Below are 125,013 nucleotides of genomic sequence, written 5' to 3' on the forward strand. Positions count from 1 at the left end.
TATTTAAATAATCTAGTGAATTGGATTTAGTAACCACAGAAATGGAAACAAATAAGTAGTTGCTTAGCATTGCTTACATTTGAAATATTATTTTACAAATGGGTTAGGGATTGACCACAAAGCATTTTTTTTTAAAGTTAAGTTTGACAGTTTAGAAAGAGAGAGAGAAAAACATATAGAAAGTGAGGTATGTAAGGGTTTTGTGCATCCACCAAGAAAAAAAAATCACACCCAACAACTTGGACAGAATAGGTGGAAAAGTAACATTTGACAGGTTGAAGCCATGGTCATATTTTACCTAGAGGTTACAAAATAGGGGACTGCATGGGTCAGGAGATTGGTAATTGGATAAGAACCTTTCATGAGTAAGAATCCATCCCAGATGGATGGTGACTGAAAATTGCTACCATCTGAGAGTTGTTTGTTGACTTATGTGAAATAAGAAAACTACTGCTGTATAAAGTCATGCTGTAGTTGAATTTTAACATTGACCAATAACGATATTTGTGATTATCCATACCAGCCTAGATGTAGGTAATCAAATCTTATGCTTCAGGGCATAAAATGATTTCCAGAGGCTTCAGAAAAGAATTTCTTACATCCACACAGCTTTGTACAATTGTTTTGTGTCCTGTGAATGGGTTCACCTTCCTCTGAAGCACTACACATCAGCCATTGCTAGAGGCAGGATATTTAATTTGATGCGTTGATGCTTAATCCAGTATGATAAACTCTTCGCTTCTTATTCTTTTGTCATGGTAAAAAGAAAACACAGATACACAAATGATATAATGTTTTGGTCAATTACTGTAAGTTTTTTATTTATGAAAATAGAAGACAAAAATACACAGCCACCAGCCACACATATGTAGAATAAACACTAAGCAGGAAATTGGTCTTAGTTTAGCAGTTGTTAAGGGACCTATCCTAACTGCATTGACATGGGAGCAGGAGCAGGCCCTAATTTCTCGGGGTACAACTTCTAATGGGAGATGCAGTTGTTCAAAACACCTTTCAGGATCATGCCCTAAAATCTGTCAGCATTGAGCTCATAATGGGGGCTATGACTGTGATTATGAAAGCACAAAAATTGGCATGGGGCGATGTACTGCTGAAACTGCTTTTAACAGTTTTTAAAATCAGCTAGATTTCAAATTGATGATGTCTCTTCAACATTAAATGCAGGTCAGGTGGTGACTCTGCTGAAACTAATAGACTTCTATCAGGGCATATTTTGATCATTTCTCTTAAAAGAAACATTGTTAAATTAAAAGTCATACACTGAAAAACAATGATCTTATCAGTGGAAGGCAAAAGGAAGAGGTGGGCTCTAGAACATAAGCCACCATAAGTCACTTTGCCCTACTCACTTTTCTTTTTGTTGCCTGTTTTCCCAACTGTGAAACTGGGATAATACTTACCCACCTTTGTACTGCACTTTAAAGAAAGGTGGTATATTATATGCTAATATTTTAGGGCCTAATCCTACCCCCATATTACTTTATTTTATAAAGCTCAAGTCCACTAAGAAATTTTAGAAAGCTCAATGGGAAATTGTGGGATTTGGAGCCACTTGTGGAAAATCACGGAGAAAGTATTCAAAGAAATTATAGAAAGAAATAAAAGCAAACGATACAAAGTCTAAATTATAGTAATCTCAATAACTAGTTTACTTTTCACCATTTATGCTGAAGTCAATGGAGTTGATTCCACTGGCACCCTTGTAATCTTAAATCACAGAAAAAACATTTCTCTCTCTCTCTTCTCCTGGTTATTATTGCATTTAATAACACTGCTGTAGGTGTTCCTAGCATATTTTCATTCCTTCCTCTGTCATCTTAAATAAATGAATGCTTAAAGACCATTTTAAGTTTCATATTTTATACTATAAAGTAAAAGTTTTAAAGCATCAGCTGAGCACATGCATTTTCGATCATGGGAATAAAAAGAAAAACAACATGATTTTGGCAGTGGTATCCTCGACCTTGACATATCTCAGGGAAAAAAAACATCCCTTCTCTCTAAATTACATTCCCATCCTGAAGTATGGCATGTCCTAATGTTACCTTGAATCAGCATTACAGATGGGACTAAGTCAAAGTTGGGATCAGAATCCAGCTCCAGATGGTATTTTCATCCAGTTCGATAAAAAGCTAGGAGTTCAGTCTTAAGTTTCATTGCAGATCCAAACTTCCTCCAAATTCTGGAATGTTAAGATCTGTGGAGGAGAAATAGGTTTCAGCCATACTCTAAGGAGTGTAGACTTTGGGTGATGATAAACAACATTCAACTGTATTCACTAAGGAAAAATATCAGCAATAGAGAATTTTAATTTCATGTTTTATATTGTATTATATTTTCCCTCTGTAGAGAGCATATGGAGAACAACTACAATTCCCTACTAGTAAAATACTGGATTAATTTTTAAACCTGAAGATACAGGATTCAGATATATATTATTCAAGCTGATGTTTATACAGAATGGATCCGTATCAGCTAACTAGAACTGAGCAAAAATCAGAATTGCCATTGTGTGGGAAATGCCAATATTTCAACATTTGCTTTCCCCAAACTAGAATATCAATATTTGTCACAAAATGAAAAGTTGTGAACAACTTTGATTAAAAATGGTGCTACATTTCTCTTCAGCATTTTCAGTCGAAACAAAACATTCTGCTATTCAAACATTTCATTTTGGCTTGTTGAACTGACCTGAAACATTGGCTTTTTGGCCATCTAATAGACTTTTCTTAAAGAACTCCCAAAATTAATTCACATTTTTCCTCTCTGTCAATTTCACTGATAATTTTCCTCAGCTTTGGTAAATTAGCCCTTTTGAAGCACCAAATATATATATATAGAGAGAAAGGGTATGTCCAGACAACCCGTCATATCGGCGGGTAGCGATCGATTTATCGGGGATCGATATATCGCGTCTCGTCGAGACGCAATATATCGATCCCCGAACGTGCTCCCCGTTGACTCCGGAACTCCACCGGAGCGAGCAGCGGTAGCAGAGTTGACGGGGGAGCCGTGGCCGTCGATCCCACGCTGTGAGGACAGGAGGTAAGTCGGAATAAGATATGTCGACTTCAGCTACGGTATTCCCGTAGCTGAAGTTGCGTATCTTACATCGACATCCCCCCCAGTGTAGAAATGTAGACCAGGCCAAAGAGAGGAAAACAGAGAGATGGGATTGCCCTCTGTTTGCCCCTGTGTAACGTAATCAGGTTGTGATCACTGGTACCTACGCGACCACCAACTTTCAGTTAAGTGATTAATTCATCTTTATCCATTGTAATGAAGTGCATAACAGCATTATTCATGTGGGGTGCAATACCTTTTGTGTTAGAAAATTCATCTCTAATTTTTACAAGCGCTAATGATGTCTTACTACCGGCTGCCTGAGCTCTCCAGCATGTCTCACACAAATTGAAGTCTCCCATAACAATACAATTTCTCTTTCCACACATCACAGACAGTTGCTTAAGGAGTAACTCAGCCTGTTTTCTAGTTGAGTTGGTGGTCTGTTACAGAGTCCCATCGGTACCCTCTCCTGGGCTTTGTTAGTTAGGCATTCAAGATCCTGCGGGTCTGAGTTATCAGCAACACTGAAATAGGTAATGGCATCTTTAATGCAGAGTGTCACCTCCGCACACCTTTTACCTACGCTATCATTCCTAAACAGATTTTAACATTTCAGTCGCACAAATTGTGCAGCAGGTTTCAGTAATACCAATGATTTCAAACTTCTTCTCGTCAATTAGAATTTCTAGTTCCTCTTGCTTGTTATGCAGACTCCTAGCATATAAGCAAGTGAAAAATTTCTTCTCTCCACATTCTTTGCCACCTTGGTTCAGTTTGTTTATGACACATCAAGGTTGAGTAGTATTGTACCACATCTGCCTCCTAAACACCCTTCCTTTCCTGCTCCAATTAGTTTCCAATTCAGAAGATTAGCCCCCTTACCCATCAGATGCAGGCCATCATGTTCAAACAACCCCCCTCTCCCACTGGAATGTAGCCCTTTGTAAAATCCTTGGAGCAGAGATCAATTCCAATCTTTGTGCAACTCCACGGACTTTAATGGAGCCACCCCAGGGATGAATTTGGCGCAAACATTTCAGTTTGGAAACATACTCTGACTCCCTCATGAAATAAAAGAACTAATCAGAGGCTGAGAGAATCACTGTTCCTCTTCAAGTCATTCCTCAAACCTCACTTCTTCCATAATCCATAGACTAAATCACAATCTGCTAAGGGCTAGGCAGATAATGGCTGTGATCACTACTACTGTATGGCTGGGAATAGCCATATTCTTATATTTATTTATACTCCTGTATCAACTCCCCCTCCTGCACCTGCTTGTTTATCTCATCCAGCTTTTGTCTTGTCTTTCAGAATCTAAGTTTTTGGGGGCAGAGACTGTTCATTATATGTCTGTATAGCACCTAGTACAAATATTTAATAGTAATAATAATAATATAATAAATAATTTAATTAATTATTATTCATTGGTAAAAGTCATTGTTATTTTTCAGTGGGCCCATAGTTTTACAAGATGAACCAAACATTCACACATGTAAAGAAACAACAACAAAACAAATGAACAAGGTTGACTTCTGTATTCAAGAGTAACTTAAGCCAAGGGAGTGTCTTCTACTGTTCGTTTATCCAGGCTGGTATTTTAAAAAATAATAAACACAAGCAGGAACAACACAGTCACAACTGGCTGGTTATGTGAACAGCAGGAGCGGTTGTTCCCGAAATGACTTCAGTAAGGGTGATCAGTAACTAGATATTGTGAAATGATGTTTAAAAGATTGCATAGTTTCTTACTGCATTATTTACAGTCTATGAATAAGTCCCGCCCTTAGGTATGCTTGTATAACTCCCAGATTCAGTCATCCTCTTGGTGAATTGCTGGCTGACCTACAAGATTGTAACTTAGGCTGTGCCTGCCCTACACACCACTGGCAGTGACATGGATATGTGTAGTTACATGCCAAAGTGAAGAGCAGGAACAGCAGGCTGCATCTGTTCTGCAGCATGTAGCTACATGGGTCAGTGAAAGACTCTGGTGGAGGGAGGCAGTGGGGAAAGGTATCATCAGCTCCCCGCTGCTTGAGCCCTTCTTCACTGCAGTGAGGAAAGGCGCTGGCAGGGGGAGACAGCCTCACCCCCTACCAGAAGTAGCAGGACACTAAGCTGCTAAAAATAGCACTATAGATGGGGAGGCACAGCTTGGGCGAGTGGTGAGCTGTGTAGGTGTGTACTTGGGTACATACTACACCCTTCAGGCATGTCTTTACTCTAGTACTTGCCTAAGCCGTGCCTAGCTATCTACACTGCTATTTTTACCAGTGCTGGGGGCTACCTGCCTATGTCCCTGTGTAGAAGCATGCTGTCTAGAGGTGCCCGGAGAGACACAAATGCTAGGAATGTTTGATCAGAGAATCAGGCAGTGTCTAAAATTCAATGAGTATTTTTATTTAGCATTTTTTAGAGAATGTTGAGTTTGAAATAGAAGCTGTGAGAATATTTACTTGTTGCTGTTTCTCAGTTCATCCAAGTGCTCTGCCCACTGAATTGGAGAGACTAGGTTCTGTGCTGAGACCATTGTAGTGATTTGGGCCATGTATGAAACAGACTATTTGTGAAGTTGGTATTGGGCCCTGGGGAAACTGGGTGTGGAGCAGGAAGTGAGTGATTTGCTGAGGGTATATAAAGGCAGATAGCAAGAAGCCAGCTAGCAGTGGAAGTTAGATAGCAACCAAGTGAATCCGATCAATGAGAGAGCTTGATCTGAGTGAAGCTGGGTGCTGAATACTGAACTGATGTAACAAAGACACGAGCTAGTAAATATAAACTTTCAAAAAAGTGAATGGGAGACTTGTAAACATGGGACCTCTGAGCACCCTGATGCTAACATGTTCTAATAAGTGAGGCGACAATCTGAAGAAAGAAACAACTGCTACAAGGAATGGAGACTGACAGATCCAATCCATTCTGGTGTGGACTATATGCAATACTCAGATGAAGATCACAAGGATTATATAAGTATGTACTTTTGAATTGCTTCTGGCCTAGAGGAAAATGGAGCTGGAATGGTGGTTGAGGTCACTGGCCCAGATGCTACTGTAAATTGATGTAGTCCCATTGAAATCAATGGAACCATGGTTGTTTACACCAGCTGAGGATCTGATCCTCTGAGAAAGACAAAAACAACCTAATAAGAGGAGAAACCTAGAAAGTAGTAATACTGAAAGAGACTTTGGAATGATAGTGCACAGAAAATTGCATGAGTTTGCAATGCTATAGTCAACAAAATTGGCCGGTATAATTTTGGCCTGCATGTGGAGTCGTCATGTCATGGAGCAGGGATCTAAAAGTCCTTCTCCATACTGCTGAGGTGACTACTACATTCAGTCCGGGGCACCTCATTATAAAATATAGGGAAAGTTAAGGAAGAAAACATGTGAGAGATTGATTTATGAGGAAAGATTAAAAAGTGAAATATTTATAGGAGGCCGGATTCTTCTTTCAGCTAAACCAGTGAAAACCCAGAATAGCTCCACTGAAGTCAATGGAATTACTCTTGATTGACACTGATGTGAGATCATATTTTTAGCTCCTTGGTCTTATTATTACTGGGATGGGGTGAGATCATAACTGATATCATTTAAAAGTATAAATAAGGAGGACAAGGCATTATTTTGGGTGGTGGCAGGAGTAATGTGCAGGAATACCTGGCTGAATATCGGAAGAGAGATCTGTTGGCACGGGAATATTCATCCAAGGAAAGTGATTAAAGTTCAGTTACCCGACCTATTTCCAAATTGGTCTGGACAGAGCCCTGGAAGATGCACTGGAGGGAGCGTTCTCTGTTTATTGGTGAAGGTGGAAGTGGACCTGGTGACCAAATAGGCCTTTTTCCCTCTGACTTCTATGGGCTGTTCATTGGTGCTTGCCCAGGGAGGGTAGAATACATTGTATTTGTTCTGCCCTTGAGACAAAGGACTCATTCTTGCCTTGTGTTTGTGGACAAAGTGGGGGCTGGGAGTAAAAGGCATAGAATGTCTCTTCATTTTATACAAGCATCAGGGCAGGGCACTCTATACAGAGCACTTGAGAGCAAGGTTTGGCTAGCGAGTCCTGAGATGGAGTCTTTCCATCAGCTTCAACAGGCTTTGGATCTGGCCCTCAATTCTCAAGGGGCTATAGTCTGTGAGCTACAGGGCGTGTACAACTCCACCTTGCTAATTAGAAGACTTGCAAATGAGGAATGGGCACATTACACCTTCTCAGAGGAGCAGCAAAGTTGCCCTGTGCAATCCTGTACCAGAAGAAGCATGGTAGCCAGTGACACATTGGTCTGTGGACTGCTCCCTATCGCTGCACTGGTTTGAGCAGCGTTTGGCCTAGAGTACTTCAGATACAGTGACATGCTCTCCCCAACTCTGTTTATTTTTAACTAGCTTTTTCCTAGGTTTTTTCCACTTTATCCTTTAATTTTTTGTTTTTAGTGAATTTGCAGTAGCTCTTGTGAAAAGGGCCAGACGAGTTCTCTCTTTATCCACAGGACAGTAACAGCATGAGCAATAGCAGTGAGCTTCCTTACTCTATCCCACGAGCATGCTTCAAGCCTGATGGAACCATAGTTAGGGATGAGTCAGTCTCTATCAGCCATTCACCTCTGGGCCCACTGTGAGGGGTTTTGGGGAGTGGAGGTGTAGGTGGTGAAAAGATCAAGGAAAACACAAAAGTGAAGAATTAAGTTATTGGCAAAGACAGCTTGGGACTCTGAGTGGAGGGGAGGGGGGTTGTTCTATCATCTCTCTTCCTGATGTTGCTCCCCTTTCAGAGTATTAAACAAAATAATGATTCTTCACATCCCTGAATGCAAGTGGTGTAGTCATTTGTATGAGTCAAGGCGTAGGAGGATACATTTCCTTGTCTAACAGTCTATTTGATTTCCAGGCTTGCTGTGATTCTGCTGTGAGTGTGAGCTACTCTAACACTGAGTACCTGCAATATTGCACCCAATAATCTCATGTACAATGCCCATTGCAGTATTTAGCATAACAGCCCACACACTGCATACTTAGGTTTGGCAAAACTTGATTTGTTTTAAAAATGGGGATGGATAATATTGAAGTATTTTTTTGATTAATGATTTACATTTTGACAGTTGCAGGAAGTTATGGTGGAAGTCAAACAATTATATATTGACAGTAGATGTCGAGATTCAAGAGCTTTATAACAGTGAAAACACAAAGTATCAACATTACATGCAAAATATACAAAGTAAATATACTTATATCAAACTAAAGTTCTCCAGCAGCATTTTTCTTACTTTTCCTATCTGTACATTGATCATCATCGATTGAAATTTTTTTTCATCTGTATGTGTGTGAATGGAGAAATCAACATTTACTGACCTTTGCCAATAAAAATCACATCCTTCCAACCATATAGATACACACTGTAAGTATAGTTTTAATTAACAGAGTCCCTTGTCTTTTCTCTACCCCTTAAAATTACAAACCAATCTCATCCAATCATTCTCAATATTAACAAGAACTACATAATAATTTGTTAGGTCATAAGCAGAAATGGGTGAATAAATCAAGATACTTTTCATGAATGTTCAGTTAAATCTGTGAATGAATTCACTTTGGCCATGTTTGCATCCCTCTTGAGTTGGTGTTCCAGGAACACATGAGTAATTCAGTTTGTTCACACCAAATCCTTCTGGAGCATGAATTTTGAAGCAATTGTCAGTATTCATGCCTGTGAAAGCAACACTCAACACTAGTGGTCAGGTCAGGATGTGGTAGGCTGTTTCTCCCAGGCACTCCCCTTTCTCACTATAGAGCCACTGTGTGGCGGTCTGTCCTTTTAGCAATTCAGCCCTGTGGCCAGGTCAAACATTCGAGTCCATCCCTTTTGGGGTAGACATAAAAAGTCCAATGATATGGAAATCTTCAAAAGTCAGTAAGGGCTTCCCCCTTAGGTTGGGGACTTAGGCTCTGACCCCTTGCACATCCAAGATTTACCCCAATTAGGTTCCCCACCAAGGGATAGACTTCTGTCGTAGTTCCCTCCTTTAGGGATTGGCAGGGGAGCCCAGGCCCACCCTCTCCACTGGGCTCCAATCCAGGGCCCAATAGTAGGCAGCTAAGACCTGTACCTTGGGTGCTATGTACCTGCCTCTCTGGATCACTTCCTACCACTGTCCCCTCTTCCCACAGAGAAAAAATACAGAAACAAACACAAAATTAAAGTTGTCACTAGTCCCTCCTTTGCAGGCTTGGGCAGATCAATATCTCCAAGCCTCAGGCAGCAAGAGCTCCTGGGATGCTCCTTCCCAAGAGCTCAGAGCAAGGTTTGCTCCCTTCCACTGTCTATCATCTCCCTCTGAGCTGTTCTGCTTCCCTTTTTAAGCTCCGCCTCCTGCTTGTGCAGGCTTTATAGTGCAGCAGGGCCAACTGAGCTCACAGCTGCCCTTTAACCCCTTCTTCTCCAGGGTAGGGTTTCTACACATCATCACAGTGCCATAAAAGTTTGTGCATTCATATAATTAGGGAACAAACAATAATACATGATTTATCTGGCCAACTACAAATGCACAACTCAAATTCAGAATATTCATGATCAATCCACAGAATAAAAAAATCAAAAATTTGTTTGATAAATTTAAACCAAAAACGTTTGAGGAAATCTTTACAGGAAAAGTCAATGAGCAGAAAAAGGCTCAGTTCAAATAAATTGTTCACTGTAAATTACTCAATCAGCTCTAGTTGTAGTTGAAAATATTTTACTCTTTATTTTCTGCTAGGTCACTCCAATTCTTGACTCTCAGAGCCAGCCTTACCCTGCTCTGCTGTGAGAACCCCCAGTCCTGGGCTGTTCACGCACAGCCTCTGGCATGTAAGCTGCTCCTTGGATTGTACAACAGAATGACGCTAGCCAATATCTCCACTCCCAGACACAACCCTAGGAACCCGCGGGACACTGCAAGCTTATATGAGTTTGTCAATTTAACAAAGAAATTAATATGCACCAGGCTTCTTTTCCCAAAGGGAGTCTCTGATATGCTGAAACCAAACACACTGCTTCAAGTAGAATAAACAAACAAATTTATTAACTACAAAGATAGATTTTAAGTGATTATAAGTCAAAGCACAACAAGTTAGATTTGGTCAAACAAAATAAAAGCAAAATGAATCTAAGCTGACCTTAACACTTTCAGTGCCCTTACAAACTTAGATGCTTCTCACCACAGGCTGGCTGGTTGCGTTTCAGCCAGGTTCTTCCCTTTGATCAGCACTTCAGTCACTTGATGTGATGTCTGTAGATCGAGGTGGAGGAGAGAGGAAGAGCATGGCAAACGTCTCTCCCTTTTATCATGTCCTTTCTTCCCTCTTGGCTTTGCCCCACCCCTCCCTCAGAGTCAGGTGAGCATTACCTCACCGTAATCCCAAACTGGCCAAAGGAAGGGGGGGTGACTCACTCGAGAGTCCAACAGAGCCTTTATTGCTGCCTAGGCCAGTGTCTTTTCTTCCTGTGAGGCTGGGCTGGGTTTGTCCCATTCATGCCCTGATGAGGTGTGAACTGCTCCTCTGCTCTTGGAGAGTTTTTGCCTGGGCTTGTTTTAAGCCATGAGGACACACTTTCAGCCTCATAACTATATACATGAAATTACAACCTATAACATTACTATAACAACAATTACTATAACAGTGCTCAGTGCATCATGAGCTTTCCAAAGACACCTGACATGACAAACTTTGCACTGGATACCACACAATCATTTTATAAGGATGAACATGGGAGTGTAGGTACAGAGCGTCATAACCATTTAACAGAGATGGGACTAAATCCAAAACCACAAGTCCAAACACCCACAAACTTTGGATCTGAATGCCTGTTCTTTATTTCAGTGAGCTGAACCAAACATCCCTGAACTTAAAACTTTGAATCTGGATCTGAACTTTGCAGTTCTTGACCATCTCCACTATAAATCCTAACTAAACCATAGTCCCACATTTCATTGATCTAGAAATCTAAAGATTCTGACTGTAATAATCAATGTTTGATATGTTCTTTCCATGGCAGTGAAGAGGTCCAAAATGAGAAGAGAAAAGTATTTAATTGTTTCACTGTTCAGAGATTTATTAGTAGTAGGAAAGGCAGGGAAAGAGTATTAAACTCTCGTCTGTACCCTGCTTCTCCATGTTCAATGACTTTCCACCCAGAGAGTGTGTTTTCCAGTCCTATATATAATTTTCTTTGGCTTGTGGCATCATTTTCTTGGGACATTATATTTACCTTACTCTGCATCTTTGAGATCTTTGTGTTGTTTCCCTCCCCCCACAACTGAAGAATTAAATGATAAATTACTGCTACTACAACTCTATATGAAATGTCCAGAAGAAAAGAATATTATATGCCCATTTAAAAAAAATCCTAATGTTTCTTTTGTTTTAAGTTTTACAATTGCTAGGATGTTTCTGATTAGGTCTGCTTAGACAAAGAGATTTTAGTGTGTTTCTTTTACTATTGGAATAGTGACCAGAAATGAAGTGATCACCTTTCTGAACTCCCACTGTCTGTCTCATAAGTACAAATAAATTTAACAAAGATAGCAGACAACTATATACAAGAAACTCACAGATCACCACACATACTTTATAGATCCAGTAACCACCCCAAACATACCAAGAAATCTGATATCTACAGCCAGGCACTCAGATACCACAGAATATTCTCTGAGGAGAAAGTCTGGGATATACACCTTACCACACTCAAAACCGTCTTCACCAAATAAGGATATTCCACCAGAGAAGTAGATTTTGTCATGGAACAGGCCTCCCAAATACTCCAAGAGGGCCTGCTTCAATACAGAAATAAAACCTCCTCCAACTACACACCCCTAGTTGTCACCCAGTTGTTCACCTCATAGTGGAACCCATGCAAGGTATCGTCAAATAACTACAGCCTATACTTGATGGGGACCCCATCCTGAAAGAAATCTTTCCTGAACCCCCACTTCTGGCCTTCAAACAACCCCTCCCCCAATCTCTCCAAGCTCATCATCAAAAGCAAGCTTCCCACAGACCAGGCCACACCAATTCAAAGCAGCACCAGAACAACAGATGCAAAACCTGCAAACGTATTGCCACTGTTAAAATGATCAACACCCCCCACAACACACCTTTCAAGATCCCTGGGTCCTGTACATGCTATCACAACATACTTCATAGTGTACTTCATCCAGTGCCCTAAATACCCCAACAACAATAATGTGGGTGAAATCAGACAATCACTATGCTCTCGAATGAACTCACACAGAAAAATGATAAAAAAGTAAAACACCCTATCATCTGTGAGTGAACACTTTTCACAGATAAATCACTTTATGTCTGGCCTACCAATCCTCTTTCTCAAAGGAAATCTTCATAACACTTTCAAAAGATGAGCCTTGGAGCTTAAATTCATAACTTTGCTAGACTCTAATAATCATGGACTAAGTAGAGACAGTGGATTTATGGCTTTTTACAACAATCTATAACCCACTAGCAACGTTCTCCCAGCTGCCTTTCCCTCTTATGATTGGAGGTGTGTTAACGGGCCACTTCACTTTGAATGGTCTCTTGAAATATGTGTTAACTACTTATGCTAAACCATCTGTTCCACCTTTGATTTAGGCCCTGTCTATACTGGCAGTAAAGCAGCTTTCTGCGCTGTAACTCCTGAGGTGTACACACTGCCAAGCCACTTTGGGCTTGGCTACACTTGCAAGTTGCAGCGCTGGTAGAGGCTTTCCAGCGCTGCAATTAGTAACCGTCCACACCTGCAAGGCACATCCAGCGCTGCAACTCCCTGGCTGCAGCGCTGGCTGTACACCTGGCCAGGTTGGGGTGTAGCGATTGCAGCGCTGGTGATCCAGCGCTGTTCATCAAGTGTGGACACACACCAGCGCTTTTATTGGCCTCCAGGGAATAAGGAGATATCCCAGAATGCTTTTAACTAAATTACTCTCTTTGTTTTGTTATGCAGCCTCTCTTTGTTTTGTTGTGAACTCCGATCGGAGCTCCGTTGAACTGCTTATCTAAAAAACAAACACTGATCACAGCAAACAGGAGCTATCTGTACCTGGCTGTGAATGATCAAATGAGAGGCAAGCAGTTTGCTTGACAGAGAAACAGCATTGGATGCAGGCTGTTTGCAATTAAGACTAAGGGTTCGCGAACATTTTGTGATTTTTCAATCCAGGGAAGCTAACACACAGTGTTGGCTCCAAAAATCCACTCTCTCTATCTTCCCCGCTCCCTGTCACAGTACACCACCCTCCACCCCCCTCTTTTGAAAAGCACGTTGTTGCCACTTGAATGCTGGGATAGCTGCCCATAATGCAGCACTCCCAACAGCGCTGTAAATGCTGCAAATGTGGCCACACACCAGCGCTGGTAGCTGTGAGTGTGGCCACACACCAGCGCTGGCCCTGCACAGCTGCACGACCAGCGCTGTAACTCCCAGCGCTGCAACTTTCAAGTGTAGCCAAGCCCTTAGTTGCAGAAACTGCGCAGTTGTAGCACTTTAAAAAAAAAAACCCAATGAGAGGCGTAGAGCTTGCTGCACCGGGGCTACAGTGCTGCAGTGCCAGCGTAGACACGGTGGTGATTACAATGCTGCGATTGGCCTCTGGGAGGTGTCCCACAATGCCTGTTTTCACCTCTCTGGTCATCGGTTTGAACTCTTCTGCCCTGCCCTCAGGTGAACAACTGTCATCCCCACCCTGTAAATCCTTTGAAAATTTGAAAGTCCCCTTCCTGTTTGCTTGGTGATTGTCTCAGCGCATCTTTCCAGGTGGCCATGCATGCTCTACGCACCTCAGGTGATCCCCCATTTGGAGTAATGCTGAGCTGCTGGACCTCATCAGCACTTAGGGAGAGAAGGCTGTCCAGTCACAGCTGCCCTCCAGCCATAGGAATTATGATACCTATGGACAGATTTCACGACCATGACCGGGACACATTGCAGTGCAGGGTCAAAGTGAAGGAGCTGTGGAACGCCTATCACAAGGGGTGGGAGGCAGACTGCTGCTCCGGTGCTGTGCCCACGAGTTGCCGGTTCTACAAAGAACTGGACACGATACTTGGTGGTGACCCCACCTCCACTGCTAAGACCATTGTGGATACTTTGGTGGCTCATATGCCAGTCGAGAGTGGACCGAGCCAGGAGGAAGAAATCTTGGATGAGGATATGGAGGGGGAGGGGGATCCAGAGGCAGAGGATGACTCAGAGGCCAGAGATCCATGCAGCCAGGAGCTCTTTTCTACCCCGGAGGAGGCTAGCCAGTCACAGCTGTCGGAGACTGGAGAAGTACAAACAGGAGAGGAGGCCCCTGATAAGTGGATCTGATTTTGGGAATCGCTGAAACGAGTTGTTGGGGGCAGGAGGGTTGCAGAAAGCAGGCTTGTGTCCCACAGCATGCTTAGTCTGAGCGGCAGAATAGGGTGTTGATTGACTCTCAGAGATCTCCAGGAAACTCTTGCGGAGATACTGGGCAATCCACTGACGCAGGTTCTTCAGCAGAGCTGCTTTGTTGAACTGCACCTTGCTGCTTTCAAGTTGCCCCGGGTATGGCTTCATGAGCCATGTCATTAAGGGGTTGGAGGGGTCTCCTGGGATCACAATGGGCATTTTGACTTCCCCTATGGTGATCTTCTGATCCGTGAAGAAAGTCCCTGCTTGAAGCTTCCCTGAACGGGCCAGTGTTCCGAAAGATGCATGCGTCATGCACCTTTCCAGACCAGCCCGCGTTAATGTCTGTGAAATGACCCTGGTGATCCACAAGCACCTGGAGAACCATTGAGAAATACCCCTTGAAATTAATGTAATTGGTGGCTAGGTGGTCTGGTGCCAGAACTGGAATATGTGTGCCATATATTGCCCCTCCACAGTTAGGGAAGCCCATTTGTGCAAAGCCATCTACAATGTCATGCACGTAGCCCAGAGTCTCAGTTTTTCAAAGCAGCATGCGATTAATTGCCCTGCACACTTCCATCAACACAAGTCCAAGTGGCTTTCCCACTCCAAACCGGTTAGCGACCGATCGGTAGCAGTCTGGAGTAGCCAGTTTCCACAGTGTGATCGCCATGTGCTTCTCCAATGACAGGGCAGCTCTCATTCTCATGTCCTTGCACTGCAGGGCTGGGGCGAGCTCATCACACAATCCCATTAATGTGGCTTTCCTCATTCGAAAATTCTGCAGCCACTGCTTGTCTTTCCTGACATGCATGACAATGTGATCCCACCACTCAGTGCTTGTTTTCCGAGCCCGAAAGAGGCTTCCACTGTGGTCAGCACCTCTGTGAATGCCACAAGCAATTTCATGTCATAGCTACTATGCATGGTAAGATCAGTGTCACACTCCTCTTGCCTTTGTAGTTTAAAGAATAATGCCACTGCCACTCGTGACGTGTTAGTCAGAGCAAGCAGCATACTGGTCAACAGTTCAGGATCATTCCTGCAGTCCAAAGAGGCAGAGTGCGCAGTACACAAACTGTTGAAATATGGTGCCAAATGTGGACAGAAGCACAGGGATTTCTGGGATGCGAAGCAATGCATCATGGGTCTTTGGGACAGGACCTGGGATGCCCTGTGGCCCCCTCTGCCTTCCTACAAGTCTTAGCGGCAGAAGAGAAAAAGGTGCTCTGTGGGATAGCTGCCCAGAGTGCACTGCTCCGAATACTGCTGCAAGTGATGCAAGTGTGAACATGCTATTGCACAGGCAGCTGACAGTGTGAACACACAACAGTGGTTTCCCTTCAGTGCTCTCTGAGCAGTGCTGTAACTGCCGGCGCTGTAACTTTGCCAGTGTAGACATGTCCTTAGCTGTGACACTGTACGTTTCTCAGATGTGAAGAGCTCTGTGTAAGCTCAAAAGCTTTTCTCTCTCACCAACAGAAGTTGGTCCAATAAAAGTTATTACCTCAGCCACCCTGTCTCTCTAAAGTTAACAGGAAACTGTTTCTGAGATTTATCAGATGACTCCACCCATCTATTTTTCAAAATTCTGATTGATGATTTCAAGCTTTAGGATCTCTGTCCTGCTCTGATACAAGGCGCATTATTTCCACAGTGTTCAGTTCTCCTCCTTTTGGACTAGCTAGAATGAGCTTGTCTATTGCAAACCTCCTCATGTGCCTCTAAGCGATAAGCCTCTCATGGATCAGTAAGTGGTTAAAACAGGAAACAAAGGGTAGGAATAAATGGTCAGTTTTCAGAATGGAGAGAAGTAAACAGTGGTAACCCCCAGGGATCTGTACTGGGACTAGTGATATTCAATTTATTCGTACATAATCTGGAAAAAGGGGTAAACAGTAAGGTGGCAAAATTTGTAGATGATACAAAATTACTCAGGATAGTTAAGTCCAAAGCAGACTGTGAAGAGTTACAAAGAGATCTCACAAAACTGGGTGACTGGGCAACAAAATGGCAGATGAAATTCAATGTTGATAATGCAAAGTAATGCACACTGCAAAGCATAACCCAACCAATGTTCCCTCTAATTTTTTCCATCTATGTGCAGAATGAATTTTGTTATGTGCACCAAAATTGAGGTAATGTGTGGATGTGCACCACCGGTAGAAACAAAAAGCCTAGATATATTATATATTTTTAAAAAGTTACCATAGGGATAATTACTCCAGCCAGGACAGGTTAGGCATTTTAGAACTCACTACTCAAGGAATTAAATTTAAGCATCAGAAAGAAGTAAAATTATGAAATGCATAGACCAGTCAAAAACTAAAATAACCACACTTTTATAGAATAAAATTACAGAGAATATATGTGCATTTCAGGAAGTACCAAGAAGTAGCAACAAGAACAATAACACAAGTATGTGTTGGGAGGTGAGTGTGAAAGAGACTCTGTGTGTGTGTGTGTGTGTGTGTGTGTGTGAGAGAGAGAGAGAGAGAGAGAGAGTGAGAGTGTGTGTATGAGAGACACAGAGACAGAGTGTGTGTGGGCTGGCTGCTGGGGAAGTCTATGAGACACTGTGAGCCGTCTTTTTAAGCACAGCGGCACTCACCAGGCTTGTTCAGACCACAGCAGCTGCCAGCAATTCTGTCCTGATCCTGAGCCCTGTCCCCTCTCCCGCACTCTGAGGAGATGGGGCACATGGTCCGGGGTGAGGGGGGACACTCTGACATCAGTGCCTCCCTGCCCCCTCCGCTCTGCACAGCAAGCAGGAGGGTCCCAGGAGCCGCTGGCCAGGGGCTCCAAGGCAGAGGACAGAAGCAACACAGCTGCACAGCAGAAGGAGAGGGGCATCTGAACACACATCACTGGATGTGCATGTCTCTGCTAATCAAGTGGGCAGCACTTGATTGACTCTTGGGTGGCCATGCAGCTTATAGGGAACACAGATCCCAACTGTACATACAAAATGATGGGAGCTAAATCAGTTGTTACCACTCAAGAAAGAGATCTTGGAGCCATTGTGGATAGTTCTCTGAAAACATCCACTGAATGTGCAACGGCAGTCAAAAAAGCGAACAGGATGTTAGGAACCATTAAGAAAGGGATAGATAATAAGACAGTAAATATCATAACACCACTATATAAATCTATGGTACATCCACACCTGGGATACTGTGTGCAGTTCTGGTTATCCATCTCAAAAAAGATATATTAGAATTGGAAAAGATACAGAGAAAGGCAAGAAAAATTAAGGAGATGGAAGTTTCCATATGAGGAGAGATTAAAAGGACAGGGATGTTTCAGCTTGGAAAAGAGACGATTAAGAGGGGATATGATAGAGGTCTATAAAATTGTGAATGACTGGAGAAAGTGAGTAACGATGTGTTATTTACTTTTTCACATAACACAAAGACCGGGGTCATCCGATGAAATTAATAGGCAGCAGGGTAAAACAAACAAAATGCACAGTCAACCTGTGGAACTTGTTGCCAGGGGATGTTGTGAAGGCCAAAACTGTAACAGGGTTCAAAAAAGAATTAGATAAATTAATGAAGGATAGGTCCATCAATGGCAATTAGCCAAGATGGTCAGGGCTGCAACCCCATGCTCTGGGTGTCCCTGGCCTGTGACTGCCAGAAGGTGGGAGTGAATGACAAGGGGTGGATCACCCAATGATTGCCTGTCCTGTTCATTCCCTCTGAAGCACCTGGCATTGGCCACTGTCAGAAGACAGGATACTGGGCTAGATGGGCCATTGAACTGCCCTAGTATGGCCGTTACTATGTTCTAACTTGGAGCTTCAGCTTCTGAGACTTTAGCTGTTCTAGTTCCTAAATTCGATCTAACATTCCAGTTGGAATCATTCCTCTGACTTAGGCTTCCACTCTAGGATGATGATTTGTACCTTTGTTTGTTAATCAAGGCTTTAACTGAGGTGTGTTGCAGAGCAGGAAAAGAAAAAGCCTTGAAGGGTCAGGATTAAAAAAAACTATGACCTTACCTGCTGAAAGGAAGGAGTATACATTACATGTAGAGCTTTCTAAGCTGTGAAGATTTGTGACAGACAGCACTGTCAGGCAATGGCAGACCCAACACTTCCTTCAGACTACCTTAAACACAGATAATACTTTTGGAACACGAGAGCATGTAGGTTAAAAACATGCAGCAATATGACAGACTAGTAATGTATTAATGTGCAAAATATATTAACATAACATCATACGAACTGTAGCATAAAGAAACAAAGACTGTCCAGACTGTCACATGGCTTTTATTACTTTAACCAGAGGTTCTGGGGCACGCCACAATAAGAAGAGCTGAAGCATAAAATACAGTGTCAACACAGATAAAAATATGTTAAGCCACATCCCACAAACCTGAACTTCTGCCAGTTAACATCCCACATATGATACACATAGTTAAACAGCTGTTGACTTAATATTTACTTTGGACCCTGTCACCAGTGTACTTCACGCACAATTGTATAACTTTAGTCAAAAATAATGCAGGCTGTGAGTGTTAGTGCCCCTTTGGGGATTGCAACTGGGTCTGCTACAGATAATCAAATGCAAATGCACTGCTTGCATCCCTGAGACTGAGTTTTTGCGAGAGTGGAAATTGCATTATTCCGGGAAAAACTGACATGCATCATTATGGGGTTTTTCTACTGTTGGACAATAAAACAAAACAGGAAATTGTCTTCTTTCACACTTCATCCGGGGGCACCAGCACATGAAATTGAAGCTTCTCTGCTTTATAGCTGATTCCTCGGGGGAAGCAAATTCATAGTTAAATGTATTTAGATTACATTTGAAATGAAAATCCTTTTGAGAAAGATACATATTCTTCTGGCATAAAAAAAAAGTTTTGGTTAACTTCATTTTGAATCTGATAGAAAGATAAAATAATATGCACATATACTGGTTGGTAACTTAAGAACTTTTACAGCATTGGTTCAATATATACCTAGAATATAACTTATGGGTATGTTCTTTCTGCATATTGTTTGCTATAATTATCTGACTCCATGATAGATCCTGCACAGATTAACGTAATACAAACAATTCTCAGCATTGATATAGCATTTTTCATCCAAAGATCTTAAAGAACTGTACAAGAGTGGATGAGCTCTTGTCACCATTTTGCAGATGGAGATATAGAAGTTCAAAATGGTGAAGTGACTTTTCTGGGGTCACCAGCTAGTAAGTCAATGGCAGAGCTGAGATAGAATCTAAGGCTCAGACTCTCATGGCCCCCATACACAGCCCCACTGCTTTGTGCAAATCATTCCTGCAGTAATAGGCTGAGCAAATGAGAATTTATGGGACTGCAGAGAGATCAGGGTGTATATGCAGTGAAAGATGCAAATTACTAGTATGCTCCATGACTGCGAGTCTGCTTGGGAATGACACTTCCAGCACTACAAGACAAAGCCACTAATAACCAGCAGATTGACATGTCTATGGGTTCAGAGGGAAGCCAGAAATGGATTAGAACTGTAGTCTGCTTTTAACTGACTGGCTTGTCTAGTACAGCTGTGTTCATATACCAAAGCTGGATTCAGCTCACTGTTTGCTGAGGCATGTTATTTTATCAGCTTGATTACTTCTGGTTATATGGCATGCTATGTTAACAAAACAGTCTGTAGAGTAATGTGTTTGATAGGTCACTGGATGAGGATAGACTAAATCACAAGGTTTGCAGAGTTTGGTCCATGGTTGCTAATTCCTTCCCTCTGATCCAATAAATCCATATCTGGTAGTGACCAGGAAGGATCAAGGGAATTCCCAGTCATATGTATATCCTTTGGGTTTTATAAACTTTCCTAAACTGTTCGTGTTAGCAGTTGCCTACTGTTGTGCAAATGTATTACGTGAACAGGAACTGAATTGTATTTTACAGCAAAAATTGCCTTGCAAAACTGTCACTGCACACCACGCTTATGCTTTTTAGTCATTAGAAAGAAAAGCAACATCCTGTTGTCCAAAAATACATCTTTCCCTTGTAAAACACGTAATGATTGCTACAGGCTGGTGTTTCCTCAGCAGCCACACAACTGAAAGATAGAGATATTTTTACTCTCCAAATTTTTTGTATCATATGTAATAGTGTCATTCCTTTACACACTGCAACCAATAAGAGAAATGTATTAGTTTTGTGCAATACAACTGCTTCTTAGAAAGAAGAGAACATTTTCTTTTATCTAGTAGAATTATATTTTCTTTTTGTTGCATGAACATTAACATAGCCAGTAACTTCAGTGATACTGGAATAGTGTAAGCAGCCCTGTTCCATTGTTTAATCATAATAATAATGACCCGATATACAAAACACATGGACATTTGTGCAATTGATAATAATAAATCAAATAATAATAATTCTTAGCTCTTATGTACACATCTTTTCTTCTCAAGATTTAAGTTGTATTTCAAAGGGGATAAATATCATTATCCTCATTTTACATAATACCACAAAAGTGTCAAATAAAATTACTTATAAATACAAAAAATACTGATATGAATGAACATGAAGCTTTCAAGTTTTTTGAGATAAGCCATAGCATGATTCAGTAATAAGCATAATGACCACAATATTCACAAGTGAATTATTATTGCAGTAGCAGTGTTATCATTTGAAAACTTGCCTCAGAGAAATATAGTTCCTAAATCTAAGATTAAAAATAAAACAATTTTAGTGACAATACCATACAAATAGTAAATTTTAATTTTACTTCTATAATAGGAAATCTGATTTTTTCTTTCATGTTTCAACTGACCTTTTAACAGACAGTGAAAGCTGTATAAAAGTTATATTTGAAATTACATGAGTGATATTCTTACAAGTACTTTGTTAGTATTTGGAGTACACCTGGACAACTGAACAGAACCATTAAGCCAGAACCCACGTGGCCACTAATGTGAAACTGTAGGTCGTCCACTTCTGCCACCCAGTGGCAATAACCATCTGAACCTGATACATATAACTGAGGATAAGCAACTTTCACCATTAGGTGCGTGACAGTTAAATGTAGCAATGCTGACAATATTATTTGACAATAGAGATTATATTAGTTAAGATATGGAAAAGACCTATTATATCCTAGACCCCATCCCTCTGCAAGAGTAGCACATAGGGTCAGAGTAGCCCTTATCCTTAAGTGTTGGGACTACTATAAAGAGATTAACTCTCTAAGGACGACACATGTGACTAAGAGCTTGCAAGAGTGGTCCATAGTTTTCTGACGGGGGACATATCAGATATTAGAGTCCCACCCTGTAAGTCCTTGCTCATGTGAGGAGACACACTGAAGTCTCCTGTGGATAGAACTACTAATGTGAGTGAGAGCTTGTAGTTTTGGGCCTTTGCACTGATTCAGCAGAATTTTGAACAAACAAAATTAACATTTTAAAAAATAACTCATTCCCTCACACTCCACCCCACTGCCATTCTGTTAATTCCACAGTTACATTCCTTTTCCTTTCACAGATCTTGTGAGTAATTAAGGAGCAAGACGTATTTTCTCTTTTGTTTTAAATACAGTGAGGCATAATTTATGAGACGTCCTGACTGTTTTATGAAAAACACTTCTATAGAAAGGTTTGGCAAGGTAAATCCATAGTAGATTAGGCAACAAGTCAGATAAATAGATCAGGGGTTCTCGTATTTCTTTGCACCATGACCCACTTCTGACAACAAAAATTACTGCATGACCCCAGGAGGGGAAATTGAAACCCGAGCCCCACCAACCTGGGCAGGAGCAAAGCTGAAGCCCAAAGGCTTCAGCTTCAGCAGGGCTGGCTCAGGCTTTTTTGCCACCACAAGAGGTGAAGGAGGAAAAAAAAAAAAGCCTTGTTTGGCAGCACTTCGGCGGCAGCTCAACCGCGCTGCTTCATTCCTCGGTGGCAATTTGGTGGCAGGTCCTTCGGTCCGAGAGGGACTGAGGGACCTGCCACTGAATTGCCGCTGAAGACCCAGGCGTGCCGCCCCTTCCCATTGGCCTCTCCAAGCACCTGCTGCATTGCTGGTGCCTGGAACTGGCCCTGAGCTTCAGGTAGGGGGCCTGTAACCTGAGCCCTACCACCCAGGGCTGACGCCATTGGCCTTTGGGTCAGCCCCAGGCAGTGGGGCTCGGGCTTCAGCTTGGACCTGCACAGTGGAGTTCTGGCTCCAGCTTTGTCTTAATGCCAGCTCTGGCGACCCCATTAAAACAGGGTTGTGTCCCAGTTTGGGGTCCCGACCCACAGTTTGAGAACTGCTCAAAAAGATTATCTATTAGCCATGAACCAGTTCATACTGAGTAGCCACTTTGCAAATGTTGATCAAACATCTTGATTCATCACTATTTTTAAAGCAACTTGCCACTTCCTTGTAAAGGGAGCATATCATCACTGAACAAATATAATGTTACATTTACTTCCGTTAATAACAAGTGATTCAACAGAATGTCATATATGACGTTCTATTTTCAGGCACTAAAAAGTTTATGCCTGTGATTTCCTCTAACCTCCACTTCAGTGAGATTTTGGATCTACTTCTTGTATTTTACATTCATTTGCATAAGTGATACAGAAAAACAAGAACAAAAACTACAAACTACAGACTAAAAGCTGTATCCTGCATTGAGGTACTGCTCTCATTAGTAACTGTTGTAGGCTCAAGCCCACACTGTAGTTTGATTTGCAATGCTGATATAATAAAATCTATAACACATAAAAGGAATGCCTTGCACAAGGTTTTCCTATCTCTGTTTATTTGATGGGATGGGATTTTCAAATATGAGGAAAACAATTTGGGTTTCATTCGTCTGTCACTTACCCAGTGTAAACCTGGAGTAACTTCATTAAAGTCAATGGAGTTACACTAGTGTAAAACCAGCATAAGCGAAGACAGATGCAGGCCCATTATGATTTAATATGCACTTTCATTTATTTAAAGAACATTTTGTTAGCTAGCATCATAAACCACAGTACTTTAAAGACCATGCAAAAAGGCCAGGGTCCTACACACAGAGTACTTACGTTCTCATTCAGACCAATATGCTACTCAGCACAACAGGTCTATCTACCTAGGCAGGTATAGCTTGTTCATCAATACATTGTCCCAACACCAGTTCAGTATGAAACAATGCAAAGACATAGGGCAAATTAACTTTTGCCAGGCAATGATGTTCACAAACGAAGAACTACATCTCTGTACTCAATAAGAATGTGTTCTCGTACCAGTTCCAAGTTCTAGTGTAAGTAGTTTCATTGACTTCAATGGGATAATTTGTGTAAGGACTCCTCACATGACTAAGGGTTTAGAAGATCAGGCCCTAATTCATAATTACGTCTTTGGCAGAAGTCAGACATAAAATTGGAGGAGTTCAGTGTTTTTCTATACCTTATCAATAAACATCTGAAGTATCAAAGCTACGAGTAAGCTTTGAAAAAAGCTGGCAGATAATGTGCTTCACATTTTCATAAGGGCCCAATCCTGCAAGTTGCTAAATGCCTCCTTTAGGGACTGGTCCAATACCCATTAAAGTCCAGTGGAAAGATTCCCATTGACTCCAGCGGGCTTTGGATTAGGCCCTTAAAGTGCTGAGTACCCACATCTCTTACTGGCTTTGCCTCATACGAGGTGTTCAGCACCTTGTAGGACTGGACACACACTCAGATACATTTATTTTGTGTTTCTGAATGTGCATAATTTCCTCTTCCAAAAGAGAAAAGGAATTGGCAGCAGTGATATTTTGTAGTCACTGTATTACTTGAAATTGCACCTCACTGGGATATCAGGAGAGAAATGTAATATTTTCTTAAGTTAGTACTTAATATTTTGAACGTAATATTTTCTTAAGATAGTACTAACTATGCAGCTGAGCCAGTGGAAAGATCAACCGTGACAAAAGCGTAATAAAAGTTAGTGTACAAATTCAAATGTTACTGATGTCTATTCCAACAGGGATGGTAGCACAAAACATCTTCACAATTCATACAGTTCTGCCAATCAAATAAAAGTCAGGTATTTACAAAGGGAAACTAGGTGCATCAGATGATATACTTCCATTTCTCTACTCCAGAAGGATTCCAGTTAGGTATTTTTATATATTTACACAATATAATACCTAACTGGAATCCTTGTGGAGTAGAACAGGTAGCAGGTTAAGTTGTGCCAAGTGGCAATAGTTCCCGTATAATGAGGAGTGAGAACATGTTTTATAATAACCTACACCATAATATGTAGTATATAGTTGTGCCAAGTTGTACATAGTTATTTAGATATACATCTATTCTATACTATTTTAAAATTTTAGCATAGGTTATTACAAAACATGTCCTCATTCCTCATCATAAAGGAGCTGTTGCCACTTGGCACAATTTAATGTGCTGCTGGTTGGAAACCATATCTGTCTGTTCAAGTACTACAAATACAGGCAGCCTGCCCATCTGCAAACAGCACATATATTTTCTTAGTTGACCAAATAAATATAGTATCTGTTATTAGGTTAGTAACTAGTATAGTCCCTAGGCTGAGGACCTGTGCTGTGGTGTGCTAGCAGGAGGTGACTTAGGTCTGTGGCTCTAAACTTTTTTTCCCATCTACATCCACAAGAGAGCCAAAAAATCATCTTGAAACCTATGAAATTTTCAAAGGACAATTTTACATCTGTTTTGTGAGTCATTTGATCAAAAAAGCTGTGGGACTTGGGGGGGAGGGAAGAGAGATGGGAAGAGCTGTACTGTGCCAGCTGATAGTGTGCCTCTCCCGCACAAAAGAAATTGATTCTGTGCCTCAGCCATACAAGATCCCCTCCGCACCCCACCTGTTTTCCCCTCCCAATGTCCCATCTGTTCCAGCCCATCCAGATATCCTCTCTCTCCCTCAGAACTCTGCCTTTACACACCTGGATTGGGGGAGGGCTGGTGTGTGTTTTATCTTCCTCCCCCATTTGCGTCCAGGCACTTCCTCCTACCTGGGTGCGGCCCATAGCCACAGGGAGGGAGTGCCCAGTGCTGCTGCAACAATACAGCTCTCCTACTTCCCCTCTTGATTCTATTGCACGCCCCCCCACAGTAAGGGCCTGCCCATCCACAGCCACCTGAGGCCCCTTGACGATCTCTCTGGGGGTTGTGACCAACAGGTTGGGGAATCCTGAATGGACTAGGTGATCTAACTCAATAGGTCTTCTCAATTTATCATTTTGAGTATTTATAGCAAGAAAGGAAAGAAAAAAGAAAAGCTGCCACCCAAACATCACTATATGTTGCCATGGCTTTTATTTTTTTAAACAAACACTTTGTGAAAATGTAATTTACATGCTTCCAAAGCCCCACATGGAGGAAACAAAATCTAGATGCATTCCTTCATGCTATGGGATGTGAATAAATACAGGGGAAACAGTCCTAAGCAGCCACCAAAGGAATCAGCAAGAATCAGTTGCCTAGTTGGCCTATAACTAAAAATTAAGCAAAACTGTACTTAAAACCACTTGGTGATATTTAAGCAACCACTTTGAAGGGAGTTAGTGCTTAGTCCTTAGTGCTGAAATCACTGTAATTACATAATATGCCTGATGAACCTGCATTACACTGACACCTTCTGGGGAAAATCGGTAACCACAAAATTTTAGGCAGACAGATTTCCGTGATTCTACTAGTGCACCAGCCTAAAGTTGGAACTTCAACCTAACTCTTTGGATTCAAATAGCTACTTTTCATAGATAAACATAAATTATTTAAACCCACTTAATTAAAGTGAATTGCTCTTAAGAGAAGGAAATTACTTATGAAAGATCTTATGTTTGGACAAAGGGCCTCCCCCCTACTTCGATAAGATTAATTTGTTTGTTACTCAGTAATCACCTGCCAGTCATTTTGTTTAAAGTTTGCCAGGTTCAGGTAGATTCCTTTGAAGTGAACACAATATTGGTACAAATGCTGGTTGCTATGATTTCCATCCAGTTAATGGACTAGAAAGCCTCAGTCCCTTTCACACATATGGTTATAGAGGCTAGATCATACCAATGTTGCTCTTTACTAGCTGGCTGCCTGATTTGCCTTGTCCCAAGTCACTTTCCCATATCACCCTGTTCTAAAGAGCTTCTTCCATTCCCTCCTTCTTTCATATAATTTACAGAGAAAAGTGCCCTATGGGGACCTCTGACCTAATGAAATTCCCAATCATCACTGTATTTGTGCGTCAGTTTCCTTGAAGCCATGAACAATTCACCTCCATGTCCTTTGGTACGGCCAGGTACAATAGCAAATAGAGCACCATCCTATTTCTCTGGACTTGAGATGGATATTGATAATCTTAACATTTGGAAAGCTTAAAATCAAAGCTCCTTTTCCCCTGTTGCCATAAGTGTAATTTATTGTTAAAGATATTTCATATACTCTAAATCTGACATTTTGCAAAGCTACAGGATCAGTCTAATTCTTTGTCTAGAGTTGTAATTAACATGGCATGTAAGACAGAGAGCAGTAACCCTGAGACACTAAATTCCCTAGAATGTTACAAATGGCTCGAAGTGAGTCAGTTATAAGGGTAAATCACTTTCAGTAAAATGGATGTATTCCAACAGTGTCTTAGGTCCAAATGGTGCCCCAGTGGTTTGCATGGTGAAGAGGGATCCCTCATGAGTGAATCTGCCTTTGCCTATGTAGAAACAGGAAATCAAAAATAAACCTCTCTGCAGCACGGTATCCCCCACTGCTTTCCTGAATGTTTGATGAGATGATAGGGAATCTGAATGAGAAGATGCCAGCAGTGGTCAGCTGGGATGGGGCTGGTCTATAGGTAATACACATTGTAATCCCTCCAGCCCCTTAGGGAACCTGCTCAGAAGTTAATACATCCTGAAAATGGGGACCCTTAGTGCTGTGTAAATCCACATTAAGGAGGATGGGATGATGTTGCAGAGGCAGCTGGTAGCAGTGTGGGATTATTAACTGAAAATTGTTACATATTGACTGTTACCTGTGTATAAAAAGTCAACTGGTAAAGACTAGCAAATAGTAGAGCATGCATTCATTACAGTAGTGTTACGAGGCAGTATATATAAACTAATATGGCATTATTATACATGAGCGGGGCTAGCTCCTAGGTCACAGCTAAGGCTGAACCACACTTGCCTTAAAAGACCAGCCAGCCTGTGATCGAGTAAGTAAGGCTTGGGATGGATAGATATTTCAATGTTGTCATGTCATGTTCCACTGGAAAAGTTTATGTGTGGAGCTACATCTGTTCAGTATACAAGTGATTGGTGTTGGCTGCATAAACAACTGTATAGAAACAGAAATATATGGAATGTGTTCTCTATAATTCTGTAATTTCTGGGAGGCTGAAAAAATAGATATACAGTTTAAGCTCCTAGACAAACATTTCCAGTATAAAGATTCAGTTTTCAGAGGTGTTGAGTAATCTCAGCTCCCACTGAAATCAAAGATTATGCCCTAACAAAGTACAGTATCATTAATGAAATAAGAGATCAAATTAAAATAATTGTATTAATTTAGGTTTTCTCTTTCTTTGTCTTAATCATATGTCACCTACAGAATTCATTTCCTTAATCAAATAATCAAATTCCAAATTAACTACTAAATAATTCATGGAAAGGAATGTAGCAGATATCAACAATTTTCTATTGTATTTTAAAGATTATTTTATCTCTGCTATTTCCCTTCAAGTAATGTGGGATGTATGTTTATCTTACACAACAAATTTCCCATATTACAACATATGCGATGCAGGAAGTCTTTCAAGTCACTAAGATTCCAGGCCAGGTGTGAACATGTTGGAAAACAGATTAACTGAAAAGTTAATTTCCAGTTTCTGACCCTTAATATTCTGTGGTAATATGAATAGTCTTCATAATTCTTACACACACAAAAACTACATTAAAAGAACATTTTTAAGGTTGCAAAGTCAAGCACTCAAAAGTTAAGGAAATTTGAGAATGAAAGTTGCCTTAATTCAGCATCCTTATGTGCATGCATTGCGAGACAATCTGTAATTATATGATTATGGGGAAAAACAAATTGAGTGCTTGACTTGGCAAACTTAATATTGTTTTAATATAGGTTTTTGTGTGTCATTTCCTACATTTTTTTAAAAAACAAACTGAAAAAACAGAAATTCCATCATGTGGTATTATATTCACACTCACTTGGTTCATTAGTAGGTTGGAACTTTTAGAACCACTGCCCAGCCATCTGCCAATTAAACTAATGGTAGCAGTAATAGCATATCATCCTCTATGTCAGTGGTTTTCAACCTTTTTTCATTTGCAGACCCCTAAAAAATTTCAAATAGAGGTATGGACCCCATTGGAAATCTTAGACATAGGCTGTGGACCCCCAGAAGTCCATAGACCACAGGTTTAAAACCACTGCTCTACCATCAGCAATATTATGGGGTGAGACACAACTTTGCTGATGGGGTCAGGTCCAATCCATGCAGTTCAGATACACATTTCCTCAAAGTCCAAAATGTTTAGAGCTGGGGATTTGGTTCATCTCTAAAAATAAGTACTGCTATTATAATTTGGCAAGGGACTCTAGACATTAACTTCCTGGATATTCTTTTCAAATCAGAGTACTGAGCTGCCCAAGATATAGCCACGCTGCAACGTGTGTCTGGAGCAGACTCTAACACCTGCTCAAGCTTTGGAATGTAATACTGTAAGGAAAGCAATGCTCCTTAGATTTGACACATTGGATCAAGCCCTTACATAAGAATAACTGAATTCATTCTTGAACTTCATGGCCAGACATGATTATACTGGAGAAGGCCACAAACAACAACAAGCTGAGATCCAAAAATGTAACAGTTTGTTAATTGATAATCCAAACCTCATTACCCTATACTTACTTCAGCATGATGAAAAATTGTTATATTGCTAAGCAGTGAATTAGACCACCACTAGGTGGCATAGAATAAAATTACACATCATCTGTTACTAAACTGATAACACAATAAATGATTTCTCTGATTGTGTTTAAAATACTGGGAAGTACTATAGTTACAATTTGTCATTTAGTTACCTGCAAATACAAATGTAAGGTCTCATTCTGCAAGTACTTACTACCAAGTAGAGTATTTGCTACCATGATTGAAGTCAAGTAAGCACTATGTTCTGTAGTGTTTACCAGAGCAGGCCCTAAGTTACTGATTTGGGAGTCTTTCCATTGACTTCAGTTAGCTTTGAATTGGGCCCTTATTGAAAAATCATTGTTCCATTGCTATTCTCTTTTCTTCACCTAAAAAATGTAACATAACACTTCAGGAATATTGCTCAAAAAAACCTCTTCATGCCTGCTATGAAATCTAAAATTGGAACCTGACGAAGAAAGGCAAAATAAAACATACATAGCTATACAAGACACAGGATATTAGTAACCTTTGTGTCAAGATAAGTCACTAATTGTTATTAACATTCTCCTTAATAATTTTCCATGAGGAGATACATTTTCAAAATATTAGCAGCCTCTTAAATGCACACTTGTTAACATTACCTTGTGAACTTTCATTAAAAATTTATTATTCAAAGAGAAGCTAATATTTTTCCAGGTTTTACTGCTTATTTTGAAAGTGGGAGAGTGCAAGACTATAGACAAGTTATTGTATTTCCTCTAGTCATATTTAATTTGTCCATCTAGAAAAAATACAATAAAGACAAAATTCGTTGTGCAAAATCCCCTAGCCTAGAAGACACAGATATAAAACTTTTTACAAATTATGAAAACAACATGCAATAAATGGACAATATATATTTGGAAAACTACAAATGAATGAAAATAAAAATTGTTGACTGATAACTGCATTATTTAGCATGTCCTTTGTAAGGCAATTTCAGTTAAAATTATTTCCATTGAGCAGGAGTTATTGTTAGAAAAGAACACACCTTTTATTCAAGATTGTAGCACCTGGTAGCAAAAGCTATAGCTATGGTCAAGCTTTCATTAGGTGTTCCTAGATCAAAGTTGGTTTTCCCTAGGAAAGGGACTGGGCAATGAGGTTTCAATCCATATTTCAAACACCATATGTTTTGCGGGTGACTGTGTCCAGGAGTTTAGTTTTAATCTATAGAAAAGGGCCAATTTCAAAATTCAGATATGGACCTGTCTTTGCATTCCAAACCACCGGAATGTTTACCTGGAGTCAGATTAGGGTTTTAGCTTTGGCTCCCTTTCTTCCCAGAATATTCAGAAACAGCCTGGGAAAAATACAACTTCTATTAATTTAATTGGAAACTAATCAGTCAGTCTCACAAACCATGAATCAGATCAAATGTTGTGACACACACAGTTAAATAAAAACATGCCTGGAGGCTAACAGAGCAACCAACCTTTGTGACTTACAAAGCCAACAGCCAAGGTCCCCCTTATTTGGGGAATTAAAAGTTCCCTATGTTTCTGCCTCTGGGCATGTGCACTGATGCCTCACTCCAGGTGCCTCTCTCAGGCCTACGCCCTAGCACAATCTACAAACCAGGGGAAGATAGGCCTGTGGGGCCCATACAATAGGTGTACTCTGTGTATACTTATTGGATTGGGACCATTCAGAATCAAGCAGGAGGTGGTAACCCCTTATAACTTTTAGCCCAGTGGTTATTAGAGCACTTGCCTTCAAAATGGAAGACCTGGATTCAATTTCCCCCTCTGCCTGATGGGGAGAAAAGAGTTGAACCAGGGTCTCCCACCTCCCAGGTAGGTGCCTTAACCACGAGGCTAAAGTATAGAGTAATTCTCTCTCTGGCCTAATGTCTATTTAAGTATTTATCTAACGTATAATAGCCACCATCACCTTCTCCTCCATCCCTTTTGTGTGTAGTTAGGCAGGTGCCTAACTCATTCTTGCAAGAAAGAGCTTAGGCACTTAAGCCACCTGACTCCAAGAGAAGGGTTCCCAGCTCTGGCTCACAAGCAGAGACAGGTGCCTCTCTACAGCCTGGATTTAGGCTCCTAACTTCTATGAGAGGGGCAGAACATAGTACATACCCCTTTCATTTGCATCTCCCATTGGCTAGCTTAGGTGGCTCCTCACCTAGTGTGCTGGCTTTGGTGGATCACATTCTTAGGCACCTATCTCTCTGCGTGCAATGTGTAGGGAGCCTACATGCCTCACTTAGGCTTTGTGGGCCCCATTGTTGTTTCATTGATTTTTTAGGCACCTGAAAATTAGGTGTTGCAACACTGAAAACTGCCCCGTCTAAGTCCCATTGCGGATAAGCCTTTGAGCACCTACATCAGCACAGCAAGGTAGGGATGCTGAATCTGCTCTCATTACATTTCTATAGTTTTTGATGTAAGGTCATAGAACCTAGAATACTTCAGTGAAACACTGGGAAAGCAAATAGATTTCTCACAGAATACTCTAGTAGCATCCTGAAGTTAAGCAGATAGACAAATCTCGTAGAGTTTAAAAAAATATCGCATGCTCAAGTGTCAATGCACCTGTAATGTTCTGAGGTGCAACCCAGGCCAGCAAGAGATTGTGTCACTCCCTGCCTTGTAGTCCTGAGTGCCTTAAATACTCTGCTGCTGCGGCTCACATCCCGGATACCAACAGCCAACAATCAAGCATGCAGTTCTGTGAGTGTCCGTGTGCTGTGTAACCTGGTTCCGTGTGCTGTGCAGTCCTGGTTCAGTGTTCTGACCCCAGCAGTCTGCATGCAATACAACAGCCCCACTCTGTTCTCCACCAACTTGGGTTGCTAATTGCATGGTGCCCCCAACACACTCCCAGTCCTGAATTTCCCCAAAAGAAGTGCCCAGCCCTCTCTTGGAACACTCAGAGAAATAACAAGGTTTGCTCCCCTAAAGAAAGTACAGCTTATTACTGTAACTTCCGTTAACAATCACTTCAATTCAAATACAGCATTGGGTTGGTTTAGATTAAAAGTCAAACAAGTTTATTGACAAAATGACACAGGTTAAGTGATAGACCCTCTGGCCACGACCCAACACAAGGAGAACAAAGTGCTTGGGTCCTTTGTCTTCTCAGGTGAAGGATAAGATGGAGTCTAGCTCTTTCCCTTATATTCCCAAAGGAATTGTCTTTGTCCTAAAAGTCAGGAAGGCCTCCTAAGGATTTAGTCTCCTGTGTCTCTCCGGAGTGCAGGAGCCATATGCATTTTCTGTCCCTGTAGTTCAGTCTGAGAGTAACCCCTGCTGGTGATAGTTGAGTCATTACTTGCACCCCTTGTTAGCTTTATGGCTTTGTTTACTTTTTATGTAACTGCACCTTCACTGTGTCTGCCTGATGATCAGGCTGGTCTGACAAACAAATACCAATTCCTTTGTGTAGGGCAGGCTGGACGTATGCATTGCTTCCAAACACATTTAAAAAACATAATTCTAGCACATATCCATAACACTTTGTGCACACCTCAGGTGTGCATTGCACAAGAATATTAATCATCAGTGAGTTATTAGTTTTCCAGTTATATATTACATGCCCCCTTGTGGGTATCATGACAAGTGTGTTAGGTGTGGTGAGTATGTCAGGCCTGATAAGAGTTGCTGACACAGAGTAGTGAACCATCAATAGGCCTCAGTACCTATATTAAAGTTCTGTAAAAACTGCAATAAGTGCCTCACCTTTGTATTTTTCTTCATAAACATAATGTAGAAATGTACTAAGTCCTGTAAAATTCAGTAAAAAGGCCTGTTTATTTCCATTTAAGAAACACCACACTTAGGTAACAAACTCACTCTTTTTCTAAAATGTACCTTTTTAATTTAGCTTTTAAAGAGTACCCAAAATGAAACCCTCTCAAAAAATGATAGTGTGGTCATTTGTTCCCTCTCCCTGTTTCTGACATTAGGAATTTACCCCTAAAGTTTGGCTAAGGATCCCTCAACTTGGGGGCTATGGTTAATCCAATGTTGAATTCAGGCAAATTTAATAAGCTATGAAGAAAAAAACATACATAAAGTAAATATTTTAAAATGTAGAAACCTGAAGGCATCACTGTAACAGTCATTTAGGTAAGAAAATTAATACATCTCTCATTAGCCATATTCTGTGAGCTACAGTGACCCTGCAGTCACATTCTTGTTTTTCAGCTGGGCGCTGGACTAGATTCTTTTTCATGAAAGCTTCTAATCCAGCATAAAATAGCCACTATCGTCTCTGCAAGATGTGCCATAACAGTTTCAATTTAACATTGTTTCGCTACTACCGCAGATGGTACGTTACTTTTTAGATTGTTTTATTAAAGTGTTCAAAATAAGATCTCCAGTGAAAGGATATTTTACAACTGGCTAGCACTAAAGGGAAGAAATAAGTACTGTTAACACTGTTATTTAATAATGTGTTGCATAAATCTTCTTTAATCTATATTAGTGAGCAAGACATAGTAAACATTTTAAAATGCAGCCAGGACAGCACACTGAAAAAATAGGTCAGTAAAGTTGGCTGGCTATTTCAGTACTCATTGGCCATTCAAATAACAAACACTTGATCGTGGTTGGTGCTGAGCACATAAAACTCCCATTGTCTTTAATGAGATCTGAAGATGATGAGCACCTTACAGGATCAAGCCCTAATATAATGACCTAAATAATTTCCATGCCATTTAGTGTACAAAACCCAAGCCTGACAGGGATCAAACTGATGTGATAGTTGGCATTTTGACAATACATAGATAATTACCAAATGCATGTCAGTGGGTTATTCATAGTGAAATAGGAAACATTTTGTATTTCAAATAGCTCTGCAAATTCTATGGTTTAAACTAACAAATAAACTAATTGTAACTTCAAAACCCCTATCCAGACTAGCCAGTGTACATCAGTAAACCCTGAGAAGTACAACTGTGAATGAACTCAAAGTTAGCTCTCCAGAATTGCACTTCCAGTGGCTGCCAGGCTGCCAATCAGTTACTTGCACTGAAATAAAAGAACAAGCTTCTTGCTGTAAACAGCCCTCCAATTTCTAATGGTCATCCCATGGATTTAATACAGAATATCACATTCAGACTGGACTGTAACTCTTTCTGCAACTTTACTGGCATCCTTTTAACATAAACTGATCCAGAATGCTGCAGTGAGATTATTTCTGACACATGCTGAAATGTCACATTTGGATATCAAATTGGATACTGGATTTGGATACTGTTAAGACATGTGTCGTAAGATTGAACTGAGAACCTCCTCTGTCAAATGAATTTTTAAAACGATTCTCAGAGTCTTTGCACTAGTCAAGAAAATGATTTGATTTATTCAAATAAAACCATTTTGAGGCCTTGGAAAAGTGAAATACCCCTTTGCTATTCCAAAAGGATTCAGGAAATTACCCATAGTTTTCCTTTAACAATCTTCTTATCCTGGGTCCACTTACACTATTCAATAGCACATGGATAGCAGCTCCACTGCATCAGTCTCTCTCTTAGTCCAAATCAACTACACCAATTTTCTATGGTAGCAAAAAATATCATCATTAATTCAAATATGTCTGCCAGTTGAAATATGTCATCTGCATAAGATAAGGAATTTAACTCTAGAAAAAACTCAATATTTGATACCAAAGTAAAAATGTATCAAACCAATGTTCTAACAGATTACTCCAAGGTCTGGAAGTAGCTGCATTAAATGAAACAGATATCAAAAGGCTGGAGGCGGTAGAGATGAGAGTTCTTCAAAAGATGGCAGGTGTAAAGGGAAGAAGTTAGAAGGAGAGTAGGATGTGAAATCAGTACGGGACTGTCTACAATCAAAAAGATTATGATGGTGGGGACACTGCAGAAGACTACAGATGTTAGGATGCCAAAGAAAATAATGCAAACATAGCCAATATCAACAGGGCCGGCTCCAGACCCCAGCGCACCAAGCACGCGCTTGGGGCGGCGTGCCGCGGGAGGGCGGCGGGCGGCTCCGGTGGACCTCCCGCAGGCGTGCCTGCGGCGGGTCTGCTGGTCCCGTGGCTTCGGTGGAGCATCCGCAGGTGTCTCTGCGGGAGGTCCACCGGAGCCGCGGGACCAGCGGATCCTCCGCAGGCACGTCTGCAGGAGGTCCACCGGAGCTGCGGGACCGGCGACCGCCAGAGCGCCCCCCGCGATGTGTCGCCCTGCTTGGGGCGGCACAATTCCTAGAGCCGCCCCTGAATATCAGTCTGAGCCAGAGGGTGACCATCATGTAAATGGCAGGACATCCTATCCAGGGAGGGACAGGACCAGGTTGGGCTTAATGGAGGAACAGGTCATGGACAGCATATGAACTTATACCATTTAAACTGTTTAGTGAAATCATTTGTGCAAAGTCCTGTGTGGACATTCTTTTTTTCAATTTAAGAGTGGCTTAAGAGCATAGCCTGTAAGTTTACTAATGCAAGCTAAACTAATATAAGCCTGGTTTAAACTAGGCTTGTGTAAACACAGTTTTTACCCTGATGTTACTATACAAACTATACAGTGTATGTAACTTTAGAAACTGTTATAGTTAAATTAGTGCAAGGGTTCTCAAAATGGGGGTCAGGACCCCTCAGGTGGTCACGAGGTTACTACATGGGAGGGGGTCACGAGCTGTCAGCCTCCACCCCAAACCCCGCTCTGCCGTCAGCATTTATAATGGTGTTATATATATGAAAAAGTGTTTTTAATATATAAGGGGTGGTCGCACTCAGAGGCTTGCTGTGCGAAAGCGGTCACCAGTACAAAAGTCTGAAAACCCCTGAACTACTGCAACTCAGGGCCACCCGGGGGGGGGAGGCAAGTGGGGCAATTTGCCCCAGGTCCCGGGCCCCCCACAAGAATATAGTATTCTATAGTATTGCAACTTTTTTTTATGGAAAGGGCCCCAGAAATTGCTTTGCTCGGGGCCCCCTCAAGCCTCTGGGCAGCCCTGCTGCAACTCCCTAGTGCAGATGCATTTAATCTGATATAGAAGTATTTATACGGGTAGGCTTGTTTTGATCCACACTAGGGGGTTGCACTGATTTAACGGTATCGGTTTCTAAATGGATGCAAAAACTGTGTGTAGCCGAGGCTTAAGAGGCCTTTTGCACCGGTTTAAGTACCTCAGTTTCACATCACACGTTTTAAAGGGGTGCAACTCGGATAAACCCTGAAGCGGGCGAGGAGCACGCACGTCTGTACTGGGGTTTTGCTCTGATTTCAGCCAGGCTCTGGTGTCGCTGGCTGCGCCTGTACAATGCAAACCCTTAGGCGACTGCGTGCAAGTGTGAAGCTTGTGCCCCAGCAGGGGAGAAAGCTTTGCCCGCAGGTAGCACCTTTCCCGCCCACGCTCGGGCTGCCACCTGCGCAGCTACCTGCACGGGGGACACGCTCCCGCCTTGGCTCCCCGGGGGGAAGGGGGGGTGCCGCTTGCCCGGGGGCTGGGAGCCGAGCAGCGGCCCTGGCAGGAGGTGAGGCGAGCAGGGGTCCGCCCCGCGCTGGGCTGGAAGCCGGGAGGAGGGGCCGCGCCTCCGCACCGCACCGCCGCCGCGGGAGCCCCAGGCACGGCGCCGCCGCTGGACGCCCGGCAGGCGGGCTGCTCTGAGCGCGGCCCTGCACTTCCTGCACCGCTCCCGGCTCGGCTCGGCACGGCTCGGCATGGCGTGCTGCTGGGGCGAGTACCAGGTAAGAGCCCGCTGTCCGGTCGGGAAGGTCGCCCGCCCGCCCGTGGCCGGCAGCAGGTGCAGCCCCCTTCCCCCCCAACCCCTCCGTGGGACGCGCCAAGGGCCTGGGCTGCACGGACCAGCTGCGAGCCCCGCGGAGGAGCGATAGGCTGGTGCCCCCGCCCGCAGTTGCTGCCTTTTCCGCCCGGGAGGTAAAGTCTCCCCCTCCCGCAAGAGCGTCTGTGACTGTGGCAGAGGCAGGGAGGAGGCTGCGAGCCAGGGGCACCCGAGGGAGAGCAGGGGAGTCCCGTGCCCAACACGCTGCCCCGGCTCTGCTGCGGCCTCGCTCCCCGGGCAGGCAGGGAAGGCTTTTTCCCCAGTCCCCTCCTTGCCCCTTTTTTTTTCTGTGCGGGTTCTAGCTCTTGCTAAGGGAGATCCCATTTACCTGGAGCCTCGGGGTCTTTGGGTGGCTTCCCCCCGCCCCCCAGAACTCTCACAACTCCTGCTAGTAGTTAGAGGTGGGAAAGACCCGTCAGGAGCCAGATTCTGGTGTCTGCTACAGCCATGCCAGTCTGGATTGACTCCACTGACGCTGGAATGACCGAGATCAAAAGCTGGCCCTAAATGGAGTCCAGCCTCTGGCTGGCACAGACTACAACCCCCCATAGAGCTGTTGTTGGATACTAGACTGACTGATATGACACTTGAGTGAGTCCAAAAGGCTAAGAAGCAGCAAACTCGCCCACTACATCAGGGGGGAAAGTACTTAGAAAAAAGGAGGAGAGAAGGTGCTGGCTTAAAGTCGTTTGACAATTCTTCTTTGCCCAGTATAGTCACATGGAAGCGCCTCTCAGGGTACTCTGTGGGCCAGATCTTGTGCAGGAGTAGGTAGTAGTCTCCGGATGTGGGTGTCAGTGGATAGCTATCATTTGTCTGGGTGTGTCCCATTTTCCCTGCCCTCTAAAGTACTCCCTATTATTTGGAGGACAGTTAGATTATTTAATAAAGTAATATTGTGCAGTACATGTAAAATAAATTCACTATTGTTAAGACTACACACATTACCAAATGTTTAACATTTTGTGCACGCTAAGTTACTCTTTCACAGCTTTTCAGATGTTTGAAACTGAGAACTATAACTTTAATTGCTCTTAAAATTATTTTTAATTTTAGGTTTCTGTAGATGAGATTTCTGGACAAAGAGAATGGAGACCTCTAATTTATAGAAAATGCACAGATGTACTCTGGTTGATTTTATTCTTTCTTTTTTGGGCTGGTTTGGTAAGCATGCTATCTGTTGAAAGAGAAATCTTACTTAGAACTACTGTAAGTTTAAAGTGATTCTGAATAATTTAGGTGACCTCACTGCAGAAATTATAAGGCCTTGATCTTGTGTCCAGATAGGAGAACCTTTGTGCCTGTGCAAAGCCACAATGAAATGAGTTTAGCTCCCCACACCTGGTCAAAGGGTTTGCTTGCAAGGATCCAATGGCAAGCTCAGCTTTTTGTACTTAGAACAAGCTCTTTGGGGGAGAGTCTGTTTTTTTGTTATGTATATGTACAGTGTCTAGGACAGTGGGGCCACCATGCTTTACCACAATGCAAATTAATAATCATACTCTCTTCAATTTTCTAACATCTTTTAAAAAACTTACAATTAATGCAAAAGAACTCTGCGTAAGTCTCTGTCACACTTATAAACTAAACTGACTTGAGATGCAGAATGAGTTTTGTATGCCACCTTGTGTTTAATGCACATGTAGATATAAGACGTCAAACCATGGTGGTATCCAGCAATTTTAGTCATTCATTATTCTTATTGCTTACTCTCTGTGATATATTTTATTATTCACATTTGAATTATGATTTCCTTTAGTTTAAAACACATTTGTGGTGACATCCAGTGTTGGTTGTTCGCACTGGCTTTGTTTCAGGTTGTTTCACGATCTGGAAGTGCACGTTATTGGTGCATACATGTTGGCACACCCTCTTGTAATTATTTAATGTTTGCAGCCAGCCATTTGTTATCAATAGTCTTAGATCAGATTCGCTGTGTTGAGCTTTTGTCTTAGTTTGCAATGTGTGGAAGCAGTATGGGCCAGCTTAGCAAATAAAGTCCTGTTGGACTTGTAACTTCCATCTGTCAGAATTTTTCATATTTAGAAGTAGGGTCACAAAAGACTACTGCATCTCTTCTTGCTACTTTTTGAGGTAGCTGTCTGATTGCTGGAAGTATATTTACTGTATAAACAAATTGGATCTAAAAATATTTTGTTGTTGTGACAGAGTTGAGATGCACATATACATAGCAACCTTGACTATGGAGTCACTACAATGCCATATTAAGATAAATTAATATATAAAAATTCAAGCATCACAATAGTCAAGTGATATAAATCAGAGGTTCTCAACCATTTTCTTTCTGAAGTCCTGTCCACCCCCACCCCCCAACATGCTATAAAAACTCCAAGGCCCAGCGAGGTGGGTCTTGGGGTTTTGGCCTACAGCCACTGGCGCGGGTTGGGATGTGGACTTGGGGCATTAGCCCTGCAGGGCACCAGGGCTCCAGGCTTTGGCTGTTGGGGTGGGAGGGGGAGGCTTGGGCATAGGTATAGTTTGACTTCTCATTGGGGATGCATGGCCTGGCAGGGCTTAGGCCAGGTCTGTACGGTGGGCCCTGGGGAGGAAGCACCAGCTCCACCCCCTGACTCACCTCGGCAGGACACCCAGCCTGTCTGGGTTGGGGGGAGAGTGCAACCAAAAATGTATAATTCAGCTCAGAACATTTGAAAACTGCTCAGGATGCAGGCAGAGGGCAACTAGGAGTGTGTGCAGCAAAGGTTGTAGCTCAGGGAGGAGGTAGCTAGGGGCTTTGTGTGGACAGGGGTGTAGCTCAGGGTACAGGGAGGGGGTAGCTAGGAGCTGTGTGCAGTGAGGGGTGTAGCTCTGGGTACAGGAAGAGGGGTAGCTAGGAGCTGTGTGTGGGCAGGGGTATCGATCTGGGTACAGGGAGAGGGGGAGCTAAGGGCTTTGTGTGGACAGGGGTGTAGCTCTGGGTACAGGGAGAGAGGTAGCTAGGAGCTGTGTGCAGTGAGCGCTGTCGCTCAGATGCAGGGGGGTTAGCTAGGGGCTTTGTGTGTACAGTGATGTGTAACTCAGGCTGCAGGGAGGGGGTAGTTAGGGGCTGTGTGCGGTCAGGGCAGTAGCTCAGGGTGCAGGGAGATGGGTAGTTAGGGGCAGTGTGCGGGGAGGGGAGTAGTTCAGGGTGCAGGGAGGGGGTAGGTAGTTAGGGGCTGTGTGCAGGCAGGGGGGTAGCTCAGTGTGCAGGGAGGGCTCCCCTCCTATGTCGCTGCTCCCCAAGGGCTCTGCTGGTCCCAGAGCTGGGTTCATCCACCGGGGCAGCTCTTACTGGCTGCGCAAGCAGTCGAAGTGGGCTGGGAGCTGAGGAGCAGCTGCAGCCCCAGGCACTAGCAGCAGCAGAAAGAGAAGATGGGAGAGTGCCAGAGTTTTCCACTGCATGGGACCAGCCAGAGAAGCAACCGCCTCTGACCTGGCCAGGGGGCGGAGCCTTGAATGAGGGGAGAAGTAGTGTGGGGGAGTATGGAGCTGCCCATGGGAGTACCTTGCTCTGGCACTTCAGTTTGGGTGGGGCAATGCCTCCAACTCCACCCATGGGCTCGGGGCTTGCGGACCCCCCGGTTGAGAACTGCTGATATAAATCACTCTGAACACCTAAGTACAAATCTGATTATTCATATGATTAAAGTAATGAATGTACTTAATTCCTTGCAGGATGAGGCTCAGTTCTGCACAGACTAATTACATTTAAAAAACCCCCAAAACTACTTAAAAGACTATTTAAGTTGAAAGTCAAGCGCTCAAAAGTTAGGAAATGCCATAAGTAAGGTTGCCTGTGCAACCTTAATTTGGTGTTTTTATGCATATGTATTATGCTGCAGTCTTTAATTACATGATCACATATTATTTATTTTTGTGTTGGAGCTCAGCCTCCTTCAGTGAATGTCTAGTTAATCAATATTTCTTTTTTATCCTTCTCATTCAATGTCTGTCCCCAAGAGCACAGTATTTATTTTATATATTCAAGCACAGCTCTAACTGACTTCAGTTGCTGCTGTGAGTGCTCAGAGCTTCTGCAAATCTGGCCACAGGTGTCCCTCATTGGGCACCCAGAAAATGAGGAATACACAATTACTGAACACCTGTGAAAAGTTTGATGGATGTGACTTATGCGGCATTATATAGGAACTCTGTTGCAGGCAGGGTTAGAATGCAGGATGTTCAGCTTCTTTAAACACAAGACTATTTTTTCTGTTTCTGTACTTCCCTGCCTCATTAACTACACACCTTCCAAGTTCTGTAACAAATATGGAAGCGTCCTAAAGACAACATACTCTAGGGCCTAAGTGGTTCAAAGGCCTTGCTCCAGCCTTCTAGGCAGTGGTGAATTTCACTCTGAAATATTCATTACAGTGTAAACAATGTTTGAAAATTTTATGTCTGGTTTTTCGAGCACCGGACAAAAATTATGTAGGTTAAACAAGGAATGTTCATTGAATGGGGGAGGGAAAAAAGCATAGTATTCTGTGTATCATAATTCAAAAGAAGAAAATAATATAATGTATATTGTTAATAGATGTTTATAACTGGCTATGCTGTAACAGCTGGAGCTGCAGAAAGACTTGTATTTGGGTATGACAGCTATGGGAATATATGTGGTAGGAAGAACACTTATATTCAAGGTGCACCTCTTTCTGGACAGGATATGACAAATAAAAAGTAAGTATTTCAGATTTTTAAATGAATTGAACACTTGAGATTTGGTCACTTTGGTGCATATAGGCTCTAAAGTGCATATAGGCACTTTACTAAGAGATACATATAAGAGGGTGCAAGAATACTAAACAGAAACAATTCCTGATCCTGCCTTTGGATTCACGTACCCCAGGAAACTCCACCAAGACGTAATGGTCTGCCCACGTGGGTTGATTGCATGTTTGGGGCTTGCAATCTGATTTAAGATGAGGCAAAAATATAGTGTAAAATGTAGCCTGTGCTAGAATCACTTTTTAACTTTTAGCTTCAAAATCCAAGTGTTCCAATTTTGTGTGGAAGAACTCATTACCAATTGTCATGTTTTGTACTGTTTTTAAAGATATTGAGCAGGTTCTAAATGATATGAAAAATAGAAAGCTTGCCTTAAAAGTGAATTCTCTCCCTCCTTCCTAGACATGTGTTCTTTTTGAATTCGTGCAGTCTGGAAATTAAAAACTTTAAAATCAATTCAATCGCCTTGTGTGTATCTAGCTGTCCTCAAGAGCAACTTAACTCTCTGGAAGACATCCAGCTTTTTGCAAAGAACAATGGTATGTAGTAAAGAGTATGGATTCCTTAATCTGTGTCTGGAAGAGTTATGCAGTTTTTAATTCTAGAAAATGTACTCCTGTTTGAAATATGTTGCATTGGATGTTTACTTCTTTATCATTAATTTATTTGTTTAAGTCAATGGAAAGCTTATTTAAATGTTTTAGTTATCAGAAATTTTATGGATCTCTTGTGTGTATAAAACTGTTGTATGCAGTTCTGCACAGGACTGGATTGTTCAGCAGAAAGGTGGCTATTGAGGACAAACTAGTTCAGATTGGAGAGGGAGTTAGTGAACGGATGCCGTTTGTATGCTTGAGAAATCTGCATTGACTTTGAATTGGATCCGTCAAATTCAATTAAAGCTATAGCAAAACACTATTATTCCATTGGCGAATCAGATCTGTGAGCCCTTTATATGTAATGAGTTTTGTTTTCAGAGCCAAAGTAGAATCATTTTGATTTTATTCTGATACTCTAAATAAGCATAGACAAGTAGCTATTGTGCAAAAGCAGTTACTTCTTTTGCATTGCTTTCCAACATTTAAATATAGTAAGCTAAAATTGATCCTTACCTCAGTGGTACATTATACAGCTAAGACTCCATACTCAAGATACCAGAGAATTGAGACAAATTACCTGGCCTCTACCTAGTGTTATCCGTGTATAGAATACAAAGCTGAATGTGGAAGTCTGAAATGCACCTTGGAGAACCCCAGTAGGCACAATTAAGAAACCATTTATATACGTATCCAGAGCATTTTGTAAAAAAGCCCAGGGTTTGAGTTCTCTGGGCACAAAGCAGGGAAGTTCTGATTCTAAATCTGGTTCTTTTTCTTTTTCAAACAATAAACTACATAAACCTGGCCAACACTGCTCTCTGAATAGGGTGTTTGGCATTTTGAAGGCAATAACTAGCACTCTGATAATTGTTCTTTTTGATTTTCTTAGATTGGATGGCAAGCATAGCTATTTACAATGAGTTTTTTATGTAATTTTGAAATAATTTGATTATTATTTGATGCTTTTTTATGTACATAAAGAGCTGCGTACCCCAGTGATGCTTTTTAAATAGTCTCAGTATAACTGAATTACATTACATGGAACTCCATTCACGTTTAAAGAATTTGCATATCTGTCTTTAGAGAGCTGGCAATATTGCATTTTAATTGGTTTGAATACATCCAAGCATTGCTTTTTCACTAGTATTATGATAATGTAGTGTTTTACCAGCAGAGGGCCTGAAGATACTGGACTAAAGTTCTTAGATCTGAGGCTGGATGATATTTTATTCCATTCTAAATCATTAAGGGCCCAATCATGCTTCAGTTTACATTAATAAGGTTTTTGCCATTATCTTAGTGGGAGCAAACAAGACTCTAAATACCTAAATATGGTAAGTATTTGTGCACCTCCAGTCTGGAGGATTGGTGATAGATGATGACATGAAATGCAGAAGATAAGGCAGAAATAAAGCTGTGCTTGTTTCCCTTAATAAATTCACATAGCTTTGGAATCTAAATTTTAAAGATTCAGTATTAATGAAAATGAGAATTAGAGCCAAATTCAGAGGTGACTCAAGAGGGAGCTGAAGTTGGTGTACTGTTATTCCACCATCTTCCCAACCCTCCAACATGTATATTGCTCCAACTTAAATTCTCCGTAGGCTCCCTTAAACTTACATGTAGTAATGTATAGTTTACATTCCCACTTAGTATGACCAACGGAGTCTAAGGAAATGTGAATGGGTGAAACTTGTACGCCAAAGAGAAGTGTGTAGCAAGAAAAAAAGCCGCCTCCCCGTCTTGAACATACACATCGATACACCACCTTCTGTCTCCATAGCATTTAATTTACACCAATGTAGACTCCATTACATTGTTTTACACATCAGCAGCTGCGCGGTGTTGATGCTAGTCACCTGGATTTTCAGGATGACTGTGACAATTGTAGTTTTTACTAATGGGTCTTTGTGTGACTCCATGGACCAATTTGGGAAGAACATTTACCGCGCTGGCCACAGAGCTATTTGCCTGTTTGTACTGATTGAGCTGCACCTTGTTTCTGCGCCTGGGACTGTGCTTCCAAGTGCTTAGCATGATTCCTCTCAAAGTCGAAGACACATTGCCTTATGGCGTGGTACCATGTAATATGATTTAAGGTTAAGATTCTGTCACAGGTATTTTTAGTAAATGTCAGGGACAGATGCAGGCAATAAAGAAAAATTCACAGAAGCCCACAACTTAAGCCCTAACTTTTACTAAAAATATCTTGGGTGTGGCAGACTAACAGTAGAAGCGCTGCCAGGAGGGCTGTTGGGGGCCACTGCTCCAGCAGCCTGGGGTCTGGCTACTGCTCTGGCAGCCCTGGGGCTGACTCCGGCAGCTGCTCCAGCCCTGTCATTGCTCCTGTGGCAGGGGCTGGCCCAACCCCTGTTCTCCTCCCCCCTTGACTTCGGCTGCTCCAGCCCTGGGGCCACTGCTCCAGTCCTGCCACTGTGGAAGTCATGGAGGTTCTGGAAAGTCACAGAATCATACCTTTAAAAATGCTCAATCACCAGTTGCTCAAAATTCAACTCAAAATGTTCATTTTGTGCAGATTTTGATTCAGGGTGTCTTTTGAGGCATTTCGTCTGCCCTCCACGCTTAAGATTGCTGGAGCTTATTTTGGAATATAAGACTTGTTTTGATAGATGGGTCTCAGGCATACAAATTACATGGCCAGTCCATCTCCATTGAGCACTGATCAAATGAGCCTTAATGCCAACTGAACCACCTTTTGCCAGGACGTCAGTGTTGGAAATCTGGTCTTGCCATTTGTTGCCCAGCGATCATTTTAGGTGTCACAAATAGAAACTGTCAAGATTTTTAATGTACCATTGTTAACAGGTCCATGTTTTGCACCTGTAGAACAATGTCGTGAGGACAACAGCATTATGGACTTCGATTTTTTTGTCTGTAGACATATTCCATGTTGCTTCCAGATTCAGTGATAGAAGTGACCATATACAGTACTGGCTTTCTTAATTCACACATCCACATTGTGGTCAATTGTCACTTGGTTGTTCAACATGCTGGCGAGATAAGTAAACTGTTTGACGGCTTGGAGCCTGATACCTTCCAAGCTTATTGATGGGTCTTAATAAGGCTGTGGAGGAGCTGGCTGGTACATAAACTTGGTTTTCATTGGGCTGATGGTGAAGCCAAAGTTATGAGCTGCCTCAGCAAAACAATTTGTAAGATCTTTTACTGCAGCTTCAGAGTGTGCCATCAAAACCCAGTCATCAGTGTAGAGCAATTCTTGGATCAATGTGTCTGTCGCTTTGGTGTTTGCATGTAGATGGGAAAGATTGAAGAGCTTACAGTGTAAAGCTCATAAAGATGCCACTTGAAGAGTCACAAAAGGCTTCTTCTAGCATTGCAGCAAAGAATACAACAAAAAGACTGGGAGCTAGGAGAAATACTTGCTTCACCACATTTGTGATTAGAAATGAGTCTGTTTAGATCACCATCAACGCTAACTAAGGCTATGTTTTAGTCATGGGTATTTTGAGTAAAAGTCATGGACAGGTCACGGGCAGTAAAATTCATGGCCAGTGACCTGTCCATGACTTGTACAATATACCCCTGACTAAATGCGGGGGGGCGGGGAAGGGCAGGATGACGACAGGGAGTGCTGTGTGTGTGTGGGGGGGAAACCTGTGGGGGACACCACGGATGCTTGGGGGAGGCAGCCCGGGACCCCCACTAGTGTTGGGGGGAGAGGTTCGTAGGGCTGGCAGGCTCCCTACCGAACTCCTCGCGGATCTCTGGAAGTGGTGACATCCCTCCCTCCTTCTCAGCTCCACATGCTGCCCCCGCCCCAAGCGCTGGCTCCGCAGCTCCCATTGGCCGGGAACCTCACGCAGAGCTGGCCGAACCCTCCTCTCCCTGCGCAGAGCTGGCTGAACTCCCTCTCCCTCCCTCCCTCCCCACCCTCTCTGTGCAGAGCTGACCTGAGCCCTCTTTCCCTTCCACCCCCTCCCCCTGCGTGGAACTGGCCAAACCCCCTTCCTGGGGGAGGGGCAGGGGAGCTGACCCAACCCTGGCCGCTGCTCCGGTGGGCTGGGGGCCAGTGCTCCAGCAGGTCCAGGCCCAGTCAGCTGTTGGCTAGCCCTAAGAGCTGACCGCCAGCTGGCTGTTCCCGGAGCTGCTGTTCTGGGATTGGCTGGTGCTCCAGCAGCCCCAGAGCTTACCGTGGCTGCTGTTCCTTCGACCCCAGGGCTGGCCACTGGCCAGCTGTTCCGGGGTCTGCTGCTCTGGCCCTGCCCCAGAAGACGTCATGGAGGTCCCGGAAAGTCATGGAGTTCATGATCTTTATGACCTTGGTGACAGAATTGTATCCTTAGTCATGATATAGTCCCCAAAGTTGGCATATAATGTATCATCGTTAATATTCCTGTGTGACTTACATGTGGGGTTTGTACAAAGAGTTATAAATATGCACTAGAAATATGTTCTTAAAATGTGTTTGGCAAGCAATGCATAAGCACAGTCTGCCTTAGAAAAAAGAATGTGTCATTTCCTTATCGGACCAGCCTGGTGGTCAGGCAGACAGTGAAGGTACATTTAAATGCAAGGTTTTAAAAAAAAAGTGTCAAATTAGCAAGTGGGGAAGGTAGCCTCTTAACAATAAAGACAAGGGTTCTTAACCTCAAATGATAAGCAATTGAATCAACTGATTGTATACAATATTACTATATTCTAAAATTGTATCGAGTAAGGTTTTTTTATGAAAGCCAGTGACATTCTGGTGATTAATATCATTGTGAAATGTATGTATTAACACCGTAGGAGGAATCATGGATACTCACTGATGATATGCTTTAAAGTCTGTGGTAAAACACAGGGAGAAACAGGTTTTTTTCCAGACAGGAGGAAAGGCGGCCATCTACCTGTCTCCAATGTAAATTAAGCAGTGTGGAGTCAAAACAATGGAAGCCCCATTTAAATACAAATTAACATGAGGATAGAAAATCCACAAGAAGGAAAGAACGGCAGGAAGCCTTCTAGGCTCTTGAGACAGACACAATGAACTTTTGTGATGATATAAGGAAGGCAAAAAGATATGTGAGTTTCCATCACTTGAGGGATTCAAGGGGCGAGAGCTGGATACTTTAGCCAAAGGGGTTGAAGTCTCTGGGAAATGAGTTTGGTGAGAAACCTGCTTAAGCAAAGATTGCAACTTGCTTCTAAGACTAAAACAATTTTCAGCATATTTTTACTTTTTCTAGCCTTTTGTGTCTTTATTCCTTATACTGGATTTCACTTAATCCTATGCCCTTTTTTAAGTAAACTTGTTTAACTTTTACTGTAAGCCAATTGAGGGCTGTGACTGAAATTAGTGTGTTTGTCAAACCCCAATTAAATTAGTGAGCTGCATTGTCTCTTTGAAGGAGCAAAGAACTTATTAAGTTCTGTGAGTGTTCCAGGAGAGGGCTGCATGCTAGAGGGAGACATTTCTGGGGAACTTGGGAGTTGGGGTTCACTGTTTGTTACTTGTAGGGCAAGGTTTGGGCTGGCAGAGCCCTGAAGAGTTTGCTGGCAAGGCACACAAGCTGGTGTGTCAGGGGGTTGTCATACAGCTTAGCAGCAGCAAAATTCTCACTTGCTGAGTCAGAGAGGGTAACACAGTAACTCAGTTCTGGGGCCCTCAGCAGATTGACAGATGATTTTGGGGAAATTCAGGACTGGGAGGGTATTAAGGTTATTATACAAATAGTAACTGGGCGGTGGAAGCCAGGGTGTGGCCGGCATGTTTGTGTGCAGGCTGTTGGTGTCAAGGCTGTGAACCACAGAAGCATAGTTTTGAAAGCACCCAGAGGTGCAGGGTAGGTGGTGACGCAACCCGTTACTGGTCTGGGTTGAACTCCAAAATGTCACACCCTCATCAGAGTTAATCACTGTCAGTGTGTAAGACCTGATCAGTGAAGCGTATCATTCAACTCTGGGGCAGTCAGAGTTCCCAGTCGGTTGTTCATACCGACGGATAGGCTGCCCAAACGAGACACGATTCCTTCTGATTGCAAAGCCAACTCCTGTGTTGTGGGGCTCATTTTGTGGGCGTCCCTTCCAGAAAAAAAGTATACCTAGCATGCTCCTCAGCAAGTCACATCTCTCTCAGAGCTGCAATGTGGATACAGTATCTTTCAAGCTCTTGAGCAACTGAAGCAGTCCACTGGGCTGGACCATTAGTTTGGTTTGGACATTTAAGGGGTGTACGAACAGTCCACCTTGCAACACTGAAACAAAGGAAACTTTTCAAGGCTTGTTTGAATTTTGACTGCGTGATGGGATGCCCTCCAGCTTCGATGGGCTGTTCACGATGAGCAATTTTCAGGAGAACTTTTCTAGCACCCTCCTTTGATTGAGATCAGCTGTGCTATTCCTGAGTAGAGCAGCTGAGTCAATCAAGATGCTGCTGGACTATAGTATCACTCCAAGTCAATGCAGAGTCTTGACCTGCCCACGTGCAGGTTCACAACTATGACTCCCAGTGATGTCCATCACCTCTCACTTTCACCCTTCCCCTATCACTCTGGGACTTATTAAGCTGTCAAAGGCTGTGCCAGAAATTGTGTAAGGTGGAGGAGCAGTTGCATACCAACTCACATACTCTCTCGATCAACAAGACCATTTCCAGCGGCAATGTAAAACTGAAGGACTTGCTGGTTGCATGTTTATTTTCAGAGTGACCTTCTCTTAGATCAGTTGCCCAATTTCCCAGGCTAACAAGCTTGATCAGCTCAGCAAATGGGTATAAGTAAGTCTAATTTACACCATGTTACACATCATCTCCGAATTTGGCCCAAAGGGGAGGCTTCTCGAGGTATGAGAAATGAGAGGAAAAGAAATTAGTATAATCATCTGAGTTTAGAGAAATTTGGATTTTTCCAGTGTTTCAGTTAGCTGTACTTGCATCTTCTAAAAGAAGTTACAATAATGTAGTGATAAAAGTAGGAAAAACTGAAAACATTACTCTCTGTAGAGAACAGATAGGGGTTTGATCTCGATTCATGAAACTGTTATCTGGACTGTTTAAGATTTTAATCTGTCTCCTAAACATAAGTGTTTAGCATCATGGGTTTTTTTTTAATTTAAATACAGAATTATTGAGGAAAAACACTGTAGTTTTGCTAACTAATATTTATTATGCTGCACAAAATCTTCAAAACGACAATTGATTTGAGCAGCCATGCAATTAAGTGCTATTTACAGAGATTTTTAGTATTTTTAAGAAGTGTGCTTTCTGCCCAAAAACGGATGTGAACTAATAAGTTACCATTTGTGGGTTTTTTTTATTCTCTTAGGTTCTTCCCTTTGTATTTATAACATCAACATTTCCAGTTACACGCTAAATCCAAAGGCGTCTGAGCTATGTCCCACACTGCCAGTTCCACCCAGGTAAGAATTACTGTGTGCTTTACTGCACTGTTTATTCAAGACAACTTTTCAAAGACTGTTCTTCCCATTTTGTCTTTGACTTGATGCATAACAATCAGACTTATTTTACTTTAATATCTTTGATATTATATTTTTGAATTCTCATGTTCACACACACACACACACACACACACACAGTTCATACCCCTGTTCAGCAGAGATAGTTAAGCATGTGCTCAAGTGAAGTCCCATTGCCTCCTGAAGGCACAGAACTGGACTCTTTATGCTTACCTACTCCGCTGCACAAAGGAAGGTGAAGAAAAGAGCTTGAGCGACCTTTCAGAGGTGAAATGTTAAATGAATTGAAAAGAGGGCATCTCACGCTTATTTCTTTGACAATCTGTATTTTCTCTCTGCAGCGCGAAATCCTTGAGAACAGTCTCTTTATGTATGTGATACTTCCTCATAAAAGCAAAACTGGTCGAATCAGCTTCCCTAGTAATAGTCACCATTTACTTATTAATTAGGGAGGCGTACTGTGCTGATGGACTGCTGTCTCCTTTTAGACACACACACGAGTTTGTCTGAGATCTAAAAACCTTCTTGCTGGCTTAGTGTAGCAGTGCCAAGACTAGAAGGATAATGCATTTAAGACACTTGGCTAACAATGCCAAATAACATTATTTTTATATGTAAATATTTGACTGGGCTACATGTTTTCTCAAGCTGGTCAGTTCTAGCTTAATACACCATTAAGAATGTTGGAATATCTTAAACACCATGAAAAATTTGTGTGTGTATTAAAAATACCTACAATGAATAATAATATTGATATTGCCTACAGCCATACTAACTTGTGCATTGATCCCATCCATTCTTGCAAATTAAGCAAGTCAAGCCCAGTTCATATTTGAATAGGAGCCCAAAACAGAGCAGAAACACTGTTGGTGTTTAGTAGATGGCACTCTTCCTGAGTCAGTAGTGAACCAATACCTCACATGGAGGCACTATGCTGATAGAAGTGCTGTCTTTCAGGTGAAATATAACTGACCTGCTCACTATTTGTGGCCATGAAAGATCTTGTGTCTCTTTTCCTAAGAGTAGGGGTATTAATCACAATGACCTGGGAAAATTCCAATTTGGCTGAATATGTTCTGTCTTCCTAAATCTCTCCTGCTGTTTTAATCAGATAGAGATACTCACTTTCCATTATAAACTGCTGTTCAGTGTTGCTGTGCATTGTTAAATTTGCTGTGCTATTTTATCCCAGAAGCGGCTGCAGTTTAGTGGGTAGGAAGAAATGATCTCCGTATATTGGTTTAAGTTCTGGAAAGTGTTTTGAGACAACCTGAAATAGTTCAGGGGAACCCTAAAGTTCAGTCTAAATATTCCAAATTCAGCATAAACTGCTTACTTTAATTTGGAACTGTTTCTTTATTTTGGTGGCAGTGTTAATATATTTAATTTTTACTAAAAAGGAAGCAAACATAATAGTACATATAAACAAAACAAGGGAACTTGATTGGGAGTGGCACTTGTTTTGGGACTGCGGGATTGATCCCTGAATGTATCTGAAACCTTACTCTCCAGTAATCAATCTTTTTCTCCCACTTCTGTTTTTTTTAATTTTCCAGCAAATCCTTCCCATTGTTTAATCGATGTGTTCCACAAAACCCTGAGTGCTATTCGCAGTTTGCATCCATCTTGATAAATGTGGTTAATGAAGTTGATGTTTTTCATCGTATTCTGAGTGGAATAATGGCAGGAAGAGATACTGTAATAGGACTGAGTGTCCTTGCACTAGGTAAAGTTAGGAATAGAAGATGGATTTTAAAAAAAATTGTTAAAACAGAGTCTCATGTTTCAAATCTTTGTAGAGAGAATAATGCACTTTTTAAAAATATTGAATCTTGATATTTGCTGCATAGACGAGTTTGTTCTGTTAAGAGAGAGAACTGCTGTTTGCTTTCACAAGACATTTAGTAGACTAATGAAATTCAGATTTATAGAAACCAGACTGGAAACTTATTCTGTAGCACTTATTTGTTTTTTGTCTGACTCCATTAAAAACTTTAGGTGACAAAGTTATAAAATCAGAATTTATCCTAGCATGAGGTATGTTTTAATGATATTAAATGATACTAATGATAATGATACTCTTTCCTCTTTTCTTGCCATTCTGAGGGGGCCATTGAGGTCTTAGAAACTAGTTTCTTCTTTGAGTGATTGAAGATCTGTATTTTCCTTGGTAGTGAATGTGCCGAGCACATCAAAGCCAGAGAACCTTACCTAGCAGTACCTGTAGGGATGGCGCTGGTGCCTTCTGGCCATTAGCTCCTTCCCAAGCTGTTTAAGAGCACTCTGACCCTTCTCAGTTCCTTTACCAAACATTAAGAATTGAGACTTGGCTGCAGAGGGGATGGAGGATGGGTCATGGAATACACTTCTGCACCTACATCTTGAAGAACAACACTTATCTGTACTGTAACTAACAGTCTTTTCTTCGAGTGATTGTAGACGTGTGCTCCACTCAGGTGATTCACAAGTAGTTTAAGAAGGAAGTGGGGCTCAGAGTCTTCTCAAGACTGCCTTCCCAAAATTTGCATTTGATCTGCACTCAATTGTATTAACATAATGCGTGGTTAAAGTACTTTATGTATGGAAAACCAAGTAGAAGCCCTGCAAATGTCCAGTGTCAAAATGCCACTGAGAAATGTGACCAATGCCACTGGGACCTAGTTATATAGCTCTTAACCTGTGTAGAGGTGAAGTCCGAGCTATCCCATAAGCTGTTGTAATACAGGATGTTATCCACCTGGAAATCAGCTGCATGGAGACCAATAGACCCTTTATGCAATCTGCAAAGGAAACAAAAAGATGAAGTGATGAACGGAATGGTTTAGTTTCCTTCAAGTAAAATGCCAAACATTGTGTCTCATCCAAGAAATGAAAACGCTGTTCGTCAACACTTGAATGAGGTTTGGGAAAAAATACAGGTGAGTATTGTCTGAGTAAGATGAAATTGTGACATGACCTTTAGACAAAAACTTAAGATGTGGCGCCAAAGTGACCTTGTCTTTGAAAAACTGGTTATTCTAGGTATATGCCATAAGGGCCTGCAGGTCACGAACTCAGCTCACAGATGTTATGGCCACAAATAACTCGTTCTCTGTCTCTACTATAACAAAAGACAAAGTCGCCAAGGGCTCAAATGGAGGACTCATGAGGGCATCCAACACAGTGCTAAGGTCCCATTGAGGAATCACTTCCTGCACTGGTGGGAAGAGACAAGTGATCCTTTCAGAAATCTGACTACCATGGAGTTTGAGAAGACTTTGATTTGCCTTGGATGGAGGATGAAATGCCAGAATCACTGCCAGGTGGACCCTCCACAAACAGAGACGGACCAGAGGACTGGAGGTGCAACAATTAGTCCAGAATGTCCTGAATGCAGGATTGTATTGGTAGAATCCTGCAGCCTATGAACCAAATTGAAAAACGTTTCTATTTAGCCAGATAGGCGGCCCTTAGTGTAGAACCTGTCGAACAGCTTCAGAACAGCACTCCTGTTCCGTGTCTATCCATGCAGCATCCATGCTGTGAGGTGCAGGCTGTTCAGTGCTGAGTGCGAAATCTGACTGATACTGAACCAGTAGATTGGGACCACAGGGATGGAAAGAGAGACAGAGGAGATCGTCCTTACACTAGCACCACCCCATCAGTGTACTGCTAGCCAAAGTTCTCCGGCTTTGGTGCGCTCAGCATGGACCCCTGAGTGGAATATAAATGTGCACTCTCACCTTGAAGAGCAATAGCTACAGTACAGGAAGGTAACCGTCTTACTCATGTAAACTGAAAATGTTTTATATGCTTATAAATATTAAAGTAATTAAGCTAGTTATTAATAGGTAACAGTAATTTTACATTTTCAGTATTAAAAATCAGTTTGATAGCTTTGATTTCATGTTTCGTGAGTTGAAATTAACAAAAAACTAGCTTCAGGATGAGAGAAAAGAGGGTAAATCCAGGGCCGGCTCTAGACCCCAGCGCGCCAAGCGCACGCTTGGGGCGGCGTCCCGCGGGAGGGCGGCAGGCGGCTCCCACGGACCTCCCGCAGGCATGCCTGCGGAGGGTCCGCTGGTCCCGCGGCTACGGTGGAGGTTCCGCAGGCGTGCCTGCGGGGGGTCCACCGGAACCGCGGGACCAGCGGACACTCCGCGGGCACGTCTGCAGGAGATCCACCGGAGCCGCGGGACCGGCGACCGCCAGAGCGCCCCCCGCGGCGTGCCGCCCTGCTTGGTGCGGCACAAATCGTAGAGCCGCCCCTGGGTAAATCCATCCTAGAGAGAATGGACTTCAGAAGGCAAGGGTTATACCAGTAATGAATTTACCTTAAGAACCTGACTATTCTACATAATTACTAATTCTGGTCATTTTAGGCTCTGATTTTGGAACATTTCTGGTCAAAACAGAATCTCTTCAGTTTTAAAGCCTATTGGTCTCTGCTTTTGAGATCAGTGTTTGCAAATAAAAAATCAGGACTGTAGAAAAAGCTAAATTTTCCATGTAAAATAATTAGTTTGATTAAATAGATCATAACAGTCATCTGAAGTTAACTCTTTCTATATATTTTTTTTTAATTTTCCAGCCTTCTCTTTAATAATGGTTTTAACCTTCAGATTCATCACCACACTTCTGGTCCATATTTTCATTACACTAGTTGTGTTTGGATTGTTATGTAAGTATATTTATTTATAATGGATGTTTAAGTAACACATTGTTTCACCGAATGGAAGGAAAACCATAAAGGAATAAACAGCAAACCTGTTTCTCCTCGGCTATCCATCAGTAAGCTAAATTTGGTCCCAATCCTGCAGTCAGATCTATGCTGGATCCTTTCTCTGTGTGGATGAAAAGGTCTGGCTGTGCAGGTCTAGCTGTAGGATCAGAGTGTTGAGAGGTATGTTTTGTTTTAATTATTTATAGATGTCTGCAAATTGAATTTCTTTTGATAAATGATTTGAGTATGAGCAGTGTTAACGTTTCCAACAAAATTTAAATAGAGAATTGAACCATGCATCATTTATAAAGAGAGAACTATTAAGAATGGTCAAAGCCTGAAATGTGAGCTATCTTATAAGTTATGTTTATCTCCTGCAATGATGCTGTAACTTCCAGGCTGCAGGAAAACCAGACTTAATGCTGGCTTTGACCTCAAAATAGCAAACCAGCCACACAGTTTTATTCTGTGAGCACAGATATGTGCATTTACTCCTAATGTTTCTCATTCTGTGCTACACTACTCCATTCTTCAGTTAATCTGTAATTCAAGAGGAGAAGGTAACAGAGCTATAACATGTACACATTAGCTTGCCAGTCACTTGTGAAGCACTGTCTGCACCTTCATGGATTTGTGTTTGTTCTAGTTGTCTCGGGTGTTTTTTGGTGGCTCTACTATGACTACACTAACGACCCAAGCATAGAACTGGAAACTGAAAAGGAAAATGTAAAATTTTTACTTGGATTTGCTATCATAGCTACCATCATCACGGTGAGAAATTTTACAGAATGATCATTAGAGAGTTTAATGTTAGAGATGGTAATCTGAAACCTTGAAATAAAACTATATTGCAGCAATGTGACTGCACATGCTCCCTCTTTTATTTACACTTGACATTGAAAAGGAGAAACTCCATTGTAGAGGGTAACTGAGGCTGTGTGGTGATGTTTCAACCATGACATGGTCAGTTTATCTCTCTGTGGATTGCACTCTAGTGCATTCTGCTTTCCATTTGCAGCCAAATAAGATCTGCTTATAATTATTGAATCCTTTTCTTACATTTTATGGTGACGTTCAGCTGTATTCACTTGTAGAGTCTGTACGAGACTCTCGACAAACTTAAACCCTGTGCTAGGGGTATAGGATGATGCCAGCAGAGCAGCTGTGCTGGAGGACTTTTGCCCTGGGCACACTGCTGAGGTGTGGGTCTATAGGCCATCCTCAGTTAAGCTAATGATGAGGTTGAGTGAGCAGAGAGACACTGGATCCATGGAAATGTGAATCCTGTGGACCCAGCATACCTTGTACGTGGCACAAAGGGGCAACAGCCATTGCAGAGGGGTGAAAGGTCAGTGCTGCAGTTTAGTTTGCTGGCCAGAGGCTGTAGTGCTGAATTTTTGCCTTCCTATCATCCACCTCCTGTTTACCACACAACCTGATTACTATGGCTTTATGTTGTTGAAATGAATGTTTCACCTTATTTAGCATCGTAGCCCAGTATGAATGTGTGAACAGGTCATGTATTGTTGGGAAATGAATCAGTTACATTAATATTTTTTAAAAGAAAATGTGGTTGTCCAGAATGGACAGTCTGTATTGTGTTAAAGTGACTAATATAATTGTGATACACACTAGAGCTTGCTTGCATATTCTCTGTACATTATCAGACAGTGGACTCTGCACCTCTTCTCTTCCTAAATAAAAGAATAAGAAAAGGTTTCTTTGGATGCAGATTTGTTCAGCTGCAATGCATTTGCCATTTGTAGAATTCCAAATACATCATCTGCTTCCAGTGGCTCTTCTGAGAGCATCTGGCATCTTTGTAGAGCAGGCTAGAAAAGTGATGAAGCAGCTTCTGTTGTGAATATTTGTTGTTTTGTAGTTTCCAGTGTGCTATGTCTTTTAGATGATGTTTGCAGTTCAGTGTTAAAGATTTAGTGCATAATAGATTTATGAAAAGACATGTTCTGCTGCAGTTCCTTTGTGAAATTGGTACCACGCTCCCCCTACAAAATTTGACAACTCCTGATAATTTAAGAAAGAAATTCCTAGTTTACTATTTTTCTGATTTGTTTTTCATCTCTTTTAATAGATGGTTCTACTTTCACTCATATTTGTACTAAGGAAGAGGATTCAGCTGACTGTACAGATCTTTTGGGTTGCTAATAAAATAATTAGCAGGGTCCCTTCCCTACTGTTCCAGCCACTATGGACCTTTTTGATTCTCATTTTCTTCTGGGTGTTCTGGGTTGCTGTGCTACTTAGCTTAGGAACTGCAGGTAAGTAGTTGTATTTTATCATGGTCATGGGTGTACACTATCTTGTTTTAAAATTTGGTCTTTAAACTCAGAACCCGTTGGTGTTAGTGTACAAGGTGTAATATTTGTTGTAATATATCTACGTTATGATCTTGTTTTCTGATTACTTCACCTTTGCATTTCTAGGAGTACTGCAAAAGTAGCTACTGTTTTATGAGGCAAAGATGATACAACATGTACATTTGTGCACTCTCACAGAGACTTTACTTTTGTTCTTTCTTGTTTAGTTCTCATAATATAAAATGTCATTCCAGATCCAAACTATGTAGTTGCTTTTTGTAAATGGGGAGCATAACAGAAAGGGGGAGTGCTTTGATTTAGTACAGCGGTTGTGAAATTAATGTTTCTACTATGGGAACAACAGGAAAGAGATGTAAAATTATTCTGAATATCTCTTCCCAGCATTTGATGGAAAGCTCTGCAGGCTTGTGGAGAGATTCTCTCTTTCTTTCTCTTCCATCCCCAACTGTTAAGGTATTTCAGAAGCATTTGCTTGAAGCATTTGTCTGATGGGTGACTTGCTGCTTCTCCAAAGTTGTTAGGCACAGTGGCACCAAATTTTCAGCCCCCGTAGCCTCTTCATGAATCTTTCCTGCCTAACTGAACATCAGTTCTTGTGGGACAGATTTACTTTGCTTTGAGATGTCATGGATGCTGCTTCAAAGCACTCTTCTTAGCCTGTAATTTTTGCCCCTTATTGGTGCTGGTAACATGTTGCCTGGGAATGCCAGATGCTGCACTATGTGGTTGTTACTGAAAGGGAAGCACACCTTTCAGAATCATGAACGGTCAGTGCAGTGATATAGCTCAGGAGGCCATTGGAGCTTTAGTTAGTGGATTGCTTTCATCTCCTTAAGGCCTTTTATTAATCTGGATAAAGGTTATGCCTTAAAGCTGTACAGGTGTAACTGCTCATTTTTAGGTAGTATAGGAGTGCTTTTCATGTAGTTTTTGAACAGCTCTATTTGGTCAGAGGTTAGATCTAAGTACAAGGTATTAGTCACATAAACTACAGTAACTCTAGTAAAGCTGGTAGCAGTTAGGTAGAATGAATCTGAATGAACTAAATTGGAAATACTAATTTTCAGGAATGCTAGCTAGAGGAAACAACACAGACATTCTTCATTTAAGCAGAGCTGACTATAAGAGAATGCACAAAAACCCAAAGGAATCTTCACTGTAATTCTCCAATGCAACAAAACACTGTGTGTGAAGTTTGTCCTTGTTAAATCTAAATTTGGAAAATGCCAAGTGAGCCCAACGTGTTCAAAAAGGTTAATAGTCTCCTAGGGATACAAAAGAGAGAGGTTATAAATATTTTGGGTAGTGTAACAGAATCAATTTGATGAGAAGTGCAAGATAATATAGTTGGGTGTTTCCTGAGTATTGCTGTATACTTCATTAGGAGTTTGTTTTCAATCCTGTGCCTGGGTTGTTTTTAGCAGATGTGTCAATAGTTGTAATTTTCAGCCATTTAGTCAGTTAAAGTATGAATATTTATAGTGAGAATGTGCATGTTACTTAAAACAAAACAAACTAAAGTGAGAATATGAGTGTTAAAGGAGGTGTTAGAGTAGATACAGAAGTATCAACCCATGTGTTCATTTGTTTTCCTTATTGAAAGTGAGCTTTTATGAGCTTTAATTCTGCTTCTAATCAGGTTATGGCATTAACGTACATCAAAGTTAAACAGTGGCTATTGTTAATAATTCAAGTGATACTTGTTTGTTATTACCAGTTGAGTAAAAGAAAACTGTAGTAACACCCATAATCCACTAGATGCCATTAATGTAGTTTGAAAAACTTTCTGTTGAGTAACTCATTTTCATTCTTCTTCAAGTGCTTGCTCATGTCAATTCCATTCTAGGTGTGTGTGTGCCCACGTGCGCGGTCTTTGGAGATTTTTACCTTAGCAGTATCCGTAGAGTCGGCAATGTCGCCCCCTTGAATGCCATGCACATGCACTGGTATATCAGCTGTTGCCAACTCTAAGCCCTCTCAGTTCCTTCTTACCGCCCATGGTGATTAGTCAGAGTGCCTTTCCTTGCATTGCAAGGGCTAGCTGTTTTTTCGTCTACTGACTTCGAGCTTAGGGCCTTGTAAATAGTTTGTTTATAGTAGTTAGTATTAAGTAGTTGTTAAGTGTAGTTAATAGTTAGCAGTTAAGGTCCCACTGGATACTTTGCCCCAGGCGGTGCATGCCCCGTCTCCTAAGTGATTAGATCATAACAGTCATCTGAAGTTAACTCTTATTTATTTTTATATATATATATATTTTTTCCAGCCTTTTTTCCAGCCTTCTCTTTAATAATGGTTTTAACCTTCAGATTCATCACTACACTTCTGGTTCATATTTTCATTACACTGTATGGTCTTCTACAAAGATAAAGTCCAGATGCTGCCGTACCCGGCATTCCTGCCCAAGGTAGTTTCCATTTCATACTGGCCAGGATGTTTTCTTCCCTGTCTTCTTTCCAAAGCCCCATAAATCCGAAGAGGAGCACAGGTTACATGCCCTGGACATATGGAGGGCGCTGGCCTTCTATATCAATAGGACACGGCCATTCTGTAAGCCAACGTAGCTGTTTGTGGCGGTGGCAGACAGGATGTCTGTGCCTGTGTCTGCTCAAAGGATTTCGTCCTGAATCACAGCCTGTATCCCTGATACTGCTATGAGCTGGTGAGTGTGCCTCCATCGGCAGTAGTCAAAGCGCACTCAACTCGAGCGCAAGCATCATCTGCTGCCACTTTAGCCCAGGTGCCGATCCAGGAGATCTGTAGAGTTGCTACCTGGTCGTCTGTCCACACATTTACGTCCTATTATGTGCTGACACATTGGCCTGGGACGATGGTGCAAGGCCATGAACTCCGAGCCCATCTCCACTGGCACTGCTTGTGAGTCACCTAGAGTGGAATCGACATGAGCAAGCACTAGAAGACGAAAAAACGGTTACCTACCTTTCATAACTGCCGTTTTTCGAGATGTGTTGCTCGTGTCCATTCCATTACCCGCCCTCCTGCCCCTCTGTTGGAGTTGTCAGCAAGAAGGAACTCGGAGGGTATAGTGATAGCGGTGCCTGATGTACTGATGCATGTGCGTAGCACTCAAGGGGGCGCCACTGCTGACCCTACAGATACTGTGAAGGCAAAAATCTACGACTGTGCACATGGGTGTGCATACACCTAGAATGGAATGGACATGAACAACACACCTCAAAGGACAAAAGTTACGAAAGGTAGGTAACCGTTTTTTCATTTTTTGTCATTGCTCGAACTGTCACAATTGTCATACTTTATTAAGATTAACATAAGTGCAAAATTAATGTACTGTCATCAGAGGAGTTCAAAGTGCTTTACAGAGAACAACTAAGCCTCTCAAAATCCTTTTTACATAGGAGGGTAGTCAGAATAAGGAATATAATAGTCATTCTGACTCTCAGTCCCATGCTCTAACCATTAGGTAACAGTTCAGGTGTTTATATTTCAAAATCTTTAAGTCCTAAATGTCTAAATCCATATGATGATCTGTAAGAACCAGTTTCTGACACTGTTACTCATACTAGCCCTAATTCAGAAGGGCACTTAGACATGTGCTTAAGTCATTCGCTGGGTCAGGCCATGTAATAGTTCTTCACAGGATGTGTTGATTTAAATCAAGATGATTTAAATCAACAATTTAAATCATGATTTAAATCACTAAGGGGAAAGCCTTGACTTAAATAATTGATTTGAATCAACTTTTCCATTTGTATTGTAGCTATTTTCTAAGGTGCATTCTCATTGGTTGATGTTACCATTACAATATGTTGATTTACAACTAACTGGAGCCTTTACACTAAATTTGGTAATTTTTTTGCTACGTAGGAGGGTACACTATAAGTGTATACATTTATGTAAGCAATTATATAGCTTAATATTTTCTGATTCTTATTAATTGTACATTTTTAGTGTGTTAGAAAATGGTGAATATTTTTATTTACTAAATAATTAAATTTTTCTTCATAGTTTGCGTCAGGCTGTGTAAGGATGATAACTGGAATTTAATTAAACACACAAAATAGCATATAAAATTTATTTTTATTAGATAATATTGCACCCAGTAGCACAGCCTGTGGGTCCCCCAAAGGCTCAAGCCATTAGTATGGTACACAACCTGTTGTCAAGCTTTGTAAAAATAGCACCTCAAAAATTAGATGTTTTTCCCTGCATTCTTTCTCTGTATAGAAAAGTAACCTTTAACTGAAAGTTTTTGGCTCATGGATTCAGCATATTTGTGAGCATGGCTCATGGATTCAGCATATTTTATTTAAATATGTAAAGAGATTATAAGTTTAAGTCTTAACATGTTTTGTATTAAATTCAGATTTCATTTTAAACAGTTTTATTTTTAATAATAAAGCTAATTTAAATAAGCAAATCAAAATTTGATTTGATTTTTTTCCCAGAGAACCTCTGATTTTTATCCACCCTTGTTCCTCACTGTGCAAGTAGTCCCTCTGATATCAGTAGGACTGCTTGACTAAAGGTGTGAAAATCTGCATTAAATGGAATTAGGGGTTGGCAGAAGTATATCATCATGCTGTCCTCTATTTACCACCCTCTGTAGTTCATAAATTTTAAAGCTTATATCATATTTGATAAATATCTCATAGACTCTTAGACTTTAAGGTCAGAAGGGACCATTATGATCATCTAGTCTGACCTCCTGCACAATGCAGGCCACAGAATCTCACCCACTCACTCCTGTAACAAACCCCTAACCTATGTCTGAGTTATTGAAGTCCTCAAATTGTGGTTTGAAGACCTCAAGGTGCAGAAAATCCTCCAGCAAGGGACCCGTGCCCCATGCTGCAGAGGAAGGCAAAAACCCTCAAGGGCCTCTGCCAATCTGCCCTGGAGGAAAATTCCTTACTGACCCCAAATATGGTGATCAGTTAAACCCTGAGCATGTGGGCAAAACTCACCAGCCAGCACCCAGGAAACAATTCTCTGTAGTAACTCAGATCTCACCCCATCTAACATCCCATCACAGACCACTGGGCATACTTACCTGCTGATAATCAAAGATCAGTTGCCAAAATTAGGCTATCCCATCATACCATCCCCTCCATAAACTTATCAAGCTTAGTCTTAAAGCCAGATATGTCTTTTGCCCCCACTACTCCCCTTGGAAGGCTGTTCCAGAACTTCACTCCTCTAATGGTTAGAAACCTTCATCTAATTTCAAGTCTAAACTTCCTAGTGTCTAGTTTCTATCCATTTGTTCTTGTGTCCACATTGGTACTAAACTTAAATAATTCCTCTCCCTCCCTGATATTTATCCCTCTGATATATTTATAAAGAGCAATCATATCTCCCCTCAGCCTTCTTTTGGTTAGGCTAAACAAGCCAAGCTCTTTGCGTCTCCTTTCATAAGACAGGTTTTCCATTCCTCGGATCATCCTAGTAGCCGTTCTCTGTACCTGTTCCAGTTTGAATTCATCCTTCTTAAACATGGGAGACCAGAACTGCACACAATATTCCAGATGAGGTCTCACTAGTGCCTTGTATAACAGTACTAACACCTCCTTATCTTTACTGAAAATACCTCGCCTGATGCATCCTAAAACTGCATTAGCTTTTTTCACGGCCATATCACATTGGCTCATAGTCATCCTGTGATCAACCAATACTCCGAGGTCCTTCTCCTCCTCTGTTACTTCCAACTGAGGTGTCCCCAGTTTATAACTAAAATTCTTATTAATCCCAAATGCATGACCTTTCACTTTTCACTATTAAATTTCATCCTATTACTATTACTCCAGTTTACAAGGTCATCGAGATCTTCCTGTATGATATCCCGGTCCTTCTCTGTGTTAGCAATACCTCCCAACTTTGTGTCATCCGCAAACTTTATTAGCACATTCCCACTTTTTGCACCAAGATCAGTAATAAAAAGATTAAATAAGATTGGTCCAAAAATTGATCCCTGAGGAACTCCACTAGTAACCTCCTTCCAGCCTGACAGTTCACCTGTAGTCTCCCCTTTAACCAGTTCCTCTAGCCACCTTCCAATTTTCATATTGATCCCTATCTTTTCCAATTTAACTAATAATTCCCTGTGTGGAACCGTATCAAATGCCTTACTGAAATCGAGGTAAATTAGATCCACTGCATTTCCTTTGTCTAAAAAAATCTGTTACCTTCTCAAAGAAGGAGATCAGGTTGGTTTGGCACGATCTACCTTTTGTAAAACCATGTTGTATTTTGTCCCAATTACCATTGACCTCAATGTCCTTAACTACTTTCTCATTCAAAATTTTTTCCAATACTACAGATGTCAAACTAACAGGCCTATAGTTGCTCGGATCTCTTTTTTTCCCTTTCTTAAAAATAGGAACTATGTTAGCAATTCTCTAGTCATACGGTACAACCCCTCAGTTTACTGATTCATTAAAAATTCTTGCTAATGGGCTCGCAATTTCAAGTGCCAGTTCCTTTAATATTCTTGGATGAAGATTATCTGGGCCCTCTGATTTTGTCCCATTAAACTGTTCGAGTTTGGCTTCTACCTCGGATGTAGTAATATCTACCTCCATATCCTCATTCCCATTTGTCATCCTACCATTATCCCTAAGCTCCTCATTAAAGACTGAGGCAAAGTATTTGTTTAGATATTGGGCCATGCCTAGATTATCCTTAACCTCCATTCCATCTTCAGTGTTTAGCAGTCCCACTTCTTTTTTCTTTGTTTTCTTCTTATTTATATGGCTATAGAACTTTTTACTATTGGTTTTAATTCTCTTTGCAAGGTCCAACTCTACATGGCTTTTGGCCTTTCTCACTTTATCCCTACATGTTCTGACCTCTGCATAGTCCATTGAGAACACTACTGGGGGGATTGATTTGCTTGCTCCATTAATGTTCTCATAATAAGCTAAATGGACAATGTTAATTTAAAAATTACACTTTTGTCTGAATTACTTTCTTTGCGTTTTACTCTGTTTCAAATAACACCTAAGATTATTGTAACCATGGGCGGCAGGTTATATATTTGTGTGGGGCCCGGGCCCCAGCAATATTCAGGGCTGGGCGCCCTGCTCCAGCAATAGTTGGAGCTGGGTCTCTTCCCGCCCCCCCCCCCCCGGTCCTGCCTGGATCGGCCCCGGCCACCGCAGGTCTCCCCCCGCCGCCGCGACCCTGCCTGGAGCAGGTCCCAGCCCCCGCCTGCCACCCCCCCTCCGCGTGTTTCCCCCCCCCTCCGCCGCGTTGTGTTGCGTCCCTGCCTGACAGAACGCAGCGCGTCTCTCCCCTGCCTGCTGCCCGGAGGGCTCCCAGCAGATTTGCTGTCTGCTGCCGCAGGGTCCTAGTGCCTGCCCTCCGCCAGTACTGGCAAGGCAGGCTGCCCTTACCCTGAGCCTCTCCAACCCCAAACCCTCAGCCCCAGCCAGAGCCCTCATTCCCCCCGCACCCTAATCCTCAGCCCCAGCCCTGAGCACCCCCACATCATGAACCCCTCATCCCCCTGCACCCTAATCCTCAGCCCCAGCCAGAGCCCTCATCCCCCCGCACCCTAATCCTCTGCCCCAGCCCTGAGCGCCCCCACATCATGAACCCCTCATCCCCCCGCACCCTAATCCTCAGCCCCAGCCCTGAGCACCCCCACATCATGAACCCCTCATCCCCCTGCACTCTAATCCTCAGCCCCAGCCAGAGCCCTCATCCCCCCGCACCCTAATCCTCTGCCCCAGCCCTGAGCGCCCCCACATCATGAACCCCTCATCCCCCCGCACCCTAATCCTCTGCCCCAGCCCTGAGCGCCCCCACATCATGAACCCCTCATCCCCCCGCACCCTAATCCTCTGCCCCAGCCCTGAGCGCCCCCACATCATGAACCCCTCATCCCCCTGCACCCTAATCCTCTGCCCCAGCCAGAGCCCTCATCCCCCTGCACCCTAATCCTCAGCCCCAGCCAGAGCCCTCATCCCCCCGCACCCTAATCCTCTGCCCCAGCCCTGAGCGCCCCCACATCATGAACCCCTCATCCCCCCGCACCCTAATCCTCTGCCCCAGCCCTGAGCGCCTCCACATCATGAACCCCTCATCCACAGCCCTCACCCCACACTCCAAACCTCTGCCCTAGCCCTGAGCCCCCTCCTGCATCATGAACCCCTCATCCACAGCCCTCACCCACAGCCCAACCCTCTTCCCTAGCCCTGAGCCCCCTCGCATCATGAACCCCTCATCCACAGCCCTCACCCCACAGCCCAACCCTCTTCCCTAGCCCTGAGCCCCCTCCTGCATCATGTACCCCTCATCCTCAGCCCCACAGTCCTCACCCTGCACTCCCTCCTATCCCCAAACTCCCTCCCCCTTCCCACACACCCCTTCCCAACCCCAAACTCCATCCCAAAGCCTGCACCCTTCACCTCCTCCTGCACACCCACCCCCTGCCCCAGCCCAGAGCCTGCACCCAGCACCCTTCCTGCACCCTAATCCCCAGCCCAGGATCTGCACCCCAGACCTCCCCCGCCGAGCCCCCTCCCAGAGCCTTAGGCAGGTGGGGGCGGAGTTGGGGGGGCGGAGTTGGGGGCGGGTTCTGGGCCCCACCAAAATTTTTACAAACTTGCCACCCATGATTGTAACTGAAAAAGATTAGAGTAAAATGGGTTTACTTTGTCCAATTGACAGCAAATTTTTTATAAGCCGGTTTCACAATTTTCCATGGTAATTCTGTATTATTCTTGCCTGGAGGTGGGGGGAGAAAAACACAAAAAGAAAAAAACGAAAAAGACAATTATACTGTAAAATGGCAAAAAGTTAGCAAAGGCTTCTGGGGGAGGTAGAGAACCTGAAACTTCCCTACAGTAGGGGGAAATCTTCCTACTCTAAAATAAATAGTATTTTATTGATAGTCTGCAAAAAAAATTAATATAAAATCTCATCTAGGTTTTACAAGGTTCATATTCCATAGTATATTATCAGAACAGCTTTTGTATTTTCCACTCTCTCTGGAATCAACTGATTGTGGAAATGGAAGAAAACTTTTTCCTGCTCTCTGATTTTTCTGGGCTTTTTGAGGGAGATCAGAATACAGCTCTGAACCTCCATGTGCTGGTTATTTGAGAACTCCAGCCTTCTCAGAAGGGGCTCAGTTTGTAAAATCTTTACCTTTCCATCATAGCAGTTTCTAATTTTTGGCTAAACACCCACTTAATTTTAGTTTGGGCTTGTCAGAAAATATTTTGAGAATGATGTTGTTATACATATTTAATTTTTTTCAGCAAACAGCTATTTTTAGTTATGTGCAGCTAGAGGAGATGGGCTAGTGAAATTGAATTGCTACTGTGCTGCACCTATTCTTAATGTTTCCCTTGTGCTTCTTGTAGTTCTGTAATATTTACAGCCTGTGTGCATCTTGTAACTCTGAGGCACCTGATCCATGTTTCATCTGTGATGTATCTGATCTTTATGCATCCATGCAGATCACCTTGTTTATGTCATTTTTAATATCTATTGTTATATTGAGAAGAAGCTAACTCCTTGGGAGGATCAGATAACTATAGCCCTGGTTGAGCAAGGTACTTCAGCACATCCCTATCTTTAAATATACAAGTAGTCTCACTGAAGTGAGGCTGCTTATGTTTTCAAAGTTATGCACCTGCTTAACTACCTTGCTAAATCAGGGGCTGTAAGAGTAGCAGAAGCCCAAGTGTATTGCAAATCTATATGTCTGGGACAAATGCCAGACATTGGCCAGGAGAGATGCCAAATTGCAAGAGACTGGAGTTAGCACAAAATCAAGTGGCACCAGTTGTAACTATGTATTCTAATGGGACTGGAGCTCAGTGAGGATTTGGAAAAGCCAATAGGGTTGTTTTATTGTAGAACTAGATGTGGCCTTGTGGTATTCCAGTAGTGGCACTGTAATGTGTGTCCTCATGTATGAATCTGGCAGAAACAGTGAAATCCACATCAGGAATAGGATACGGAGTAGAAGTGTAAGATGGGAGTGCTAGGCAAGATTTTCACATAATGAAAATATATCTCTGAGTATAGTGAGGAGTAAAACTATTACAGTAAAGATGTGCTGCAGATAAACCAGTGAAAGCAAATTTCTTGAAGGGTCCAAGATATTCCAACTAAATCTAGCTAAGTTAATTGTAAATTCTCATGTGAAAAAGGAGCAGTTACAAAGGAAATTCAGTTGGGAGGAAACACAAAATTTTATAGAACAATGATTTATAGAAACCTTTCCGACTCTGCAGCAGGAAGCATTAAAAGTGGCAAATATTTTCATAGTAGCAAGAACTGGGAAATTGGTTCTGAGTTAGTACTTTCTGGCCAATTGTTCTTTGTTGCCCACAGTGGAATTGATAAATTGAAGAAAATATGATTTCCAGTTCCTAGGAGTTCCAACCACTTAAAACTTCTGGTTGCTCCAGATATCAGTTAAAAAAAACTCCAATAGCCACTCCCGTAGAATGTATGGCACAAGTCTGCAAGTCACAAAATATACTGTATGATATTGATATTGTGCATCTCTTTGGCTGTGACTGATATAAGGCTCTAGTATTGGGCTAATGAATCTGACGGAGAAACTTTTCAAAGTCTTACTAAAAATGCTATGGCAGCATCTTGATATCTGACCAACATTTTTTGAAGTATTTGCATCACAGTAACAAATCTAAGAAAAATATATATACAGTAGGCAGCTTTCTACAATGTCATGGCTCAACAATGGGGATTTTAGTCACTTATTAACCACATGGAATTGGCAAATGGCTGCACTGGCAGGATTGATTTTCGGTGAATGACTTCTCTCCTGTGATGATACTGCTGGAAGAAAAATGTACTGCAGACAAAGTAGAACCATATTCTGAGGTTTTGTTCTGTTTTTTGTGCCTCCGTGACCAGATCACACTGGAATGACAAGGAAAGGAAATGTATTTTTTATTAGGATGTCAGAGTGATCCTTGCTGTTTGATCCATGCTACCAATATACTCATCTTTATATGTGAAACATAATATAATGCATTATTCTGTCATCAGATTTGTATGTGCCTGGTAACCATAGACACAAAGGGTAGCAGGCAGGCACAAATGTAAACCGTGAGGGAATACAGCACATGATCTTTGGCTCCTCTTACTTGGAAAATAAGGTGATCACTGCCACATGATGACATCCAGCAGAGGGCAGTGATACACATGCACACAATACCAGTCCATGACAATTTCTGTTTAGCCAAGGCTGTTACTGTTAATCATTATTTTAAATGGCAGTGGCTTGTTACGAGCAATGGAATTACAGTTTGTACTGCAGAGATTCATTAATCATTTTAACCAGTTTATCAGTGCAGAAGTAAAATATCTTAACAATTTGCATAATAGGAATGTTCATAAGTAAAGATTGCACTCCAGGAAAAAGTCCTCAGTTCTGCTACTGAAGGAAATGACTTATTTTCAAATGAAATTGAAGGCTGAAGAGACCTCCATTTATCTTATCCATTGTATTGTTTGCACTGTTGCTGCTGGTAATGATTACAATTGATGTATGAGCATGTTTGGTTAGTTGTACATGCTGTAAGAACATAGGAGCCTAAAACTGCTGGAAGAGTTAAAGGAGTTGAGAAATGCTCAGAATACAAAATGAAATACAAATGTACAGTGCAGCTGATGAAATTTACTTTGATAGTATGTGGAAATGTGCTCCACTTCAGAATTCTCTGAGGAAGAAAAATAACTCTTGGGTCTGCATTTTTTAAAAAAAGGGGGTAGGGTGGGGGAAAGAGGGAGATGGTACGAAAGGTTTTTCCACTTGTAAAGTAACTTGAATTTTTACGGGTCTAAAAAGCATTAGAACCAAATTTCAGTAGCAGTTCACTTACAGCAGTACACAGTCCTAACCTCTCTAAAATGCCTGCAGCTCATGACAGTGCTTTCCTGTTGAGACATCTTTCTGAACATGAAGTAACCAGTGCATGCATCAGTGCCTTCACTTCAAAGAGGATTACCTCATGGCAACAATTAACTAGTCTGTGTTACAACCTATGAATTTTTTTTAGTAGTCTAGTCCAGCTGCATCGTGTTGCAGGGTATGACTCTTGATCCAGGGAACAATGAGAACAAGGTCTACCTGAATTTGGGAGAACTCATTTGTTTTGACTTGCAGTTCTCAGCTCTACCCACTAGACCAGTGGTGGGCAACCTGTCGGGGTAATCCGCTGGTGGGCCATGAGACTGTTTACATTTGCACGGCCACCCGCAGCTCCCAGTGGCTGTGGTTCACCGTTCCTGGCCAATGGGAGCTGCGGGAAGCAGCGCAGGGACATCAGTGGACAGTTCCTTATCCTGCCCCTACTCACATAGTTGACATTGACAGCACCAATGCTGTACTGGAAGTTAGTACCAAGGAATATCCACAGCTCGCCCTTAGAGAATGCCTCTCTTGGGTGAACAGATGCATCCTTAAGGTCAGCAAATTTGAGCCCTGGCAAACTGATAGAGTAAGTTCCAGATCCAATGACCTGCCACAAAAAGTATCCTGCCTCTGTCCGCCCACCACCAAACAAAAGTTCAAATTCAGGAATTATAAATAGGAGTGTCTAACTTGAACTCAGCAATTGGGACTGTGCATCACAAATTTTGTGTAGCTACTTTTAGGGTTAATAGAGAAATACGTTCATGTCTTGTCAACATAAGTGGAAATACAATTTGCTAGCATAATTAGATGTAAATGTATGTTCATGTTCAAGAATACACATCTGATGCAAACAGCCTTAGAGTTCTTATTACCTTACAGATGTCTACATTCTGTTTAAAAAAAAAAAAAGACATTGAATTTGGATTGAATTTTGTTAATTTTGTCTGTTTAATGTTCTAAAACCTAGTTTTGTCACAGCTATAACATATACTTTATTCTGTTTTGTTTCAATCGTACATATATATCCTTAATCTTTTCCAGCAATCTTTCTCTCCCTGCTCTTTTAGTAGAATCATAGAAGATTGGAGGGTTGGAAGAGACCTCAGGAGGTCATCTAGTCCAACCCCCTGCTCAAAGCAGGACTAACCCCAACTAAATCATCCCAGCCAGGGCTTTGTCAAGCCGGGCGTTAAAAACCTCTAAGGATGGAGATTCTACCACTTCCCTAGATAACCCATTCCAGTGTTTCACCACCCTCCTAGTGAAATGGATATTAGGAAAAACTAACCTACACCTCCCACACTGCAACTTGAGACCATTTCTCTTTGTTCTGTCATCTGCCACCACTGAGAACAGCCTAGCTGCATCCTCTTTGGAACCCCCCTTCAGGTAGTTGAAGGCTGCTATCAACCCCCAACCCCACCCCCCACACACTCTTCTCTTCTGCAGACTAAATAAGCCCAGTTCCCTTAGCCTCTCTTCATAAGTCATGTGCCCCAGCCCACTAATCATTTTCGTTGCTCTCTGCTGGACTCTCAATGTGTCCACATCCTTTCTGTGGTGGGGGGCCCAAAACTGGATGCAGTACTCCAGATGTGACTTCACCAGTGCCGAACAGACGGGAATAATCACTTCCCTCAATCTGCTGGCAGTGCTCCTACTAATGCAGCCCAATATGCCATTACCCTTCTTGGCAACAAGGGCACACTGTTGACTCATATCCAGCTTCTCATCCACTGTAATCCCCAGGTCCTTTTCTGCGGAACTGCTGCTTAGCCAGTCAGTCCCCAGCTGTAGCAGTGCATGGGATTCTTTCGTCCTAAGTACATGACTCTGCACTTGTCCTTGTTGAACTTCATCAGATTTCTTTTAGCCCAATCCTCCAATTTCTCTAGGTCACTCTAAGCCCTACCCCTACCCTCCAGCGTATCTACCTCTCCCCCCAGCTTAGTATTATCCACAAACTTGCTAAGGGTGCAATCCATCCCATCATCCAGATCATTAATGAAGATGTTGAACAAAACCGGCCCCAGGAGCACTCCACTTGATACTGGCAGCCAACTAGACCTCGAGCCTTTGATCACTACCCGTTGAGCCTGACGATCTAGCTAGCTTTCTATCCACCTTATAGTCCATTCATCCAATCTGTATTTTTTTAACTTGCTGGAAAGAATACTGTGGGAGACGGTATCAGAAGGTTTGCTAAAGTCAAGATATATCACGTCCACTGCTTTCCCCATATCCACAGAGCCAGTTAGCTCATCATAGAAGGCAATTAGGTTGGTCAGGCATGACTTGTCCTTGGTGAATCCATGTTGACTGTTCCTGATCACCTTCTTCTCTTCCAAGTGCTTCAAAATGGATTCCTTGAGGACCTGCTCCATGATTTTTCTAGGGATGGAAGTGAGGCTGACCGGTCTGTAGTTCCCCAGATTCTCCTCCTTCCCTTTTTTAAAGATGGGCACTATATTTGCGTTTTTCCAATCGTCCGGGATCTCCCCCAGTCACCACGAGTTTTCAAAGATAATAGCCAGTGGCTCTGCAATCACATCAGCCAACTCCCTCAGACCCCTTGGATGCATTAGATCCGGCCCCATGAACTTGTGCATGTCCAGCTTTTCTAAATAGTCCTTAACCTGTTCTTTCACCACTGAGGGCTGCTCACCTCCTCCCCATACTGTGCTGCCCAGTGCAGCAGTCTGGGAAGTCACCTTGTCTGGGAAGACCGAGGCAAAAAAAGCATTGAGTACTTCAGCTTTTTCCACATCATCTGTCACTAGGTTGCCTCTCCCATTCAGTAAGGGCCCCCCACTTTCCCTGACTACCTTCTTGTTCCTAACGTACCTGTAGAAACCCTTCTTGTTACCCTTCACGTCCCTTGCTAGCTGCAACTCTAATTGTGCTTTGTCTGCATAATAATGCTGTTGTCCTCATAAGTGAAAACTTAATTTTTAGACATTTCTGTAATTGACCTTAATCTGATTTCAGATTTTGATAACAAAGATTTTTTGTTTATTTCTCAAACATTCATTTTAGAGCAAATCCTGAAGTTGTAACCTGGTTTCTCCTAAATCCTTGCTCAAACAGTTCCTATTGACTTTACTGGCAACTGTAAAAATGACCTGATTTAAAACGGAGGCATTAGGCCCTATAAGAATATTTTTCTCAAAATTAGTTGTTTGCTTTAGTAAAGGTTTAATTCTATCAATAACAGCTAGATTCTATTTTATAACTTTACTGAAAAAAGTGAATACATGGGATATATGAGACATGTTTAAGTTCTGTTTTGTTTGCGGAGTTATGATTAATATTCTGATATCTTTGACTTCTCAGGTAGTGCACAAGTCATTTCAGGAGGACAAGTAGAATATAAAATTCTGTCTGGCATTCGCTACATGTGGTGGTACCATTTAGTCGGCCTTATCTGGACTAGTGAATTCATCTTGGCTTGTCAACAAATGACTATCGCTGGAGCAGTGGTTACTTGCTATTTCAACCGGTATGTGTAAAATTTACCTCCTTGTATGGTTAGTGTTTTCTTAGCATTGACTTTGTCTATTTTTAGGAAAACCACTATAAATGCCGTGGATTTATATTTAGGGTAGTATCTTGGGAGCTAAATTATTCTAAGAATGTGAGATAGGAAGTCAAGCAGCTCATTGCAAGGCTTCGAACGCTATTTCATGTGACATTAATTTGTATCAGCTCTCTTTAAATCCTAGAAAATTTTGAGCCAAATTAAGCCCTGGTGCAAGCAAAACCCAGATTAAATTTTAACCTTTTCTCAGTAAGTGTCGGTAGTTCTAAGTAAAAGTGTAACACATAGCCCCAGAGTAATTCTAAAGTAGTGTGACTTGATCGCCTTTCCGTCCCTCCCGCCAGGCTTTAGTCTGGTATGGCTGAATAAGCCTCTAAAGTTTACTGTAGAAAACAATTGAAAATCATGTCATGCCGTGCAAATATTTTTACTTGAAGTGTTTTACTTTGTGTTACCAAGATACCACCTTAGCTAGACGTGCAGGAATTGTAAAAATCTCATTTACTTCTTACTATTTATCCTGTTTTACGTTTTTCACTTCCTTCATATTGGATAGTGAAACAAGATGGGTTTCATGCAGTAAATCAGTGCTGTTTTTGTTTCAATTTCCAACACTGCAGAGGAATGTTTTGATCTTCTAGCCACAGTGCTGTTTCTCCTCTGCTCCATTCCATGCAAATATGGTAACATTTTCTGTTCTGTGAAAGTCTGAGACGTTGAAAAAATTCTTGTTCCACAGTGGAACAAAGAAAACGAATAAATGGATTTTTTTTTTCTTCAGAAAAGCTGTATGGCCAGTGGAGGGTGGGTATCCATGTGAGCTACAGTTTTGTAGCAGTTTGCTATGTGAAGAGTCTGAGAGCACAACAGCCCACCTGGCAGGCTGCCCCAGAGCTGGGGACCCGGGTTGTGTGGGAGCTGGGGTTCCCAGGGCATCCAGGCTCTGAGGCTGACAGGGAGCTATCAGGCAAGCTGTCAGGAAACCAGCCTGGTTCCTGTTGGAATTTCATCCAAATCGAAACAATCCCACAGAACGTTTTGATTTTGACAAGTCAGCACTTTTGGATAGAAAGTGTTCTTTTGGAAAACTCCTGATGAACTCTACTCTCCTCTCTTCCCGCAGGAAAACCAGCTTAGACCTTTTTTATAATCGGGATTTTTTTCCCAAAAATGTTCCACTGTTGGAACACTGGTTTCACTCCATTGGTGTTAGCAATGTTGGGAGCCCAAGAGTAGACAGGTTGCCGGCTGCCACCACCATTTTAAGCACTGTTTCTCTGTCCCTGCTCAAAGTAAGTCTAATCAACACAACATTTAAAACACTGTCAGAAGCGCCTCTACTCTCGGGCTTTCAACAGAGCTCAGGCTGAACTGGTGTTAGCCAGTGGACTTTTTTTAAAAAATATTCCTAGCGTAAATAGAATCTAAAATGCCCATTTTAAAGGGTTTGGGGAGAGGATCAGTATGCTGACATAGTCCTTTACCATTTCACCCACTATGTCAGGACTAGAGGTTCACACTTCATCTCCTTTCTCTGACTGAAGGATCAAGACAGGTAACTAGAGCCCTACAGAGCTGTATGTAGTTAACTAGCCCTTTGCGCCTGAGGCTACAGCATGGCATCCATTCAGTGCGCCGTTATTGAAATCTGAATTTCTCAATCTTAAACAATGAAGAGTTATACTAGAGCAGTGGTTCTCAACCAGCGGTATGCGTGTCCTGGGGGTACACAGAGGTCTTTCAGGGGGTACGTCAATTCATCTAGATATTTGTCTAGTTTTACCACAGGCTACATAAAAAGTACTAGCGAAGTCAGTGCAAACTAAAATTTCATGAAGACAATGACTTGTTTATACTGCTCTATATTCTATACACTGAAATGTAAGTAGAATATTTATATTCCAGTTGATTTATTTTATAATTATATGGTAAAAATGAGAAAGTAAGCAATTTTTCAGTAATAGTGTGCTGTGACACTTTTGTATTATGTCTGATTTTGTAAGCAAGTAGTTATTAAGTGAGGTGTAACTTGAAGGTATGCAAGACAAATAAGACTCCTGAAAGGGGTATAGTAATCTGGAAAGGATGAGAGCCACTGTACTAGAGGGCCAAATCCTGAGACTTTTTACTCCATTAATTTTGGGTAGCAATAGTCATTGAGAGTTTGCCTGAATAAGGCGCTAAAGATTTGGTCCAAACCACGTTGCGTCAGGAACTAGGGAGTTGGGGGGTGGGGGGGGGGGAATCTTTCCACATTTTACAGGGATGTCTGCTCCAGTGCTTTTTCTGATTTGATACACATAGTGAAGCTCACAGTCATTAAATTGCCATTATTTGTTGAGCATGGACAGTTTGTGAGTGTTCCATAAAGCACTGACTCAGATACTACAATGCTTCAAGGTGCACATGGAGTAGTTCGGGAGTCAGGCAGGTAAAGGTGATGTTAAGCTACTCTCTCGTACTGTGCACACACACATCTGATCTTTAGAGCCCAGCAAATCCGCAGCTATTCACTTTAGATCTGCAGATACCTACATCTGTGATTTTTGCGGATCGGATGTGGATACAAATTTTGTATCCACACAGGACTCTACTGATCTTAGGGCTGTTAAGCCAGTCCCCGGGGTAAAATATAGTGCAGCCTCTGAGCTCTTGTACTTTGCACTGGCTGCCAGCAACCTGAAGGACTATTCTGGAAGCTAGGGACCCCTAGGTCATGGAGACAACCTGGCCATGCCTCCTACAATCAGGGCTGGAAAGGTGGCATTGAAGCTGCTGTGCTGGCTCTCTACCCCCAGAGGATTAGGTAATTCTCGAGAGACCAGACCCACCAGCTTTCCAGCTACTTTCCACCACCATTGTGAGGTCCAGGATTGGGTTCTTGGAGTAGACAAGTTCTGTGCTACAAATTCCATTGAAATCTCTCTCCTTAAATGTACTTCATTTGCTTGGCAGCTGACACCCATTGTGTTGAGAGAGTTGTGCATGGGAAGGGAAATGCTATATATATATATTTTTAATGGTGGTGATCCCTCTTCCTCTCCCTCGATCTGTCAGTACAGATAAGCAGATAAATCAAATCAGTGAAGTAAGGGGGATAGAAAGGTGAAATAGCAATATTATTGATCTCATAGAGGGCAGTGGACTATCTTAGTTCTTATTGACAACAATGAATTTGTCACCAGGAATCTGCAATTTAATGTGTTCTGTGATGCAGCTTCATAAATGCTTGTCACAAGTGCTTTGTTTATGATACCCCATGGAGAGGTTTTCCTTCTAGCTAGTGAATGGCCACAGGAAATGGAACAGCCTTTCCCTGAGGAAACCTGCTTCCTCAGTACACACAACAATCCATTCGGCACTTCTCAGCCACTGTCCATAAGCGGAATTAAAAATGGTGAGGGCAGAGAGTTGTTTCAGCTGGATTAGCTTTACAGGTGACATCTGTTTGATCTGAAATAATAATACTGAAACTACACTTTGCTTTCTTTCATTTCAGATAAAAGATAAATTCCTAAGAGGCCTTATTAATTTAATAAAAGAAATAGTGGTTCATGTAACGGCTACTCTTTTATAACTTGCAAAAAGAGATTGCGCTCCTGACGGGGCCCCTTCCCCCTCCCCCCTTTTTTTGAGAGAGCTCTTCGTGGAAATCTTGTTAGCTTGGTTTGTTTTGTATAAGGATTTATTTCCATCATGTGTTGAGGAGTTAAGTGCATAGCTACTTCCTCCTCACTGTGATCAGATGTTCCCCCTGCCACTGATTTAAAGAAAAAGGTTTTGTGGACTTGACTAGTTACCCAAAATTATTTACTGAAGGCCCAATTCTACAAATGCTTAAGCATGTTGAATAGCTGTTCTCATGCAAGTAGTCCCATAGTACTCTTGTGAGTAACTTTACTCACCTGCTTTAGTGTTTGTAGGATCAGAGCCCTGAGCCTGCAAACACTTACATGTATTACTTCTGGGGGAATTCTGTGCCACTGCGCAGTGCAGAATTTTGCAGAAATTAACATGCATGCAGAATTTCCTTGCCCCCACAGAAATGGGCTGCAGTGCTGCTAGCTGCCACTAGGAGCCAGTGGACTTGGCAGAGCCCAGCTTGCAAATAGAAGACAGTGCTGGGGGGAGGGGGAAGGAGCTAGAGCAGGGGTCCCCAACCCCCGGGCCGCGGACCGGTACCAGTCCGCGGCCTGTTAGGAACCGGTCCCCGAACCGACCCCTACCACATCAAGCGGCCTGTCTCCGGCGGGGCCCCTGAGCCCCGCCCCGCTCAGAGCCGCGTGGGGAGGGGCGGGGCTGCGAGCTCCGGGCTGAGCTCAGCTGCCTCCGCTCGGCGTGGAGCTCCCAGCCCCGCCCCCTCACCACGCGGCTCTGAGCGGGACGGAGCTCAGGCCCCGCCGGGGACACGCTGCAGCTGTCGGGTGAGGCGCTGAGGCTCCGGGTAAGGAGGGAGCCGGGGGTAAGAGGCTGGGGCCAGGGGGGTTGGCTAAGGGGCAGGGAGTCCTGGGGACAGTCAGGGCACAGAGAGGGGGCGGAGGTTGGGGGGGCGGTCAGGGGGCAGGGAATGGGGGGGTTGGATTGTGGGTGTTCTGGGGGGGGTCTGTCAGGACTCAGAGGGGGGGAGATAGGGGTTGGGACAGTCAGGGGACAGGGAGCAGGGGTGGGGTCCCAGGGTGGTGGGGGTCTCTGGGGGATGGTGAGGGGACAAGGAGCAGGATGGGTCGGGGATTCTGAGGGGGGGCGGGCAGTCAGGGGGGCAGGAAGTGGGTGGGGGTTAGATAGGGGGCAGGGCTCCCACTAATTCTGCATTATGGTCAGTTGTATAATTATTTCATTATATATTACAATAATAATAGAAATAAAAGTACAAAAATAAATGTAATGCGCTTGAATCGTCCCAAAACCATCCCACAGGTCCGCGGAAATTTTTTTTTCTATGAAACCGGTCCCTGGTGCCAAAAAGGTTGGGGACCGCTGAGCTAGAGGGTTCTTGGCAGCTGCAGTTCCCAGCACGCCCTGAGGGAAGGAGACTGGTGTGCAGGAAACTCTGTGCAAGCCTGGAACCAAGCATCAGGCTGTTTCTCCCTCTGGGTCCCTGGGCTCTGGGGCCGGAGGGGGATGGGTGTCTGGGCTCGGGTGGCCCTGCGGTTGAGCTCTGGGGAGAAGGGGGTTTGGGTGTATTGGCGGGGGACGGGACCCAGAGGTGGGCTCTGGGGGTAAGAAGTTGTGGGTGTCTGGCCTCCCAGCTGGGCTCTGGGGGGCAGGAGGAAGAGGGAAGAGAAACAGGAACTGGGTTGTCAAAGTGGCTCTCATCCTTTCCTGCTTTGATCCATGATTAGAAGGAAGATCAATTTCCAACATGCCTGGAACCATAATGAAATCTCGTTAGAACATGACAATTCTCAGCTAGACCAAGGCGGTTTTCAACAGCCTCCAAATTTGTAGAGGTTTATGCAAACCAAACGTAACTTATTAATCAGTACTGTTAAAGTAGAGAAGGAAAATTTATACTTTATCTCTTCAGTAGCAAGTGAATTATTAAGAGTTGTAAACCTTGTCCTTCCTATATTTTCTAAACTTGGTTAATATTTTAACTTGCTGTTCTTTAATCTTTAATTTTCCCAGGTCTGAATGTAAGCTATCATGAATAGAAAAGAGCAGTAGTACAGGGGTGAAATTGTTAAAGTTTATCAATACATATGTATTTCTGACATATAAAAATGATGTTTTTAAGAAAGTCTATCAAAGTACTCACTCTACATAAAAAAATCACCATCCCTCAAGCTGTTCCCCTGGCCATAAGATCAAAACTGCTGCATACTAGCAACTGCTTTGCTGGTATTTCCTATTTAAAATAATGTGGTACATAGGCATATATAAATATGACTTTATTGCTGCAAAGTAGTTATTGCTATGAAAGGACTGCAGTGATATACTCAGGATTATTGGAGCACTGTGATACCTATCTTGACTTAGTTGTGTAAATCCCTGCTGTGGAGAAGATTTAATAAAAATGTGTTTGCAGACCTTCCTTTTCAAATCCCACCCAGCTGCTCTGTCTCTCACACACATACACACAAACCCTTTTTATGCTCTGTTTTTTTCTGTAAACTCTTCATTTTAAAAGCAATAAATGAATCCTTCAAAAGCTCCCTATGAAGAGTGAACATTTTAGTTATGATTTGGGGTCTGAGTCTTTCTTAATTCCATATTCAGTGTATTTTCGCTTGAGTAAATATTTCAGCATTGAGCCTATTATTTAGGGTTTGCTAATAAAAGGGTCTCCTTGCTTTTTTATGCTAATGTAACTAAAGTGAATAGTAATCAGTGTATTTGAAGACCCCAAAATGTTTTTTGAGGGATTTATTGTGCTGAGAAGACTGATTTCAGTCATTTATTTTATTTTATTTTTAGTTCATTTCCTGGTTTTGGAGAGTTAATAAGTATAAATTCTTGAGAGCTGTGTCATGCCATTTCTTGTATCTGATTCATATTAAAGTGATCTTTAAAATGCAAACAAAAAAAACCCCTTCATGTGGTATTCTGACATCACTTATAAGACAAAACATGAAGTTAATTTTCATGTGTATACTTAGATTTTAGAACATTTATGTTATTGCCTCAAAACATCACAGCTAAAATGCAGTAGAATAATGTTTTTTCAGTTATGAGTAGGCCAGATAATATTTTAAACACATTAGACCAAATTCTGCTCTCACTTGAAATAAACCTGAATATAAACGTGAACTAAACCTGTTGAAATAAACCTCTGGAGTTAAATCAGCAACATTGAGAGCAAAATTTGCCCCAATCATTACAGTGACATCAGAGAGTAAATCTTAGTTTTGCATGTAAGATCTTGCCAGACTGTTTATTTTAGTTTGACCACTGATTCAGAGCAAGTGGATCCAGTCCTGCAAACTGATCTCCTATTGTAATATCATCAATTAAGGAGTGCAGTGGGGCTAGAAAGATGACAGAAGCAAGATAGAGGCATTCAAAGGAAGTATAATTCTCATACATTGTTTGTTTACTTGGAACATTTCCCCTCCTGCCCCCACCAGTTTTCCTGTTGTGATGTCTGTTACTGAATGCATGAAAATAGTCATTGCCTGTGTACTTAATTAACCCAGTAAAAGATTTAAACTTGTTTTCCTTCATCTGGACTTAAGGCTTGATCCAGCTCCCAACTGGAGTCAATAAAAGTCTGGATTGGTCATAGAATCATAGATATATAGGGCTGGAAGGGACATTGAGAGGTCATCAAGTCCAGTCCCCTACGCTGAATCAGGACCAAGTAAACCTAGACTGTCCCTGACAGGTGTTTGTCCAACCCGTTCTTAAAAACCTACAATGATGGGGATTCCACAACCCCTTTGGGAGCCTATTCCAGATCTTGACCATCCTTATACACCGCTACCTCAATATAACACCACCTGATATAACAAGAATTTGGATATAACGTGGTAAAGCAGTGCTCCGGGGGAGGAGGGGCTGCACACTCTGGTGGATCAAAGCAAGTTCAATATAACACGGTTTCACCTATAACGCGGTAAGATTTTTTGGCTCCCAAGGACAGCGTTATATCGAGGTAGAGGTGTAATTAGAAAATTTTCCCTGATATCTAACCTAAATCTCCCTTGATGCAGATTAAGCCCATTACTTCTTGTGTTACTTTCAGTGGACATGGAGAACAATTGATCCCCATCTTCTTTATAACAGCTGTTAACATATTTGAAGACTCTTGTCTTCTTTTCTCAAGACTGAACATGCCCAGATTTTTAACATTTCCTCATAGGTCACATTTTCTAAACCTTTTGTAATTTTTCTTACTCTCCTCTGACTCTCTGGAATTTGTTCACATCTTTCCTGAAGCATGGCACTCAAAACTGAACACAGTTCTCCAGCTCAGGCCTCACCAGTGCTGAGGAGAGCAAGACAAATATCTCACGTGACTTTTATACAACACTTCTGTTAATACACCCCAGAATGATATTAGCTTTCTCCGCATCACATCGTTGACTCATATTCAATTGGTGATTCATGATAACTCCCAGATCCTTTTCAGCACTACTACAATGTAGCCAGTTATTCCCCATTTTGTATTTGTGCGTTTGATTTTTCCTTCCTAAGAGGTAGTACTTTTCACTTATCTTTATTGAATTTCATCTTGTTGATTTCAGAGCAATTTGCCAAGGTTGTTTTTGATTTCTGAGCCTGTCCTCCAACATGCTTTCAATCCCATCCACCTTGGTGTCATCTGCAAACTTTATACACATACCCTCTACTCCATTATCTAAGTCATTTAATGAAAATATTCAATAGCACTGGATTCAGGAGTGACCTCCATGGGATTCCACTAGATATGCACTCCCAGTAGTACTTCAGTTACAAGAAACTGAAACAATAAAATATATTAATTGTTTAAACAGCAGTAGAATTAGCTGTATTTTCTGTTTCTATAACATTTTAAAATACTGTTTGTTTTTCCCCCCTAGAAATAAGAGTAGCTTGCCACGACACCTGATCCTGTCTTCAATATCAGTTCTTTTTTGCTATCATCAAGGAACAGTTGTAAAAGGGTCGTTTTTAATCACAATAGTGAGAATTCCAAGAATTATTCTTATGTACCTTTATGATGCACTAAAAGAAAAGGTGGGTACATACTTGTGTAACACAATAGTACAGTGGTTAAGGGGTGAAGTTCAGGAAAGAAATGTACTGAAAAACTAACCTCTGTGTAAGAAATAGAAATGTGATCTGTAGTGTGTGTTGTTTTGATTTCGTCATGAAATAGTTTCTTCTCTGTATCTACTCCTTTCTGCCTCAGATCCGATTTTTTTAACTTCAAATAAGAAAATCAAAGGTGATTTATTTTTACTTTTTTAATGTAAAATCTTATATGAGGAGTAAGGAACAATTTAGAGTTGGCAGAAGGATTTTTTTAAAACTCTCACATCATCATTTTTTTAAAAATCCAGCTTACCAAGAATGGCTTATTTTCAGCATGAAAGCTCTCCTCTCTAGGTGATTTCATCTGCCTTGTGATGGGAGACTCAAGAGTACACCTCTACCCTGATATAACACGATCTGATATAACATGAATTCAGATATAACGCGGTAAAGCAGTGCCCTGGGCGGGGCGGGGCTGCTCACTCCGGCAGATCAAATCAAGTTCGACGTGGTTTCACCTATAACGCAGTAAGATTTTTTTGGCTCCTGAGGACAGCGTTATATCGAGGTAGAGGTGTGTATACAAAGAATAGCCCACATTCTTGTCCAGAATTTCAGCATATCTTTTAAAGCATAAAGAAGTATGGTTAAGTGTTTTTGTTGTTTGTCTTTTTAATTTTCATGCACCTCTGCATGTCTGTGCTTCTGCTGGAAACAGAAGTACCATAGTAACACAGGAATGCAAATTGTGGTTATTTCTGGAAATCTCATGGGAGCGGCTTGTTCTCATGAGATTTCAAGCTCTATTTCTTAATCCGCAGTTTGTAATAAATTAGTAGCAGTAGTGGGTCTGTGTGGCACTCCACTGACATCACTGGGGCTCCGTATGAGTGCAGGAATCCACTTGCAGGCACTCTATAAGTGCCTAAATAAGAGGGACTTGATGTTCAGAAGTGCTGAGCACTCAGAACATTCTCTGAAGTCAATAGGAGCTGTGGGTGCTCAGCACCTCTGAAAATCAAGTTACTCTTTTTAGGTGCTTAAACTTGGATGTAGTTGCTTAACTTTAGGCACCCATTTGTGGAAAATTTTGTTCTTAAACCTTGGGTGTTTGGTTCACTTAAACACCTTGAGGCTTGCCTTTTGCCAGTAGATATGACATGATGGATAAGAAGGGTTTTGTTACTAGGAAGAATATACGTTTTATTTTCCACTTGTGAAGGAGTTCATAAAACCACAAGCATACAAGACCATTCACTGGAGTCTGTGTAAAAGTCACAAATAATGCATAAGAACAAATGGGGATATTACAGATTAATGACAAGATTAAACTACCCAGAAACTTTATGGTCGTCTGCTTTTGTTGTACATCTGAAGCAGATGTGTTAGTTGCTGGAAATTCTGGATAAATGTTGAATGAGCTAATATTGTCTAGCAAAGAGGGTTTATTTGTATCCCTAGGTGTATCCTCCATGTCCTCTTCTTCTTTTCTACCTTTCATGGCCAGCATACAGCCTTCCAGCTGAGGAGGACTTGACAGGACTTCCTCTGAAGTTAGGCAATGCAGCTCCTAAACAGGCTGCAGGGCACCTGCTAACAATGGGCCAGACTGTTCCCCCGCAAATCCATGGAGGAAGACCCTCCATACAGTGATACCACTCTGTTCTGGCATGCCAGAGTACAATCCACCATATCCCTGCACCCTGCAGACTCCTTTCCACGAAGTACAGAGGCCAACAAGGTGGCAGTGGTTGGGGAGTGGGCAGACTGGAAGGGATGCAAATCATCCCTCCTGTGGTCTCACAGGACTTAACTAGACTGTTACCTTTTCCATAGATGTCCCTGTTCCCTCTGGAGACAGGGGATCCTTTGCTCCACTGCAGCCATGCTGTCTGGGAGAGGGGAGGGTACTGCTAGAGGCCAGAACATCTGCACAGGTGTCCCTGGAGTTTTGTGGGTTTGTAGAAGGACATCCAGGCATTTTCCACCAGGCAGCCCCTTCCCGTCCTCCTGACAGAATTGCCAAGAGGAATCGCAACCTGTCTCCTCCTCTGGGTTTTAATGTGGAAAGAGATGAATATTGTCCATTGTGAGGAAATTAGCATGCTGCTTTTATAATAAACACAGCTCTCCAGCAAGACATGGCAAAGTATTGCCGTTCATCTTGGCTCAGAGTATTATTCTTTGGTGACACTTAAAAAAAATAAATATTGAATGCTGGAAAATTTGCATGGATATTAAACTCCAAACTAAAAAATTCTCACCTTCACTGCTTCCATACAACTTCACAGCTATGCATGTGACCTGAAGATTTCACACAGCCATTCTAAGAGCTTTACTTTAAAAAACAAATGAACAAAAAAACACCTTTCTGAGCCCTGAAGATAGAGGAGAAAAAAGACTTTTGATCAAATATCACCACATGGAATTTGCTTTTAAATACCATCTGGGGAAAATGGCCATGCCACAATGGCACTCAAGATGTAGGATTTCATGATTATATTTTAAAATACTCTGTAGGATTAACAACTTTGGTTTTTGAGGTAATGTTAGATGTTTTCCCTGTTTTGTTTTATGTTTAATATAAAGTTAATATTCATCAAAGCCTTTGTAAGAACTTGAAACTGTATCCTGAAAGGAGTGATCTCCTTGAGAATTTAAGCCTCTCGTTTTTACCTTTCCTAATAAAATTAAAGTACTTCGTGGGTATGTCAACATAGCAGCCACTGGGAGTGTGCTTCCCAGCACAGATAGACAAGACATGTGCTAGCTCCACTTGAGATAGCATACTAAAAATAGCACTGTGGCATTGGGCAGCAGCTGACACTAGCCATTTGAGTACGTACCCAGGGGTTTAGACAGGTTTGTACTTTTGTGGGTAGCCTGAGCTACTGCTAGTGCCGCCATAGCCATGCTGCTATTTTTCACACACTAACTTAAGCAGAGCTAGCATGTCTGTCTGTTCATGCTAGGAAGCATGCTCCCAGCTGCTGTGTAGACATTTCCTGTGTGTGCATGCACACATTTGTATAAATCTCTCTATTCTTTTTATTTCTGTCAGGGTTCCAGTTATTTCAGACACTTGAAAAACAGCCCAAAAATAAAACTAACATTTGTATAAATTACAAAGAAAATAAATACTCTATATACAGTAAAAAAAAAATATTTAATTTGTAAATAGACTCTCTGTTGGTCATCGATCAGTACACTGACGGTTACTTATTTGCCTGCATGCTTTGTGCTACATGCAGCTGTTAGCAGACCAAAGCTGCTTACGTCAGTTATTTTCCTTCCAGAGTAAAATCTTCCATCCAAAGGAAAAAAAAGTTCAGCTCGTCAATCATTAATACTGTAGGATCTGAATTAAAATCATTTCCTGTAAGCAGGAAGGAAATCTCTGCTGTTTAAATGAATACTTTGTGAGAAGAACTGCAGTGTCCTGTTAAGCAAGTTGATGTAAAATGTCAGTTTTATATAAAATCTGTCCGCGCTAACTAGTTACTTCATTTCCTTGCAGGAGAGTGCATGTGCAAGATGCATGTTCAAATGCTGTTTCTGCTGCTTTTGGTGTCTAGAAAGGTGCCTAAGATACTTTAACCAGGTACAATACATTATATCGAGTGCATATCTAAAGTAATCTACAAGTAAAGTTATTCAGTACAGTGAAGGCTGTATATAAATGAATTGTACTCTGTCCTAGAGTTCATTTCAGACTGAGACTTTGTCCACATTGTGTCTAGCTATATTAGTTTAAATGTTATAAAATATTGTCTACAGTATGGGAGAACCCTGTCAAACACAGGCACAATCTTGGTGTGTAACATCAAGGAGATTAATGTAGACATGCCAGATGAGTGATAAGACTGTTTTAGACAGCTGCAGCGGCACAGGAGCCAGCAAACAGAGCTGTAAACAGGGGAGTTTCAGTGGGAGTTTGCAAGGGGAGTTTGCGGAGGAGACTAAGAGAGCTAGGCAGAGGAATAGATAGGCTAGTGGTGGTTTGGTTTCTGTTTCCTGGACTAACAGGTTTTAGGTGGGAAGTCTATGACCAATACAGAGGCAGCAGTGGAAGACACAATGAAGATGACTGGATGTGGAAGCTGCGGCATGTACATGATACTGGAGGGGGTACCTGATAAGAGTTTAATCTGCATGAAGTGCCGCCTGATAGAGCTGATGGTTGAGTTTAGATGGGGGTTTGAGCAGATGATGGAGCAAAGACATAAGGAGGCTGAAGGGAAAAGCTCAGACTTGCAGATGTAAGCAGGACCAAAGAACTCTGAGGGGAGACTGCTGGGTGAGGAAAGTGGATGGTGTAAGCATGTGACTAAGAGAACCAGGCAGGGGAAAAGACGGGCTAGTGAAGGAGAAATAGAGCTCAGGAACAGGTTTGCGGAGTTGGAAAATGAAAAAGGGGCACAGCAGGTGGTCGCTGAAGGTGAGAGGTCAAGGAAGAAGAGAAGAGCAACTAGTCCTATAGGAAGAGGGGAAGAGTCAATGGAAATAACACCAAATATTAGCTCCAGGAGATACGGGATGGGTTGCAGAGGACAATAGAAATCAAGAGGACTTGCAGCCAGAGGGAACAGGGGATAGACCGGAGAATCGCACCATCACCAGGAAAAGGCAGGTCTATGTGACTGGGGACTCCTTACTGAGAAAAATAGACAGGCCAGTAACTAGAGCTGATCCAGAGAACAGAAGGGTGTGCTCTCTGCTGGGTGCTAAGATACGGGATGTGGACCTGAGGTTGAAAAGGATCCTAATGGGAGCGGGAAAGAATCCACTGATTGTTCTTCATGTGGGAACAAATGATACGGCTAGATTCTTGCTGGAATGTATCAAGGGAGACTATACCCGGCTGGGGAAGACGCTTAAGGAGATCGAGGCTCAGGTGATCTTCAGTGGGATTCTTCCTGTTCCTAGAGAAGGGCAAAAAAGGTGTGACAAGATTATGGCGATCAACAGATGGCTCAGGCAGTGATGCTATAAGGAGGGCTTTGGGATGTATAGCCACTGGGAAGCATTCATGGACAGAGGACTGTTCTCTCGGGATGGACTTCACCTGAGTAAGGAGGGAAATAGATTTCTAGGATGGAGGCTGGCACAATTGATTAAGAGAGCTTTAAACTAGGAATTTGGGGGAGATGGTTGGGAGATGTCCAGGTAATCTCCATGCCAGAATTTAACATTGAGAGGGAAGAAAACAAAGTAAGAAAGGGTACAGCCGTGGGTATGAGAATGGACATAAGGAGGAAGGGTAGTGTAGATACCAGTCTAATAGATGATACTGGTGGTAGAATGTCTGTGCCTAATCGGGTAAAGAATGTCAGTGAAACCAAACGGCAAAAATTAAGATGTTTGTACACTAATGTAAGAGGAGCCTAGGTAACAAAATGGAGGAACTAGAGCTACTGGTGCAGGAAGTGAAACCAGATATTATAGGGATAACAGAAACATGGTGAAATAGTAGTCATGACTGGAGGACTGGTATTGAAGGCTATGTGCTGTTTAGGAAAGACAGAAATAAAGGCAAAGGTGGTAGAATAGCATTGTATATCGATGAGGTAGACTGTAAAGAAATAAGAAGTGATGGAATGGATAAGACAGAGTCTATCTGGGCAAAAATCACATTGGGAAAGAAAGCTACTAGAGCCTCCCCTGAGATAGTGCTTGGGGTGTGCTACAGACCGCCGGGATCTGATTTGGATAGGGATAGAGACCTCTTTAATGTTTTTAATGAAGTAAACACTAATGGGAATTGTGTGATCATGGGAGACTTTAACTTCCCAGATATAGACTGGAGGACAAGTGCTAGTAATAATAATAGGGCTCAGATTTTCCTGGATGCAATAGCTGATGGATTCCTTCACCAAATAGTTGAAGAACCAACAAGAGGGGATGCCATTTTAGATTTGGTTTTGGTGAGTAGTGAGGACCTCATAGAAGAAATGGTTGTAGGGGACAGCCTTGATTCAAGTGATCATGAGCTAATTTAGTTCAAACTAGATGGAAGGATAAACAAAAATAGATCTGGGACTAGGGTTTTTTATTTCAAAAGGGCTAACTTTAAAGAATTAAGGAAATTAGTTAGGGAAGTAGATTGGATTGAAGAACTTGTGGATCTAAAGGCGGGGGAGGCATGGAATTACTTCAAGTCAAAGTTGCAGAAACTATCAGAAGCCTGCATCCCAAGAAAGGGGAAAAAATTCATAGGCAGGAGTTGTAGACCAAGCTGGATGAGCAAGCATCTCAAAGAGGTGGTTAAGAAAAAGCAGAAAGCCTACAAGGAGTGGAAGATAGGAGGGATTAGCAAGGAAAGCTACCTTATTGATGTCAGAACATGTAGGGATACAGTGAGAAAGGCCAAAAGCCATGTAGAGTTGAACCTTGCAAAGAGAATTAAAACCAATAGTAAAAGGTTCTATAGCCATATAAATAAGAAGAAAACAAAGAAAGAAGAAGTGGGACCGCCAAACCCTGAGGATGGAATGGAGGTTAAGGATAATCTGGGCATGGCCCAATATCTAAACAAATACTTTGCCTCAGTCTTTTAATGAGGAGCTTAGGGATAATGGTAGGATGACAAATGGGAATGAGGATATGGAGGTAGATATTACCACATCCGAGGTAGAAGCCAAACTCGAACAGCTTAATGGGAAAATATCGGAGGGCCCAGATAATCTTCATCCAAGAATATTAAAGGAACTGGCACATGAAATTGCAAGCCCATTAGCAAGAATTTTTAATGAATCAGTAGACTCGGGGGTTGTACTGTACAACTAGACAATTGCTAACATAGTTCCTATTTGTAAGAAAGGAAAAAAGTGATCTGAGTAACTATAGGCCTGTTAGTTTGACATCTGTAGTATGTAAGGTCTTGGAAAAAATTTTGAAGGAGAAAGTAGTTAAGGACATTGAGGTCAATGTTAATTGGGATAAAATACAACATGGTTTTACAAAAGGTAGATCATGCCAAACCAACCTGATCTCCTTCTTTGAGAAGGTAACAGATTTTTTAGACAAAAGAAACACAGAGGATCTAATTTACCTCAATTTCAGTAAGGCATTTGATATGGTTCCACACGGGGAATTATTAGCTAAATTGGAAAAGATAGGGATCAATATGAAAAACTGAAAGGTGGACAAGGGACTGGTTAAATGGGTCATACTGAAAGGTGAACTGTCAGGCTGGAAGGAAGTTACTAGTGGAGTTCCTCAGGGATCAGTTTTTGGACCAATCTTATTTAATCTTTTTATTACTGACCTTGGCACAAAAAGTGGGAATGTGCTAATAAAGTTTGCAGATGACACAAAGCTGGGAGGTATTGCTAACACAGAGAAGGACCGGGATATCATACAGGAAGATCTCGATGACCTTATAAACTGGAGTAATAGTATTAAGATGAAATGTTAATAGTGAAAAGTGCAAGGTCATGCATTTAGGGATTAATAACAAGAATTTTGGTCATAAATTGGGGACACATCAGTTGGAAGTAACAGAGGAGGAGAAGGACCTCGGAGTATTGGCTGATCACAGGATGACTATGAGCTGCCAATGTGATATGGCCGTGAAAAAAGCTAATGCAGTCTTGGGATGCATTAGGCGAGATATTTCCAGTAAAGATAAGGAGGTGTTAGTACTGTTTTACAAGGCACTGATGATGCCTCATCTGGAATATTGTGTGCAGTTTTGGTTTCCCATGTTTAAGAAGGATGAATTCAAACTGGAACAGGTACAGAGAATGGCTACTAGGATGATCAGAGGAATGGAGAACCTGTCTTATGAAAGGAGACTCAAAGAGCTTGGCTTGTTTAGCCTAACCAAAAGAAGGCTGAGGAGAGATATGATTGCTCTTTATAAATATATCAGAGGGATAAATATCAGGGAGGGAGAGGAATTATTTAAGTTTAGTACCAATGTGGACACAAGAACAAATGGATATAAACTGGACATTGGGAAGTTCAGACTTGAAATTAGACGAAGGTTTCTAACCATTAGAGGAGTGAAGTTCTGGAACAGCCTTCCAACGGGAGTAGTGGGGGCAAAAGACATCTGGCTTCTAGACTAAGATTGATAAGTTTATGGAGGGGATGGTATGATGTGATAGCCTAATTTTGGCAATTAATTGATCTTTGATTATTAGCAGATAAATATGCCCAGTGGTCTGTGATGGGATGTTAGATGGGGTGAGATCTGAGTTACTACAGAGAATTCTTTCCTGAGTGCTGGCTGATGAGTCTTGCCCACATGCTCAGGGTTTAACTGATCGCCATATTTGGGATCGGGAAGGAATTTTCTTCCAGGGCAGATTGGCAGAGGCCCTGGAGGGTTTTCGCCTTCCTCTGCAGCATGGGGCATGGGTCACTTGCTGGAGGATTCTCTGCACCTTGAGGACTTTAAACAACGATTTGATGACTTCAGTAACTCAGACATAGGTTAGGGTTTGTTACAGGAGTGGGTGGGTGAGATTCTGTGGCCTGTGTTGTGCAGGAGGTCAGACTAGATGATCATAACGGTCCCTTCTGACCTTAAAGTCTGAGAGTCTGAGTTCAAATTAATTGATTGCTGATTAACCTGAGTTAGCTAACACATTTGTCCATGCGAGTCTGGATGCACCACAAATATTTGTGATGTGTCCAGACTAGTATGTAACCCCAGTCAACTGGCAATCAATTAACTTGAGTTTTAAAAACAAAGTTGTGTAGACAAACTGAAGATAGGTGTTGGCAGCATTTCTCCAACTATATCTGAGGAGTTTTGTGGGTTTTGTTTCACTAGCATTGTCATAGGTCTCACCCCCACTTGGAGCTGTTGGGCTCCAATGTGGGGACCTGACTTGGTTTCCCTCTAAACTAAAATCCTAGTTTAGATCTAGTAAGCTGCCACCACTCAATCAGATATGTGGATTGAGACACAGTCCTTCCCCAAAATCCTAGGGGATTCCAAGAGCCCCAAATCCATGGAGTTCTTACACCCAGGAGAAATAAACCATTCCCCCTGCTTCCTCCCCCCTCCCTTTTCCTAGGAGAGATACCGGGATCTAACTACAGAGGGATACCTCCCCCTCCCCTTTCCCTGAGAATCCACCCAAGGAAAGACCAAACAAGTCCTTAATAGAAAAGAAAAGAATTTATTAAAGAATAAAAAGAAAGTAACTTGTCTCTGTAATCCAAGATAGAACCATACAGGGTCTAAACTTATCAATCTCTGGAGAGAATCCCCCCTCCTTTCTTTCTCAGTAAAAGCAAAGTAACAGCAAACAGGAATAAAGAATTTCCTTCAGCAAAACACACAATTGCAAATGTAGAAATCAAATTATAAAACTAATTCGCCTTTCTAATTAATACTCTCTATTAAATAGTAGAAACTACTCCAGGAGAACTTGGAGACATGACTGACCTCTCTTAGATCCAAAGAGAGCTCTAACAAAGAACACAGACAAAGGCTTCCCTCCACAGAGATTTGAAAAAATCTTGTCTCTGGTCCTCGGGTCAGGTGGTCATCAGGTACTGCATGTTAACCCTTTACAGGTAAAAGAGACCTTAACCCTGATCTGTTTATTTATGACAAGCATATCCAGAGGCGCCTGTGGCAAAGCAACAGGGAGATTGCAAACAGCTATAAGTAGCTGGGTGTAAAGGATGGTGTAGCAGATCTGATAATTTAGAACAGTGGTTCTCAAACTTTTGTACTGGTGACCCTTTTCACATAGCAAGCCTCTGAGTGTGACCCCCCCCTTATAAATAAAAACACTTTTTAATATATTTAACACCATTATAAATGCTGGAGGCAAAGTGGAATGGAGTGGAGGCTAACAGCTTGCAACCCCCCAAGTAATAATCTTGCCACCTCCAGGGGGGTACTAACCCCAAGTTTGAGAACCCCGATTTAGAAAGATCTTATTAGAAAAACTATAGTGGGCCTTCCCCATCTTCAAGGGTTAGAAAGCCAGAGGGTTCTATGAGTCAGGTGACAGGCTATTGAGATGTAGAGGGCCCAAATGGAGGATCTAGAGCAGGGGTCGGCAACCGGTGGCTCGCGGCTCGCCAGGGTAAGCACCCTGGCGGGCCGGCCCGGTTTGTTTATCTGCCGCGTCGGCAAGTTCGGCCGATCGCGGCTCCCACTGGCCGCGGTTCGCGGTCCCAGGCCAATGCGGGAGGCAGGGAGCGGCGCGAGCCGAGGGATGTTCTGGCCGCGGCTTCCTGCCTCCCGCATTGGCCTGGGACCGCGAACCGCGGCCAGTGGGAGCCGCGATCGGCCGAACTTGCCGACGCGGCAGATAAACAGGGCCGGCCCACCAGGGTGCTTACCCTGGCGAGCCGCGAGCCACCGGTTGCCGACCCCTGATCTAGAGGATGCAGGAAGCCTAATTGAAGATGATGTCCAGTTCCTGATGGCTTATGGACGCTGTGTGGCTTATTGTTTATTATTGTGTTTGTAGGACAAACAGTACCTAGAGGCCTTATTCATTCAGTATAGGGAACTAATTGTGTTGGGCACTAGACAAACAGTAAAATACATGGTGCTTGCCCTGAAGAGTTTATAATACAATCTAGATGGATAAATAACTGTCCACCCAGGAAGCTTTCACTAACAGAAAAAACTCTTACTGGTCTTTTCTGATTTTCAGTATTACTTTATCTGGAATATAAACCAAAATGGAGCATCCACAAAATACAGTATTCCCTTTCTTAGAAAGACAACTTTTTTAACTGTTATTTTCCAAGGTGTTTTTATTGGAAATGATTGATCTTCTACATACTGCCAGTTTTCAAATACTTGACTTCTACTCTTTTCTTCCTGGTCCTTTCTTCCACATTTCCCCTAACTCCATCTCCATTCTTGTCTATACTTATTTCTTGTGTTTTTACAATGTCGCTTCATCATCTGTGGTGGCTCTGACATCCTTTGCTGTTAGAGTGGAAACAGTAAGAAGATCTTCTTCACCCTAAAGATTATGTATGGCAGCGGTCCCCAACCTTTTTGGCACCAGGGACCGGTTTCATAGAAAAAAAAATTTCCGCGGACCTGTGGGATGGTTTTGGGACGATTCAAGCGCATTACATTTATTTTTGTACTTTTATTTCTATTATTATTGTAATATATAATGAAATAATTATACAACTGACCATAATGCAGAATTAGTGGGAGCCCTGCCCCCTATCTAACCCCCACCCACTTCCTGCCCCCCTGACTGCCCGCCCCCCTCAGAATCCCCGACCCATCCTGCTCCTTGTCCCCTCACCATCCCCCAGAGACCCCCACCACCCTGGGACCCCACCCCTGCTCCCTGTCCCCTGACTGCCCCAACCCCATCCCCCCCCGCTGAGTCCTGACAGACCCTCCCGGAACACCCACAATCCAACCCCCCCCCATTCCCTGACCGCCCCCCCAACCTCCGCCCCCTCTCTGTGCCCTGACTGTCCCCAGGACTCCCTGCCCCTTAGCCAACCCCCCTGGCCCCAGCCTCTTACCCCCGGCTCCCTCCTCACCCGGAGCCTCAGTGCCTCGCCCGACAGCTGCAGCGTGTCCCCGGCGGGGCCTGAGCTCCGTCCCGCTCAGAGCCGCGTGGTGAGGGGGCGGGGCTGGGAGCTCCACGCCGAGCGGAGGCAGCTGAGCTCAGCCCGGAGCTCGCAGCCCTGCCCCCTCCCCACGCGGCTCTGAGCGGGGCGGGGTTCAGGGGCCCCGCCGGAGACCGGCCGCTTGATGTGGTAGGGGTTGGTTCGGGGACCGGTTCCTAACAGGCCGCAGACTGGTACCGGTCCGCGGCCCGGGGGTTGGGGACCCCTGATGTATGGTGTTCTTCAGGGTTCTAGTTTCACTCCAGTCCCCTTTAATACTTTGTATGCTACAGTTCTGAAGATGCCATTGGGCAGTACAAGTTGAGCTTTGATAACTCTTAAATCAGATTCTGCTAGAGCTGCACTTTGCTATTTTAAAGTGGCTGCATAAATGAAAATGAATGCTGAATGGCTTGAAAGAAATAGGATATGTCTTAGTCCAGACCACACTAAATTCTTGTTCAACAAAATCATGAGTTCCGTGGGATGAACTTTCTCGGCTCACATTCTGGGTTAGATCTCATGGTCACTGACTTGGTTAAGAGCCTTGTAGTTAGTTGGACTCCAAGCATGTTATTGTCACCCTTCACCTTGGCTTCCTGCCCTTCGAAGATGATAGCCAATATAAAAGCATTTGCTTTCTCCAGCTGCTGTTGTATATTATTTATGTTTTTGTTACAAGAATACCTAATTATTGTAATGCTGTCTGCTTGGGTCAAAGGCTTGTGCTTCAGTTCTTACTTTGTTAAAAGATTTCCTGTTATTTTCCTTGGCCATTGTAGTAAAAAATAGATCTTAAAAAAAATAAATAAAAAACGGAGGGTTGTTTTTTGTGTGGTTTTTGTTGTTGTTGTTTTGGTTTTTTTAAATTCAAGATCATATTACTGTGCCTGTTGTTAAATAATTGTTTGTTTGGGTATGTTTTTGGCAAAGATGACCATGGCTCCAGCTTTGTAAACCAGAGCAACGTAGCATATGGGAGAAGGTTAGAAAAGAAGATAACCATAAACCTTTTGTAAGGTAACCCATAGAAGTTATAGCTGTATGAAAACAGTAAGAGCAAGCACAGATGAGTGTATTATGCAGGATAATCAATTTGTCTAATCCTTCCCCCCTCTCCTCCCACAAAATAAGGTGTATGCAGGTTTTTGGGGGGTGGTTAGGTAAATAAATCTGAACCAGGCTTCAAGTTTGCAAAATTGTGACCAAGATTTTCAAAAATACAAGCCCAGTTTTAGGTATCTAAATAAGTGGCTTGAATTTCAAGAGTGCTGAACATTCAGCTACTCTCATTGAAATCCGTAGAAGTTGCTGAGTGTTCAGCACTTCTGAAAATGAGGCCACCTATCTAGTTCCTGAATTTGGACTTAGGTTCAGGGCCGCCCAGAGGATTCAGGGGGCCTGGGGTCTTCAGTGGCAGGGGTCCCCGCTTCGGTGGTAATTTGTCGGCGGGGGGTCCTTCCACTCTGGGACCTGCTGCCGAAGTGCCCCGAAGACCCGCGGCAGAGGCCCCCCGCCACCGAATTGCTGCCAAAGACCCGGCACTTTGGCGGCGGGTCCCGCTTCGGCGGCAATTTGGCGGCGGAAGGGACCCCCTGCCGCCGAATTGCCACCAAAGACCTGGAGTGGAAGAAGCTCTGGGGGCCCTGGCCTTGCGAGAGTTTTCCGGGGCCCCCGGAGCGAGTGAAGGACCCCACTCCAGGGGCCCCGAAAACCTCTCGTGGGGGGTCCCTGCGGGGCCTGGGGCAAATTGCCCCACTTGCCCCCCCCCACCCAGGCAGCCCTGGTTAGGTTTGAACCTAACTTTAGGAACTCATTTTTAAAAATTTGGCCTGTCTGTATATTTTTCTGATATTTTTAAAGCTTTTAGTATTTTTCAGATTTTTTTAAAGAGGGGTTTAAGTTACTCAAATGTAGAACAGTTGTCATTGAAGTTGATCCTAGAGTTACTGCGTGTACTGACATTTTCCATTCTGTGTTTGTCCTTTGTCACAGTCTTGTTCATCAGTAATAATATTCCCTTAGCAAATGCATCATTACCTGGGAATTCTAAAAAGAAATCCATTGAGAACTCTGATAGGTGGGAAGAAATCACATTTTAAAAAAATGATTACAAATCTCTCCCCATCATTTCAGCACTGATATTTTCTTCTCCTGCCTGTCTGAGGAGGAGTTAAGTAATCCGATTGACACAAATTCCGATCTTGCAAGCTAAGCAGGGTTGAATGGATCAGTACTTGGATGGGAAACTTGCAGAGGAATAACAAGTGCCCCAGGAAGTAATGTTGGTGATTCAGACTATAGCACTCTTATCTGTGAGATAGTATCAACCCAGTGGCACATTATGTTGTGAGTGGGCACTGTGCAGCTGGATATGCCATCTTTCAGATGAGATTTTAAACTTGGGCCCTGATTTTCATGTGCATCTCCTACAGGTGGAGAATTAGCCCATTGCCAACAATAGGGTATTTTACTATGTTGTTTTAACTGTCCAGTGCTGTGTGGATTTGGTGATTCCCCCTTAATCATCTGTTACAACATAATATTGTTCAAGTGTGGATCCATTTAGGCTTCTTATTTGCCTTTCTTTCCTTTTATCTATATGGTACAGTCCAAAAGATATATTTGTTCACATGCAATATGTAAAAACCTGCAAACACTGCATGTGGAATAGAAACAGTAGCTTGGATGTGCAGAATAGCATGACATTAATATTAAATATACCAAAACATGAACAGGATGCTAGATCTCTAAATAATGGAAAGAGATTATAACTGCCCTTTCACTCATCCACAGATTTCAAAAGTGGCTCAGGCAATAAGAACCTCTTACTGATTACCTTCTCCCTAGACCTTCCATTAAGGCCTGTTCACTGAATAAATGTCCCTTGTCTGTGGATTTTCAGGATTATCTGCACTGCTGTATCTCCACTCTTCTGTCTTTAGTTCACTAACTCAAAGCATCAGGTCCTAGGCTAGAAAACAGCTGGTATATAGTAATGTCTTATGTTCTTCTCCCCCCAGCTCAGTTCAAACACAGCCTCTGGAAGTGAATCATAATCCCAAAGCACTCATCTGAGTCTCATTCAGATCTCGAAGGACCTTGCTCAAGAGATGCCTAAGGGGGTATCTACACTGCAGTAAAAAACCCACTGGTGGCCTGTGCTAGGTGATGGGGGTTCGCAGGGCTCAACCTAAGGGCTGTTTAATTGCGATGTAGATGTTTAGGCTCGGGCTGGAGCCCAGGCTCTAATATCCTGCAAAGTGGGAGGATCCCAGAGCTCAGGCTGCAGCTTGAGCCCGAACGTCTGCACTACAGTTAAACAGCCCTGTGGGGCAGCAGTGGGTTTTTAATTACAGTGGAGACATACCTTCAAAGACATCCTGCCATTACCTGGGTTACTCGTTAGTCACTAATAGTTATAACATGTGCTGACTATAGAGTTCTGTTGCAGTGGCCGCTTATAATCATTAAAGATTCAATGACACTTTCTGCATAAGCAGCAGTGTTAACCCAATGTCCTGTTTGGACTACAATTTGGGTAATTATATTCTGCCTGCCTAAATTCCCTCTATACTTGCAACTGGGTCCTGTCCTGTGGCGTAACGTTACTATGTTAAACAGTTCACCCCAAATCTGCTGTATTTCTGATTTGTATGTGTATAATACATTAGTAAAACTCTCTGGGATCTATCTGGATGAAAGGTGCATTATGAATACAAAATCATTATTCTTCTGTTTGCCAACATTTGTTAGAATTACCATAGATTTTTCATCATCTTGCATTCATGGTTTCAGTAAGGCCCAGATAAACCTATCCAAATCATCTCAAGTAAAATCTGGTGGATTGGAATTTCTCTTCCATAAAAATAATCCCCTTTTTTTTGGTTTGGTAGTCACAATTTCTGTCTCCTCTCTTAAATAGTTGTGGCAGTGCCTTAACTTTGGGTATTTCAAAGACATCTCTCCTTCCTTAGTCTTGTTTCAATAAATGTATTTTATAGTGCATCACCAGAAGTATAATTTTGCTTTTCTATGTCCGGTTTGGGTTGATCTGCAGCCAACTGGCAAGCACCCATTCCAAAGTGCAGCACATAGGTTTCTGAAGGAATTGCTGAGAAGCGTGTGGTTTCTTTATTCTAATCAGCACCATGATTTTGAGGCTGCAATGGCATATATAACCTTGTGGCGGCCATTAGTGATAATAGCCAGTGTTATGGCTCACCATTTACTGGTACTGAAATTCAGCAAAATTATGAAATTATTTTAACTGCCTTATTATATAAATAGAAAAGTACTAGTAACCCTGGTTAACAATCATATTCACGTCTACTGGTGTGCTTTCTTCTGTAATTTAAACCTTTGGGTGGCAGTCTGGCAAGAGCTTTGTGGTCATGGGATTAAAATACCTTGTGCAAAAGTGATGTGGATGCAGACAAAATCGAGAAACGCTAATATAAATACACTTTCTTCTGCAGACTGCCAAACATTCTTACTATCTTACCCCATCAGATACCTCTTCCCATCCCCATCCTCCCAAAATTACTGTATTTTAATGTTACTGACAGATTTGCTACTAGATGGTAGGCTAGAGTTTTCAGGCATCTTGAAAACAGTCAGCTAAAAGAATGAATAGTTTCAGTTAAATCATATTTTTTTAAAAAGCTTGTTTGCTTTCCCTAAGGGCCTTCATAAATGCCTCAACAGGAAATAAAAACTCTTTCAGTTTTATATATTCTATTGTATGGCTTACCATGTGGGAATTAGAGAACAATTATACTGTACTGGCCTATGATTCCATTGATGCAGGTTGAACTGAACTTTTGACCCCATAATAAGCTCTCAGTTAATAGCAAGTGTAGTTCATAGACCTGACTGTGATCTGTGAATGTCCATTAGTGTCTGCCAAATGACACTTCCTTTTTAAAACAAGGAAGCAGGTGCCAAGGAATTCAGAAACAGTGCTTTTGAGACGGGTAACTCCTGAGCTATGCTGGGGCTCAGCACAGGTTTATTTGAGAACATCCAAATGAAAATCAGTGTAGCACTAACTACAGAGAACATACATTATGGCTACGGGGTCGATAGAGACAGGATCCTTATCATTAGGTCCCACGGTTGAGGAAACCCAGATGCAGCAGTGAGTTGCTGAAGGAGAGGAATGGGGCTGAGACAGAGAATGTGCTGCTAGTACCGGTCTGTCTTTGATAGCCAGGGAGGGACTAGATTACATGCATGGGAAAGAACAAGAAGACAGTGGAGGGGCATGCGTAGTCCCTTGAGTGGGTCAAGGATTCAAGGATGGAAAGGGTTGAAGATCAAGGAGTTGAGAAAGGTAGGCCTGTGAGTCTGTGTAGGGCACGTCAGGAAAGTTGTTAGAGGGCCGCAATATTGGTGGCCTGGTGTTTTAATGCAGCCCTTTGGATGAGTAGCACTTTTTAAAATTTCCTGAGACTTCAAGAGATGGCATTTTCCAAGGCACTGAAGGAGTCCTGCATTTCCTCCCTGTTGCGGTTCTCACAGGCCCCATGTTGCTCTGTTTCTTCCCTCTATTCAAAGGTGGCATGACATGGCTTCCTCCAGAGTCTGCTCTGATACTGCTCTGTACGCTAGCCAGAGTTACATCAGAGTCTCCTATTTATCCAGCTTTCATTCTCTGAGCATGTCTCTATGGCACTCAGGATTCAAACTCAGATCCACCACATTGCAGGCCAGCCCTCTAGAGTCTGCGGCTCTATTGCAGCAAAGAGAAAATCAGGTCAGGCTGGGCAGAAGAAGCTGAAGTGGGATATCTAAGCAGCTTGGGTTTGGCTTCTTTTTTTAAGATGACTCTGTTGCTATGGCAATTCTTTTTCACTGAGCTCATTTTGTTATAGCCAATCCTTCAATGGAGGACTGCATTCAGCTGTTATACAAAGTAGCAATTATTCTCAACAAACAGAATTTATGGCCTGGATCTCTGCCACAGTGCTTTTCTCATGAAGCTAGCAGGTCAGTTTTTCCAAGACCCTTGACATTCTGTGTTGTGAAATATAGAAGGATGTTTTTTCTAAATAGTTTTCTTGCATACTGTGGTATTAGAAAATATGTAAACATTCACATTCCTTATTTATCTGTCCTGATACTGAGAAATATGTCTGGTTCCCAGGCTTCAAAGCAAAGAGGGCTGTGTTCTTCACAAAGGTAGTTTTGATATATTAACTCTTTTTAGTGAAGGAGTGAGGTTGTGTCTTATCTACTGCATCCCAGGCCCTTTGATTTGTGGCGCAGCTCTGATGTCATAACTGCTTGCCTGTGGTCCTTTGGGAAGGACTGCGTTAGTGGAAAATCACTAGTGTATTAAACAGAATCTAGTGACTAAGGGAAAAGTTTAAAATCTGTTGAAAAACATATTTATATTGCCTGTTTCCAAATGAAAACAAGTTCTAAATTGACTTTGATTTACATTCTCTTACTCAGCAAATATATCTTTCCATGAAAGGAAATGAGTTAGTGAATATTCCACTAACTAGAAAACAGTGGAACATTTAAGATTTCATAACATGTTGGAAATGCTGCTTGTGATTTAGGATTTGGGACACTCTTTCCAAATAGGTGTTAGGCTGAGTATAATGTGGTGTGTTAACTATTGTGACTGCTCAGTTTGGGGACACTGATTTAGCTATTGTCTGTCTGTGTTGGTTGCTGGTGATTGTTGCAGATCCTAGCAAGTGCCCCTTTTCAGCCACTCACTAGTACTGTTGTGAGGGAAATCCAAGCCTCTTTCCCTCTAGATTCCTGTGTGTTTTAAGCCCCTGGTGTATGAATGGAGTCCAGCCATTTCTGGGTCCCTAGGCACATTTTCAGGGCTCAGACCTTCCATCTAGCACCCCCTTGTGATCTGGAACTTGCTGTCCAGCTGCCTAATCCCTCTGGGTGCAGTGGTGACCCCTCAAGCTACCTTATAGTTAAACACACCCTCTCCCAAGAACTCCACCCCAAGGGATAAAGTTTCTGGTTTATAGTTTAATTCTCTAACGTGCATGCAGCGGTTGTGAAGCAGTTAACATGCACACAGAGTCTGCACGTCTAACACATTTATTCTCTTTTATACTTGATCATAAAATATCAGGATTGGAAGGGACCTCAGGAGATCTAGTCCAAACCCCTGCTCAAAGCAGGACTCATCCCCAGACAGATTTTTGCCCCAGATCCCTAAATGGCTCCTTCAAGGATTGAACTCTCAACCCTGGGTTTAGCAGGCCGGTGCTCAAACCACTGAGCTATCCCTCCCCCATACAAAATAATAAACACTAAATTCACATCTCTGTCTCAGTTTCCTCATCACTCCAGGGCATTCTTTTGGGCTGGGGTCGGAGTCCCATGGGTTTTCAGAGGCCTTGGGGCCATCTGGGAGTAGGAAAGTGGTCAGAGCACCTTGCTCCATGAGGCTGCTACATCCTGGGTGACCTTGCTCTCTCCTCCCCCTTGCTTCTTCCTCCTGTCTGGCTCTCATATTCCTGTGTGGCTTGCTTTTTAAACCCTGCTGGCTTCCTTTGTTCTACCTTTTAGGTAACTTTCTACTGCTCCTTCCTTCCTTATTTCTTCCACTCTTCAGGTGATTGAGCCAAAACTGGTTTTGTAAAGATGCAGCTCACTCATTGTACCTGACTAGGGTCACTGAGTCCTAAGCACCCCCATTGTATCAGTCTGGCGTGTACCTGCCAGCAGTGGTGGATCCACATACATATAGACACTTGTGATACAGCAGTCCTTCCTAAATCAACTTCACAATACCAACCAGAACTCTTATGTACAAGCATAATAGCCCCAGTTCTTCTTCGAGTGATTGCTCCTATGCATTCCAGTTAGGTGTGCGCGCTGTGCGTGCACGGCTATTCGGAAGATTTTTACCCCAGCAACTCCGGCGGGTCGGCTGGGCACCCCCTAGAGTGGCGCCGCTATAGCGCTAGATATATACCCCAGCCGACCCGTCCGCTCCTCAGTTCCTTCTTACCGCCCGTGACGGCCGTTGGAACAGTGGAGTGCTCTCTTGACCTCCACATCCCTAGCTTATCTCTGGTTCTTAGTGTAAATGTAGTGTATATAGTTCGTTAACATAGTTAGATTAGTTAGTTCGTTAGTAGTTTAAGGGGAATCGGGGGGGCTTAGCCCCTCTTTTTCCCGGATCGGTGCGGGCTCATGCCCAAGGCACCGGGGTTTAAGCCCTGTTCCGCTTGCCAGCGGCCCATGCCGATTGGAGACCCTCACGACTCCTGCCTGCGCTGCCTCGGAGAGTCCCATCGTGCAGATAAGTGCCCGATTTGCAAGTCATTCAAGCCGAGGACAAAGAAAGAGCGAGACTTTAGATTGAAGCAGCTCTTGATGGAGTCGGCACTTAGCCCTACGGTGCCGACACCAGCAGCTCAACAGTCCTCCTCGGTGCGGAGCGCACCAGCGGTCCCGAGCCGGTCTGGCACCGAGACTCTGAAAAAGCAACAGCCAGCACCGGCGTCCCAGCACCGTTCCCTCTCGCCAGCGAGGAAGCGCAAGCCGACGCAGGCAACCTCCAAGCCTCCGGCACCGGGACCATTCACCCAGCCACCGCCGGCACCTCTGGCACCGACTGTGGTGGTGCACAGGCCGTGCACAGTACCGTCGACTCTGGCACCGCAAGAGCCGTCGAGTCCGGTACCGCCCTGCTCCCCGGTGCAAACCGTGGTCGAGCTGCCTCTCCCGTCGACGTCAGAAACATTCTCGACAGCGAGAGAGCTCATAGCGCTCACAGAGCCACCATGCCTCCAGCCCCCGGTACCGCCGGTGCGGGCTGTGAAGTCAGTGGGCAAGCCGGCCATCATGAGGCCTCCTTCCCCTGACAGACGAGACAGAAGGCGTTCCAGGTCCCGGTCCTGGTCTCGATCTCGATCCCGGAGACGTTCGCCTTCTCGCCAGTCCAGATCCCGGCACCGGTCGCAATCCCGGTACCGTTCTCCATCTCGGCACCGGTCGCAGTCCTGGTACCGCTCCACATCGCGGTACCGGTCGCACTCCCGGAGACGATCCCGGTCCCGGTCGCCCGAACGTCTGTACCGCCGAAGGTCCGGATCCCGGTACCGCTCCCAATACCGCTCATCGCGCAGCCGCTCCCCCCGACGTCGCTCGCGATCTCGGTCGACCTCCCGGCACCCGCACAGTCGAAGGTCCCGTTCTCGCTCCCGGCACCGTCCAGGGACAGACCGACTGCATCGACGGCGCAGTCTCTCAGTGCCTCTGTCCCCCCGTGGCCTTCCCGCCAACCTTCAGTCGCCTCCCAAGCGGGCAGCGTTAGTGATCTCCGCGCCGACCCCCCAGGGGCAGGACCACGGACCTCAACAATGGGGCTTCTGGACACCCTGGGCCTACCACAAGACTCAAGGGGTCCCCGTCACTCAGCGGCCCAGAGCTTCCGACCACAGGGTGCCGGAAGCCACGGTCAGCAGACCTCCTCCATCACCGTTGGGGGAGGAACCGCCGCCACCGGTAGCGGGAGATCATTCCACACTCGCAGAGGCTTCGCAAGGCGTGGACGAACCACCTCCGGAAGCCATAGTCCAGGGCCTATCCTCGTCTTCATCACCGGATGAGGCGGTGGCGGGGGCATCCACATCAGGTCCTCCACCAATTGACCTGCGGGCCCACCAAGACCTACTTCGACGGGTGGCACAAGCATTAACCTCCCTGTCAAGGAGGTCGCTGAGGACGATGACCCGGTGACCAGCGTTCTGGGAGCTGAGGCCCCGCTGCGGGTGGCCTTGCCTTTCATCCGGACCATACAGAAAAATGCCAATACGATCTGGCAGTCACCAGCTTCCATCCCCCCCACCGCTCGTACCCACTGGGGGGAACCGAGTATCTATACACGCACCCAGCTCCGGACTCCTTGGTTGTACAGTCCGTGAATGACCGAGAACGGCATGGGCAATCTGCTCCAGCGCCAAAGTCAAAGGAGACCCGGAGGATGGATCTGATGGGCCGGAAGGTCTATTCGGCCGGTGGCCTCCAGCTACGGATTGCCAATCAGCTGGCTCTCCTCGGTCGCTATACGTACGACGCCTTGGTCTCACTCTCCAAGTTTACGGAGCTGATACCAACGGACTCCCGACCGGAATTCTCAGCCCTTATTGAGGAGGGCAAGAAAGCCTCCCGGTCCTCCATCCAGGCCTCTCTGGACTCAGCAGACTCAGGAGCCAGAACCCTGGCCTCGGGAGTGACCATGCGGAGAATTTCCTGGCTGCAGGCCTCCTCCTTGCCGCCCGAGGTCCAGTACACGCTGCAGGACCTTCCGTTCGACACCAAGGGCCTCTTCTCCGAAAAAACGGACGCGAGGATTCAGACCCTCAAAGATGGCCGAATCGCCATCCGCACCCTAGGCATGCACACGCCGGCTACCCAGCGGAGGTCCTTCCGACAGCAGCCGTACCGCCCGTTTAATCAGGTCCGGACACGGCCTGATAATAGGTGCAGAGGCAGGGTGAACCGCCGTAGACCGTCGGGCAACCGGGGTAATCAGTCCCAGGCGCCCTCCAAAGCCCCTCAGGGGCCTAAGTCAGCCTTTTGATGGGACGCCCGAGGACGGCCCATCAGTGTCTTCACCGGATCCTTCCCCGTTATTTTGCCACCGTCTTTCCCACTTCCTCCCGGCGTGGTCCCAGATAACGACGGACAACTGGGTACTTCGCACGGTGGAGTCTGGTTACCGCCTTCAATTTGTTTCGCCCCCTCCCTCCCACCGACCCTCCCCGTTCCTCTTCAGGGACCCCTCTCACGAGCAATTCCTCCTGCAAGAGGTCGAGACTCTGTTGGGTTTGGGTGCCATAGAGGAGGTGCCGAGCGACATGCGAGGCAGGGGATTTTATTCCCGATATTTCCTAATCCCCAAGGCGAAAGGAGGTCTACGACCCATACTAGACCTCCGAGGGCTCAACAGATACCTACTCAAGCTCAAGTTCCGCATGGTAACCCTGGGGACTATTATTCCTTCCCTGGATCCGGGAGACTGGTTTGCCGCCCTCGACATGAAGGACGCGTATTTCCATATCGTGATTTACCCTCCTCATCGACGCTACCTGCGTTTCGTCGTCAACAACATGCACTACCAGTTTACGGTGCTACCCTTCGGCCTCTCCACCGCGCCACGGGTTTTCACCAAGTGCATGGCAGTGGTGGCAGCAGCCCTCCGCCGTCGTCGCATACACGTGTACCCGTATCTCGACGACTGGCTGATCCGCGGCCCATCCCGCCAACTGGTAGCGCGTCAAGTGGCCGAAATCCTAGCCCTGTTTCAGCGTCTCGGACTTCTAATAAACGCCGAGAAGTCCACTTTAACTCCATCACAGAGGGTGGAGTTCATCGGAGCGGTCCTGGATTCCAATTTGGCCAGGGCCTGCCTCCCTCGACCTCGGCACCAAACTATGCTTTCCTTCGTCCGGGACCTACAATCCTTTCCCACAACAACGGTGCGGTCCTGCCTCCGTCTCCTGGGCCACATGGTATCATGCACGTTCGTGACCATGTATGCGAGGCTGCGCCTTCGCACATTTCAAACTTGGCTCGCGTCAGTGTACCGGCCGCACCGCGACTCCATAGACATGGTAGTCACAGCCACGAAACCGACCCTCGATTCGCTCAACTGGTGGCTGGACCCAGAGGTCGTGTGTGCCGGAGTCCCCTTCCGCCCTCCTCGCCCGTCCGTCACCCTGACTACGGATGCTTCGGCGTTGGGGTGGGGAGCACACCTTGGCGACCTACACACCTAAGGTCTTTGGTCGCCCCGAGAGCTCTCCCTCCATATCAATGTCAGGGAGCTGCGGGCAATCCGCTTGGCGTGTCAAACCTTCCACGCCCATCTCCAAGGGCGCTGTGTGGCTGTTTACACGGACAACACGACGGCGATGTTTTACGTCAACAAGCAGGGCGGGGCCCGCTCCTCCCTGCTTTGCACGGAAGCGATGCTCCTTTGGGACTTCTGCATAGCCCACTCGATTCACCTGGTAGCGTCCTTTCTTCCAGGAGCACAGAACACGCTGGCAGACCATCTAAGCAGGTCGTTCCTCTCCCACGAGTGGTCCCTTCGTCCCGATGTGGTGCACACAATTTTCCAAAGGTGGGCCTTTCCCCGGATAGACCTGTTTGCCTCCAAAGAGAACAGGAAATGCCACCAGTTCTGCTATTACCAGGGTCGCTCCCAGGGCTCCCTATCGGACGCATTTCTCCGCTCCTGGACAGATCACCTGCTGTATGCCTTCCCTCCGTTCCCCCTCGTACACCGGGTGCTACTCAAGCTTCGGAGGGACAGGGCCCGCCTCATACTCGTCGCTCCGGCCTGGCTGAGACAGCACTGGTACACTGTGCTGCTCGAGCTCTCGGTACGAGATCCCATCCCTCTCCCCTTATGGCTGGACCTGATAACGCAGGACTTCGGCAGGCTCCGACACCCGGACCTACAGTTCCTCCATCTTACAGCTTGGTGCCTGCGTGGCTGACTCGCGCGGAGCGTGTCTGTTCGGCTGAGGTACAGCAAGTCTTGATGGAAAGCAGGAAGCCATCCACTCGCTCAATCTACCTCACGAAATGGAAGCGTTTCGCCCTCTGGTGCGATCAGAAAGGCCTTAATCCTTTCGTGGTCCCTATCCCGACGATCCTGGACTACCTCTGGTCCCTTAAGGAGCAAGGTCTCGCCGTCTCCTCTTTGAAGGTGCACCTAGCGGCCATTTCCGCCTTTCGGCCGGCCGTAGGAGAACGGTCCATCTTTTCTGGTTTCCCGCTTCCTTAAGGGCCTAGATCGCTTGTTCCCGCCAATACGACGTCCTACACCGTCCTGGGATTTGAACCTAGTTCTAACCAGGCTCATGGGAGCCCCCTTCGAGCCCTTGGCCACATGTTCCCTGCTCTATCTATCATGGAAAACGGCTTTTCTCGTCGCTATAACTTCAGCGAGACGAGTTTCTGAGCTTCGTGCCCTAACGTCTGGTCCACCGTATACCATCTTCCATGGAGACAAGGTACAGCTTCGGCCACACCCGGCCTTCCTCCCTAAGGTGGTGTTGGCCTTCCATTTGAACCAGGACATTTTTCTCCCGGTCGTGAACAACAGCTTCACATCCTCGACGTCCGCAGGACCCTCGCGTTTTACATAGATCGAACAAAACCCTTCCGGCGTTCACCCCAACTATTAGTGGCGGTTGCTGATCTCATGAAAGGCAAGCCGGTCTCCTCTCAAAGGATTTCCTCCTGGGTAACATCATGTATCCGGACATGCTATGAGCTTGCTCGAGTGCCGGCTAGCCACCTCACCGCTCACTCTACGAGAGCGCAAGCCTCGTCTGCCGCCTTCCTGGCCCATGTCCCCATCCAGGACATCTGTAGAGCGGCCACCTGGTCTTCTGTCCACACCTTCGCTTCCCACTACGCGTTGGTGCAACAATCTAGAGACGATGCAGCCTTCGGCTCAGCAGTCTTACACTCTGCCACGTCTCACTCCGACCCCACCGCCTAGGTAAGGCTTGGGAATCACCTAACTGGAATGCATAGGAGCAATCACTCGAAGAAGAAAAGACGGTTACTCACCGTTGTAACTGTTGTTCTTCGAGATGTGTTGCTCCTATCCATTCCAGACCCGCCTTCCTTCCCCACTGTCGGAGTAGCCGGCAAGAAGGAACTGAGGAGCGGACGGGTCGGCTGGGGTATATATCTAGCGCTATAGCGGCGCCACTCCAGGGGGCGCCCAGCCGACCCGCCGGAGTTGCTGGGGTAAAAATCTTCCGAAGAGCCGTGCACGCGCGGCACGCACACCTAACTGGAATGGATAGGAGCAACACATCTCGAAGAACAACAGTTACAACGGTGAGTAACCGTCTTTTCTTCACAGTGGCTAAGGCCACCATCCAATAAAACCCTCCAGTAATGTGCTTAATGTCAACCAGGCAGGTAGTCCTGTTTATTTCAGTAGGCCTGTTCATATGCTTAAAATTAGGCAGGTACATAAGTGGTTTAATGGATTAGGAACATAGAGACCTGAACTGTGAGACTGAGGTTTTATATGTGTGGAACCAATGTGGTGTTTCATTGTTTGTATAATAAACTGGTAAAATGTGATTAAAGTGCATGGAATTGCTTTCTAAACCATACATTTTATCTTGTACCTGTTAATTTGTTCAAAGCATGGAGATAGCTTGGTTTAGGAGATTTAGCCTGCACTGTGAAAGCCAGGAACTCCTGAGTTCTAATCCTACCTCAGTCACTGACTGCTTTTGTGACGTTGGTCAACTCACTCAATCTCTTTGTGCTTCTTTTTACTCCTGTAATATTGCATTATTACTTACCTGTCTGCCTTGCTGGGTGTTGTGGTGATTTGCTTAATGTTTATATGGTTTGAAATTTCAAAGCGTTGACTAAATGCTGCTGCTGCTGCTGCTTCTGTTTCTGCTTTGTTTGCTTGTAGTACCACAAATCATCATGCAGGTGCTATTCACATCCCAACATAGCTGGCAAGTGCATTTTTGTCTTTTGAAGGATGGAAGTAGTGTTTGTACAAAAGTACATAGTATTCTCTTGATATTCAAGAGAAGAGACTGTGCCAGTTATATAAGTAGAGTCCAGTCCTGCTTTCATTGAAGTTAATGGCAAAACTCACATCCACTTCAGTGGAGCAGGACCAGGTACATAGCCTTTACGCTTAGGATACTGAAGGCAAATAGTGTCACAGAGTGTTAAATAAATCCATCAAAGCTTGTAAAGTGCATTGAGATCTTCAGATGGAAGACGTGCTATGCCCATAGTATTACTAATTATTATTATTAACAGATACTTTAGCTAATATTTTTATACCCTGCACAGACATTGTTACGGTACTGGCAAGGAAAAGGAGCAGCTTGAGTAGAAATGAAACTGTCTAGTACAGGAGTCTGTTTTTCTAACCAGCTTATTTTAAATAATATGAACAAGCAGATATTCATGCACACGTTCTACATTCTGTGTCCATTCCGCTGTCTTATGTATGCATTGCCTAGTGCTGTAGAAATCAGTCTTGACATTAATTATTTTAAGCTCTGTGGAAGCGCTTGGAACACATTTGGTGCTATATAATAATTTCCCAACGAAAGAGCGTCATTGCTTACATGTCCCCACTGTGTAGTTTCACTGATTTAAGAACTGAAACTATTTCCCTTGTCTCATCAGATAAAATGAATATTCTGCTACTACAGTGTTTCTCAAACTGGGGTTGCCACTTTTGTAGGGAAAGCCCCTGGCAGGCTGGGCCGGTTTGTTTACCTGCCCCATCCGCAGGTCCGGCCGATCGCGGCTCCCACTGACTGTGGTTCGCTGCTCCAGGCCAATGGGAGCTGCTGGAAGTGGCGTGGGCCGAGGTACTTACTGGCCGCTACTTCCAGCAGCTCCCATTGGCCCGCAGCGGCGAACCGTGGCCAGTGGGAGCCACGATCAGCCGGATCTGCAGATGGGGCAGGTAAACAAACTGTCCCGGCCCGCCAGGGGCTTTCCCTACACAAGTGTCGACCCCAGTTTGAGAAACCCTGTACTACTACATTTATACCAAAAGTCTTAATTTGCTTTTATGAATTCCCTTTTTAAAATATTTTAAAGTACAGTCATATCAGTTTATATTATACCAGGACTTGGTGCCTAGATGTTAGTTATCAAGTTATGGAACATAACTGGGCATTCTAGGAATATGTAAAGTAGATAGATGCTATTCTGGGCAGTTCTGTATTTTGATTTATAATAAGAAAAAGTGGAAAGTTGGACCAGAAATCCAGAAAGAAATATTTCCTTCAGCAGATGCTGAGAATTTTTTTCATTCACAAGCAAAGCAGACGGTATTCTAATCCCTAAATAAATGGTGAGGCCATCAAATTCCTTTTGCACAAAAACTCTTCCATTCTGTTAGTCTTAGTGAGGATGCCAAACTTAATTAATGTTTTTAATACTGTATAATCTGGCTTCTTTTCTCAAAAACTAGTATAGCATAACTATGTTTTATATATCAAGTGACATTTTTCCTGCTCCTTATTCAGATACTAATTCAACTCCTCATTGATGATTTCTATCCATTATGTTGATATAAGCTATTTTGAAAAGATGCTAGAAGAATCCTATAGAAGTAGATAAGGCTGTCCTCCAGTCTGCCTTTGCAAAACTCCACCTGAAGACAAATAATACTAAAATCTTGCAAAATTCTCGGTACCTACTTGAAAATCCTGAGTGCCCGCAATTTCCACTGAAATCAACATATGTTTTCCCCACATAAGACCAACTGATCTAGTCCCGACACTCCCTGCCACTCTTTTATTATTCTTTTGTCTTTCTGTGAAGTAGTTTTTTTTATGGCTATGAGTCCATGAAAATTCAAAGGCTCAATAGTAAGTGAAAGGGTCACATATAAAACTTGTTTAATCATTGATTTTTAAATGTGAAAAGTTTAATAACAAGTGTTACTTTTTGTTTCATTTGTACAATTGACGAAACACAACACTCTAGCTGGCGTCTATATCGAAAAGGCGGCCAGCATGGCATATGTCCACATACGAGTTTCGTTGTAGTTTACATGTCATATTAGTTATTCATTACCGAAGGACATGGGTGTGGCTCTGCAGTGTTCCAAAAGAAATTGGAAAGAGGTAGTTTCAGAAACACAAATTTTACTTTTGTCCTTTTTTACCTAGCGCAGAAGTTATGTGAAAAGTCAGTTTGAAGTTACAGGCATAGTTAATATACTTGCTTGAAATTAAACTGCAGGACTATGCAAAATAACTCTTGTATGTGCAAGCACAACATCGGTATTTCCAAAGATATTTTAAGTCTTTCCTTTTCCCATAGTAAATTCCAGATTAAAAGATTTCTACCTTTTTTATTCTCTCATTTCAGCATGTATACACCACAACGGCCATAAATGGGACAAATTTTTGTACCTCGGCAAAGGATACGCTCTTTATTTTAGCAAAGAATTCTGCTAATATAGCATTCATTAATTGCTTTGGAGACTTCATTATTTTTCTAGGAAAGGTAAGAGACTGTAATTTACAAAGTCGATGTATAAACTCCTAATTATAGACTAACTATAGGCCCAATCCTGTAATAATGAAGACAAAGATTTGGGACTGATTCTCTTTTCACATACACTAAGTAAATCGGGAGTATGACTCTTTTGAAGTCATGGAGTTACACTAATGTAAAATGGGCTTGATGAGAGGAGAATCAGGTTCTTGCATTTTTGTTGGAGGAACTTAGTTCACCGCTTATTATATTTACTTCATTATTATCATTAGTATTACAGAAGCACCCAGAGGCCTCATTGCACTAAATGCTGTACAATCGCATGGTAAGAGAGAGTTAATGCCCGTTAGAACTTAGTCTAATTTAAGACAAGGAATGACAAGTGGGTATAACAAACATATGGAAGGGACATGGATGGGAGGACAAGAATAACAATGATAGTAAATCTGTGTATCCACATGTGTCCTGTGTGAACAGCTAGATGGTTTCAAATTGATTGATCTCAAGCCTTCTCTCCCGTTTATGAAATAAATTGTCTTTAAAAGATTAGCCAATAAAATATTTGCCATAGCTTTGGTGCATATTATAATATAGCTGCTTCCTTTTTTTCCCCTTTATACAGGTGTTTGTTGTATGTTTCACAGTTTTTGGAGGGCTAATGGCATTTAACTACCATCGCGAGTTCCACGTATGGGTAGTTCCTCTGTTGCTAGTTGCACTTTTTGCCTGCTTGGTAGCCCACAGCTTTTTGTCGGTTTTCGAAGTGGTCATGGATGCCCTGTTCTTTTGTTTTGCTATTGATATGGAAACAAATGATGGATCTCCAGAGAAGCCATACTTCATGGATCAAGAATTACTGGTAAACTCTTGTAGACACATGAGCAGGCAGATAAATTCAGTAATACGTTTTAATAGTGTATTGATCAAGTGGTGTTCTAGTGCCTAAGATTTGCTCTCCCCTCCTCCCCCAAACCCATAAAAACTAACCCACAATAAATGCCTTCTCCAGCTCCTTAGAAGATGTGGACTAAAGGATACAAATTATATAATAAAGTGAACATCTCCCATTGGGTCTCCCAGTGCATCTGCTTTAGTCTTTTAGACCCAGCCTCTCTGGATAAAGACCATCTTCATTTGTGTTTTTCATAGGTTAAATACATTATTGGTGCTTAACAAATTAATAGGTGACCCAGTATGTAGAGTCCCCATCCTACATCATGAAGACCTAAAACTAGAAATGTAGATTTAATGTATCTTAACTTGCATCCAGAAATGTTCCGTCTAGTTTTCAGCAGTTGTTCAGGTAGCTATGGTAAGCCCTGAAGACACTACAATTTTGAACAAACCTCATCCTTGTCTGGTAAACTTAATCAGTCTCTTTCCACTGGGTTGTTTGTTATCTGTACCATGAGAATTCCTGTGCCAGACTCCTGATGATACATGATGGAGAATCATTCAAAGGATTAGGAAGACAGTTGTAGTTTAAACAAATATTCAGTAGTTAGTGATGGTAAAAGGTACTTTAGTTACAAAGGCATGTGGAATGTTTAAATGTACATATACCTTTTCTTTCATATGGAGAGGAAGGTTAAAGAGACAGATGTTCTTTCCTTTTATGCTGCTTTCTGGCCAGGTCTGCATTTTTCCTCACATGCCATGTGACAAAGACAGTATTACTGGTCCATGAAAAATAAATTTAGCAGCCAGAATAACCCATAGAGGATGGATGCTCTTGATGGATTTCGTCAGAAAAAGTGCCATAATATCTGATTTGAAATAGTAGTTATTTTCCTTGTAATGTTCACAGAATTCAGTTTTTGGGGTGGGGGGTTTAAACACCCAAACTTCCTATAAATGAATATAACCCTTTGGCCAAAAGAAGACAGTTACATCTCTACCTCGATATAACACTGTCCTTGGGAGCCAAAAAATCTTACCGTGTTATAGGTGAAACCATGTTATATTGAACTTACTTTGATCCACCGGAGTGCACAGCCCCCCCCCCCCCCGCCCGGAGCACTGCTTTACCATATCCGAATTCGTGTTATATCGGGTGGTGGTATATCGAGGTAGTGGTGTATTTGGTTTTTCGTTCCCATTCAGGACAGCACTTAACCACATGCTTAAGGCTATGCATGTGTTTACGTTCTGTCATGAATAGCGATAGATTCTTGAGCATGGAACCTTTTGGAGTCTTGCCCTCCAAACTTTTCTTTCTTCAAATGAGAGACTTCTACTTCTGTCAACCACAAACTATTTGCCAAATGCCAGAATGTGTCTAACTTTAATTTTTGCCTCAAGAAGGCAATTTATAGCCACTCCCTGTCTGCACTGCACAGCTGTCTGTTTTTTCCTAATCCCTACTGCCAGGCTCTCCAACTCTGGCCTTAACTCCCTGTGCAACTTGCCATGCCCTTGGGGCCAGAGGGAAATGAAGCTTTCCAGTAAGGAAGATTGTAGAGAGACTGCCCTCTCCTCAACAGCTGTAATCATCCCACTAGACTTAGCCAATTTCCAGTGTCATCCACTTGGGAACTAGTTAGTTGAAGGGTTTAACGCTCCATGCTAATTGTCCTCCTTTTCAGTGTTTCACCAGGTTGTTGATTTATATAACAGTTTAAATTGTCCTTTATTTCTGCTTTGTAGAATTTTGTGAATCACAGCACCAAGCTAACAGAGTGGGAGAAAAACAGAAAGCAAAAGACCCCCCGAAACAATGAAGATGGTACAGAACTACAGCCTATGGTGAGACGGGAACAAAGACAATGTGATGAGGACATCAAATAACATGTTGTCTCCCAGGTGTACTACAAGAATGGGGATAGACTGTAAATATTTATTTTCTACTTTATGATTTCTTGCAGCAGCCAAATTGTTGAGCCCCAGGGCTTTCATCCTTTCATACTAATCATTGTTACTGACACTGGAAGCTCAGGGCCAGATTGTGGCCATGAATGACCAGCAGTGAACTCTGCTGGTGTAAAGCAGGCACAGCTAGCTTTTGTGCCAACCACCCTTCCCATCGCAAACATAGAGAGGGATGAAGAGGCGCAGAGAGAACATGTGGCGGGATTCCTCACAGCCACATTGATCCTCCATTGGCATAAAGATTCAAAAGGCCTTAAGTGTAAATTTCTGTAGTGCTAGATTGTTCTAATTCACACTGGGACTGGTATAGATATCCTGCTTCCATACACTGAGCAGTACTCAGATGTGGTGGAGAATCTGGCACATGTTTTAAGCTGATATTTTTGTTTGATTGTGCTTTACACTATTTAAAAATTATGAGGTGAAAGAAGGGAGATGCCCCCTCAAGATGCAGTTTCAGACTTAAAGACTAAAAGTGTGTCTTCAAGCACAATTAACTCAGGTTATAATTTGTGTTACCCCTAGACTCCCATCCATACTCAAATCTGTAGCTTGAGTTAGGCCATGTCTACACTACATAGTTTTGTCAACATAAGGCAGCTTATGTTGACCTAACTAGAGGTGTACACACTGCAATGCTCCTCCCGCCGCTTTAACTCCTCCTGCCACTTTAACTCTCACATAGCAACTGCCCAGCATGCTGGCTCCACGCAGTACTCTGCCTTGAGTACCTGGGAGGTGGTCGATCTCCTGGATCTGTGGGGAGAGGCGGCTGTGCAGGTGCAGCTCTGCTCCAGCCTCAGAAACTTGCTCGGGGCATGAAGGAGAAGGGCTCTGACATACAGCAGTTCAAAGAGCTGCGGCAGGCATAGCAGGAGGCAAGGGAGGCAAATAGTCACCTCTGGTGCGGAGCCGCAGACATGCCGCTTCTACAAGGAGGGGCTGGAGTCAGAGTGTTGGTGAATAGCTCCCCCACTTGAGCTCCTCTTATAGCCTTGTGTTTATAATGCCAGCACAATACTGAAGAGCAGTACAGGATCCATGCGTTCTGCCACACATGGCTGGCTCACAGGTGACCAGGGCGGTTGAAAAGCAGCTGGAAACCTAGTAGGATGCCCATGGAATGATGGGATTGAGAAACCTGCATCATGTGACATTGAACCTGCCCCCATGATGCATTGCAAACCCTTTCCAAAACACCCTGCGGCCAGTTGCACAGTGGGATAGCTACCCACAGTACACTGCTCTCTGTGTCAATACAAGAGCTGCAACTGTGGATATACTCCGCCCACACAAGGAGCATAGTGTGGACATGCAACAGCTGTTTAATTACAGTGACTTAACTTTGTAGTGTAGACATTAGCCTTAAATGGTGTTTTATGCTCGAGCCTGTTTGGGTGGGGGAGGGATGCGATAGTTTGAGACTGAAGTGATGCTGAAGCTCAAGCTCCTGATGCTGTGGGGATGTAACAGCTTGAGTTACAAGTCATTAGCAGCTAATCCAATCACTCTATTAACCCAATTACTCTGTACTGCTAATCAAATCACTCTGTGTAAGTCCATAGTTTTTTTTGTAGTGTGGTTGCTCTCGCTTGAGGTAGGCTAGCTCAGATGCAGTTTTTTGAGTGTACAAACTCGAGTTAAGTTGCTGTGAAGACAAGCTCTCAGAGAGAAAGGTTGCCAGTTGACTTTAATGGAGCTATGACAATTTACATCAGCTGTGACAATTTACATCATCATGCATCACTACTTGCATCCGACGAAGTGGGTATTCACCCACGAAAGCTCATGCTCCAAAACGTCTGTTAGTCTATAAGGTGCCACAGGATTCTTTGCTGCTTTTGCATCAGCTGAGAATCTGACTGTGTGTTTAGAACTCATCATGATTGTCACCCAGGCACAAAATATAATTCTCAGTAAAGCCCAGGGTTGGCTGATAAATGGTCTGCAGCAGCAGCCATTCCATGTCCTGCTAAATTGTGTCATGCACAAAAATGAAGTTGGTATTGTTGCCCCTTTTTGACCCAAGTGGCTAGTCAAAGTTTGGGGGCTGGTAAGTGTTCAGATGGGAGTACAAATTGGTGAAAGTCAAGTGTTTCTTTGATGCAGTTTTGGTTATTTACAACGAACGTACAAAGTTCTGTCTTTCTGAACACATAGGCAATCAAATAGCAGGAAACAGCTTCTTTTGCTAACAGGACCAAGAGCAGTCTTCAGTCTGCACCTGACCCAAAAACCTCTCCCCACGTGTCTTCCAGGGTGAGCCACCCGCTTTCATCTGCTTCTTCAGCCTGTCAGTGTCACTCACTCAGGCTGTGGCTACCCTAGAGTTTACAGCGGCAGAGCTGTACGCATGCAGCTGCTCTGTTGTAAGATCTCTAGTGGAGCCACTGTAAGCGAACAGGAGAGCTCTCCCGCCAACTTAATTAATCCACCCCAACAAGTGTCGGCGGCTATGTGGGCAGAAGCTCTCCTGCTGACATAGTGCACACCAGGCTTAGGTTGGTGTAACTTATGGCGCTCAGTGGGTGGCTTATTCACACCCCTGATTAACATAAGTGATAGTGTAGACATAGCCTCAGTCCATTCTCAGTTTCTTTGTGTTCTGTCTGCCTCTGACTTACCCATGATCACAATACCGAGGCAAACCTTCTGTCCACCTGGGGCCAGTGTCTGGGCAGACTTTATTAGGCTTTGTTTTAGGTGTGGCCTTTTAACTGTTTCTTACAGCTGGCTTAAATGGGAGACTCATTCAGACACCAGTTTAAAGAAGTTTTAACTCATCCCATAACAAGGTTTTATCCAGCTCATAACAATATATTTTGGTGACTATTTCTTGATTTATTTTTCAAGAGGTTGCAGACTGAGGGTGTGTCTATGCTACAAGTGCTGCAGTGGTACAACTGCAGTAGCATTGTAGTGTAACACTACAGCGATGAAAAGGGGTTTTCTGTCACTGTAGTAAATCCACCCCCTCTCAAGAGATGGTACCTAGGTTGATGGAAGAATTCATCCTTTGTCCTGTCTACATCTACAGTGAGGGTTAGGTCAACCTAACTACACACAGCGTGGAAAATTTTCCCCAGCTCTGAGCAATGTAGCTAGGTTGATCTAAGTTTTAGGTGTAGACCAGGCCTGAGGCACTTACACTTTTTTCATAACATTATTGTATAGAGAAATAACCTAAGCTCTTAGGTTAGCATTTGTTTTAAGTTTATTATCCTGATTATGAATGGCTGTACTTGGTGTCTTCATTACTTGTACTTTTGGTGAATTTAGTCAAAAATTATTTAAAAGCACAAAAGGAATACAAAATAGTTCTTTGTACCCTTACTTTCCCCCACCAAAGAAAATCCTGGATACACAGATACAAGAGTGCACAATCCCCCTTTATTTTCTTGAAAGATCACATTTTACAAATATGTTGATAAAGATGTCAGGGCCAGTGCTACATATTTGACTTCCCTCCTCTTCCCCCCCCCCGCCCCCCCGATTGTAGACTTGAACTTGAGATTGACCTTGAAAGCATGCAGTCTAAACAGTAATAGAAATTCAGACAAAATGAAGTGAAGGTTACAGATATGTTGCAACAAAGTAATTTTTAGATGTATAAACCCTGGTTTGTACCTCTTGCACTGAAGAAAAAATTAGAGATTTAATTATTGTTTAATTTTTTATGTACAATAATGGATTTTTCCAGCATATCTGATTTTATTAAAAAATGTAAAAGTATTTATGAAGTTTTATAAAAGTTGAATTAATAAACAAATCTCCTCCTGTAAGATTTGTGGTGCTGCTTGAAAACAGTAAGTTGACTAAGTCCAAGAGCTATCCTTTTGGTATCGGACCCGCTTGATAAGTCAGCTGACACGACCCAGCAGTAATTCTGTATGCACCTATCTGGAAAATATTGGTCAATAGTCCCTGTGTCAGTTGATGCACAGAACTGTAAAGAAGGTTCTTTTTAGATCATTCCCATTTGAACTATTTAATATCCTTAACCACTACACCCAATTAAGGAGCAACATTGAAGCCATTGGAAGGAAATTATCTCCAGTTTCCCTCAGCCAAGACAATGGCTACGAGGTACGTGGGGTTTGTGGGAGGTCGGTTGGTTGTTTTTTGGTTTGAGGAGGGTTTTTTTGTGCAGGTGGATGGGTGGTCTTGCTGAGGAGGAAAATTATGAACAGCCCTTTGGTTCCTCTCTGCAGGGTAGATGAGGGATAAATCCTCTAGATGTACTAAGGTTTGTAAATTAAAATGAACAGACATTTAGTATGTGACAGAAAGCAGCGAAAATAAGCTGGGCTCTTGATGTTGATCTGAGATCATAGGATGAAATGTCAGAGAGAGGCAGACGTAATTGGACAGAGGTTGAGACATTGGGGTGAAGAAGTAGATGTGGAAGTTTCTGGCATAGAAGTGGTAGTTTGGGGAGTGAAGAAAATTACCTCATGGGGAGAGAGTGAAGAGATGACAAAGGATGGAATCCTAAGCAGACTCGGGGGGAGAGGAGGAGCATCCAGAAGAGATGCTGAAGGAGAAGACAAAAAGTTTAAATAGCAATAATAAAACCCTCAAAGAGCATCAGGGAATGTCTTTTTATGCACAATTGAAGTTTTGTTGCGCTCGGGGGTGGGTTTGGATCCTGGATGTCATAAATTTTCATGAGGTCAAAATTTTCTCATTTTGTGAGATACATGGGTCCATTTCTCTATCTTTTGGGAGGAAATTGGAAAAGATTTCAAAAGATCAGGATATTATAGTGAGGTTTTGTTTTTAATTCATCTAGATCTGATGGTCGATTTTTACTCAGTGCTACACAATCCTTTTTTTTCCCCCAGAGCTGCTTTAACTTCCTGTTTTGAAGGCAGGATTGAGTGAGAGACCAGAAGATGTCTCTAGCAGAGATATACATGTAGTACAGATGGTTTCAGTCTATGAGCTGGAACATTTCTGCAGGTAAGAGAAAGTTCCTGTCTTTGCTGCCCTAAAGAACAAACTCAAAGGTGGAGGAGGACAGAGTTTGTTTAATAACTGAGGAAATATCAAAGGCAGCAAAGGCAATTAGTGGCAATTCTCTTGTCTTCTAATAAAAATTGGTCAGACCATTCCATTGAGATCTATGGATTCCCTCCCTCCTCCCCCTGCCATGTGAAAAGGAGGTTTAGACATTTCTGTATCAGCATTTCCTTATCCCCCATGTTTTCAGCCAGACATTAACACTCTATAGGTGTGGTGATCCATGCAGGGGAGGGCAGTGGGTGGGATCATCTCCAGAGGCTGTATTTAAGGGATTGCAGGGACAGCCACTGGCTGTGAGAACCCTATTGCTACTGGGATGGCCAGAGACACAGGTCCTCTATAAGGATAGACCCAGGGTATGTCTACACTACGGGACTATTCCGAATTTGCATAAACCGGTTTTGTAAAACAGATTGTATAAAATCGAGTGCGCGCGGCCACACTAAACACATTAAATCTATGGTGTGCGTCCACGGTCCGAGGCTAGCGTCGATTTCTGGAGCATTGCACTGTGGGTAGCTATTCCGTAGCTATCCCATAGTTCCCGCAGCCTCCCCCGCCCCTTGGAATTTCCGGGTTGAGATCCCAGTGCCTGATGGGGCAAAAATCATTGTCGCGGGTGGTTCTGGGTTCGTCAGTCACTCCTTCCTCTGGGAAAGCAATGGCAGACAAGCATTTCGCGGGTTTTTTCCCTGGATTGCCCTGGCAGATGCCATAGCATGGCAATCATGGAGCCTGTTTTGCCTTTTGTCACTGTCACCGTATGTGTACTAGATGCCGCTGACAGAGGCGATTCAGCAGCGCTACACAGCAGCATGCTTTTGCATGACAGCAGAGATGGTTATCAGCTGTACTGTACCATCTACCAATCCATAAATTGGTAAAAAGATGATCATGGTTACCAGTCCTTTTGCACTGCACCATCTGTTGCTGTCATAAGTGCCCCTGGCTGCTCTTAGCCAGGGGCGCAAAAGCCAAAATTGGGAATGACTCCCTGAGTCAATCCCTCCTTTTTGTTATCTAAAAATAGAATCAGTCCTGTCTAGAATTTGGACAAGTGTACTAGAGAACCACTGTATCATAGAACCAGAGAGCACAGCTGCTCTGTGTCAGATCTAGCAGAAATTGAGTTGTATGCTATTCACAGGGGGTGCTCCTGCAACAACCCCACCTGTTGATTCCATTCTTACCCCAGCCTTCCTGGGCTACCGTAGCATTGTCCCCCCACTTGTGTGATGAAGTCATAAAGAATGCAGGAAGAAGACACAGTGACTTGTTAGTGAGAAATGAGTGGAAGGCAGCCTCCAGCTGCTATGATAGTCCAGACAGGACAGTAAGGAGTGTGGAGGAGAGGAGCCCAGCATCCCTCTGCTAGTCCAGGGGCAATTGAATCTTTTCTTTACACATGAAGGGTGGGGGCTGATGGAGCTCAGCCCCCTGTTGCTATGATGAAGACAGTTACCAGCCATACTGTACCATCTACCAGGAAAAATTAGGACCAGGCGCCCTTGATTGACCTTACCGATGCTAGTCGGCATGGTTACCAGTCCTTTTGCACTGCCCCATGTGCCAATAGGCTGATGATGACGATGGATATCAGTCTTATTGTACCATCAGCCACCCATGGCGGGGGGGAGCAAGGATATTGGCGTTGAGTGCTGCAGCATCGCATCTATCTGCAGCATTCAGTAAAGATAGGGTGACATGTAAAAGAGTCAAGAGAGGATTGTTTTCCCTTTCACTTCTGGAGGTGGGAGGGGGTGCGTAAATTGCCGAGCTATGCCCTGACCCACCGCGGACACTGTGTTTGACCCTAGAAGCAGTTGGAGCTCAGCCAAGAATGCAAATACTTTTCAGAGACTGCAGGAACTGTGGGATAGCTTGAGTCCTCCAGTCCATGAGCATCCATTTGATTCTTTGGCTTTCCGTTACACTTGTCATGCAGCAGTGCGCTGAGTCCCTGCTATGGCGTCTGTCTGGAGATTTTTAAAAAATGATTTTGAATTTCGCCTTCTGTAACGGAGCGCTGATAGAACAGATTTGCCTGCCCTTACAGCGATCACATCCGCATGGTCCATGCGGGAGCTCTTTCTTTGATTTTTAACTGCATTACCACACGTGCTGATCAGAGCTCCACGCTGGGCAAACAGGAAATGATATTCAAAAGTTCGTGGGGCTTTTCCTGTCTACCTGGCCACTGCATCCGAGTTCAGATTGCTGTCCAGAGCGGTCAGTGGTGCACTGTGGGATACCGCCCGGAGGCCAATACCGTCGATCTGCGGCCACACTAACGCTAATCCGATATGGTAATACCGATATTAGCGCTACTCCTCTCGTTAGGGAGGAGTACAGAAACCGGTTTAAAGAGCCCTTTATATCGATATAAAGGGCCTCTCAGTGTGGACGGGTGTGGCGTTAAATCGGTTTTACGCTCCTAAAACCGGTTTAAACGCCTAGTGTCGACCAGGCCCCAGTTTCCTGCTTGTCCCAGGAGAACTGAGCATTTGGGAGCAGGACCTGCAGCCTTTTCCACATGAGCAGCAAGCCCAGCCTGAAAACCCAAGCACTGGGGAGAAAATTCCACAAAGGAAACATTATGGAGATTTCTTCCCCTTTAGCCCCGCACTGAGGTTCTTCCCATGGGACAGGGCATTTGGGTCCAGCGTTGAGAGAATTTAGTATAATAGAACCTCACAGTTTCGAACACCTCAGGAATGGAGCTTGTTTGTAACTCTGAACAAAACGTTATGGTTGTTTTTTCAAAAATTTACAGCTGAACATTGATTTAATACATCTTTGAAACTTTACTATGCAGAAGGAAAATGCTGCTTTTGCCTTATTTTTTTTTTAGTAGTTTACATTTAACACAGTACTGTGTGGTATTTGTTTTTTTGTGTGTGTCTCTCTCTCTCTCTCTGCTGCTGCCCGATTGCACACTTCTGGTTCCAGATGGTGTGTGGTTGACTGGTCAGTTCGTAACTCTGATCATATTTCTGAGGTTCTACTGTAAAAGGAGAATGACCCAACTGGCACATAGCTCAGCCAGACACTGTGAAAACTTCTCCAGTCATGGCTACACCTATGTTCAGCGGAAGTATATCAAACTCTGGTGGTATTTTGTGAGGGGGACTAAAATGAGTTCATTTACTTCGCTTCTGGCTCCCAGAAGTAAATTCCTACTATATGAGAGCCTGAACATACTAATAGCTGCTCTACCCAATTGGCAAGGACAAGGTAAGAAAGTCTGTTAGCCTAAGCTATCATTAATGATTCATTTGTATTCCATCTTTGTCTGTTTGAGTATCTACCCTACCTTTAGACACTGTCAGGACAACTTATATAGGTCAGTCCTGTGACCCAATATCCTCATTGTTAGATCAGCAGCCTTCAAGCCAAACAGAGGAGAGCATGTAATGTACTTCATCCACTCATGAGTCCTTCCTAATTAAACAAACAGCACAGACTTATTTTAAAGGCACATAGTCATCTTGAAAATAGTCCTTTACTGAAAATTTAGTAGCCATGATAGATGCAATCAACCCCTAGTGTAACTGTAAAAAGTTGGATTTTTTTTGTCATATAAGTTTTTGTGCATTTGATAGCACTTTATGTATAATCAGTTTCTCTGTTGCTGAAGACTTCTAAACACCAAGAGGGAAGTAGGAAATCATTTATAAAACTTTATTTATTTCTATTTTTAAATTTCTCTAAACATATAGTATCGTTTAAATGGGAGGTCATGTCAGAACCTGGAGTATAGTTTAGAATGGTAAATTTAACGCCGTGCAGGAACCCTAAAGCCAAAGAAAAGGAGACCTGATATTTAAGTACAATATCTTCCATAGTTGTTTGCAGTGGTGTTGAAGCCATATTGGTCCCAGGCTGTATGAGAGACAAGGTAGGTGAGGTGGTAATTTACTAGACCAACTTCTGTTGGTAGAAGGTACAAGCTTTGAGAAATGCAGAGATGGTCTTCAGGTCATCTTCAGAATCCTTGTGCACATTCCTACACCTCTACCTCAATAGAACGCTGTCCTCGGGAACAAAAAAATCTTACCGTGTTATAGGTGAAACTGCGTTATATCAAACTTGCTTTGATCCACCGGAGTGTGCAACCCCCCAACCCCCCCCGCCCCCCCGAGCACTGCTTTACTGTGTTATATCCGAATTTGTGTTATATCAGGTCGCGTTGTATTGAGGTAGAGGTGTATTTTAAAAATCTGAGTGCTCTAGCCCCTACCAAAATTACAGAAAATCTTAAGACTTAAGTATCCATGGCCATTTAGTATCCTACCTATCAGGTTTCTGAACAGCATATCTTTTCTTCTCAAAAGAAAGTCCTGGATTTTCAGTTCTTGTCTTACAATAATGTGTATAGTCCCTTAAACTTGTACAGTGTTATTACAGAGGAAAGATTTTTCCTTACCCTGAAGAACTTGAGTATGTTAAGAAAATTTGTGGATTACTGACCAGCTATCTTCTCTCATTCCAGTGTGTTGGAGGACAGTTAACTTGGTCTGGGAATTAAATGCAATAAAGCTTAACAGTAGTCTTTCATCATGGTTTCATCTCCATGTTCTCCCACATATATCTTTTAATGGTTTCCTATTTGAGTTTTTGGTTTATTTTAATGCAGTATGTGTCATCTTTCCATATTTACTAATACATTGCCACATCTGCTAGAAGTGGGAAATTAAGCACTGAAATATGAACATGAGCTTGTGTGTGAAATACACACTTCCCGAATATGTTTAACTACACCTCTTTCAAAGAATGCCTAATTGATCATTTTAAAAGGTATTTTAGAGTACTTGAATATCACATGGTGTCAGGTGCAACTGCCAACTTAATGCATTTAGTCTTTTGATGACCTATATTCAGTTGCCTTTACCTACTTTTCACCATTTATGCTGTTACATGTTGCTGTAAAACTAGGTTGGTCAGTTTCACTTTTTGCAGGCTCTTAAAAGTAAAATCTGATCCTGACGTATGTCTTAGCTCTTCATTCCTCTGATTTGCAACCTTAAGAGGCAGGACCAAACCTGTTGTGCATTGCTAGAGTGGGGTTTCCTTCCCTTCTAAAATGACTATCTTAAGAATTGTGATAAACAAGTTATAGTTACTAATAAACATCCCCTTAATTTTACCTACAGAGCATAATGGACTCAGATTAAGAATTAAATCACAAAGTTAGGAGGGTATCAGTTACTGCTGAAGAGTAGCTTTTTCCTCAGTGCAAAGCCCAGGCTGCTAAATGGAATTTCTATGAGTCTGGATAAGTAAGGGCCTTGAATCTTAAGACTTTCTAGAAGGGTAGAGGGAAGGAAGGTCTATTTGGAAAAACATACCTTCTCATCTAAGACCAGCTTTAAGACATTGTAGTGAAGGCTGCAATGCCACTGCCCTTACAGCACCTTTTCTGTGGCTAAAGGTCTTTATAAAATTTGGCAGTTTGACAGGCATTCACACTTCTTAGTGAGGAACTTTAAAATCAGAAGGGATGTTGCAGGTAAGAATCAGGCTGGAGTATGTTTCAGATGTACAGCACTAGTCTGGCCTGTACAGGTCTGCCCTGTGGAAGTCATGAGCATGACAGTACAGCATTAAGTAACTGACATCAAGATTAGTATATTAATCAATTTTATAGTATATTTCAAAGTACATGAATTTGAAAAACAATTGTACACAAAACATGGGCTTTTAAGAAAACAGGTAATGACATTTGTGAGTATGAAATTTAGAGAAGTGTATTTTTAAGCATTATGTGGGTATTTCCTCATGCCTACAGTGGGACTGTCCACTGAATTCATGAGGCCTTAAACCACTGAAAAATGAAAACTTGTGTTTATAGAGTGAGGAAAGGATTTGCACATTTCATGCTAATTAACTTGGTCCCTGTTGCATCATAATGGGAAGAATAATTATATGTATTTCAGTCTGATCCTGCACTGCTGACTTCAGTTGGACCAGGATTGTGGTCCTAATGAACAAGATTAGTTTAAACTACTTTCCTGGAGCTTGCTTTTTTTTTTTTAAATAACCTATCAAGTGACGAGTAATCATAATACTGCTTTTAAGCATTTTGTTTAACATGATAGGTGGGCACTGAGACTAATTACCTTCATAGGGATTTAACTCCTATGCTGTCCTACCCAGGACTAACTGCAGTAAAATATAGTTCACAGGTTTGATGGACAGTTCCTTTTCCCTCCTCTTAATATGTGAAATGGTTATTTTAATTCTGTTGACTCAGGCAGCTAGTTCAGGATGATTTGTTAGACATAAATAGCTAAGCTACAGTCAACAGGCCAGCTGAAAATGTCTGATATCAAAAGCAAACAGCAGGAACTCAGTAACAAACGGGCAGTTTATTTATCTTCCTGAAGGAAGGGCCCTTCACAAGCTCAGGATGCCTTGCTATTAACATGACTCCTTAAGTACTCGCTCACATCAGGGACCCCATCTAAAGTTGTTTTTAGCTGTCCCCCTTCCACTGCCAACAGCTTTGTTAGCATCTCTGGGAACCCTAGTGTTAGGCTATTGTTAAAGTGGTTAGAGAAAAGATAAGCCTGGTCTACAGCTCCCTTGCTCTGGGATTGAAAAAGCTGCAGCCCTGAGCAACAGTTGTGGCCAACCTAACCCCCGCTGTAGACAGTGCTGGGTTGATGAAAGAGGTGGATTACCTACATCAACAACAAGTGAAGCCTTCCTGTCAGCATAAGTATGTCTACATTGAAATGCTACAGCCATGCCACTATAGCGTTTCAAGTGTAGACAAACCCTTAGTGTTGCTTCTCAGTAGTCCACACAGAGGGAGACAGCCTTCTAGTCCAGTCACAAAGAATGCCCTTTTTTTTTGTTGTGTGCTGGCAGCTGCCTAAAACTTGTATGCTTGTAGTTTTTGAATGCTACACTTAAGTGTTAGTTGAAGCACCACCTCTGAGTAGCAGATATACTATGAATGTACATACCGGCCATGTCAATGGTGTAGGCTAAAGCAGAAGCTCTGTAGTAAATCTGCAACTCCTCACTGTGTTAACAAATGAACTCCTCCTATTCCCAAATCGTACGATTCTGGATTTTGTAATTGCATTTTAGTCATAAACCACTATTCTCCCCTCCACAGATTATTCTCACCAGGGTCAGTACAAACGCTGTTTCAAGTTGGTCTGCTTCTTACCTACAGGTGTTTGGGGGAATGAGAGAGGGTTAGAGCAGGTTCCTGCAGAATGTGTAGTTAGACCAGTGGTCCCCAACCCTTTTTGTCTGGCGGGCACCAGACGACGAACCACGGAGGACCGTGGCGGAGGACGAGCACCCACCGACAAGCCGCCTCTGGATGATGCAGCTTGTCAGCGGCATTTTGGCGGATGCTCATCCGCCGGTTAGTATGCGGGCACACTTAGATGCGTTGGGGACCCAAGTTAGACAATATTACTCTCTCAACATTAGGGAGGAGGACCTAG

The 125,013-nt window shown here is 43.2% G+C and overlaps 1 protein-coding gene across 1 annotated transcript; it reads left to right on the forward strand.

Annotated features, from left to right (window-relative positions):
- The first annotated feature begins 36,960 nt into the window (after nt 1–36,960).
- SLC44A3 (solute carrier family 44 member 3) lies at nt 36,961–116,296 on the forward strand. Its single transcript, XM_045026047.1, has 15 exons — nt 36,961–37,066; nt 38,218–38,325; nt 41,699–41,841; nt 42,292–42,428; nt 49,775–49,868; nt 51,482–51,651; nt 54,496–54,585; nt 55,274–55,398; nt 56,720–56,906; nt 72,181–72,346; nt 80,887–81,043; nt 84,579–84,662; nt 109,526–109,663; nt 110,277–110,513; nt 112,301–116,296. Exons 1-15 carry the CDS (start codon nt 37,040–37,042, stop codon nt 112,439–112,441), a joined length of 2,004 nt encoding a protein of 667 aa, XP_044881982.1. The 5' UTR covers nt 36,961–37,039; the 3' UTR covers nt 112,442–116,296.
- The last annotated feature ends 8,717 nt before the right edge of the window (nt 116,297–125,013 follow it).

This window comes from Mauremys mutica, chromosome 8, assembly GCF_020497125.1.
Source record: "Mauremys mutica isolate MM-2020 ecotype Southern chromosome 8, ASM2049712v1, whole genome shotgun sequence".
Taxonomy (NCBI): Eukaryota; Metazoa; Chordata; order Testudines; family Geoemydidae; genus Mauremys; species Mauremys mutica.

What these genes read in the sequence shown, in the direction of transcription:
- SLC44A3 (XM_045026047.1), top strand. Translation starts at nt 37,040, where the DNA reads ATGGCGTGCTGCTGGGGCGAGTACCAG. An exon ending in GCCTAAGATACTTTAACCAG is followed by an intron (nt 84,663 to 109,525) that starts GTACAATACATT and finishes CTCTCATTTCAG; the next exon opens with CATGTATACACCACAACGGC. An exon ending in TCATTATTTTTCTAGGAAAG is followed by an intron (nt 109,664 to 110,276) that starts GTAAGAGACTGT and finishes CCCTTTATACAG; the next exon opens with GTGTTTGTTGTATGTTTCAC.